Raw genomic sequence first — 140,348 nt, forward strand, 5'->3', positions numbered from 1 at the left:
ATCCTGAAGTTCGCAGATGATATGACAGTCATTGGCCTCATCAAGGACAGTGACGAGTCTGTATATAGACGAGAGGTCGAACAGCTGGCCCTCTGGTGCGGTCAAAACAACCTGGAGCTGAACAAACTTAAAACTGTGGAGATGACAGTGGACTTCAGGAGGAGCCCCCCAGTGCTGCCCCCTCTCACACTACTCAACAGCATTGTGTCTGCTGTGGAAAACTTTAGGTTTCTGGGATCCACAATTTCCCAGGACCTAAAGTGGGAACTAAACATAAACACAATTGTTAAAAAGGCCCAGCAGAGGTTGTACTTCCTGCGCCAGCTCAGGAAGTTCAACCTGCCTCAGGAGCTGCTCATCCAATTTTACTCTGCAGTAATCCAGTCTGTTCTCTGTTCATCTATCACAGTCTGGTTTGACTCAGCCACAAAACAGGACAGGAACAGACTTCAACGGACAGTCAGGATTGCAGAAAAAATCATTGGTATTGATCTGCCCTCCATTCAAGACTTATACAGATCTCGAGTCAGGAAACGGGCAGAAAACATCATTGCAGACCCATCACATCCTGGTTACAACCTTTTTCAACTTCTTCCCTCTGGTAGGCGCTACAGAGCACTGTACGCCAAAACTACCAGACATGTGAACAGTTTCTTTCCTCAGGCCATCACTCTCATGAACACTTAAGTCAATCTCACAGCATCAGGGACAATACTAGGTAAAACCGGAGTCCAGTTCCTTGTATGTGTACATATACTTGGCCAATAAAGCTGATTCTGATGTGACACAGGAAAAAAGAGGCAACATCTGCTAGCAGTAAAGCACAATGCACAGGCTGACTGGTCCATTTTCATTGCAAACGTGTTCTAAGCACCTAAACCATTCTAAACACATGGACCAGGGGTGCTGTGCTTCATAAGAAGTTCTTGATGCACCTTTCTTTGTGCACTGGAGATCCAAGCGGTTCCTAGCAGTTTAATCACTTAATATGGGGTGGAGTGACACACATTACAAAATCATCTTAAACTGACACTCAATTGAGTTTTAGTTAATCTAAGCGACTTTCACCTAGACCAGGAGTGAGCAACATCAGTCCTGGAGGACCACAGTAGCTGCAGCTTTTGGTTCCAATCCATTTTCTTCATGAGAAGTCATTTATTGCTATTGAAGCACTTACTGCTCAAGTGACTTTTTTTTTGCTTCATTTTAGTGGCCTCACTTAAGATTTCCCACCTTTGCTTATTTGAGTCTTAAACAGCTTCATTTACTGCTTTTAATAGCTCCCTATTAGCAATAAAGTCCATATCCAACAGGTTTCCATTTACATCAGTGTATATTCAGTGTGAACAGTCCTGTTAAACAAAATATTTGGAAAGAAACTGAAGAAAAAAAATATGAAGGACTGAGAATTACTCATCTGCTTCAGGCTATAAGAAATTTGGAAGAGATCTTTTCTTTAACTTCAAAGAATGCTTATCGCTGATCATTGATTGGTATAGCAAAATTAATGATGAATTGTAGGTCAGCAACAGTGTTCGCGTTTTCAAAATGCACAGCTATGCACCAATAAAAAATAATGAAGTGTAATTAGTTTATCTCCCATTTATTGTCACATATGGTGTTCACACTAAAATGTAGTACATGCTAGGCTAAGTGCATCACTCTGTCACTGTCCGGCTGCCTGAATCTCACTTTGCCTCACATACAGTATGCCAAGTATAACATCACAATAAGTAATGATAACCAAAGCGCAGAGTTTCCTTTGGAATACATAAGTTTTATATGCAAATTTGTAATCCCAAAACTGACTAAAAATAGGAATTTGTGTTTGGGAGTTTTATGTTTTTAGTGGACAGGTATAGAAAAAAAAGAAAGGAAGATTGTTCCTTAAGGATTTGGCAACACATTTCTCAGAAATGGGCCTGGATAAAAAAAAAAACGGGAAACATGCCTAAACACAATCCAAGATAAGACAAAAAGACAAACTCTAAGATAAATGCTGTAATCCACTGAGACAATAAAACTGTTCTCTCAAAGTGGTTAAGAATGCAACAGTTGCCACCTTTAATGATGTGCTTGTTGATCGTCCTATCTAAAGTTAGTACGCACTAATTAAAATTGTCTGGAGCAGTGTAATGGCTGATGGGAGTTGTAGTCCCCACATCAGCATTTTCCACAAGGCTACAGATTAGATATTGGGGGGCTTGTTGTAATATATATTAAACACCTTTACAGAATTGAGTATGCTTACAGCTGCCTTTTTTGAGCTTTGCTTGTTTCACTTGAATTCTAAAGACACTATTTTCATAAACTGACACACCGTACTGTGCAATCTCATCAGCATTGTAGCGAAAGGGGATGTGGTGCATTAGAATGCCCTGCTCACTACAGTATGTACCGACAAATTTCAACACATTTAAAAAAAAACAACACTGTATTTTGAGATTTTGAGGGTATTTATATTTTTATTGTGGGCCAGTTTTACCCCAACATTTTGATATATCGTAATGTCCTTTCTAGCGGATACCTACTGACCTAAAGATCCATCCTACCAAAAGGCTTAAATAAAGGCAGTAGTCAGATCTTTATCACCTTTAATATCCTGTTTCCCAACAATATGTAATGGAAAAATATCACTTTTCACAAAAATAAAAAGTGTCAGTCTCTTGGTAATATAAGCCAGCCCACCCTCTTCATGGAAGTACACTTCTCAGCAAGTTTAAGTAGAATTCTGATAGATACTGTATACACACACACACACATTTCTAAAATTGTAAAGGCCTGGAGCGGATGGCAGAGAAGAAAACAATTCCAGTGTAAGCAAATCAGGGCAAAAATACAGCTCTGACAGGCCAGAGTCATTGGAAAAATACCAAGTCTGGTGGACCTTAGATAAGTGACAACTAAAACTCACTCACTAATTAGGAGCCCACCTGATGTTCAAACACCAAAGGCCACAAGAAATGGTTGAGTGATCTCTCAGGACACAGAGACAGTGAATGATTTTAGATTGGTGGGTAGTAGTTTTTGTTCAAAATGATTTATCAGCCAAGGATAAATTCCAGCTTTAAATTCAAATCACATTTATTTACTTTCCTCATTTTCTCTGTCATTCCACAGCCTGGAAACTCAGGTATGTACAAAATTAGTAAGGCTGACCATGGTTGTCCCTTTCCCTTAAATAGTATAGACGGCAAAATAAGGCACACTATTTTCTTTAGTAGTTTTCTTTTCAGATTAAGAAATGTTCACAGATGCTGATAAATCACTTTCATTCACACTTACTGTATTTTCTAGGTCCTGTGTATAAAAAAGGCCATGGCTTGCCTTCATTTTTCAGTAGAGAAGTGAGGAAATAACCTCACCCTATTAAGTTAGGGTTTTTTGAGTTGTAAAGTTTGTCCTCAAAATGTGGCAATGCACTCTATAAATCAAAATGACTCTATACTACATTGAATCATATTTATGCCAGGCACACGGTCAAAACCAAAGCCATTATACATAGGTTTTGGCATCTTCACTCAACCACATTACAAAATCCTAAACCTCAACATAGTTTGTTTAAATGGATACCTATAAACTGTGTGAAGAATTCCACACAACCTCAGATGTCAGGCTTCCATTGTATACGCCTGAAAGAGAATGGTGAATAATTATTAAAACAGAATCAAGAGGGCTTAAGAATGTTATGAACACCAAATAAAAGTTCAAGACCGTCACCAGTATAACAAAGAGGGGCACATCCTTAATTATACGAGATAAAAGAGGCAAATCTAAAATAGCTTACAGAGTAGAAAAAAGCTCACGTATTTATTGACAAGCTCCAAAAAATAAACATGCAAATAATTCAGACATTTTGTACAATTTCAGTTTTACATTTATAACATTTTTAATTAAATGAAAAAAATTTCTATGCTAGAAGGTTCCTATCTGTGAATAACTATAAATTCTGTAAATTTGTATTGTCCAACGGCATTATTATCACATGTAACCACTTTTTCATATGCTGGTACATTCTGTATGTAAGGATAACGGAGACTGTAGTGGTTCAAAAACATTTCTGAGTAATACTTACTTGTATAGAAAGATAAATATATGGTATTCTCATCTGCAGTTGAATAAAAAATAAACAATACATCCCAACTTGTTTTTCAAAGTACATTCATTCAAAAAGTTCAGCTTTGGATAAATAAAATGCCCTACTTTGGGAAATAAGATATCTTGCACTACATAATACAAACACCGTTTATATTTCTATTTATTGCTTAGCTTTGGGCACATCACATTTAAAGTGCCTTGGTCTTTAAAATATCAGAAAAGGCAGCTGAAATACATTGTTGTTGTCCCAGTTATGACTATTTCAAAGACAAGTGAAAAAATATTAAACTCTCCTCTCAGCTGCTCTGTAAACACTGAATACTCTGCAGCACTTGCCATAGCACCAGGAAATTTGGTCCAGTTGACAGAAAGGCAATTTAAACAAAAAAACAAAAAAAAAAAAAAAACACTCTCAAGTTTTTATTAACACAAATCCTACTAAATTACTTGCTCAACAAATTAGGAGTGCACCCACCTTTACTCAAGAAAAAACATTTTTAAAATGGTATAGTGTAAACAAAGCACAGGAAATTCATCTCCGAAGCAAACTGTGAATCTTGCATTTAATGGTCAACAAAGGTAACTTAAATGACACGTGGAGACGTGAATACATTGAGACTAAGTAAAACAACACATAACTAAACATTGGTTTTCTGGATAATTTAGCTGTAACCTGAACAATAATGGTGCCCTTTACCTTTTTAATAAAATGAAAATATAATCAAAAGTGACATTCAAAACGTCACTTGTAAGGCATAGTTGAGCACCTTAAAATGGATGCATATTAAACTCAAGAGTGTTAATAATCTTTTAAGGTGCAGTATGTCTCCATTTATGATTCAATACACACACTTTATTTGAAGGGAATCATTTGAGCAATTTTGAAGGTAATGCAGAGTAATGGTCACATAAGAATACTCCGTAGTTGTTCCCTAAACAACCTCACAATACGGGACACTCATTCTTTCGGCTTCGTTAAAATTCAGGTCTGCTCCCTCTTGTTCAGTCTCTGAAGGTTCACTGCCATGTTCCGCAGCCAGAAGTACCTAAACAAACACATTGAGAAGTGAGTTTTATTTAAAAAAATATTAAAAAGAATAGCAAACATTGGTCTGTTTCCAACAGTGATCTTAAGTCCTGCCTAGGTGATTTCAGATGATAAAGTCCAATGTGCGTTTTGGAACAACTTTAAAGTGCAGACAGTGAACCTAAACAAACCAACCTATAGTGTATAACTAGTGGAGTAAAACTAAACCTATAAATGAAAAAAGAACACATAGAGCAAACTGATTAAACACAGTATGCATCAACGTTTTGATCTTTACTCTAGTTTTATTAAATATCTTTTCATGTCCCTCTAGATGGCTAAGAAGGACAGACTACATATACTCAACATCTTAAATGTCCTCTCAATAAGGGGGAAAAAAAATCAAAAACTGTATCATCATTCTGTTTGAAGTTTCTTCAGACTTGGAAATGTGCAATACTATCACCAGAAAAAGCATTGATTAATGCCAAAGAATACAATTCTGAGTTGCACAGCATAATGTTTTGCCATAAAGAATAAGATGCTCAGCTCTTGGTGGAGGGAAATGCGATTTCCCACATTGGATCATGAGGCTGCCATGATCCTCGAAAGGTACAAAAGGTCTTAATCTGGGGTGAGCAGTGGCAGCAGGATTTCACTTGCTGCTGACTCCTGAAGCATAGCTAAGTAATGGCTGTAAATTGGCTCAAGGTCTAATTATTTCTCCTACCATGCTACCTTTGCATTTACAGTATCTGTCAGCACAAACCTTTGTCTTTTTAAGACTTTTTTTTTCCTTTTTAAATTATATTCTTGTGCTCATTATCACGGTGACTACTGTAAGGTAAATAATGGTTGACAAAAAATAAATAAATAAAAAATAAAATTAAAAAAAAGTAGTAAGTAGACAAGGGTACACATCCTAGATCCTCCCTGTGGGGAGTCTGAATGTTCTCCCTGTGCTCTGCTGGTTTTCTCCAGGAATTCCAGCTTCCTTCCACAGTCCAAACATTTGGTGAACTGCTGATGTGAATTTGAATCCTGATGTGCATGTCTACCTTGCAATGAATAGGTGCCCTTGTCCAGGGATTGTTCCTGCCTTTTGCCTTGTGGGATTGCCTCTAAATTCCCTGTGATACTGTTCAAGATAATAGGGAGTTTAGAAAATGAAAGGCTTGATGGATGTTTTAATTCTCCTCTGTTTTTTAGTGTTTCCTGTGTAAAAATAAATATACAGTAATATAAATAATGTTAAGTGTGCATGTTTATGTGCCTGTTTTAAAAAGAGAAAAGCTTGGCGCCGAGATTGAGGACAAGGACAACACTGTTGAAACCACAAAACAAGTGTATCTGTCTGGAACTGGTATAATACTTAACATCCAACGGATTTTGGATTTCTTGGAAAGTAACTATTGACAGAACTGGACTGCTGAGCCGAAAGTTCCATTTCTTGGGGAACATGCTAACTGTTTAAGATTGTCCTCAGTTGGCACATACAATTATATCAGGGAAAAAAATGCAAAGAACTGAATGGCACTTTTATATTTGAAAATGTAAATTGCTAGTGTAATTAGTATTGCAACCGTATAGGAGTCTTGCATTGGTTATATTTAAAACTTTACGAAAATGTTTATATCGAAACAAATGTATGGGGTTTAAAGATATATAATAAAGCTCTTTGTAAGTGTTCATCTCAGTTTATACAATTAAAAGCTCTGGAAAGCCGGAGTGGTAGCAGGGTCTCTCTTCCCCCTAACTAGCCATATGTTACAGAATGACTAATCGCCCTTACCTAGATACCTTACTCCAAAAGGTTTTTAAATGGAGATATACTAAATCATACTCATAACCAAAAATGTTGAAATTCAAAGAGACAAAAAGAGGATTAAATCGGTTAATTAAGCAATTAATTCAGGTATGGGGTAGAGATAAATGAAATGAAATCAACCTGCAGCAAATGTGCAATCTAGGGCTCACCCTACCTGTCTCTGGTCTAAATAACGACAGTTCAGCAAAGCTAGGAAAACAATACAGACAGGGTAAAGGACAGATACAGGCAGGAACAATGATCAATGAGAGGAATGACACATCCAGGTTTTAATGAAAGAGGAAAGATTCATGTCTCATCTTCTGTTAAAAAGTGAGTGTCAGCAGACTAAACAGCCCAGAATAATAGCACTGGCTGCTAAAGAGTAGGAGATTATTCAACTTTATTACTATTATTATTCTCTATTTTGCAGCCAACTTTACCCAAGGCAATATTGGTCAATGTGCTCAGACATGACTCATGAATACATGTCTTAAATATAAACTGACAAAGAGACTTAAAAATCTCAAGCTCAAATGAGGAGTTTTATGTACACAAAGTCAGACTTTGTCTCTGATTCATTGTGTGTTCTTCACAGAAGAAGTCTTCATCCATCCATCCATCCTCTTCCACTTATCCAAGGTCAGGTCGCGGGGGCAGCAGCTTGAGCAGAGATGCCCAGACTTCCCTCTCACTGGCCACTTCTGCTAGCTCTTCCGGGAGAATCCCAAGGTGTTCCCAGGCCAGCCGAGAGACATAGTCCCTCCAGCGTGTCCTGGGTCTTCCCCGGGGCCTCCTCCCGGTTAGTCGTGCCCGGAACACCTCACCAGGGAGGCGTCCAGGAGGCATCCCGATCAGATGCCCGAGCCACCTCATCTGACTCCTCTCGATGCGGAGGAGCAGCGGCTCTACTCTGAGCCCCTCCCGGATGACTGAGCTTCTCACCCTATCTTTAAGGGAAAGCCCAGACACCCTGCGGAGGAAACTCATTTCAGCCGCTTGTATTCGCGATCTCGTTCTTTCGGTCACTACCAATAGCTCATGACCATAGGTGAGGGTAGGAACATAGATCGACTGGTAAATTGAGAGCTTTGCCTTACGGCTCAGCTCCTTTTTCACCACAACACACCGATGCAGAGCCCGCATTACTGCGGATGCCGCACCGATCCGCCTGTCGATCTCACGCTCCATTCTTCCCTCACTCGTGAACAAGACCCCGAGATACTTGAACTCCTCCACTTGGGGCAGGATCTCGCTACCAACCCTGAGAGGGCACTCCACCCTTTTCCAGAAGAAAATACTTTTTTCAGAAGAAGTCTTAACATTGTTTTAATTAATTCTTCATTCTACACAATCTATTAACATGAACTTGCATGGATGTATGGGTAAATGGATGGAAGGATGGATAGCACTTTTTTTTGCCCTAAAAATACTCATCAAAAATGCTAACTAATTACAAAAAAGAAGGAAAAAAAACCTTCTGACTTGGCTAATGAAAAGAGAGCAGTCATAGTGAGACATTATAAAGGTTTCTGCCATTGGTATGAAGGAGCCCCAGTAGAGTTCCTTGACAAACTTCTGCTGAATAATTTGAAGGCTAAAAGTACAGAATGCCAGTGTGACATAGAGAAGACTAGGGGGCTTTGCCCCCTGCTCGCCAACCCCTGGTGTTGGGTAACCCGAAATACATTGATGTACATATGAGATATATTGGAGTGTAAAGGTGTAGATGACGAACAAAGGAAGTAAAGAACCCAAAGCATGGCACATTAGAAAGATTTACTGGAATATTTCTGTATACACAACATTTGTAGTAAAGATGGTGTGTTGTCCTTGAATGAGTTTTCCTTGGTATGGAGTATCTACAACTTTTAACTTTAATGTCAGATGAACGCCAAATTCTTGAGAAGGCTACATAAAGTTGTCCATGTCCAAGTACAGGCTCAGAGAGGTATATGCCAACTCTGTCCATGGTTTGTCCTTGGGATTTGTTGATTGTCATGGCAAATGCAGGTTTAATGGGAAATTGGCGTCGTTTAAGTGTAAAAAGTAATTCCAGGTCAGAACTTGTAAGGTCAACTGTAGGAATCAAAACAGTATTGTTAGAATGTGATACTGTAAGTACTATTGTAGACTTAGCTAATGGGTGACTGTTTATGACTTCAGCGACGTTTCTCATTATCAGCTCTGTGTATTGCTTGTTTTCAGGAAGGGTCATTCGTTGATAGATTGCAACATCTGGATCTAACATGTAGATTTGTGCATAGTTGCGATCGTGATATGGTTCAGGGTGCACTGTTCCAATCCGATGTATAGTAATCCCTCCTCCATCGCGGGGGTTGCGTTCCAGAGCCACCCGCGAAATAAGAAAATCCGCGAAGTAGAAACCATATGTTTATATGGTTATTTTTATATTGTCATGCTTGGGTCACAGATTTGCGCAGAAACACAGGAGGTTGTAGAGAGACAGGAACGTTATTCAAACACTGCAAACAAACATTTGTCTCTTTTTCAAAAGTTTAAACTGTGCTCCATGACAAGACAGAGATGACAGTTCTGTCTCACAATTAAAAGAATGCAAACATATCTTCCTCTTCAAAGGAGAGTGCGTCAGGAGCAGAGACTGTCATAAAGACAGAGAAAGCAAACAAATCAACAGGACTGTTTGGATTTTAAGTATGCGAAGCACCCCGGCACAAAGCTGTTGAAGGCGGCAGCTCACACCCCCTCCGTCAGGAGCAGGGAGAGAGAGAGAGAGAGAGAGAGAGAGAGAGAGAGAGAGAGAGAGAGAGAGAGAGAGAGAGAGAGAGAGAGAGAGAGACAGAGAAAAACAAACATGCAAAAATCAATACGTGCCCTTTGAGCTTTTAAGTATGCGAAGCACCGTGCAGCATGTCGCTTCACTAAGCAGCTGCACAGAAGGTAGCAACGTGAAGATAATCTTTCAGCATTTTTAGACGAGCGTCCGTATCGTCTAGGTGTGCGAACAGCACCCCTGCTCACACCCCCTACGTCAGGATCAGAGAAAGCGCAAGAGAGAGAAAGAGAAAAGTAAGTTGGGTAGCTTCTCAGCCATCTGCCAATAGTGTCCCTTGTATGAAATCAACTGGGCAAACCAACTGAGGAAGCATGTACCAGAAATTAAAAGACCCATTGTCCTCAGAAATCCGCGAACCAGCAAAAAATCCGCGATATATATTTAAATATGCTTACATATAAAATCCGCGATAGAGTGAAGCCGCGAAAGGCGAAGCGCGATACAGCGAGGGATCACTGTAATACTTGTCCACATACGCAAAAGCAGTATGGGCCATTGCCAGCTGGTGGCCTGATATTTACCCCGGTAGATGCAAAAGCAAATGAACTATTGTAGGATCCAATGCAGTCCATAAAGTTTTTACTTTCGGGTACATTGTTAGTTAGAAGCTTCCGTAGATATTCAGGAAAGTCATCTAAAGGAGGCAGTCTAACCTGACCCTTTTGACAACAACATGTAAACTCATTAGTTGTAGTGCCAGTTGTTTCTTCAGGGAAGTTAAGTGAATGACAATGACAGCAACTGATATTCATTAATCCTAATGAATGTTCATTAATAGTGGACTCATTACAGAATGCGTTGTCAGCTAATTGGCGGAATTGTTTAGCGGCTGTTTGTCGTTCCTTTCTTTGCCGTTTATGCATTGCCTCTGCAGTTTGAGAGTCGCGTTGTAAGCGCCTGCGTTCATTAATTGTATTCAGGCGGGCTCGTTTCTGTATGTCTGTCAGTTGAGATGTTTCGTTTTGGAGCCGTGACTCCTTTGGTTGCGTTGTTTGAGAAGCGCGTTGTAGGCGCCTGCGTTCATTGTTTTTATCCAGGCGGGCTCGTCTTTGTAGCCCCGTCAGTTGTGGTGTTTCGTTTTGAACCTGTGCCTGCTTTGCTTCCGCAGTTTCAGATGCGCATTGTAGGCGTCTATGTTCATTGTATTTGTCCATGCGGGCTCGTTTCTGTAGCTCCGTTAGTTGAGCTGGATCGTTTTGGAGCCGTGACCGTGACTCCATTAGTTATCTGTCGTCTACCGTTAGTAATATGGATAATTGCACTTACTGTTAATACAGAGCGTTTTCTGTGGTTGTACTCTTAATAATGCATCACTATAATGTGATTCACATATGCTATATGGTTTGGATGTGTGAGGATGCTGAACGTTTAATACGGAGAGTTCGTTTATTCTTATTACCCAGACCATGCTGTGTAGTGTGGATGTTTAGTTCAGAAGCGCGTTGTAGGCGCCTGCGCCTTTCGTACTATCTTTGTGGACCTTTGCGGACTCCGTAGTGTCTTCCGTTTGACTCTGGGGTGCAGTGAAGAATCCTCTTTTCTGTGTGGCATTAGTTGAGCTATTTCGTTTTTGAGCCGTGATTCCTTCGTTAGTTGAGCTCTTTCGTTTTTGAGCCGTGACTCCTTCGTTCGCGGTGGATCAGACTTCGCTTGCAGTTTATGAGACGCGCGCTGTAGGCGCCTGCGCACTATGTCTCCTGCGTCCATCGCCGTGTACCTGGGTCCGTGCCTTCCGGTTTACTATTCTCGGTTAGTAATATGGATATCCAGCATTGTTCATAGTGGAACTCAGTTTGTCTTCATTCTCTCCTGAAATCACACTGGCTTTTACAGAGTTGCAGAAAATGTAAAGGATGTCACTATCCACATTATAGGAAAAATTTAATATTTTTCAGGTTGAAGTTATCTCTTCACAACCATAGAATATATTAATTTACTACGTGAGATTACATTCAGAAGTGAAGCATATTTTATAAATGTAAAGAAATAACTAGCCTGCCCATTTGTAATGGAGCTAATGAGTAGCGAGGTCACATTGTGAAAAAAAGCCTTACTGAATACATTCACTTTGAAGAGGTTTTCCATTTAAGAAAACATGCATATTGCATTTCTGAAACATGCTTGTAATAAATTTTAGCACAGAATTCTGGTACTATTTTCTGAAGATAAGAATGCATTTCTTACTCTACTCTCTGCTCACTGCAGGATTCATGGGCGAAGTTTGGACAACTCCATTTGTTTTTGCTCAATATTTTCTCTCTCACCGAAGCACACGCATGCATTTTTAAACTAGTGGCAGCAGGCAAAATCTTTGTGAAACAACAAAATAAGCTCTACAGAAATAATGCGAGGCACTGTAACTATAACTTTCAGTTATTATTGCCTAGCTGTTTACATAACAGAGACAACAATTCACATCAGGGTATCAACACTCCATGCCAATAACGTCGATTGGCAATGATTTCTCCAGATGTATGCTCAACTAGTCTTGAAGGTAACCGCTAAGAAAGACAAGCGTCGAAGTGTGCAGCCAGTCTCCTTTTATAATGGCTGACTCTTACAACTTTTTTTTTTTTTTTTTTTTTTTTTTTTATAAACTAAAACTACATGAATATGCTATTTTGCAATATATGTGTAATCTCAAGATACAAATTAATAAGCAGTAACATTTTTGGCTTGAAAAAGGATGTACTTGGTAAGATTTAAGGCTTTTTTCACAATTGGACCCCAGTATCCATTAGCTCCGTTATGAAAGTCATTTTTGTAAATTTAAAAAAAAGAATGCAATTTCATGTAGGAAATCAATATACTTCACAATAGTGAAGAAATATATTCAACTAAAAAACATACCAAACTTCTGCTTTAAAGGATTTTAGTCTCCTACGAAAAAAGGGTCTGCATGTCCCTGTCTTACATAGTTACTATTTGTCACTAGGCTTGACAGTGATGTGGACCCTCAAGTACTTGTATGCAGTGCACCATCTTTAGGCAACGGCAGTATGATATTACATTATAAATGACATTTTATATAATTAAAGATATATATAATATTTAATTATCACTCAGCACTTGTCCTTCAATTCTAAACATGACAATTACGCTCACTTTTGGCTTTCGGTGCATCTTTCTTTTAATATGAAATAGTCTAATCACAAATGAAGGGTAAAACCGTATTGTGTTCACCTTGATATCGGACAATACAAAAATCAAGAATTTCAGAACATTTTAATTATAAAGCTAAAAAGGCATGTTAACAAATGAATAGACAAAAGGGGCATAAAAACTAGCCAAATTAAGAAAAAGGTACTGATACCCCTAATCCAGCAACCATTGCCAGTGCCGGTTGCTAGATCAATCTGCAACATGTGCTGCATTCTAAAAATAAGCTGAAACTGTTGCAGTTGTGACTCTACTTCAGCCCTTCTTGAACACAAATGAACAACAGCTCAGTGCACAGATTCCTCAGAGTGTGAACGACTGTTAAGTCCATCTCTAAAACTAGGCAAGCTGTTGCCCACATTGTACTTTTCGTCCAGTTTCAAGGATGGGTTGCATTGTGGATTGAGCAAACTGAAAACCCACGACTTGTATTAGGTGGTTTAATTTTAAAGAAATAATTATTTATATATCATAACCATACGTTCTACATTAAACAAAAATGATGAATATCAAATGCGAGGTTTTTTTCATAAAGTTTAAAAATATCTAAAACCCAACGATGCTATCAGCCCAAGCCAAAAAAAAAAAAATTACATTTATAAATGAAGAATGAGAAAAAAATAAAATTTTTATCTTCATTCTCACATTGCATCAGTGAAACACTCTATATAAAAAATATGAACCCTTTAAAAAAAAAAAAACAAAAAAAAAACAGCTGTATTCATAGACATAACACTTTCAAGGGATATGACTAATAAAGGTAAAGCTTTATGGATCCAATTAAAAATGGTCAACATGATAATACTTATTCCCAGATTTTGCAGTAGCCCACATTTATGACCTGAGCCTCTCATGGTGATTGCTACAGTAACACTTTGTCTGAAACATTACCTAGGCATGGGATCTTAAACACAACAACACAACACAGCAATGCAAGCCTGTCTGACTGCACAGAAGAGGTCTATGTTTATTGGGCTGTCACGTACTCTGTAGACACAAGCAAGGGAAAACATGAAGATATCTAGTAAAAGAGTTGACGTTGTGGCCAACAAAGTAAGTAGAAAACAAATGTGCAAACAGTTGGTAGTGTTAGTGTCAATGAACTTCAGACTTAGCAGAGGAGGGGTGGAGGTGGAGAGTTATTTGCAGTTGATTAACCAAGAAAATGGGCAAATTTTAGAGTTTGGTGGCAAGTATAGCATGTTTTTAATTTAAAAAAAAAAAAAAGAAAAATCAGAACACTATTAATGTCCCTAGAACCATAGAAGTATTGCCTTCAGAGAAACTGATAGTTATTACAGCTCAGACTAAACTACTAATATTGAGCTATAATTATTTAAGTACTAAAAGTACTTGCAAGAAAAGGCCTGGCCTTGACTGCTAGTGTATCAAATGGAGCAACAAATGTCACATGTGCATTAAGCTCAAATACTACCAATATTAACTACAATTTCCATGTTGAAAATGTTTTCGGAATGCTTACAAGATATTCTAATTACCTCACAGAAAATGACCTCAATGCAAAATAAATGTCACTTTTTCCCCTTTTTGCTTCAATGAGATAATTTGTGTTTCCTTGGCTATTGGCCAGAATGAAGGAGTTCAAGCATTCAGTTCTGCCTCCACAGAGAAAGAACCCACTATTTTGCCCACTTTCAGTAAATGAACATGAGCATTGTTAAATGTACAAGGCCCCATGACTAGAGCTACTAAAACACAAGACAAATACAGGATTTTCTTATTTGAATGACATTTTACAATAAAAGAAGAACGATCATAAATCTGATGTACATACAAATACCTTTGCAAATTTATTTTGCAATATAAGCTCAGTCAGTATAACTAGTCAAAAATTAACCCACTTCAAAGCATTCTGTGCTCAATTCAAATATCAACCCATTTCCTTTAAATACACCAACAAATTACCTTGAGTAGTACATTTGCAAAATTTGAAACAAATCCAAAAGTAATTCAAATTAAAGGACTTGTATGACAGACGATTAGTTTAGAAGAAGTTAAATATGAAGATGTTTCAATAGTGTTGCTTCCTTTAATTTTCCTTGAGTTATTGTCTTAAAATAATTATGATATTGCTAAGTCATTTTCATGAAGCAAATGGTCTATAGACTGATATCAAGTAAATGTGTAAAATCTATTTAATAATCAAACTCGCTCTCCATTTGCTTTTGTCTGGTAAGGTATGCAGTAAAAATCAGACTGTGCAAAGCAAGCCAAATTTTGCTCTTACTGAACTGCAAAATGCTATTGGGGTTACCGTTCTGTGGGCCTCCTGCCAGACAGCTATGCCAGACACAGTGGGAAGTGCTCAAAAACACTACAGAAGATGTTTTAATAGAGTCCCAGTTTTTTGTCTGTTAAAAGTCCATTATGATTATATTGTAAGTTAAAGATATAAATGACACTGTCCTTCACACCCACCATCTCAGCACTCAGCCCAGGAAAAACCCACCCTTCAGAACAACTAAGAACATGCAATCCTCAAAGTGCCTTTGTCATTATTTTTAGGGACTCTGAGAAAAGCATCTCCAGTGGCATCCAGTTTGTGAGTATCTATGCAACTTCTCGATTTCTCTCATAAGAAACAACTCCACAGGAGGAGGAGGAAGACTATGAAGTAGTCAAATCCTTGAACTGATGCTGTACATAGAGATGAGTCTCAGTATATCTAGGTGTATTAGTCCTGAGTATTACTGGTTAAAAAAATGCATAATGCTGTTTTCCTCCAATAACTAAACTAGCCCTGTGTGTGTGTGTGTGTGTGTGTGTGTGTGTGTGTGTGTGTGTGTGTGTGTGTGTGTGTGTGTGTGCGTGCGTATATATGCTTTGCCTGACCCAGAATTGGTTCCTGCCTTGAAGATGATGATGCCAGGAAGGGCTATAGCACTCTGTATAACGTTACTTTATTGTGAAACCATGTAAATAAAAATGCCTTCTAAATGATAACAAAACAGGCTGTATTACTGATAATATGTAAATATGATTACCTCATGAACTTGAGAGGCAGGCACTATTATGGAATTTATCTGTATTTACTATAGGAAAATACACAATGGATTATTATACCATGTAACTTGGAGTTGCACTGTTGAGCAGATGAAAACAACAGGTTGTTAAAAATTATTTTACACACAATGTGCTAATTTTCCTGATGGGAAGCTATAATGCAGATATAACAACACTTTTACATAATCCAGAATATTGTTTACCAATATCTTATTAGTATGAGTAGCAACTTTGAAAAGTAATTACTGGTTGAAGTAGAGTTACCTTAGGACACCATTAACTAACTAACTAACTAACCGTTAGTGTTTAAATATGGTTAGTACAATGTGTTTTACCTGCACTACAAAATAATCATGTTCTTCTGAATTTCCTGAACTGATTTAAACTTCTGCAATGTTATTTTTGAAAGAAAGCAAACATTAGGCAGATGGAGCAACACTTTGCTTTACAGAGACCACATTTAAACCATGTTTATCATTGTAAGCACAGTTGAGAAACCTAGCTGGGCAATACAAAGTCCAATGATAATGTGAAATTAAGCAAAGCTTTCTAGTTTAACGAAAACAAGTAACACATATGCCTTTCATACCGGGAGATTGTGTTTTAGTGGTTATTGATTCATATGTGTAGCAAAATGTAAACCTCCTGCCCATTACAAAAAGACCAGTGGGTTAAAGAAGCAAGCATAACTATGCCAAAATGTACAAAACTAAATAAATAAAAAATGAAATCAGAATGTCCTTGTGAATGGTTGCTTATTCAAGCAATACTGTACAAGATATGTTTAAAAATTTTATGGACTAAGCAATAAAGCCTACAATCTGTTAACTGAAGAGCAGGGTAGCCATGAACAAGCAGTAAATCAAGACCACCAGCTATCAATGGACTTTGTTCTGCTGCCATGACCATGATCTATAGATCTTTATCTAAAAGTATAAGAAAGATCGAACTCTGGAAGTTAGGGGTCAAACAAATAGCACTGACCCACTCCAGGCATTAAGACTTCAAAAGCTTATGAAACAAAATGTAAATGTATCCTCAGATCAACAAATGTACAGTATTTCAAACTATTTAATGTTATTATATTTGCATATGTTACATTTGATGTAATAGCTTTTCACTGAAGTACTCTGTCACTATGAAAAAAAGGATGAATACACACTCTTAGCTTTTTGATTCCACTTTGCTTTTAGACTTTATAGGAAAGGCTGCCACTAGCTTTAATACAAAGATATTCGTGTAAATGTATTTCACAGAGAAACAGAACTAGAATTGCTCAGTTTATTGATCCCTTGTATAATATGACAACTGACCATTTAAATAATATAATTAATGGTAGAGATAACAATATTTGAAAAGATGTACTTTGCCTTAGCATGTTGCTAGCTAACCATGCAGATAGTCAAGCGGGCTCCAGAATCTAAACAATTTTCCTACTGGTGGAAATTTGATCATAATCTATAAAAGATACAGTATCTCACAAAATTGAGTACATCCCTCACATTTTTGTAAATATTTTATTATATCTTTTCATGGGACAACACTGAAGATATAACACTTTGATACAATGTAAAGTAGTCAGTGTACAGCTTGTATAAGTGTAAATTTGCTGTCCCCTCAAAATAACTCAACACATAGCCATTAATGTCTAAACCACTGGCAACAAAAGTGAGTACACTCCTAAGTGAAAAATGTCCAAACTGTGCCCAACGTGTTAATATTTTGTGTGGCCACCATTATTTTCCAGCACTGCCTTAACTCCCTTGGGCATGGAGTTCACTACAGCTTCACAGGTTGCCACTGGAATCCTCTTCCACTCCTCCATGGCAACATTACAGAGTTGGTGGATGTTAGAGACCTTGCGCTCCTCCATCTTCTGTTTGAGGATGCCCCACAGATGCTCAATAGGGTTTAAGTCTGGAGGCATACTTGGCCAGTCCAGCACCTTTACCCTTAGTTTCTTTAGCAAGGCAGCGGTCATCTTGGAGGTGTGTTTGGGGATATCATCATGTTGGAATACTGCTCTGCGGCCCAGTTTCCAAAGGGAGGGGATCAAGCTCTGCTTCAGTATGTCACAGTACATGTTGGCATTCATGGTTCCCTCAATGAACTGTAGCTCCCCAGTGCTGGCAGCACTCATGTAGCCCCAAACTATGACACTCCCACCACCATGCTTGACTGTAGGCAAGACACACTTGTCTCTGTACTCCTCACCTGGTTGCTGCCACACACGCTTGACACCATCTGAACCAAATAAGTTTATCTTGGTCTCATCAGACCACAGAACATGGCTCCAGTAATCAATGTCCTTAGTCTGCTTGTCTTCAGCAAACTGTTTGCGGGCTTTCTTGTGCATCATCTTTAGAAGAGGCATCCTTCTGGGACTACAGCCATGCAGACCAATTTGATGCAGTGTGCGGCATATGGTCTGAGCACTGACAGGCTGACCATCCACCCCTTCAACCTCTGCAGCAATACTGGCAGCACTCATACGTCTATTTTCAAAAGACAACCTCTGCATAGGACGCTGAGCATGTGCACTCAACTTCTTTGGTTGACCATGGCGAGGCCTGTTCTGAGGGGAACCTGTCCTGTTAAACCACTGTATGGTCTTGGCCACCGTGCTGCAGCTCAGTTTTAGGGTGTTGGCAATCTTCTTATAGCCTAGGCCATCTTTATGTAGAGCAACAATTCTTTTTTTCAGATCCTCTTTGCCATGAGGTGCCATGGTGAACTTCCTGTGACCAGTATGAGAGAGTGTGAGAGCAATAACACCAAATTTAACACACCTGCTCCCCATTCACACCTGAGACCTTGTAACACTAACAAGTCACAGGACACCGGGGAGGGAAAATGGCTAATTGGGCACAATTTGGACATTTTTCACTTAGAGGTGTACAGTACACCCCCAAAATTCATGGGGGTTACATTCCTAGAGCACCCACGAATTGTGAAAAACCGCAAATTTTGGACGTGGTTAAAAAAATGCCTATTTTTATAGTTTAAAGCCTAAATATGCCCCCAAAACACTGTTTCCCAACAGCCCCAGCACCCTCAGCAGAAGACCAATCAAAGCCACTGCAGGGACTGCTGGGAGTTGCAGTTTCAAATTCTATTGGCTACTTTCACCATCCCAAGCCATGTTTCCTCTACAGTTGCTTCCTGTTCTCTCTACAGTACAGTATTGCCACGAAAAAAGCCACAAAAATTGCGGAGGATATTTGCGGTTTCCACTAACAATTATTAGATGTGTTCTAAGGAAAAATCCGTGAATGACTGAGGCCACGAACTCTGAACCGCGACTTCGCTGGGGTCTACTGGACTTACTTTTGTTGCCAGCGGTTTAGACATTAATGGCTGAGTGTTGAGTTATTTTGAGGGACAGCAAATTTACACTATTATACAAGCTGTACACTGACTACTTTACATTGTATTAAAGTGTCATATTTTCAGTGTTGTCCCATGAAAAGATATAATATTTACAAAAATGTGAGGGGTGTACTCACTTTGTGAGATACTGTATGTGCATTTAGTTTAACAATTTATAATTATGTATGGTTAAAAGTTAAATCATCCATTATTAACTTGTAGCGCAAAACTGGGTCATGTTTAATGGAATTTAAAATAATCAGTGCTAACAATTGTTATTGGCAGGAAAGGCCACAATAAAAGTGAAACGAGTGTGAATGCCAATCACCTTATTAGACACTGCATTGACTGCAAAAAATAAATTTCAGTTAAAGGCAGGCAGTTTCACTTGGAGAAGAATGCCGGGATCTGTGTAATTTCAATATCATACACTTAAACAACAAATGTGCTGGCACTGTAATACCCTGGTTAATTACTTTTTAAATATATTGTGCATCTGTCTTACACAATAAATTGATAACATAATACATACATACAGTAATATAAAAGATCTTTCAGTATGTTCATAAACATAGTGTTAAGGGTTCTTACCTGTGATTCTTCACTGACTGATGCAGCCGAGATTTCTGCACTTGAACTATTTTCCAAGGTTTCCAGAGCCTTCTTGTTTTTATATTTTCGCATCAGCAAACTGTCCACCACCCAAAACATAATTGCCTTAAAAAGCAATAAAAAAAATGATTGCAAATGCCTTTAAAGTACAAACAATTCCTAATTAAAACCTCTAAACTATAAACTTAGTGGCATGAATACCTAATGCTGTTTTTTTAAACTTTAACCAGAAAACAGTCATAAGCTAATAGCTTAGTTTCTATGAGTTTTTCCTCTGCAAAGAAGAGTACTACAAGAGGCTTTACTGATACTTACCCATAGGCAAGTCATGTTCTAGTAGTGCTCTCTAACAGCTCCTTTGTGTAAATCCCAGCCCAGATAATGTCTACTTGTAATTAGTATGTCCTCCCTGTGTCTGTGTGGGTTTTTCTCCCACATTACAAAGACAGGCATGCAAGTCTGACTGACTGACTATAAACTGGCTTACTGCAAATAACAGTGGAACTCTCACCTGTCTAGGCTTAGTTCTTGCTTTACACCTGCTGCAGGGTAATCACAAACTGGAATAAGGCAAATTTATAGCTGAATAGTCTGATTTTTTTTCTTAACCACTTTTAAATTCTGTACATAATGGTGAGAAAATTCCAAAAATTGACCACTTTTACGTTTTTGAAGCTTACTAAAACCTTGTGCTTTACAGTTATGTGGTTTATTGTACAGTAAAGTATAAAAAAATGCAATGTCTATTGAGTACTCCAACATTTTGGCTCTGAGGCTAAGGATCTGCGCTGGTATCCGGTTCGAATCCCCGTCACTGCCAAAAGAGATCCTACTCTGCTGGGTCCTTGAGCAAGACCCTTAACCTGTAATTGCTCCAGGGGCGCTGTACAATGGCTGACCCTGCGCTCTAACCCCAAGGGGTATGCGAAAAACTAACAAATTTCTAATACGAGAAATCGTATAGAAGATGAAATATTCTGTTTCTATATAAATAGTTTATTATTATTGGAATAATTATTGGTTAATGATTATCCAACAGGAAATTGTCAGGGAATGTGGTTTTAGCTGTGCTCTTCTTTAAAATAAGATTAAAGATTCAGTTATACTTTTGGCATCTGAGCAAACACTTTTTCCCGAATAACTCATGATCACAGAATGGCCTGTCTTCTTAGTAACATTCTACATGTTACGCTAACATTCTTTATGGTTACTTCCTGGAGTGTAAACTATTGAGAGAGAAATTTTTAACAATACCATTTCATGAATATGCCACTTAATCGAAAGCAAAAAGGAAGAAAAATTGTGCACATTAATTATGAAGGAAGGAGTAAACTAATGGGCTGTGGTTTACAACTTTTAAGTCTTTACTGCCAAAAGCTGCAAACACCAAGCTTCAAATAAAGGTTTAGTAACTGAGAAAAATCTGACCCCAAGCTAAAAAAAAAAAAAGATTGCTATGAAATCCTACAGATGTGGCAGCATTCCAGGACCAAGATGGAAAACGACTGCTTTAAGGCGTAACACTTAAGTAGAATAGCCAATTTTAATAATGCTCAGTAACTTAAGGAATGCAATCCTTTTGCAATATGAAAAAAAAACAGTACATATTTGTCAATGTTTTACATTATACAAAACAGACTTAAATTGTCATGTCTAACACTGAAATAATTGGATCAGTATTAATAAAAGCATTTTGAAATGGAAGCTGGGAAACAGTTCAATAAAAGCAAAAATTTCTGAATCGTTTTGATGCTGAAGGCTTACAATCAGCTGTACAAAAAATACACATTTCATATTTTGTAGCCAAAAACTCAAGATGCATTAACAGAAGTTTGTTTCACTTATCTGCACCAAGCAAGGAGAAGGCCAGAGTGACTCTAAGACTGCACTCTGCAGTCCTTAATGAATGTGAAAAAGATCTGCCAAAATGACATTATGCTGCTGTTCAGAGCCAGCAGTTGCTTACCAATATGAATAAAATTTAGTGGAAGCCACTTTAGCAGCTCAAAAAACTGTTAAATAAGTGTTACAATATATATAATCTGCGTATTTGGTTCTGAATTTTTTTCTGAATATTTCAAAGAATGTTGCGCTAAAAATGTATCATAACTATTAGGAAAAGTAAAAACACTTAAAATGACAAAAATGTACACATATGGGTAGTATACACTGCACTGGAAAGTACTGTACATAATTAAACAGAATACAACACCTCTCTAATCATCAGTGTAATTAAAAAAAAAAAAAAAAAAAAAAAAAAAAAATCTACTGACACAACTTGATCATATATTCCATTAATAACAGCTATGAAAATTAAACATTTATAGTTAATGTGGATAATAAATGTTATCCATTGCATAACCATAATTAACCTGTGAGAAATTTCATAGTACTCTCCCTCCCCACAAAAAGAAAACATCAAAAATCATTTAAAACAAATAAAAATGTGAACGCCTGTAGGAAAAAATGTTTATTAGAAACCCCTTCAGGGACAGATAATCTGTATTGCTAAGCCACTGGCACTAACTCTATCCTGAAGGCTTTACTCACATTGACTATGAAAGGCACAATCAGCATAACCAGCACTAGCTCCAGCTGTGGATTTGGGATGTAGTCCAGCAAAACTTCTTGAAGCTGTAAAACAAAAGGGGAGGAAGCGACTTCAGATTTAGGTATTATCATAAAGATCAAAACCCACCGAGGGCACTAATACAGAAATCCTTCTCATCTTAAAATAAACAACTGGTCTTCGTTATAACTAATGGCAAAGTACCTGTTACACTACAAATTCAGTTCAAAAAATGAACGGATGAAACCATATTAAAGACTGCCAAAGCCAAAAAGTGCCTTATTTGAAAATTTAGAGCATAATTTACAGTCTTAAAATAAGCTGTTTTACAGAATTAAATGTTATCTTGCAATTCCAGTCAAATATAACCATGCGTTAGTATTGCTAAAACACTGCCATGTGAAGATGAAAAATGTCAATTTAATATTAACAAAAGTCAGCTTCACAGTACACAAATACAAGAAAATGTACCATTCTGTACATTACCAGTCCATATCTAATTATATTTCAGGGAGGGAAAAAGTGTAATGTGCTACAGAACTTGCAGATTAAGCCAATTTCACATTATGCAGTTTCTAATTTTTTTTGTATGCCAGACTTGCCAATTGCAGTTGCTGATCTCGTCACCAGAATGTGTCAGTGTACACAACTGAAAATCACAGAGCATGTCACATTTACCGAATGCATGGCAACTTTCCAGCACAGTTGTGTGTGCCACTTTTTTGTGAAATATATTAATGTGCTGCCTGATGGAGCCACTGCTGAAGGGTTTATGGGTATGGCAAGTGCAATCTCTGCCCTCCCCCCCATTCTTTTGTGGTACATAAAACATGAGAAATCAGACAGATGAGCTTTTCTTCTGTTTGTAAAGTCCAAAACACCCAAATTCCTTATTCCTCAAGGTTGTATTATACAGTATGAACTGTACTTCCAAATGAGCATTGACTGGTTGTTAGTTCTCATGCACACAGAGGTCACACATATGACTAAAGACAAGAGCTGTATACTAGATTATGTAAATGAAGGCTATAACTAAAAATAACAGGAAAAGTTATCAAATGTGACACGGCCTTTAGGCAATTAGAGTACCTAATATTGCATATTCTATATCCATTTTGGATCTGTACATAGATTCATTTAGACCCTCTATCCCAAACAAAAAAAGAACAGAAACAAAAAAACAGTATGGAAGTTTCAGAATGGTAAGACAACTACTGAGTCCAAGCCTATGATCAGTACTGTAGTTTAAGGTGTGTTGTCTGTGTACAATCTTATTAAATAGTGACTGAACATTCAAAATATTTAACATACTGGGCATTTGTCTTTTAATTTTCAGTTATAAGTCTTCCTCCCATAGTAAAATGGGGCATGGGTTATGATTCTTCAAGTTAATAACCATACAATAGCAAATTAGAAGTTTATAGGAATTCTTAACACATTAAAATGAATCAATAGACAGCAATCCAGTGGCATACAAGCAAAGGGCAAAACCCAAATGATGTGGCCAGCACAAAGAAGTGGAAATTGATGACAAAAGTTAGAGATTATTTTGATTATAGCTTTGTGTATTAGCTTATTATGAAATAATAAGGGAGAAAACAAATAGCACTGACCCACTCCAGGCATTAAGACTTCAAAAGCTTATAAAACTGAATGTGAATGTATCCTCAGATTAACAAATGGACTGTATATAAAACTATTTACGGTAATGTTATTACATTTGCATGTGTTACATTTTATGTGACAGCCTGTCTATGTATATTATAAGGGGACATTAAACCCTCGTTTTGTGAATGATTTAAATCTGACTAGACTTCCAGCATGTGTCACTATACTGTATTATACTATTAGGCAATGAAAGCCATGATTTGACAATACTTGATGGGTAAGAATATTTTGACTTAAATTAGTCTCTTTACTAGCATCTGAAAATATCTTTGTTCTCCAAAAAGAGGGCACAAAAAGCACCATCATTCATTTACACATACACTTTATAGTGCAAGCACGGAAAAAATAAATAATAGGTCCATGAAATGTGAATTAAGTTGGTGTAGATTTCCTAACCTTTCCAACTAGGCACCAGAGTGGAGTGTTTATCAGGGAATGGTTAAAAAAAAAAAAAAAAAAGATAAGTACAAAAGTATGCACTTAGTCTGGAGTGTTTTGTTTGCAATGTCACACATGGGAATTATTTGAAGTCAGCATAGTAAAAACCCAGGCAGTATCATTCATGATTTTTCTAAAAATTAAAAGGGTGTGTTACTACCCTTTCATAGCATTGTTCCACTTAACACTGTGCAAACTATGTACACTTTGCAATTGCAGAGACTGTGTTCAGGCTTCACAATACCAGCCAATCTTCTGTGTGAAGTTTATTTCTGCTCTACAAACATTTTATTGAGATCCTCTCAAGACCTGCTTCCTGCACATTAAACGTCTTATGTGCGACTTATTTTATTAAAAACAATTTTTATACCAAAATATATATAAATATATTTATATATTTGCAGCTGGAGATCCACAAAGGGATCTCCAGCTGCATATATGCAAACCATATCACAGACAATAGATAGATAGAGAGATAGGACAAAATTACACAATAATATAACCAAGAGAGGAAGAAAAGTAAAAAACTCCACATTGACAGAGACTGGCCCAGGATTCACATGCAGGATGTGAAATCTAGCAAATGTGCCAAAAACATATTTTGCTTTAACGAAATTCTTGGAATTTTATTCTATTCATGGCCCACAGAGAACATTTTTTCATTTTCTAATCTATATATATAAAAATGGAATGGGTGGGTCGTCGGGTGGGCCTTTTTTTCATTCCGTCGTTTTTTCGACGTTTTGAAAATGTAGAATGATTATTTGATTTTATTTGATCGTGTCTATGTAGCCGCCGTCGTAATAAAGTATCGCTAAAATCGTCATTTATCGTAATTTATTTTTGACGTATAACGTCGCCGTCGTCGAGGTCAGTGATACCACTGCAAAAAATCTGCTTACGGTTGAAAGACACGCCCTACTCACTGCACAGTTAAAAACACCAATCAAACTAACGATGACATCAAGTATTACCCAATCAAAAGTAGGAAAGGAGGCATCTTCATAAAATGCGTGTGGGATGATTTGCATGAGACGCTGCTTTAAAAAAAAAATTATAAAAAAAATACGGGATAAATCCCGTCCAGTATTGATTCAAAACGGGACGCGCAATTTCATTCTCAAACGCGGCACGATTCCGTATTTTAAAGGACGGGTGGCAACCCTACAGTGCCAGGTAACCACCCATACAATCACATTGTGATTCAGACTAGGAATGCAATGAATGTAATTACCCCGATCTACATACAAGGCGAAAGTCTTGCAACATTCAAAGATGATGGTTTGGGATAAGTACACCATACAACATAAAAGAGCTCATGAAGCCTTGAACCGAAAAAAGCAACATCTCAGAGATCGTAAAAAAAAAATAGGAGCTAATGTCGTTTTACTCGCTGTAGATTTTAGTCAAACATTACCAGTTATTTCACGAGGGAGACCAGCAGATGAACTCAACGCGTGTTTAAAATCCATGCTTCTCCCACGCTCGGTTATATGTCGCGTGTTCTCGGGTAGGTGCACCAAAAAATGTATACATTTAAGCATGTAATGGGCAAACAAAAAATGAGGTATACCCGAAGGCACAGCAGTAGTACTTAATGTAACTTTACTTCTTAAATGTTAATGTTTTACTGTTTAATAATTTATACGCTTCTTATATGTTGTTCAAATTCTTTTATCAAAATACCACTGACAGCGCAATGCACGATAACATCGAGTGAATACACCATACGCATCCGCCCACGGCTGCCCTGCTGTGCGCAGATAGGACTTGATTGTACAATAAAATAAAATAAAGATAAAAAGACTAAAACAATCATCACCCATAAAGCGGATAGTAGACGTGACGTACTATATGTGTACCACATTTCAAGTGTATAGGTGCAACGGTTTGCGAGCTACAGGTCATTTAAAATCCTGGACAGACACACAAATTGCCACGGTAGCAAATTACAGAAGAAGATTTTACTGTTTAATAATTTATATTTATATGAAATGTGCTTCTTATATATTACTTCATATTCTCATATGATAATGATGTTAATGTTTATATTGATTTCTGTGTTATTAAAACTGCATGTATGTGTGTATATGTATATATATATATATATACGAGCTGTATATACCCGGCGTTGCCCGGGGCAGAAGTAACCTAATCGGTCAAACACTTACATATATACCAAAGTAAACCTAATCGGTTAAACAGCTTCATATATACAGAAGCGAACCTAATTGGTCAAACAGTTATGAATGTGCAGAATGATTTTACAAACATTATGCGTGTTAACAATCATTAAAAAGAAAAGATTGAGGAACTGTTCTTCTATATGTGATGAAGCCACTAATAAGACAGATTTTTTTCAGGACCCAGCTGTTTCATAACTAAACTACTGCCACCCCAAAGGAATGCCTAATAGTGGTTTTTGGGGTAGCTGTGGAATAAAAAGGGTGTTTTTTAGTCAGTAAGAATCTGACAGTACCCTTCAGTACGGGCTGAAGGGTGCCTATGTAAGGTTTTACATCCTTCCCGTATGGAAAAAAAAACATACTAAACTTTTTTTTCATCATTACAGATAATCTCAGTCAAATCGAAGTACGCATTCTCAATTTATTTTTATCTAATTTTTACTTTTTCACAAAGCCATCCCATGCCAATTTGTATGAATAAACTTTTGCTAGAGAGTTACCAAAAGTTTATTCATGCACATATTTTAATACGGATAATCTATCTCTAATCAAGGTTCTCATTTTAATTCTAATTTAAAATAATAATAGATACTCATTTTTTTCTTCTGTTTTAGAAAAACCAATCTATGCCACCTACGTCTTCGTCAAGTCAGCTTCATCCAGCTTCATCACATATAGAAGAAGAGTTCCTCAATCTTTTCTTTTTAATGATTGTTAACAAGCATAATCTTTGTAAAATTATTCTGCACATGCATAACTGTTTGACCAATTAGGTTCGCTTCTGTATATATGAAGCTGTTTAACCGATTAGGTTTACTTTGGTATATATGTAAGTGTTTGACCGATTAGGTTACTTCTGCCCCGGGCAACGCCGGGTATATACAGCTCGTATTATGTAAAGCATAGATTGAGGCCACCCTACACATGCATATATTAATGTCAAGGAAGCCCAAATCAATAGCAAAGAGAGGTATTTAGGCTTAAAACATCAGGAGCTGACAGAAGGTAGAACACAAGACTAATAAAGGAGCCAACAAACAAAGCCATAATGCTGGGTGTTTCAGGCTTTTCTAAATCTGTCCTTTGCTATAGCTGACTGGTACAGTGTCTTCCCCATTTTACCATCACCCTATGGCACCACCAAAAAGAACACTATACCTTGTCCCATTCTCATGCTACCCTCTCTACTGTCTTCCTGCTGTTTTCTGTGCCCTTGACCAACACAACTAAACTCTCAACTCATAGCTCAAGTTCCTCAGAAAAGAAAGATGTAAAAATCCCACCAAGGGACGACACGTGGAATTGTTTACATGACACCTAATTGGCCTTGTGAGACAACACTACTAACTGTACTGAGCAGTTTCTGGGTAGAAGGTTACTACTTGCTACTTGAAGTCATGTATTCCTGTCTCTCTGCATGGAGGAGCTGTGCTGGTCTAGTGTCTGAATAGACCTCCATGACATGTCACAAATGTGAACTTGTAAATCCCCCATAAAAATACACATAAAAATATAGCAGTGTTAAGGAAAACAAATTAGACTTAGCTTCTGCAGACTGCGCTGTGTATAAAAGCCATTTAAAATTCTGAGCCATCACTAATAACTATGAAGAGGGGAAAAAAACACACACCTCTTATTGATAGTTTGACAGGACTACCCATTGTCATTATTTAGGAGAGACTGGGACCTCAATTACAGCATGTGGCTCATTAGAAAAACAGGATGTGTCTAAGACAGAAAGACATGTTTCTCAATGATGGAATGCGGGAAGCCATTCTTTTGTTTAAAGCTAGACATCTATTTGTAATTATACCTTACAATGTTTCTGTATGCTGTTCAAAAGGACATGTAGCTTGTACATCAATGCTGTGCTAATAAGTAATGTCCGTTTAACAACAAACTAAAATACTTACACGTTGAAGGACATTTTAATTATGGGCTTTTGATCACCAAAAGAAAAACAATTCTGTGTAACATTTAAGCAGATAATAGAAAATACTGTGATTGTCAAATTAAATGACAATTAAAAAGGATAAGATCAAAAGCAGTCAAAGTACAGGGCTAGGGCTTACAAAAATTACAGTTAAAATATCAGATGAACACTTTGCTGTTATTGTAAAACTGATAGTTTCTGCTACAGTTCAAATAGCTTAAACTTCTATGACTGAATGCAATACCTACTGAGAGCAGAAATGTGTATAAAAACACAAGTCCTTCATGTTTAGGCAAGCAGCATTACTTTGTAATGTTAGCTAGCAATATGCAATTTAAGGAAGTATATATACTGTTCAGAGGTGGCATAGCGATGCAGTAGTAGTGCTGTTACTCGCAGCAAGGACACCAGGGTTCAAGTCCTGGGTGTTCCCTGTATGGAGTGTGCATGTTCTCCACAGGTACACATGGGTTTTCTCCATGAGCTACAATCCAAAGACATGTAGGTTAAGTGAACTGGTGGTGTTAAATTGGCCAGTGAGAGAGGGACTCTGTGTGTGTGTGTGTGTGTGTGTGTGTGTGTTTAACCTGCCAAGGCCTAGCACCCTGTCACAGGATTATTCCTATCTTGGGTCAAACGCTTGCTGAGATAGGCTCCAGCTTCCCTGCAACCCAACTGTGGATAAGTGGCTTAACAAAATGAATGGATATAGATGAAAAAAACAAACACAGACTGAAGAGGGCACAAGTAAACAGCAGTGGGTACTTAAAATGTGTAACATACAGGTTACATATACACAAGAACTATAGAAAAAGAGCAACTATACTGTTAAAAGATTGTGTGTTATATTGGGATTTTTCACACAACAGTATTATCCTATTATTAATTTCCAATGACTAAACCAATGTTAATCTGAGGATTGCAGTAAAAACCTTAACACTGTAAATATTCTTACTTAGTACATAATCACAGATTGCAAAGTAGTAACAGTAGAGGGAGAAAACAAATCTTAACTTGGTGGAGTTTCTTGTTAAAAGATGATGGTAAACATACTACATACAGCTTTACATAACTGGACAGTCCCAAATTCACATAAATACTTCTGTGAAATAGTGCCTGCTAAGTTCATTCATATAGGCTTTAGCAGTTTGCCAAGATGTCAGTATTCTGGAAATGGCAACAAACCATGTATTCTTTAATGTATTAGTAAGCAAGGTAAGAATCCCACTGAGAGAGACTATAGAGGTAATAATACAACTGCAGAGGAGTTGTGCAGAGCTTGACTTAATTTTCTCTCTAAGTCTGAAATATGTTTAAACAGGGTTTAACAGAACTGGCAAAATAAAGATGATTTGGGAGTTAAATTCCAGGTCAATATCAAGGAAGATTCTGTAGCTGGAGCTTGATTCCTTGATTAATAAAATTACATATCAAGCATATACAGTGTTTAAATAAATCGGCTATTTCTAAAGACTGTAACCTTGAGAATAAGCAATAAATGCTTTGCAGGCAGTGAATTCTCTTGATTACTTGTTGTAATATGGTGAAAAATAAATAGACTGATAATTAACTAGCTCTCCACCAAGAGATTAAAGCCAGCACACACTGTTACAGAAGTTCTGTTTGGAAATATTTCCCAATTGGCTATTTCTAACCATTGTATCTGAGACCAGGTTTAGAGGGAGAGGGCTCCACCAAATTTAAGACTAATTATAATGCCAAACATCTCAGACTTTCAATTATGTGAGTGTTCCTTCTGATAGAATGAGTGAGTGAGTGAGTGAGATCTTTCTACAATCAAATAAATCACTGAATTCTCTTGAAAAGTGTAGTTAAACACTTTATTACTATTGTAAAGGCAAAAATTATGTACTTGTCAGATCAAGAAAAACAGGGGGCTCCCAGATTAGATTTAAGAGTGGTTGGCTAACAGGAACTGCTGACTGTGCAATCTTCAATGCTTTGTTAGAGTTTTATCCATTTGATTTCATAAAAGGCCGCTTGCATAAGTGTGTTTTTCTGTATATAAAAGATTCAACCAATGCAGTCATGCTAACATATAGGAGTTAATGAGATTTTTTTTTATCTACAGAAAGTTAATATCACAAGCATGTTACAATAAACAGTTTGAATACAGAATGGGAATAAAAATCATACATTTGTTTCAAAGTAAAAATAAAATTTAATAAAAAATACAAATTAAGTACAAACAGGAAGAATACTGTTAAAAAGAGAAACCTCTTAATGTCATTGGCTAATAAATAGACAAAGAAAACCATTGATAATTGTGTCTTCGAAAACTTTCCAACAATTTCTACAGGATTTTATTCTAGTCTCAACTAAAACAGCAGCACAGATTTTCTAGTGCATGAATGAGCAAACTAATACATGTATATTTTTGGAAAAAAAAAGTCTTTAACACAAATATATCTATATCTATCTAACTTAAAAACAATGTCATCCCCGAAATGCAACTGCACTACCATAATTAGTTAAGATTTGTCCCAGTCCAATGCCATAAATAAGACTTTTGCATAGAACTAAGGGCAATTCTCATTGAGGAAGGTATGACAATTACTTTAAATATTCTACTACTGGAAATACAAAATGAGCAACATCTATTAAGAATACCCATAAATTGGAATATGGTTACAGGAGTGTGTTTTTCTTGCTTTTCCCAACTGGTACTAGTTACTAGAGGATATGTGTGTTTACATTACAATCCAGAAAATTTCACAAGGAAAAAAAAACAAAAAACCAGATTGTTTTTTTTCTTTAAAATGGCTTGCTAATAAAGAATCACTACTGTGGTGCCATTTCTAAGCTCTTTAAAGCATGCAACAAAAACTATACTTTTAGTGGCACAGTAGAATTTTAGAGCCCAGCAATTGCCATTTATTAATAAACCACAGAGCTCAGGAACAATCACTTACAAAAGTAAGAACAATATAGAGTTGCTAGAGGTCAGTAGTGCCCACCTCTTGCAGGGATTTGAAAAGTCTAATCCTAATATTCAATACATTCACCCTGTGCATTTGCTTTAGATTAATGATCTTTCACAGGGAAGAAATCAAACTTTTATAAGCTCTAATTCTCATTGCCAATTCTTATGTCTAGCACACTTACAAACATTTTCATTGCCTGCTCCAAAAGCTTGACTGACTGTTAAATGATGTGCTCAGTTTTAATACCTAGTATGTTCACTTCAAACTGGCAAAGTTTCCCATTTCATAAACAAGGGGGCTCTGCCCCCTGCTCGCTTTGCTCGCCCACCCCTGGGTTTGGTTTACCGGATATACAATTTAAAGAGATTGTTATTTTCATGGGAATTGTTACATATGCATTATTTTCACTTCTACTTAAAAACTTTTGTAAAAACAATACTGTACTTGTCCTTTATTTCCAGTGCCTGACGTGGTTAAATCTCTTTCTTGCAGGATGTATAACGCTGCTTGCGTTGCGAAGGGGGTGCAGCTGTACGCATGCTAAAGAGAAGAGGTTGGATCATCTGCTGGCTTGTTGCTGCTGGCGGGCTGTGTATTCTTCTTGTCGCGCTGCGTGTGCATCATTTAAAAACCTGTACAGCAGCTGTCCTTTTGCCACTTCGCATCTCTGCCGCTCACGTTGTGAAGGGGGGGGGGGGGTGTGTGTGTGGGATGTGTTTAACTGAACACACGCTAAGGAGAAGTGGTTGCATCATCTGCTGGCTTGCTGCTGTTGGTGAGCTGCGTGTTTTGCTTGTCGATGTTTTAAGAGCTGGGAGCACATGAAGGGTGTCTACCAAAAGCATTCCAACAACTGCTAGGTTAGATGTCCGTGAACTTGTTTTAAATGTTGTCTCACATGACGTTAAAGTGTCTCTTGCGGGATGTCAAATTGTCTTCAGAGAAGATCATGTCTCGTCTCCCTTCCAAAATTTTTTTTTATAATAGACATTTATAGTGCATTTTGGATAGAACGACAAAATCAAAGTTGGAAACAACTCTTAGCATTTTTCAGGAAAAGATAATGTATTTGTTCTTTTGTGAGTTCACAGTGAAGTCTTCACACATTTAAGAGACACTGAGGAGCTAATTAGACAAGCTCCGTTTTAAATTTGACTCTAATCAGACCACAGTTAACTGTAACTTTTTAGCACTAAATACAAGTCTAGAAAAAATGTTGCAAATCTCAATATCCAAAATGTGAAAATAAAATTAAAAGAATGTCTGACTATACTTTCCATTGGCACTCCCTTCAATGTGATAACTTGTTTTAATGGAAGTACGGTCCCACTACTCATACAAACAAACAAGAAAAATAACAATTGAAACTTTTAGGCAGGCAGCATTTTTAATGTATACTTTTGTGCAAATCTAGTTTTAATCATTTTAATGCACATGCACTGAAATTAAGTGAAAGACTGATTCTCCTTGAGTAACACATGCTGTTTCTTGAAAAGGGGGTAAGGCAAGGTGTGGAATTGGGTTAGTTTATAGTACACACTGCAGTGGTGACCATTTGCAATAATAAACAACCACCACCCCTATTTCCACCATATGGACAAATGTTTTTTTTACTTTAACAACCAGATTTTTCTGAATCCTGAGCAGACTGTATAAGACTACAAAAACTAAATACCATCTTTTTAGATGTTGTATTACATTATGAGGAAAGACTTTATTATGGAATCAGTGAACTACTTATATCAAGGAAAATTTACAATATAGTGTGATTATGTAATTAAAATGCACAGCCTTTGGAAATAAATTATTGGGCATGTAGAGAGCATGTGTTAATTGCATGCCCTGAGTGGTGTGCAATCAGGCTGAAACAGAAGACACCCTTAATAAAAAAGCAACATTTTCTTACACAAATTTTTATATGCTGATTTATAGGCTCATCGCCAAAAACCTTGGTATAAATTAAAGTTGGGGATGTGAAAATAACGTATTAGTCTACAGTGTAAACTGAACTGAATCAACAATATGACTGTCAGTTTGTCAGCCTGCTTGGTATCTTGTATTGCAATCAGTCAAGATAAATGGACACATTCTAGTGTTGCTCAATTGTTCATGCTAAACTGAATGTACAGTGTTAATCATTTAAAAACAACATTTAATCCTCTCATGTTTCAACATTTCTAGTGCTACAGACATATATACTTTGACTCAACAATTAATATGCAAGTTCACAAATATACGGCCGTAAATCAAAGAGACAAAACCAAAAAGGCCACCATATCAAATATATTTCCTCAGGCCAGTGTAAGTAAATAGTATGTTCTGCAAATGGATGATAGGTAATAAAGATACAATGTATCTAGTTTGTATATCTTCAGATGGGATTAAATTAAGCAAGATTAAATTAAGATGGTAGATTAATGGAAATGCTATGCTTTTAAATTACAATATATGCCCTTTATGCACTTATGAAAAACAATGCATCAGTTAGGAAGATCTTGTGTTATTTCACTATTAAACTTCTGGCTTCATGCCCAGATGAATGTATCAACAGGAGAAAAATTTGTTTTTGTAATATGTATCATGGCAGCAAACATCTCAGGCTGCCTGATTAAATTTAGATCACATTCATTCTGTAAAATGGCTAGTTTCTTTAGTAAAAGATTAATTTAAAATATACTGCATATTCATCTACCTTAAAAACATGTGCGTTAATTTGTGCACTGAAAAAAAACCTGCTTAATTGCAGTATATTCTATTAGCATTTCTTCATGAAAGAAGAATAAATGTGAACACAGACACCTATTTCACTTACTTTGCTCCAACCAGGAATGAGAAGAACAAGGCTAATCACAGTTTTTTCAAAGACCATGATAAGCAAGTATAGTGCACACTGGCCAATCCATGCAGCTGCTTGTGGTGGGTCCCCTGTGGAATAAACAGAAAATAAAACATGACACAATAATACTTTAGAATAATTCAGATTACTTATGGGAGAGTGGGATACATATTTTATACAACACAAAATAATTCCAAGAACTCCACTCAAAACTAGAACTATAAATAAATAAATAAAACTTGGCACCAAGAATGTTGCTGTTGATTTTGCCATATTACTGAGGATACTTATACTGATTTTATGCCAATTTGAAGATTTCAGAGAAGACTAACATCAAAATGTTGGAAACTGAAATATATCATTAATATCTGTTATTTTGGAATTTACCGTGCATTAGCCAAAACACATTTTATTGGTTATGTTGAAGAATAAAATGGACTGGGTGTAAGGTAACGACAAACTTTCACTCAATACAACAAACCGCCTTCTAGCATTTAACTGAACTCAGTCTCAGACTAGCTAAATCAAATTTAGGGTTGCAGGGACTGGAGCCTATCTCAGCAGCAATGGCTAAATAGCAGAAAACAGCTGTGAGCAGAGGCCACCCACGTACAGACCCACACTAAAACTCACATGGGGCTATTTGGAATTACCCATTAATCTGATCCACCCATCTGTGGAAATAAGGCTGGAAATCCAGAGTTCCAGAAGAAGACCCTGTTGGCTATCCAGGACATGCTGGACAGATTATATCTCTCAGAATCATCTGGTAATTCCCCGGCAAGAGTTGGAATTCGTACATAGGGACCAAGAAGTCTGGGCTGATCTGCTGCTACAAACACCATCACCAGGAAAAGCAGTTTGAGATGACTGGATGATGACAATCAGATGCTCTAGGCCTCCACTTTGTATCACATAGACCATGGGCAACCTACAGCAACACAAAAACTAATATGCTAAATTTTCTTTCTGTGTGGAAAGGCATGTTTTTATTTACGGTTTAAGAGCAAATTTTGCACTGTATAAAACTTGTTTATCATCTATAATCACAATCAAACAGAACAGAAGAGCCACTGTTCCTCCACCTCACTTATGTTACTAGTTTTGAATGCTGAAAATAACTTTGAAAGCTATGCCTTTACACTTTATACTTACTTAGGACTCATATGTGTTCTGCCTTGCTCTGCTTTTTCCTGCCATTTTAAAAATTTTATTTGGTTTTAAAACTCCTAACTTTGTCAAAAATAGAAAGGCATTGTGTTTAAAATTTGCTCAAAAAACAAAAAGGTGTTCAACTATCCATATTCTTTAACATTTTGCACCACTTTTGTTTTAATTATCATGGAGACTATCTGTAGTTTCTCATTTGTACATGCCAAACTGAAAAACTGTATTCTCTTAATTCAGTAATTCAGTCTATAAAAGCAAGAAAACTATGCAATTATGTCTGCTGAGAAAAGCAAACTTGCTGTATACAATGTACTGTAGCCTCTTGATCTCATGTGATCTGAAGTTATATTTGAGCAGCAGTTCAAATTAGCAACATGAATTTCTTATAACACTGATATTTTTACATTGTTCTGGAGATGGATGCATACGACGAAGTGTATAAAGGTTAGCTTCATTTGCATACTAATCATTTTCAGACCTTCTTTGTTTAAAAAAATAAAAATAAAAAAAAACAGGACTCCATTTTCTCCAGACTAGTCTGTGTGTCCAACACTTTACCCTACTGGCACAAGAAAGCTGCCCATCTGCCTGCTATTTTCATTTTACTTCAGATAATGTTTATGATTCTGTGCTTTCCAGTATAAAAATCAAACTATTATTTTTCACCATCTATTCACTTTTGCCCTCTGTATTTCCATGCAATAGAGGTATAATTTATTTTAACCTCATGTTTGCAGTTTTCATTACTCTTAAACACAAATTGACATTTAGTATTGATATGCAAGTATGATTGAGCACAAGAATAAATTAAAATACATTAATAGTAATTGATTATTAATCAGTTTGGTTATCTATTTTAAATGTACTGCACTATTGTTAAATGACATAAAAGGCCCATTTCATTATTAAACAGAAAACAAGCAATGAAACATGGAATGTAAACTTGAAACAAGAAATATTAAATGTATGCAAATAATATATATATAAAAGTAATAAAGCACTCATACAATTAACTGAGAATTTTAACTGCACACATGAAAACACATTTTATAATATTTATTTTACCATGTAAACACCTTATTTTTCTTTTTACTGTAAAAATGTCAACAAATACAGATATTTAACATAATGCCCAATGAAAAAATGTGAGCATTATATTAGTAATTTGAAATATCTTTTATCAGTTCAGATTAAGTCAAGCATTTGACTTTTGTTATATTTTGATTCATTGAACACAAAAATAAGCTAGGGCAGGACAGAGCAAGTGAAAATGGTGAATACACTGAAAAGCAGCTTCTGAAATTTTCATACTGACTGCAAAGCAGCGGACATAGTGAATAAACCAAGGCATGAATACAATTAAACAGGCAATAAAAAGATATGAGAAGAACAGAAACTGTCTACTTTGACAATGGGCATTGACACTACAGACCACACCATTCAAGTCAAGTCAAACAGATTTTGAGCTTTTTTTTGGCATAAACTTGGGGATATTTAAGTTAAGATAGTAACTATTTTCTCCAGGAATCTAGTCAAATTCTGACCACCTGACTACTTCTCAAGTAAAATTAAAGAAAAAAAAAAGTTTGCTCTAAATAATCCTCTAATCATCTGTGCACAAAACTACAGCAGTCCTTTTTAATAATGAACTGAAATCTTGTTGATTTAGTAGTGCTTAATAGAAAAAGCACCTGTGCGTTCCACTTTCTCTTCAGCCAAATTATTCAAGTGCCAGCTGGCAACTGTGTGTTCAAATGACTATTTTCTGGTGTCACTGAATTCTCTGCTCCCACTGACATATGCCAACTCAAATACTTGACCAGTGAAAAACAGTCAGCTGTGCTGCATCTTATACAGGAAGGAAACACTGAAGGCCATTACTTGGGAAAGATACGAAACTAAAACAAAACACTACCTTGGGAGCACTGTAAATTTCTGCATTCTTTACAAAGGCATGAACAAATCTGTATCCAATATTTTATACTTGGGAGACTGAGAAATAATGATGTACTCTTACAAATGTAAGTCATATAGCAGCAAATCCTTGATTGTTTCTACTACATTTTTGAGAATGTTACATCCATGTACTTTAGATTAACGACAGATACTTGCCAGTCCCTTCATTGTAACACTTAACACCTTTATTTATATGGTCTAATGTTAAAAACTTTTATATACTTTGACTGTACTTGACTTTATACACAAACATCTATGCAAATCCATCCTACTATGCTGAGAGTCAAAAACTGGGGCTGAAGACTTTCTTGACTGCAATGGGCTACAGCAGAAAGAAATCCCAGACAGAAAGCCCATCCACCTTAAGCATACACACTCATAAAGAGGAAATTAAAATTTGGCTGTATCTTACCAATACTTGTTTAATCATTCAGGTTAATGTACTATTATTGGGATATAAAAATCTTCCCTAATTTCACAAGCAAAACAATTCTACATTATAAAACACCTTTGGTGCTTATAGTACAAACAATCATGAAAAGTGCTAGCTATAGCTCAAACCTCCACTCACAGTATTTACAGTTAAGTACAGACCACTATTGTAAATGTCTGATAATTAAAGAGTGCAACCCATTATTAAGAATGTTATAAAATAGTAATCTGGGCCTACAAGATCTCCTAATATGCACTTCATGATAAAAACCAGATGTTCCTAAAACCTAGTTTGACACTGCTTCCAAAGTGACTAAAGGTATACTTATAAATTACTTTTATAAAGTACCAGTAACGGCATACTGCATGATAACATGCAGTGAATACACTTGACTTGAGCATTCATAGTTTTCATCCTCTTTCTCTGTACGTTTAGCATTCGTTTGCTCAGAGTTTGATGTGCTTGCTGCTTCCAGAGTAGCTCTTCTTTACTCCACCCTAGCGGCCCGCTGCTTCTCAAATTCTTTCGTCGGCATCTTTTCATGTTAAAACTGATTAAGTTAGTTTTTGTGTTGCAATTACTTAGCACATTTTTTTCAATCTTTCACTTAATCTGGCACTTAAGTCTTCAATCTGCCTCAAGAATGATTAGCGAAGTTGGTAGGGAATGAGAACAGCGCCCGTATGCATGCGCCGCACGGCCGCCCTGCTGCACGCACGCTGCCGAGAGTTGATTCTACAATAAAATAAAATGAGTAATAAAATCATCACCCCGAAAGTGGATAGTAGACGTCACGTAGTATATGTGTACCAAATTTCAAGTCAATAGGTGAAACAGTTTGCGAGCTACCGGTGATTTAAAATCCTGGACAGACAAATGAACAGCCACGGTAGCGTATTATAGAAGAAGATTAAACATTTCATTAAATAAATAATACAAACTATGGAAATTCACCCCTTCCAAAGACAACTACAAGAGAGAGCACCTTAGCTAATTAATTATATACTGTATGAGCAAGACTAAATCAAGAAAGTCAGTGTGGCTTGAACAGTGGGATGAAAGCAGAAGCAGCCAGGAACAGAATGACATGAGTGGAAAAAAAACACACATGACAAAAAGAATTAATATATAGAATCAAACTTGTAAAAGACTCCCAGTAATCCTGCCCCGGCACCTACCCAAATAAATGAAATTCATCTTTGGTTTTTGCCTTTCGTCCAGTGCTGCTAGGATGAGCTCCAGTTTACAGTAGTAACATTCACAAAACTGCTTAATTCAAAATTAGGGCTGTAGGGACCTGTATCCTCTCTTAGCAGCACTGGACACAAGGCTGAAAACATCCTGGACAAGGTATCTGTATAATGTGTGGCACACTTTCACGCATATCCAAATTCATACTGGGCCAATATGGAATTGCCAGATATTAACCAGCACGAAAAAAAAATGACAGCATGAAAACTTCAGGTATCTCATGATTGAGGGATCTGAACTCAGAACACTAGAATTGTGCAGATGGGAATGCTAACCACTACACCTTCATGCTTCAATTTTCTCGATGATCCTGCGGGAACTGGCGGAAGGACAAAAAACTTTTACTACAGTTTTTTGGATTAATATTGTTATTAAAATTGACAAAAAGGTCTTGATTTAGGTAGAGAATTTGTACAAAAGATAAAACAAACAGTTTTACTACTTCTCTGATCAGGTGGCTTAGTGCTACCTTGTGAATTTCATAGAATTGGAGGTTCTATATCATATACACAATAGGAAAAAACCAGATATCTTATGTATTTCAGATTAAAGTCATGCCACAGTTCCAGAGATAGAGGTACACAGACACAAATAAAATAAATAAATAAACTAAAAACATTCAGTGCTGGGCTTGTAGAACAGATAGACATTATCTATTATTTTGCTATGGACAGAACACAAGTCATGGCTTAAATACCAGGGTCAGATATTTAATGCCAGTTAAAATGTCTCATTTTTCATGCCTGGGTCCTCTGTGGAATACAAACCCCACACTATCTGATAAGTTGATCAATCACAAGCCAAGTAACACTCAGGGATAGTTCTCAGAGGTATGAGCCAGACACCCAAGTTTGAACAAAGGTCCATAACTCAAGGATGAGTAACACTGATAAACAGAACTTTTCTCTAATGGTCAAGTTAAAGTATGGGCTTATGTACACCCAGAACACTAATGACAAGACCTTCATTGCTTCCTTTAAAAACCTCAAACACACGACGACTCATTGCTCTTTTCTCACCAAGTTGACAGCTCTCAACCTAGCTATAACTTATGATATATAGCAGAGACCCAGGGCTGACAGGAGGTGCCGGAACAGAAACAAGGGTGTCATTAGTTCAAACCTTGATGAAGGATAGGATAGGATAGGATAGGAAGTGTACAAGCAGAGAGAAAGATCATGCGCTTCTTTTGCTGAAAATGGCAACTGACTAATCACCAGTTGCTAAGAAGGTACAGGTCTGCAAGCAATTGAGGACACTGTGTGTAGAAAACCTTGAACAGAATCTGCAGTACCGACCCCAACAAGGAGGTGCAGTCAAGGCAAAGAACAAAGATGAGCACCAGAAACAAAAGAAAGAAGATGTGGTGAAGATTCTCCTACATGTCTCGGGAAAGCCAACCAGGAAAAGGAACAAAGACCGCTCACCTCAAACCATATTTACAACTACTCTGATTCTGAGAATTCAGTTGTGGCCAAAAATATTGGCACTGCTGCAGTTTTTTCAGATATATATTTTACGGGAGAATTCATGCATTGACATTACAAAATGATTGGTGTTTACATATGTATTTATTTTATTTAACACATAAACCTGTGATGAAAAAAGCCAAATCTAATCATATTTCACACAGAACCTGAAAAAGGGTATTGACAATATTATTGGCACTTGACCTAATATTTCGAGGTATGTCTTTTGGAAAGAATAACTGCAGTCAAGCACTTCCTATAGCTATGAAAGAGACTGTTAAACCTCTCTACTAAAAAGCTGACACACAAACGCTGGTGAATCTGCCTTCTTCGTATCTCACCATCACTTTAATTTTTTTTTTTTTATTCAGTTTTATTGAGTGTTCCTACTCACACTGAATTAGTGTGTCAGCTTTTATCCCTCCAGATCAGAGAATTTCTAGTTCCATTGTCTCAAAACACCACTCACATCTACAGTTATTCCCAGTTTCAGATAAAAAGTAACTGCGTCACATCTTTGGGGGGGTGGTGTTGTATCGTGATCGTGACAGAGAGTACAAGTGGAAAAAAAAAAACACTAATTTTTACAAGTACTATAAATTTACATCGGCTATTACAGACACAAATCAAATGTATGTTTTTTTTGTAAAATATTAACAATAAGAGCAGCTCACTACTCTAAATGGTAAATTTACCTGGGAGCTGGTATCAAACTCACAACCTCAGGTTTATAAGTCAGCAGTTCTTTGATATTTGGCCATCAGCCTTCACATATTATACAGTTCATGTCTACATTTTGTTATTTATTACTCAAACATGAAAAACATTTCTGTTTTAACGATGTGTTTACATAGATTGTTGTAGACACAAAACACACATCAAATTATTTCCCCTTACAATTCTGGGTAGCTCACTCCCAGATAATCAAGGCGGGAACTGGGAGAACTTCTTGCCTGTTCTGAGGCGGTGCGGAGGATGGTATAAGCAGGCTGCTTGCTGCTTGAGCTTATCCACACATTTAGAAGACAAAAGAGGCTGACGGAGAGGTGCAAAGGGATTTAAGGTGGGCCGGAATTATGAGTTTTTTCGTTGGCTCTGGTAATTCTAGTGAGAACTATCTTAAGTTTTTAATTGAATCAGAGGATACAACTATAAAAGAGTTAATGGCATTCCATTACAGGGTAAACTAATATGCAACCTCACTCATACCGTATCTGGGTGAAATATTCAAAATCGGTTTTAGTCTATATTCTATTTATTTTAAAATAACAGTCAATAATGTTAATGAAAGTAAAACTTTAAAATAAAATGTTTCATATAACCCCTTTTTATTGATTTTCTTTGAATAATTTGGCTCTGACACTAAATGTCATCAATTAAAAATTAAGGGTGAGACTGAAGGTTAAATTTACACATCTATTGCTGAGCGTGGTGGATGGGTAACAGTTTCAAGTTCAAATCAGTTAAAAAGCAACTCAATAAATGGGTAGTGACATGATGGCATAATAAAAAAATACCAATTTTAAGGCCTCTTTTGAGAAATAACTTTCTATGGAGAAGTGAATCAGAACACCAGCAGTCTCTCCTTAAGTAACATTTAGTATTCAATATTTAAACATTTTTTTTAAACCAGATGGCTGTAAAACACCAATTCCCACAAAATCCCTCGAGTTTAAAAATATAATCACAAAATGCTTAGCTTCAGTGAGAAAACGAGACACACTGGATTTTAAAATAAAGTTTAATAAAGTTCAATAATCTCCAAGGACTGCTGTGGTTTTGTTCTAGAACATAACATTCACTTAAAATATCTTTGTACAGCTAGTCCTTTCATATTGTTATGATTCATATATTCCAACTTTAAACACGTGAACCTCTCTCAAATACTATCACACAGTACGACTATTAGCTAGTTTACAAGTGTCACACGGCATCCTAATGGCTGCATTTTACTCAGTACCATCTGACATACAGTTGGTTGTAATAGTCAAGCCTATAAAGTAAATGTGGAGAAGTTGTAATGAAAAAAAAAAAAAAAAAGAAATAGACTAGCGTACCTATAACTTAAGATATTACTGAAATCAAAATTATTCTTTGATAATCATGGAATAAATTAATTAACCCTGAATGTGTGCTGTTAAGTGAGCTAGAACATAATAACCAAAATCCTCAGTTTACAGTGGTGATCTATTGGGCAGATTGAATTGATTGAATACTCAGGTAAGAGCATACTCTCTACTTTTTCAGATTTGTGTTTTTCTAAAACAAAAACCATTTCACTTTATTTTCTTTTTGTTTTAGTGCATTGAAAAAGGCTGTGTAGCAGTAATACTGTACACCCACTTTATGACCTTTTGATGTACTTTGTGGTCTTGAGTGCAGAGGTGCCATGCTAGAACGTCATAAAGAAAATGAAGACGGACTCCACTGCACACCTGTAAAAATTAGGTCTGCAAATGACACAAGACTTGTGGCAGTAAATATTTTTACTGCAGTAAAATCACCTGAAACATTTAACCATAGGCACACAGCCTGAACCTCAGACCTATCGCTTACATGTGGCAAGAGTTTTAATTGGCAAAAAAATTAACTCCAAAAATTGTTCAAAATTAATAAACTTAAATAGATGCGAAAACCTGGAACAGAAATAAGTAACTGTAATTTCTGCCAAAGTTACCTCTGCAAAAATTGACTACTCAAAAAATACAGAATCAGCTTTTACATTATATTTTCAGCTTGTTACCTATGCTCGTGATGCATTTTCACTTTGTAATTTAAAAACTGTAATCCTAGTTAAATTAGTCAAAATTCCACATTGTAAAACAAACAAACTGTGAAAATTAAAATTCAAGTCAGAAAGTGGTGAATAATTTTGAGTGTCGTCAAGAATAACCACATTTCATGTCCACTCTGATCACAAAATAAAAAATATTAATTTAACATCTTTATCATCTTAGTAACACTGTTTATGTAAACCACTATTACAAGCTTAAAAAAATGTAGAACATGATCAGAGATACTAAAAAACTCTCCAGCTTTAAGCAACTTAAATCATATTTTGGTTAAAGTGGTATAGACAACACCAAATTCCTTTTCATCACAACACAAAGCTAATATTTTTAATTACATGATGTTAAAACAAGAAAATCTAGAAAAAAACTACTTTCAAAAGTTATTTACTATTTTTTGTCTATAGTGAAACTATGTGTTAGTGCAATAGTCTCAAAATGTGGTTCTGTTTCTACGAGAAATCACTGCAATGGGAAAAAAAGAAAATATCTGAGCCAAAAATATTCATCTTCTCTTAAAAAGCACCTACAACACTAAGTCAATGGCACATAATGCAGCTTCTAGCTACTGAAACAAATCCCAAGAAATTAAACATTAAGAGAATATATTTTACAGCAGACACAGTTGTTGCAAGTTAAATAAAACAGGCAATTAATACAACCAGACTCAACAGGGCAATGTGCCAAAAAAGCAAATATAAAGAGAAAAAAGTGAAAAACGACCATATAGGACATTATGTGAGAGTGTGTTTTGAGTGTGTACTACAATTGAATGGCAATCCACAGAGTTGGTTACTGCCTTGCTCGCCAGTGCTGCAGTTTGCTCTGGCCTCTAGGACCCTGAAATTGTATTAAAGATGGATTAGTGAATGGATGAAGAGGAAAAAAAAAAAAGGAATGACAGCTTTAAAATGCAGAAGTGAAAGGAAAAAAAGCCATCTGAATTAGAATGTATGCAGTAAAAGTGCTTCTGAGATTTCTCAGTTTTTTTATTTTTAATAAATTTGCAAAAACCTCAAGTAAACTTTTTTCACATTGTCATTATGGGGTGTTGTGTGTAGAATTCTCAGGAAAAAAATTAATTTAATCCATTTTGAAATAAGGCTGTAACATAACAAAACAAGGGGGGCTCCGCCCCCTGCTCGCTTCGCTCGCCTACCCCCGGTGTTGGGTATCCTGAAATACATTAGTCGAGCTTGTTCGTCTTGGAGCCGTGCCCGCTCTGCTTGCGGCATTTCAGAGGCGCGTTGTAGGCGCCTGCTTTCATTGATTTTATCCAGCCGGGCTCGTGTTTGTATATCCATCAGTCGAGCTCGTTCGTTTTGAACCCGTGCCTGCTTTGCTTCCGCAGTTTCAGAAGCGCGTTGTAGGCGCCTGCGTTCATTGATCTTATCTAGGTGGGCTCGTGTTTGTATCGTTGAGCTGTATTGCGTTTGAATTCGGTGTAAAGCGTTTAGCAGTTTGTACAATCCCAAGCAGCACATTACTCTTAACTTCACCCCGCAATAGTGCCACTCACAATATGGCGGTGACGCCTGCGCCCTTCGTACTCTCTTTGTGGACCTGTGGGGCCGCCGTAGCCTCTTCCATTTGAATCCGGGCTGCAGCGCAGAATCCTTTTTGGCGTGGCTGTGTCGGTAGTCGTTAGCTATGGGCGCCTTGTTGCTTCATTTCTCATTCACGTCAGTTGAGCTGCTTCGTTTTTGGGCCGTGAGTCCTTCGTTCGCGGTGGATACGACTTCGATTGCGGTTTATGAGACGTGCGCTGTACGCGCCTGCGCAGTACGTCTCATGGTCCCATCGCCGTGTACCTGCGCCCATGCCATCCGGTTTAGTTAGTAAACCTGTGTCCATGCCATCCAGTTTACCATTCTCGGTTAGTAATATGGATGTGGAAAAAGTGTGCGCTGTGAATACTTTCCGGATGCACTGTATACTGCAACCACATTCCCAAATGAGTATTGCATTTTTTATCTTAATGGATCACACGTAAACGCCATCCTTAGACCAGATTGCTTTAATCTATTGATAACAAGTTATGCTGAAACAAAAGACAAGAAAAACTAAATTTGCTGCAGGATTAAACTGGTACACTACAACTTTAACTTGTTTAGAAAAAAATAAAAGTAATTTTTAGTCATTTGTCACTAAAAATCCTAAATGTTAACATTGTTGTTCAGAAGTCTACTAAAAAAAGGTAACAATAATGAAACTTGCATTATTGTAATGTCAGCCACAAATGAAAAGGTGTAAAGAACACCTATCAGCACCTGGATCCTTTGAAATTAAATAGTACAAATGCCATCTTTCAGATCAACATACTTTTATAAAACTATGACATTTCCAAACAGTCAGTGGTTTTAGGTATCATCCTCTTTACATACATTTTTTGTCCAAAGCTGGAATGCTTGTATGAAATATGGCATATCAGAATGACTTGCAGATTTTTCCTGCATCAGCCTTCTTTTCTTAAATATAGGCTTCTTGATTTTGACTGCCGAGATAGTGATCATTTTTCTCTAAAAAAGTATATACATATAGTCAGTTTTTTTTTTTATTTCCAAATAATTGACAACTACAAATCCAAAAGCCTGATTAAACATCACTCTCTACTAAAAGACAATGCTCGTTTACATTCTCACCTTTCATACACACAATTTAAATGTCACTTACTAATTTAATTGCTATAGTAATCCTGGAGGGCCCCAGAGGCTACAGGCTTTCATTCTATCCCTTTTCTTAGTGACCAGTTTCTGCCACTAGTTAACTTCTTTTGCCTTATTTGTAATTTACTTGCTTGTTAAGATGCACTCTCCTTAGTTGTTTCTTTTCTACTTAATTAGCAGTCAAACAATAATGAAACAAAGTGAGCCAACACATGACCAGCTAATCTGTGTCCATCATACGATATCTGAAAATAAATAAGGGGAAGGTCTCAGTAATATTGATCTGCTCATGTCCAAAAATCATTTTGATGGTTCTCTTAGTAAAAAGAAAACAAACTGCTTTGGAAATAGAAGACAATTCTTGTTAATTAAACTAATTAAGAAACAAGAATGTCATTTTTCTTGAACATTTCTCGCATCTCTTCATTCCACCAGTGATTCTTGCTTCCCCACTCAAACCTCTCTTGGCTCAAAACAGCTCCAAAAACTCTTTCCAGGGTTACTTCTAATGAAGCTACAGAATACTTTCCATTTTAAAGGATGCCCTTTTCAGGAGAAGGTAAGCTCAGACTAAAACTCCTTTTAGCAACCTTTGGTATGCTTTCCACCTTAAGTATTCAGTAACCATGTCTGTCAAACAGCCCTCTGGACTGACTGCCTTAAAATGTAACAATTCCATTAGCCAAATGTTGCAATTTAAAGGTTGGCTCCATGCCAGTACCCCTGTACTTCACACTCACCTGCTACCACATTTTGGGAAAGAAGAATTCTAAACGTTCTGCCAACCCTCCAAGGCTCCTCCTTCAATTTAAGTTGAGAATCATGCCTCACTGTCTCTGCAATCATGTATTTTTATGTTGGACACAGTATATTTACATAACTTACTGGTAACAGCTAGTGTCCTTTACTTAACACATATCCCTGTACATACAAGTTTTTCTCCTTACATTAAGCTTCACGTTACCCTGATATTATCAACAATATAAACATCAGGTATACTGTGTAAATAGTTTAGATAACCACCCAACCAAAACATTGGCACAAATTATAATAATCATAATTGATTGATTACAAAGAGGTAACAAGCAAGGCAACAAATATCTTCATGAAAATGTTTTTGCTCAAATACAGTAATACTTTTTAAACACCTGGGCTTATTAAGCCAGACATCCGTTTAAAAAAAAAAAAAAATAAATATTATAACTTTCAATTAAGATTAGCTAATCAAAATTCACACTAAATTATTATAGTATACAAAAATGCATAAATATTTTATATTTAAATTTAAAATTAAACAGTATAAAATTCATATTTATAATAGGACGTGGCTTCATATGAAGTATGGCAGTTAACATACTGTATTTAAAATAAAAGGAAATAATATTCAGTTGTGTAATCTGTAAATATGAATCACATCAATTCCTCTAAGAATTAAAATAATGTGGCTGTCCAACGCCCTTGGAAAGAGTAACATTTCCTTGGCTTGCAGAAGATACTGAAATCATTGTTCATTGTTTTGTAGGAGTTGTTCCCACAGCAACACATAACCACCATATAAAACAAACTAACAATATTTAGCTTATAATAATTTTAGTTCTAAAATATGAAAATGAATTAAATGCATTAGTGTTTAAAAATTAAAATTACACAAAAAGATAAAAATCATTGAATTTTGTGCCATATGTACATACATATGTTTATATGTACTACAGCATACATACATTTCCACTTTACAGGAACACAAGCATACAGTAAGAAGAGAAACCCTTTATGATCTTTGAAGAGATCTCAATTAAAAAAAATAAACCACAGTAACATTTCCTCATAAATTTAAAATATTTTTTATCATAGTTTTAAAGTAACATAGTATTCTCAAACCTACTTAATCCAATTCATAATTGATTCCAAATTCGAAGAACTGATGCCGAATTTTAGCTGTTGCACAAGGTTTTATATATCTTTGTTTATTTTTAACCCTATTCATATTTAACCAAGTGTGCATGAGTAGGCCTTCCAGTGGATTGTATGTTTTCCATCTAGCACCTGCTATTGGATTAAGCAGGCTTCCCAGGCTTTATCAATGAGGCTGATGCAATGAACGATATTAAAATGGTTCTTCCAGAACTCTTTCAGGGTCAAAGACGTCTCCTCGGTCACATTGAAATACCTGGCGAATAGTCCTTTGGTGTACAGTTTCTTAAAATTTGAAATAACTTGCTGGTCCATGGTCTGCAGAAGAGGAGTCGTGTTGTGTAAGGAACACGACCTTAATAAAGTCGTACTCTTCGACCATATCGTCAACCAAATTTGGAGGCTGTGCCGGTGCATTGTACATCAGAAGAAGGCATTTTTTAGGCAGGTTATTCTCTTCGAGGCAAAAGTTTGGCGAACTTTTTGGTCGTAAACCAATTTGTACGTGTACCTAGATGTTCGTGAACTGAGGTTCCACTGTATGACTGTCAGGTAGGTCATAATCTGTTCTTTGAATACATGTCATGAATTTGGTGTCTCCTAAGGGGAAGGTACAACCCAGACAGGCAAATAAAGCCACACTGAGCAAAACACAGTCTCTCAAAGTCACTGAAGCAAATTTAGAATTAAATGACTTTCAGGTGTAGAAGGATATACACAATAACAGGGAAAGAACATGAAACACTACGAACATGATTTAAACACAGGACTTGGGGAATTAAGCTTGAGGTTGGCCAACATTAGAACAAGATAGATTAGATCAGACCATTTAGCCCAACAAAGATCACCAGTTTTATCCATTGACCCCTGTGAAACACCAACCTTAATAACAGCCAATTCAGATTGTATTCCTCACACCATAACCCTCTGCTTCCAGTGCCTGAGCCAATACTGCACCCATCTGCAAGCAACACTCTGAATTTGCACTTGTTTAGTTTAATTCCCAAACTCTCATGTGGTTTAAAACATTTATCTATGTACTTTTCCTTTTTTGTACATGGACAATGTGCTTCTTTAAAACAAGGGCATTATAGAAAAGTCAGTTTTATGGGAAAAGGTGGTACCCTATTGGCTTTGTGTACAGAAAAGTGAAAAGACAACACAAACAACTGCTTTGGAGGCTATTTAAAATTTGTGTCTTTCAGCCAGAGATGCCATCCCTTTGTGTATTTCGGCAGTGTGTGAAAATCAAAAGATTTACCTACTTTCTGATCACTGTGGTGGAAGCATGTATGATTTATTTTATTTTATTCTTTAATTACTGTGGCAAACAAAAGCCGATGTCATGTTAAACAACTTCTAGTCTACAGGGGATGTCAAACTTGAATGCAATTGCTGATCTCGTCACCGGAGGATGTCAAATTAAGTGACTAGAAATCACAGGGTATGTCAAATAAGATGACTGCTTGACAAGTTTTCAGCACACTTTACATTTCCAGAGTATTGCAAGTTCACCCCTTTTTCTTACAGCAAATATCTTGCTGCCTGTTGGAGCCGGTGCCCATGCGAAAGCTTTATAGGTGCAGCAAGTAATGACTTAACACTAAATAAAACCTGTTTGATTTGTAACAGTGAGTCATAGACTGGTTGGACTGAGATGCAGGGTAAGTCAGACTAAAAGACTGGTCACGATTGGAGCACCACAATTGTCTCTGCCTTTATGTAAATAAAAGCTAGGACTAAAAATTGCTAGAAAAATTATGTACTATTACATGGTCTTAACACAAAAAATAGTCCATAGTTCAAAGCCGTTTTGCACGGTCTAGCAAAAGCATCTCAAAATAAAAGAAAAAAGAAAAATGTATCACTCTTTATTCTGCTGAGAATAAGATGTCTTAAAAAAAAGTTCCTCCAAAAAGAATAACAAAGGGAAAAAAAATTGCTCACTATACCTTGATTATATCCCATTCTTTCCTAAATAAGGATGTTATGAATTTGAATGTAAATAGTGAACAGCAAAGTTACAACTTTACTGGTCTGCACATCCTGAAAATATAGATTGGAATATGAAAAGCTTCTAAGCATGGCTTAATCTAATTAACAGTTGCAAATATTAACATTTAATATTTTAAAACAACAGCTTATTTAACAAATACCAATTGTCTGACATTGCTTCAACTAAAAATAGAGGCAATAGAGAGAGGACAGAGCTGACTATACTTCCTTAGAAGGCTGGCGTCCTTCAACATCTGCAATAAGATGCTGCAAATGTTGTATCAGATGGATGTGGCGAGCGCCCTCTTCTACGCGGTGGTGTGCTGTGGAGGCAGCATAAAGAAGAGGGACGCCTCACGCCTGGACAAACTGGTGAGGAAGGCAGGCTCTATTGTAGGCACGGAGCTGGACAGTTTGACATCCGTGGCAGAGCAACGGGCGCTGAGCAGGCTCCTGTCAATCATGGATAATCCACTGCATCCACTAAACAGTATCATCTCCACACAGAGGAGCAGCTTCAGCAACGGACTGCTGTCAAAGTCCTGCTCCACTGACAGACTGAGGAGATCGTTCCTCCCCCACACTATGCAACTCTTCAATTCCACCCTTGTAAACATTAACATTATGCAAAGTTACTGTCTGTTATACCTGCATTTTTATCACTCTTTAATGTAATATTGTTTTTTTTATCAGTATGCTGCTGCTGGAGTATGTGAATTTCTCTTTGGGATTAATAAAGTATCTATCGATCTATCTATCTAAAATTAATAATTCATAAGATCACATACTGACCAGTTGGCTTTCAGATCTTGTACTACTGGATATAATCATAAACTGTCAGTAGCTCCTCAGTAAATTCAGATTAATAAAAGAACTCTGGGCAATCTCTCTCTATACATAAAATGCAATGTCTGTCTGTCTGTCTGTATGTCTGTCCGCATTTCACAAGAGAACTACTTTATGGATTTAGATTGAACTTTTTCTATAATTTGCTTGAACATTCCGGATGAAATAGCGCTTCAGTTGCAGCACCGATTTATTTGCGCGAATCCGAGAGACAGGCTGTGGGCCAAGGGAAAGGGGAGGCGGGACCTCAGGAGAGGGAGCCAGGCGGGGCCAACCTTACTCACGTGCCAGCCTCCATTCGAGTCGCTCTACCTCTCCGACGTGTTGCTGCGTACCTTGCCTCTGCTTAGCTAGCGAAACCAGTTTGTTTAGCAGACATTATTATCTAGATGTTGTTAGAGTAACGTTTGACATTTTTGAGAGAGAGAGAGAAAGAGAGAGAGATTGAGATCATAGCTATGTGGACTTTAGAGGGTACCTGCTTATTGGCAGAGATATCACGGCCACGTGCTCTTCTCCCCACGCGGGGGAAGCTCTCCCGTCAGAGCTGAACACAATCAGATACAGTGGAATTGTTTGATGTTGGAGCGTACCCAACTTCCGGTTGCCAAATTTTTCAGTTTTGGCAAAGAGATCACAGCTACATTTTCACCCCTGATAGCAAAACCAAAAATATTATATATCAAGAGGCCCTCAGATACGAAAGCTATCAATATAAAATCATCTCAATACAAATTACATTTTTTTTTTAATTTTTTATATTAATTTTTAAAAGTTTGTCCTGTTTCACTACTACACAGACGGTACCGCAGGGGACAGCTAGTATCTGATAAAAGTGATTCTAGATGAAATGTAGTATCTTCATTCAAGATATATGATTATCTTCAGAAAGCCATTGATAAAAACCATGCTGTATCATTCTACATGCCGTCTGTGCAATCTCCTTGGACCTGCAGTCACTAAATAATTTTATTGCTAGCACTGCCTTTATGGCAAGTTGCTTAAGTTTAACTTCACAAGTGCCATGATTAGTTTGGAAAAGCACTGCACATATGCTGCTTTCTTACAGTATTTCAGCACAATATTATAGTGTTTTCAATTAACTTTGTCATCCTTTCCCTTGAAAATCTGCCAAGCACAGATATGTTTAGTGTGCTTCATTTTCAGTGAAGGTGTCTAACCTGCTTCTGGGATGTAAAACAATCTAAGCTTAAACACCGCATATATGTCTATTTAAATGAACAAAAGGTTTCAAATTGACTCTTTTATGCCTTTCAGGGCAGTAAGACAATTAAATTCCTAACACAAATGTAATCATATTACCGATGAGGTTACTTGGTTTAATTTCTTAATACAAGTTGATCGAAGAAAGGTTAATCCATGATATCAAGCAAGCAGAATTTGTGTCATTTGTCAAATTAATCTTACCTTTAATAGAATTACGTGCCTTTACATCATAGTGTTTCATGACAAGGATTTAAAAAAAAAAAAAAAAAACAACAAAAATGGAGTGAAAGCTTTGTGGGGGAAACTAATATACTGACTATACTAGAGGGTCACCTTTGTTACCATCTCATCAGTCTGCCATGCACACCTGATTTCACATCTTGACAAGGTTTCTTATGGTGTAAAGTGTAAAAGGCACTTTAACCTCTAAGGTCCTTTTTATGTCAGTAGATAAGTTAATAGTGGAAATGCCTAAATTGTTAGCCTTGATTCACACATACATCCTGCAAAACTTACCTAGTCACATTAACTGAGCACAGGTAAGCTCATATACAAAGGAAGAATATCTCAACACTTACCAAGGCTACCTACCTCAACTTTTATACATTACCAGGGGCTACAATACAAGCCATTCCTCATACAAGGTGGCCCTGCTAGGATTTACTTATATGTTGATCTGTCTTCAGATTGCTTCCCCTGAAAGGACTCTAAAAACCCTAGAAAAAGCCAGGAACCTCTACTCCTGTCTGGCTTTTGTATCCAGATGGCTACCTTTTAAAAGGTGCTACACAATCTAACAGAAGACAAGGGCTAATCAATATCCTTGACTGTACATAACCTAAATGGACAGAGTTTGTTTCAATAACAATCATTGGTAAAACCCAGTAAACAGGACACTTTAGCAAAGCAATACTCAAACCACTTTAAATCATTACTTGTGTTAATTTGAAAGAGAAACCAGGTGTAAATGTCAGATATGAAAACATACAACCTGAATGATTCAAATCAGGGTCACAGAGCAAGCTTAGTTTCTGGAGGCTATAGCCTTGAAGCTTGGGAGTCTTTAAGTGGCAAACTTTGAGTTGTCTTCAGTTTGGCAGTTGTATTTCTCCCTCTACTCCTAGCCATGGTAATTATGATGTCTCTCTACTACTGCCTTTAAAAATCCTCTTTTTTATAGTGTCTATGACTGGTTTATGCAAAATATTGCATCAGTCAAAAATTTGGAACAATTGATGAGTTCCTATGGTCCGGTTGATTAAGTTACTTTTGGCAACACACAAAACATGTTCATCTTAAATGTCCCAAGCCTCTATTTTACATATTCTTTATCAATTTATACTTCCAATTCTTAGATAAATTTTTGGGGTGTATGCAAATTGACATAGACAGGAATTCTATTTCCAATGTTTGACAGTCTTGGAAAAGTACCTAATGAAAATTAATAATCTAATGTCATTTGTACCAGCTTGCTATTTCAGTCAGCTTATGAGCTTGAAGACATAGTTATAGTCTTGGTCACATAATTTAAAAGCCATTATCTAAATAATTCTAAAATAAAAACAGACCAAAATAAAACACAAATAAAATATTTCAGTACATGTTGTATTTGGCATACTGTAAAAGCACAAATTTCCAACAATATTACACAAGGAAAGGCACAGGTTTTACAATAGCCAATAGCTTGTTTGCCAGGTTTCCATTAAATAAAATTACAAGCAAAATATTGTGCAATATAACAGAATGGTCAATGCCCAATGCTTACAACAGTTTTATATATATATATAGTATACAATGAATAATAGCCAATTTATATTTATAATCATCATTGGACTCCCAGTGTTATTACTGAATAGAGCATTTTGTTCCTGAAATGGAGAAAAATAATATCCTAACACTGAGCCAATCTAGACAGGAGTATACTGACTATACCAATAATGTACTGAGTCAATGAAAATGGCAAAATTTTATCACATATCGTTACAATGTTTTGAAAAATGTATACATCAGAATATTGGATCAAAGGCAGCATGATAACATATTAATGTTGCTTCCAGAGAGGCCTTTACCCTCCTCACTTAATACAGTAGGTGTTTATAGGTTTCTCTCTCTGCAATACACTTAACAAATTTAGCCCCCCAACAAAACTAACTTACCGGTACATTACATGTTTGCAAATGGATTAATGTTTGAATAAAGAATTGTTTTCTTAATGTCTTATAAAAGGTTAAATTTGAAGCCTGTATAAAACTTTAAAGAACAGCTGCATAAAACTCTTGGTCAAGCATATTAAAATGACAACACTTCTGTTGAATTCAGACGTGAAATCTAACTAATAAAGTTGGTATGTATCCTTAAACTCCCTGTACAATTGCGTATATACTGCTATAGGCTAGTGACCTCTAGTGACAACTTCAGAGAGGAGAAATTCAGAAACCCAAGATAAGTATTTAGGATACAGGTTAGACTGCCCTCTAGTGGAAAACAGCATTGTATACAAAGACGATAATAACTGCTTTCCATGGGCAAAGAAAACTGTCACCTTATTTTATTTCTGCATTTAACTTTGCTAACTAAATGAGATGTAATTTGCCTACCCTCATTCAAACGCATTTTGATATAGGATTTAACATTCTGAAGGTAAACACATAGGAATACACATGCGAACAATTCTTAAAATAAGGCAAAAATGTGTGAAAAAGTCAATAAAATTATTATATATAAAGCCCATAAGACTGCATAAACCAAAAATGGATTGGGACATGTAAAACAATATCCACACAAATGTCACATTTGCTATTTTTTTTTGATTAAAAAAATGAATTTTAAAATGTGTGTGTAATATATTAGATCAGCATATTGGAAAAGTAGATAGCACTGCTCCTTGCTTGTCTAGGGACCTGGAATAAATACTTGAAGCAATCTTTCTGTATTTGGTACATTCTACCATTTTAACTTGAGTTTTCTCAGTTCTCAAACACTTCCGATTCCTACCACATTCTTAGAATGTCTATGTAAGGTTACAATTTAAAGTCCACAATCAAGTTATTGTACAGCATATCAGCAAGTGTATGAACGCATTTATGTGTAAATAAGCCCTGTGCTTCAATAGTGCTGACAAAGGCTATAATATTTCATGAGGTTAAAAAAAAATGCGGGTACAGAAAAAACTACTATTAAATGCATTTCTTTTTGTCGACATAGAGCATCTAGTAAATCGCTGATCACAGTGTAGTGATCACGCAACATACATAGTTCAGTTTAGGTCCTGACTAAATGTTACCAGTAAAATTTTATCTGGATAGGATCATGGCAGAAACCATTCCAATCTGGTTTAAACATTAGGATCAGTCTCATGTATCATTTGATCCACATCATATGGCAATGTAAACACTCTATTGAGTCCTGCTTCAACTTAAACTGCAGCTTCATCAATGTCTCTCCTCAAGAAAACTGCATATTTTAAAACATATCCACATAGTGACAGAATTTCTTATACCACTGCAACATAAACACAGGTTAATGAATTTAAAATAAGACAGCTTTTAAAAATCAGCTGAAGAAATGTTGTTTATTATTTTATTAATTTTATTAAAATCAAATAACATTCCATACAAATAAATCAAGTAGAAATGTCGTGTTTAAATTGGACGATATAATTATTTTCATGAGTCTCCAAATAGACACAGTCCTCATGTCCTATATCTCTGCCTCCTATTTTACCTTGCATTTCCTGTGAGCTTGTTGCAGGCAAGTACCTGAAGCCAAAAAGCTGTAAAGGCACTGCAGCCTTTAAATCTTTCTTTAGGTTTACTAAATGATGGCTTGCTTTGTGCACTAGGAAGAGTGTAGTAGTACCTGTGTTCAAATTAAAACATGGATCAACTTGAGGTACATGCACCAGCAAGAAGTCAAATGTGACTTTTAAAATCAATGCTATTTTATTAAAGAGGTCACATCACAATCTGGATGCTGTGGTCTGACTACAGGACTACACCTGATGTAATTTATGGAGTTTCACAGGTCTCCACAACTTAAGTGCCAAAAACCATGCATATCCTAACCTGTAGCAATACCAATTTCTCTGTGGACTAGAGAGTCTGTAAATCATAGCATTCCTTGCAGACCATGAGATGACCAGCAAAAACAACCTGACTAGTACTCTATTTTGCACCAGTAAATATGCAACAATGTACACACAAAGCCATCAGGCTCTGTCAGGGTTTATGGAAATTAGGTTATAGCATGAAAGCAACCTTTCTGATTCAATGGCAATGCAGGTAGCTTTGACCTGGACAAAGTGAAAATGTGACCAGAGACCAAGGCCAGTAGTCAGTACTCTAACCAGTACAATAGTATTTCCAGTATATGAACATATTTTATTTAGTGGTATGTTACAGATGTAGGAAAAACGTAATATATTAAGAGGAAGCAGGAATGGAGAGACTAAGACTAAAACATTAAATAATCACTGGATTAGAGATATTGGATTGAGGAAAGCTTTCATTCCAGTCTGGTATTTAAAGTGGGCAGTGAACTATAAAAACAACACACACACAACTGACATAATTTTCAACCAAAATATAAGCGGCAGGGTCAGAGCTCAGAGTGAAGGCAGACGGCCCTACTGGCTGAAGGCTTTGGAAAGAGTGATTAAAGTTCTAGTTTATATCCAAGTTTTCATATATTATCCATATCAGTATAGGGGTTTAAAATTTTTTATCCATCATTTAAAAAAAAAAAAAAAAAATCATGTGATGTACCACATGTCAGTTTCTTTAAGAAAGCTATACTACACGGCCAAAGATTTGTCAACTCCTGAGTACTACACCTAGGAGTTTGTGGAACATCCCATTCTAAACCTATGGCCATTAATATGGAGTTGTCTCCAAACCCCCTTGTGGCTATAACTCTCCTGGTAAGGCTTTCCACAAGATTTTGGAGTGGTTGTGGGAATTTGTGTCCATTCATTGAAAACAGCATTTGTGGGCTCTGGTGTGGATGTTGGATGAGAAGACCTGGCTCGCAATTGGCATTTCAATTTATCCAAAAGGTGTTCAACTAGGCTGAAGTCAAAGTTCTTTGCAGGACACTTGAGTTTCTCCACACCAAACTCATTAAACCATACCTTTATTGACCTGGTTTTGTGCACCTGGACTTTCCCCAAACTGTTGCCACAAAGCTGGAAGTGGACAATTGTTTAAAACACCTTTCATGGTTTAGCATTAACAGAATCTTTCACTGAAATCAAGAGTCCTAGCCCAAACCCTGGCAAACAGCTCCAGACCATTATGCCTCCTCCAACATACTTAACAGTAGGCACTATGCAATCCAGAAAGTAGTGTTCTGGTGGCAGATGCCCAAACAAGAATAGTCCATCAACCTCCCAGAAATTGAAGTGTAATCCATCACTCCAGAAATCATGTTTCCACAGTTGCCGAGTTGAACAGCAGCATGCTTTACACCACTCCAGCCAGTGCTTGGCATTACACATAGTGGTCTTAAGTCTTGCATGCAGCTGCTTGACCATGCAAACCCATTTCATGGAGCTCCTGACACACAATTCTTGTGCTGATGTCGTCACCAGAGGCAATTTGGAGCTCTGTTGCAAGTGATGAGCCATTTTTACACGCTATAAATTTTGGCACTTGATGGCACCGCTCTGCAAGTTTGCATGGTCTGCCACTTCATGGCTAACCGATTGTTGCACCTTGATACTTCCACTTCTCAATAATAACACACAATTGACTGAGGCAGATCTAGCATAGCAGAAATTTCTCATGCAAAGGTGGCATCCTATGACAGTGTTACATTTAAAGTCACTGAGTTCTTCAGTACAACCCATCCTATTTACTGATGTTTGTCAACGGAGACTGCATGGCTATGTGCCTGATTTTACGCAATTGTTAGAAATGAGTGCAGCTGAAAGACCTGAACTGAAAAATGTGAAGGTGTCCACATACTTTTAGCTGTATAGTTCATATATATGAAAGAAGTGAGTATATCATGGCATATACCTACTTACTTTTGATGTGTTTGTAGAACAAAATAAAACATAGCATTGAGCATGATATATTCACTCTCTAAACAGCAGCATGCTCCAAGAGGAACAGGGGCTATAGGCAAGCTGGCAAATTCTGTACACACTGGAAACCTAAAATACCACCACACAAATGAACTGAAATTTAATTTAGCATTTTCAGTTTAGTTAAATATGTCTGTGTTAACTACCACAGTCTACCTCTGCAAAACTGAAAAGCTTTCTTTTGTGCATATGTGGGACATCTGTGCATAACTTTTTTTTTTTTTTTTTATATATATATTTTGTAATAGACTCCCAATGCACAATTCAGCTCTCACCAAAGATATGAAACAAATGTTAACTTTTTCACTTTGTGATTAATTATTAGACTGTTTGACATGTCTAATAAAGACTAATTGCTAATAGTTTCTCTAACTTTCCCACTTCAAAGTAACATGCAACTTAGTTCTTTTATTTTAAGAATATACAGTACACTAGTAATATATCTGCAATTTTGTAATCTGTTAAAAGACAAGGAATTTACATAACAAATCACAACATAACCAATCTTAAGGTTAGAAATTTACCATGGCTAGGTATTAATTTATAAGGTAGTATAAGAAACACTGGATGCGCTTACTAAATTATTACACTTCATGTGGTAGGAGACAGTGCAACTGTCACATAATGAAAAAAACTAGGCAGAATTTCTGCGGTTAATAAAAATAAATAAATAAATAAGAAAATAAAAGTTGAACCTGTGTGTAAATAGCAACACCACTTTTATCTTTTTAACCTCATTAAGTAAAGAAGACTGCAGGGTTGCAAAAGGAAAATTAATTGGTGTAACCTCGTATATGTGACAAAAGCTAGGAAAGTGTGTATTGTGCAAAACATTGCTTTTGCTAACAGATGTTTATTGCAACAAATTCCAAACGAACAACAAGTAATTTTGTAAGAACGAAGAATTTCTTTCCAGATAACATAAGCTTTTGTTTTGAGCAGTGAGTGATATCACTATTCCAGCATTGCTTCAGAGTATAAATATTTAACCAGTTCATGGTTAAAAGTGCAAAACAAACATTGCTAGGATACTCTAGATATCACACAGCATTTCAATATGGTTACAGCTTTAAGAGAAAGTTAACTCAAGGTTATCATCAGATTACAGCAATATAAAAATCAGTAAAAGAATGTACTGTGAAATAATTCAATCAACATAACCAATGTTTTCTACTCAGAAAATTGCACTTAACTACTAATCACTTACAATGCTTACAGTTTAAATCATGTGCAAATGACAAATCTTAAGACAGTAGTGGTGCATTGCAGCTCTATTTATAAAAAAAAATAAATAAAAAAAAGTTAACCACAGAGCTGTCGGATAACATATCATGCAAACATCAAGAGAATATCTCAAGTACTCTTTCAAGATCAGTGATGCCTAAACAACTGTTAGTGGTTACAATAAATTTCAGTCAATCATTTCACTGTATAGAAAAATTATTTACAAATGATTACTGGAATTGCAACAAGACAAGGCTGGTCCAAGGAAATCAGCCAACATGCTGACTGGTTTAAATATGGCCTCCAGTAATTTTAAAGGATACGATTCAGGGTTTTCTAAAGTTTATCTTGGTGTAGAACAAGATTGCATTGGAAATGGGAGTTATTTTTATGTAATGCTTGAAAACATGCTTGATGGAAACTAAAAACTGCTTTCGAACTGAAGAAAGGTTGGGAGCATGTGCCGATAGCTGGTTGCCGCACTCCCCACACGATGAACTATCTGAATTGGGACCAGAGCACAGCGGGTGACACCTCAGCACCACAATGGAAGAGGCTGGAGTGCCAATTTTGCCACCAACCCCCAAGTTTTCCCTGCAAGTTGGAGTACCTGCTGGATGCAGATTAATGTCATACCCAGGAAAAAGCAATTGCAGGTTAAGGGCCTTGCTCAAAGGCCCAACGGAGTAGAGTCACTTTTTACAATGGCATAAATGACAAACCATGTTGAAACTAAATTTAAGTCACACTGTACTGCCACAATTCAGATCTATTATTGTGGATTAGCCTCAGGGGGTTGTGCACACACAATAAGACAACTAGGCAGGTTAGGAAGAAAAAAAAAAAAAAAGACTGGTTTTGCACAATATACAGTATATTTAAATTACAATACTACATCTTAATACATAACTCGCCTGCCTCCTCACTCACTCACTCACTCACGTCCGTCTGAAGCCGAATGCGTAGTCGCCTTCTGTGCACATCCGAAGCCAAATGCGCAGTCGCCTTCTGCGCAGCTGCCCGAAAAACCTTACAAGACCGACATCCAACCCCAACATTGTGGCAGGCGGCGGATTTATGGCCGCAAACATTCAAAGAGAAAGGCGACTTCAATTAAAGCTCTAGAGGCCTGAAAGGCAATTTTGACTACAGCTCGAGGCCTAATTAAGCATTCTGATTCAATTACGCATTCATTCAATACACCTATATCAGGTTTGTGGTGCTTAAACTTATTACTATTCCATATTGTACTGGAACATTCATCATTCAATATTATACTATAGGCCTGGAAAATTCATCAACTAACAGTACAAGCCTGTACAGTAATGAGTAAAGCGGACTACAATCATTACAAAACAACTTCTTCGTTACTTATCATTTGTTCTTCATACACTGCTCACACAAACTCGTGCCCGTTTCGTCTTACGTTGTCGAAACGGGCTCTTTGTCTAGTATTTAATACATTTTTAAAATATTTAAAATATACTGTGACTTCTAGGGGGGACTACAACACCCCAAACTCCAGACAACCCTACAGACACAAGTCCAGGTTCAATTAAAAGGTTTATTTCATTCAATACCTTACAAAAGGCTTTTCCATACCACTTGCACAACAACAATTCTCTCTTATCTGTCTTTCTCCTCCTCCTCCATGGCGAGCTTTGTCCATCCTCCACACTCGACTCCATCTCACCTAGAAGAGGTTAAATGGATTCTTTTATCTTTTATCTATGACCCAGGAGCACTTCTGGTGCTAGGGCATAGACCACTGGAAGTACTTCTGGGTCAAATGGAAGTCACTAAAAGAGGGATTACTCATCCCTATAACTCCCCCTGGAGGCTCCCATAGAACCCAAAAGTGCTGCCTCACAGGGCTACAGGTCCCAGCATGCACTGCGGGTGTCTGTGTGGGAATCCTAGCCCAGGGATGCTGCCATCTAACATATCAAGGGAGCCACTGGTCTGAATAGATTGTCGCCCCCATCCCTCCATTACACTGGCCTCCCAGCTGGGTAAAGAACTTCAGTTTATCCCTGCTGGGCTGCCAGTATATTCACTCCGAGGTTGGAACCTCCTTCCAACCTCCTGGCACAAGCAGAGAACAGCCTCCTTTTCTTCTCTGCCATTAAGTACAGCAGCCTCCTGGCCAGGTAATGAATCATGCACCATCCCAGTTGGGATGCCAGCCCATGCCTGCGTCCAGCACAATTAATTAAAAAATAATTGATAGGCAATTTTTGGATTACGCCTAGATTGGTTAGTTGTTGTTGGCAGTAACGTTGTTACCAGAGACGGGAGTTTGTGCATATGTCCAAAGTCATTATTGTAGATTGTTGATAATTACAAAACAGATAATAATGTAAAATCTGAAAACTATACTAATAATAGAAAATGGTTGTAATCAAGTCCTCACTATTTTAATTACAGGCAAGACAGGAAATGACTCAGTCACTCAATCTTATATTGCAGTGGAAGAATGCACATTGATTGTGAAGCTATGGAATGATGTTTTAATGAGAAGATTCAACACAAAAAATGTATGCTTTCTCATCATTACTAAGGGCACTCCATACAGAGTTAATTATTCTTTTTTTTTTTTCTCTTTCTGCAGTTAATTATTTTTTTTTCTCTCTCTGCTCTTTGTGCATGTCCTCCACCCATCATGATTTTATATTGCTTATACAAGTTTACAAGGTCATTGTGGTACATTATTGCTGCGGTGTTTCATTAATATATTAATACAATTCTATGGCCTGCAATGTTGTATTAGTATGGCAGTATCTGCCGGCACGCCTTTAATGTGAACATAACTGGCTACATTTTTGTTTAAATGGCCTGGACATAATATTATTCGTGGTTAACTTTGAGTTTAAAGGTCTATTCTGTTGATGTTAATTTGACTGTTTGAGTATAGGATTTCTGCTTAAAGCTTTCATTGACCTCTTGATAGGAATAATTTCTTCAAACTCCTGCTTCATTGATTAGCACATAACCATCCCCACCATTCGTTGAAACTCTTGACACCAGTACTTTATTAAAAATAGTTCCTGGAACCATGATGGGGACTAATTTTGTTTATATTGGAAATTCATTCTGACCAGTGGCCTCTCATGCCCATGTAAGACTTGATATGAGTAATGGTCTACCATTATTCAAAGAATCTTTGAAAGGCAGCATGCATTTTTACTTCAGATCTCTTTAACTTGATAAAAATTGGAAATTATTTAGCACCAATGAGTAAAGAAATTTTATTATTTTTTTTAAAAGTAAAACTTATTTAGTTTGCATTCTAAGAACTGCCTCACTTGAAAACTAACAATATGTGTGAAAGTACTGGTGTAACAGAGATTTCAGGGATGAGTCATCTTACTCTTCTTCAGTATCACAAACAGCAAACGTACTGTATCAGCTATGTGTAAAGAAATCCACCGGACTTCATGGATATTTTTTTTTTAACTTCCTATACAAAATTAACTGTTCATAGTACTTTTTTTAAGAAGCTAAGTGCTATACCAGAAATGAGAATATTATTTCAGGAAGACAGTCAATAAAGGTATAAACTCTTAATTTTACTGCCTAAACATACTGTATAGTAACAGGCAGTCTGGATTGTTATAAGAAGAGACTTGTATGCAACACATAGGGAAAGTGATCATTGACCATGAATTCCAAATTCCACATAAACCAATACTGATAACTTTATTTCATATAATGTCCAATTTTTTGACTAATATATATATGCTAAATGTATGCACTTACCATATTCTCCAAATGTTAATAATGTCACTTGCTTATACTCCACTATCCAAGACACAAGTTTCACTCCAGCCCAGATCACAAGCATTCCCAGAGTTGCATCCAGCAAGAAATTCATCAGATATCTATATGAAAATAAACAATGCAAAGGTGTTGTTCAATTAATTAATTAAAAGACATAAATGTATTCAGTGAAAATTTTCTGACCTGCTTATTCAAATGAAGTATCACAAATGTGCTAAAAAATGACTTGCACTACAGTAGTTGACATATTGCAGGAACCAATGTTAGAAATAGATGGACCATTACAAAGCACATTCACTAACACTGCTTTACCCATATTTTACAGTAGCATGAGTTTATGATATATAAAGAAACTGAAGCTGAGGGAAACCAACACAAAGTTATTTTTTAAGTTAGAAAGACAGGCATGAAAATATTTATGATCCCATTACTATACTCACATGTGGCACATGGTGCCACTGCTCTATAGCCAAGTTGTTTGGCTGCTTATGGAAAAGTCATCTCTGATAAAAGGAGCACTCATTCTTCAGGTAGAAGGGTCCTTCATCAGACTGGCCATCCCAGCACGGATTCAACTGTGGAATAGCCAGTAGGGGGTGAGGCAGCTTGTTGGTCCGAGGTCTCTATGACACTGAACAAATCTGTATCTTCCATCCATCCATCCATTTTCCAACCCGCTGAATCCGAACACAGGGTCACGGGGGTCTGCTGGAGCCAATCCCAGCCAACACAGGGCACAAGGCAGGAACCAATCCTGGGCAGTAATCTAGTAATCTTTTCTTACATTTCACATTATTGTCTTGTATTTCTGAGGTGGCAATGATAGATTAGCCATCTAGCTCTGTGAAGAGGATTACTTGTTTAAATACAACACACAAAATGGAAAACCATATTTTGACACTTGTTTCAAGCCCAACCTACCTGTAAAGGGGTCCCTCTCTGAATAGCCTTTCCCAAGATTTCATCCTTTTTTTTTTCGCTGTCAAAAACAGGGCCTGTAAAAGTCTATTGCTGCACTCCTTGTGTGATTTTGGGCTATACAATTAATACATTGTTGTTGTTGTACTATACATTGCACTAGCCATGCCCCGCAGCTTCGCTCGTGTATTAGTGAAACAGGACAGTGAGGAGGGCCCAGGCCAGCACTCTACTCCTGACATCACTCTTCCTCCTACCCTCGGCCCGCAGCCTCTGTCTCGCAAATACATCAATTTGCGCAAATATATCACTCCTGTAAGCGAACTATGATTCTTAGTGCAATGAGAGAAGTCGCAAAATCAACCGGAATGTTCAAGGATATTATAGAAAAAAACCAGATCTAAATCCAGTAAGTAGTTCTCTCGTGAAAAGCAGACAGACATACAAACAGATCTAAAAAACTATAAGAAATTTCGCACTTGGACCACGAAATTTTAAAACCATTTCTTAGCAAGCACCTATGGGCCAAAGGTAACCTATATTTCAAATTTCAAGTCCCAAGTCTTCATGGTTCGGGAGATTTTGTGATGAGCGAGTAAGTGGTATTTGGCTTTTATATACTGTATATAGATAAACAAAATGCAATAATTACATTTCTTTAAACTTATATAATAACTACAGTACCATAGCTAGGCTGCATTGCACTGTTTTAGGTTAAAGTGAGCAATAGATTCAACTGATATGGACAAGAGCTGGAAGAACAACCAGAATTCAGTGTTGCATAAGAGAGTACCCATGACAATTCTGCTGCTGCTATTAGTATACTTGAAAATATAATAATAATTGAAAAATTATTTCAATATCATCATTTTAAAAAGGATCCCTCTAGTTAGTTTTCAATTAACATTATCAATAACCAAGTTACTTCTTTTTGAATTTTCTTCCCCATTACAAAACTAATTTAATTTCAGTCTCAGATCTTAATTCTCTTCTCAGTTGTGGTCTTGCATGTAACCTAAAGGAAATTCATTAGACCCAAAATAAATGGAGAAAAAAATGATCATCCTTGTTTCTCCAAAGCACACCATTAGTTGGGTTTCAGATATACAGTACATACAGTTTTGCTGATTACTTTTAGAATAGTCTAACTAAAATATGACAAGCCAACAAAAGTGAGTCAAAACATTTCCTCTAGCCATTCCACAAAACAAAGCAATTTGATGAAATTTATTAAGAAAATACAAGTTGTAAGTGGGTGAAGCGAATTAAAAAAAATGTTTTCCACTGTGGACATCTTAGCCCAGTGGTCTCAAACTCCAGTCCTGGAGGGCCACAGTGGCTGCAGGTTTTCATTCGAACCCCTTTCTTAATTAATGAGCTGTTTTTGCTGCTATTGAACTACTTTTGAATTAATTTGAATTGACATGCTCTTGAAGACTCAGACCCCCTTAATGGTTTCTTATTCCTTAATTACCTCCCAAACAATAATGAGACACAAAAAGAAGCCAAAACATGAGTAGCAAACTGTGTCTATCATACAATATTTGAAAATAAAGAAAGATGAAGGTCTCAGGAATGCGGATTAGCTTAGGTCCCCAAAACATGTTACCACTGCTCTTAGAAGTGTGAAAATCAACAATTTTGGAAATCTATGCTACTGCACAATGAGAACAAATAACAAGCCATGGAATTAAAGAACGGGTTTAATTAACAACAAGAATCGGCGCCTAGTCAAACAGCTGCTTGGAGTAAAATTGTTTGGAGTCTGAGACCCTGACTTAATTGGTCTTCTGTTGGCTTACTCACTTCACATTTCATTTCTGTTTGGGTGCCATTTAAGGAAAGAAATGAAACAATTCTGAGGAACAAATCTTTAAAAACAAGTCAATTAAAAATGAAAGGAAAAGGAGTTAACTAGCAGAGAAATCTGGTCACCAATTAAGACAAAGGATAGAATGAAAACCTGCAGCCACTGCGGCCCTCCAGGACTGGAGTTTGAGACCACTGTCTTAGCCCCATTTAGTCAATCAGCCAACACTGAAAGAATTATATTCTTTCAAACTATTCCAAGTAGTGTTACTAAAAAAGAATTAACAAAAACCAGCCATTTCACCATATCTTGTAAAAATTACAACTTAAGTCAAAAACTGAATTTCTGGACCATTGTTATTAACTTTCAATTAAAAACATTTTCTAAATTAGATGTACACAGTACATTGACTGCATCCCAAGAAGTCTCCAATTTTACACAAAATACTGGACTAGGCAAAAAAAGTCTGCACTCTGTTCATGATAGTGTTTATCTGAGCACCAGTACAATTCTCTTAATAATGCAGTAAACAAAATGTTGTCATCTGATAAGCCATGAAAGAAAGAAATTAGTTAATTGAAAAAATGAGTGTCAGGATCATATGCTTACTCATAAAAAAAAACTCCCACAGCTAACACCTTAAATTTTACGTCCAATAATAACCTTCATAATTAATTTTATTGTTTCATCAGGTTATATACATATAGAATATTGGCAAATAGCAACTATGCTTTTTTCTAATGTACCATTAGTTTTTTACTTTTTCCTCCAAATTATAAATTTTATAAAATACATCTTTTGTTTCCAGGACTAGCGGTAGACTCCCTCAAAAGTGCTTTGAAGAAAGCAAACCATTTTCCTCTTCTATAGTGCTATGCTAAATCCTTTATTTTGAAAAGATGTTTGTCTACTAACAGCTTCTGCAATGAGAAAAATGTTATAAATGATGAAATTTTCAGTCATTGATGTAAATAATTGTAATATCAAAAACACAACATCCTCAGCTTTGCTTATTTCAAATCAGGGTTAAGAGACAAAAGCCTATCCTAGAGGCACTGGCACCAAAGAAGGAACCAAGCCATTGCTGGTTTCATTCAGACATAATGCAAGGCTACAGAGCAACAAGCAGCACTACTTACCATGTCATTATTCTGTCCTAAAAAGCCCTAATTAAATGTTCAATATATAGTACAATACTTCAGTTTTAAATTTAGTAATAATACATTATGAAACAAAAAGGTCAGATATGTCATTTGTGACAAATAGGAGGAATGGACTATTAGTGATTCATAATACACAAGAACATTTAAATGAAGAGGAAAACTTCAGGAGAAAAGCTTTACAAAAATCAAAATTAATTTCTCTGTTCTATGCTCATAGGGAAGATATAGGTAACATTTTTATCTAAAATTACAAAACATTAAGCTGCAATATATATATTTTTTTACATTACTATTTTAACCAGAGTAAAATCTTAAGGGAAAAGCTGGTTTCCCAGAGAAAATATGGATGTAGATTGCTATACTGGCTCACTTTGCATATTATTTTCATTTGGCAGCCAGTTGAACAAAAAAGAAACAATGAAGGAGTCCGAGTCTCACAAGGCAAGTCAATTAAACTGAATGGAAAAAGAAGTCAATTAACATTAGAAATTGGCTATTAATTAGAAAAGTGCAGGAAGAAAAACCTGTAGCCACTGTGGCCCTCCAGGATTAGAGTTGGACATCCCTTTGCCAGGTTACTTTGATCAACTGAAAAATTATAATATTTGGAAAAAAACATCATTTATTTATGTCTCAAAACCAATGTTACGATAGTCATTGCCTCTGAAATCCCAAAACTGGACTCAGTAGTTTCGGTAGATGGATGGATTTTACATTATTTATTTGCCTTTCTATTTTCTGAACTGTTTCAGTGAGCAAGCCATTCTTAATACACAGATAATCATTCCTGTTAAAGACAAATAAAGAAAATGCTATAGCTAGCACCCGAAAACCCATTACGGAAAACAAACAGGCTAAGATTCTCTTGTTTTAAATTTGTCTACTTTTATAACCAAATCTTTAGCAGTAGTAGCTTCAAAGTTTACATATTCTTCATGAAAAATTATGTTCAGTCTTTAATAACTCTGTGACCATTACCCAAGGAATTATAATCAAACATATCACATAACTCTAACACGTCTCTTCTCGCTGTTCTGGAGTTTCTAGTTAACTTGACAGCTGTCTCATGTGCATTTATTAAAGGCAGTACCAGTGGTAACAAGACTCTCTGAGAAATCAAATTTAAAAGAAATGATTCAGGAGGTTTAATGAATTCAATGATTTAAAAGGAGGATCAAAACAACATTCAAATTTGCCACTACAGAACTGAATCTGCATGTTTATTCAATCTGTCTAAATTTGCATTTCCACATTCTAGAAGGATGAAGTTTATATTAAAATCTCTGCACATGCACATCTACTTACAAGGAACATGGGTCCTCTTTTGTGAGATTTGATAAGAAAACATTGGCAAAGTGGATAAAAAGTGCACCAATTGCTTGCTTAGATGTGTCATAAAACCTGAAAGATATAAAAATGCACAATTGTAAGGAAAACATGATCTGCATTTGGTCTGTAAATGTGTTCAAATTTTCAAATCTTTTTAAAATGTTCCCACAGGGTGATTTTTTATTCTCCTGATTTTTTTTTTTTTTTTTTAAAATAATGTCTACATCCATTGTTTTCAATGTTATGCTTTTGCAATGTATTTTGTGCCTGAATCAGAATGTATCTGAAGTGACACCATCCATAATTTATAGAAGCAACGACTGTTACTTTCCCATTCTGCATTTTCTACATGTACATAAAGTACAATTTAACTAAAATTAATTTTGGGAAGGCTAAGATGAAACAGACTCATGGATAAAATGCAGAAATGATCAATGAAAATTACTGAGATGGCTGAAAGAGGAAAAATTAACAGCGGCTTTGAAAACGCCCAGAAGACCTCATCACTAGCACCACTCTCTAGCACCAAGAAAATCAACAGCTTTTAGAGAGGTGCCTTTAACATCCAGCATAAAATACTGTAGCATTTTGTGTCATACTGTCAGACTCTCTAATATTTAAGCTTCTAACTCATACACTTATGTGCATGATTTCATCTGTAAATGGAAGAAAAACATTTAGCACTGTTCATGTGTTATACAGTGCATTTCACACATGCACCAATAGTAGCTGCATTAGTAATCTGTACTTCAGTCTATATGTTTCAGTTTTGTAGTTGATTTTAAATTTAAAAATGACATTTATATTTTGCTTAATTCTTAAATCAACCAGTCTTAGAAACCATAAAACAGTAAGATCTGTTTCTTGAAAAGCATGCATCAATGAAATGCCTAGGTAAGAATATTTTGATATTAAATCTAATGATTACACCCCAAAAAAATGAAAACTTGTATTACATATATGTAATGTTATGTTTATTGATTTAATCATATAATGATGAAACTATTTCAAAATAAATATGAATGTAAGAATTTGTTTTTTAATAAGCAGATTCTATGCTTCAGTAAAGAAAAAGAAAAAAAAACTATACTGTTTCAAAAATGCTAAAATACAAGAACACACCAAGATAACACTGAAATCAAAGGAATAATCTTAGACTAATTATTCTCAGTTATAATACACCTAAACTTTCACAAACTAAATTTAGCTTGGTGACAAAATATTAACACATCTGTTTACATCAAGTTCTATACTACACTGAATGAGCAAAACAAAACAAAAAAAAAAAAAAGTTTATATACATCTCAACTCATAGAAACAACCAATAGGTATGTTGTTTTAATGTTGTGCTTTGAGCAAACCTGACATTAAACATTCAAAGAGTTCCAAGCTAAAGGGAAGTCTCAAACAGTCATATAACCCCTTTCAACCTCAGCCATCCAGGAGCTACCTTCAGATCTAGACACAAATATGTCCATCACCAGATTTGTTGTAAACTGTTCTTCTCACAATGTTGTCACGGATTGAGAAGTAAAGCTTTCCCTCACAAAGATCTTTCTCAAAAAATTTCCATTTAAGGCAGAACAGTTCAATAATTTCAAAAAAAAAAAATGAACAAGTCAGCAAGAGTCCTGCTAACTTCAGGTCACAGAACCAGTAAGATACCTTCTCTCCGACAGTGCTGCTTCTCTATAATAAATATGGTCTCCTTTGAGAAGGTCAATTCTTACAGTAGTAATTACTGTGCCCTCCATGTGGGGATGCCAAAAATCAAAAAACAAGCTTTTAATGTTAATATCAAAGGTGATGTCAGAAAAATAAATGACTGTTGCATATTAAGGCTGTTTTTGGGTAAGAGGTCCTACTGTAACATTTAACCAAATAGTTTTAAATATTAACTTTTTTTTCCAGTAAATTCAGAACCTTGATTGCATATTGTTCTGGTGTTTGAGTGTTTACGTTTAGATACTCCAAAAATGCACTTTTTTTTTTCTTCTTCAAGTGACTCTAGAAATGTTCATGTTGTTGAGTCTGTGAGAGACAGAAGCCTGAATCCTATGATCTTATCTTCCACTTTATCATTTTTATTTTTTTTTAGTAATTTTAATAAAAGAACCGTTACTCAGAAACATGGATGCATCTTCAAAATATGTAGCGATAGTAGGGAGCAGGTCAAGGAGAAACTGGAGAGATGGAGATATGCTCTAGAGCAGTGCTCCGCAACCGGTGTGCCACGGCACACTGGTGTGCCTTGAGCCGATACAGGTGTGACGCGGTCAAATAAGACAATTTTCTAAGTAAATAATATTTCAAAGGTCCTCCTTAGAAACACAATAACGAGAATACGTGCAATGAAATATTCGCGTAAATGGCCTTTTAAAGGTTTAATAATTTTATGTGTCATTTCTCTGAAATAATAAATCCCATCGCCTGTCGCCTACAACGTAGGCCCTACGTAGTCGCCAGACAACTCCGTAGTATGCTTTGATAGCCAGAGCGCTCCGTGCCCTCACCTAGATTCAATTCAAGCCGACGTATTAGTCGTGCTACGTCGCATTCACTCGTCATGCGACAGTAGTTATCATTCATTACTATTAGTTGTGTTGCTGAATTGTGTATGGTTAACGTTCTTCGTGTGATTCATATTTAGTTTTATACCCCTTTAAATATGGATAAATATTTACGTGGAAAAGATTCGTCTTCACGTACAGATGATGAAGAACCCAGCACAAGTGTTGCAAAAAAAACAAAGAAGATTGTGAAAAGGAAGTACAACGAAGACTACATTCGATATGGATTCTCGTGGTGTGGTGACGAAACGGCTCCAAAGCCACAATGCATCATTTGCGGCGATCAGCTATCAAACGGGGCAATGGCACACAGTAAACTAAATCGCCATCTAAATTCAAACCATCCCAATTACGCCAAAAAAAGACAAACAACTCTTGTGTTAATTAAAAATGATAAGCGGTCATGCTTAAAAGATCTTGACCAAGAACTTCGGGTTGCGCTGACAAATATTGAGCCGAATATTGTGTTCATTGAAACAAGCGCAGGTATCACATTAATCAGTCATTATGTTATAATAATTATTAAGATTGCATAAAAGTAAATATAGTATAGTTTTTATGTATGTATACTTATAATAAATGTATACTTATAATAAAAAATGAAAATTTATTGTAAAATTTGTGTATTAAATTAATATCTATATATCAGTGGGGTAGCTGGAGATCATGTTGCCCGGGGCGGTGAAAAATTTGACGCCCCAAAGCTGAAAGAAATTTTTTTTTGCGCCTCCTCAAGGAACAAAAAAAAGGAAACTGCAGTAGTTTGGACGCCCCTAAATAGCTGGCGCTCGGAGCGGACCACCCAAGCCCCCCCCCCAACACCAGCTACGCAACAGTTAAATATTATAGGTTTTGACGTGCCGCGGAAATTCTAGGAAGAACTTTGGTGTGTCGTAGGTGAGAAAAGGTTGCGGAGCACTGCTCTAGAGAAAAGAGGGATGAAGGTTAGTAGGAACAAGACAGAATACATGTGTGTGAATGAGAAGGTCAGTGGAATGGTGAGGATGCAGGGAGTAGAGTTAGCGAAGATGGAGGAGTTTAAATACTTAGGATCAACAGTACAAAGTAATGGGAATTGTGGAAGAGAAGTGAAAAAGAGTACAGGCATGGTGGAATGGGTGGAGAAGAGTGTCAGGAGTAAATTGTGACAGACGGGTATCAGCAAGAGTGAAAGGGAAGATCTACATGGTGGTATTGAGACTAGCTTGGTTATATGGACTGGAGATGGTGGCACTGACCAGAAAGCTGGAGACAGAGCTGGAAGTGGCAGAGTTAAAGATCCTAAGATTTGCATTGGATGTGACAAGGATGGACAGGAATAGAAATGAGTACATTAGAGGGTCAGCTCAGGTTGGCCGGTTGGAGACAAAGTCAGAGAGGTGAGATTGCAGTGGTTTGGACATGTGCAGAGAAGAGATGCTGGGTATATTGGGAGAAGGATGTTAAGGATAGAGCTGCCAGGGAAGAGGAAAAGAGGAAGGCTTAAGAAAAGGTTTATGGATGAGGTGAGAGAGGACATGCAAGTGATGGGTATAACAGAGCAAGATGCAGAGGACAGGAATATATGGAAAAAGATGATCCGCTGTGGCAACCCATAATGGGAGCAGCTGAAAGAAGAAGAATCTTAATGAATTTATAGTAAATGTAAATACACCAACCAGTGTATAATACAGTAGCCAGACAAAGACAAGTAAAACTGACTTAAATGCTTTTTGTATTTCTTAACATAGAATGTGAAGGAAGTTATAGCTTGTTCAATTGCATTGCTCTGAAGAATAGAATGAAGAATATGATATACAATAGCTTAATACTTGCAACAATGTTTAATCTAATTCAGAGTTATGGAAGGTCACAACCTCTTTCGGGAACAACAGGGGCAAGAAGGAAATCCACCCTGTTTATGTTCAAAAGACTGCAGAGTGATACTGAACAATAGCTAAATATATAATGCTGCGTCAGCATACCTACAGGATGAATTTGGGGTGGGACAATTTCTCCGTTCGAGATTTGTTTTACTAGTTTTATTTGCTCGGTATATGAATGATCTTCTTTAAAAGACAGAACATAGTCATTTTATATTTGATTGTTTTATTTATTTCTACCCATTTCATCCAGAATATGTGTGTATAGATAGATACTTTATTAATCCCAAGGGAAAATTCACACACTCCAGCAGCAGCATACTAATAAAGAAAATATTAAAGAGTGATAACAATGCAGGTAAAAACAGACAATAACTTTGAATAATGTTAATGTTTACCCCCCCAGGTGGTATTGAAGAGTTGCATAGTGTGGGGGAGGAACGATCTCCTCAGTCTGTCAGTGGAGCAGGACAGTGACAGCAGTCTGTCGCTGAAGCTGCTCCTCTGTCTGGAGATGATACTGTTCAGTGGATAGTGTAGGTTCCAGGAGCCAGACTACAGTAATATGCATCACAAAAGAGGAACCACTAAATGGGGTTAGCAATCTTCAAGGCGTGCGCACACACATACACTAATCACAGGCCATTTTACTGACACCAAACAACCCTAATGTGTACATTTTAGAATGTGGGGAAAAACCCATGTGAAAATGTGAGAATTCAGACCGGAGCGGTTTCAAACAGAAATTATAAAGTAGCAACAAACAGGTGTACATGAACAGTAAATGGAAACCTACCGTATGAGGGAAAGGTAAAATAATTTACAAATACGGCCATCACTCGGTACAGTTAGGGTTGGGTACAAGAGGGTTTTGGATATACATACGGTAGCAGCAGGTAAACATGAGTTAAAGTTTGATTTTCAGTACCTGTCAAAAACTGTAAGAAGACTAAGAGCTATACATGCTACTAAAGGCCTATTATTGTGTTTCATATTTCAATATGTTAAATTTCACAGATATATCAGGAAAAGTGAAAAAATTCAAAGAAGTGAATACTTTCTGAACTCTCCATATTTCTAATCTCAGATTTTCAAACATTGGCTTTCTTAATATTCTAACAGTGAAAATAACAGAAATAAAGCTGTCTCATCAATTCCTTTAAGCACTAAAATCTGTAATATTTTACTAATAGAGATGTTGGGGAACTAATATTAAACATTTCAAAAAAAGTAATAAAAATGTAATTTGGCCCTCTTATAAAACGTATACATAGCGCATTGTTTCAACAAGACTAAAATGAATTCTGCATTACCACATATTTTAAGGTTTGCATTTATTTGTCTTGGCTACAAATTCATGCTAAATGTTGCTGCTAGAATGTTCATTGGTATTAAGAAGAAGTATGTTGCCAATTTTAGCCACTCTCCATTATCTTCCTGTGAGGTTCATAATTCTGTTTAAGACTTGGGTCTTGGGTTACAAGGCTCTATCTACATGGCCCGTCTCCCCATTATTTCATTTACCTACTTTGCCTAGCATGAGCCTTCAGATCTTTAAGGTCTTCGGGACAATCACTTTAACTATTCCCTGTTCTCATCTGAAATCAAACGGAGACCAGGCCTTTTCCAACAGCTGTGTCCATTTATTAGGAATACTTCTATTAGTGCCTGTAAAGTCCATCGCAAGACCTAAATGTTTTCCAAAGCTTTTCTGGGCTCTTAGACTTTCTATCAATTTATGTGTTTTGTTTACAAGCATCTTTATATATAATCTTCATTTGGATCTTGATCTTTGTTTGTCCGCGAATTCACTGCCTTGTATGGTGTTCTTGCTGTGTTCAGTAGAGGGCAGTAGTGATGGAGGAGGAGAGGAAGTGAGGGGGAGGATCGTTGGATGAGGTTGGAGTGTGGCGATTACAGAGGACTGAACTAAAGGAGACTACGTGCGGTGTGTACTGGCTGAATACACAACACCTTGGTTGTTACTTTTGTTTACAAACACTGTCGATAGCACTCTTTGTGTTTAGATCTGGCGTCGACACCGTGCTGTGTGTTTAGACCTGGCTTCGACACCTGCTTCGTTGTCGAGACTGTGTTTTTTGTGTTTCTATCAACCGTCGTTGGCAGCACTTCGTCCAAATCAAATGTTCACCCACTTCTTGGAGTCGGCAGTCAGAGTATATAAGTCGGGCACACTTCTGTGATTTTCAATCAGTCGGCGTTTGGAGTTCAAGAAAGAAGCATTGGTTCTTCCTTACTCTTTGGATTGCCACAAAGCAACCTGCGAGATTGGAGAAAGGTTGAGAAGAGATCGTGAGAGGAAACGACAGCGTCATGAAAACGAGACGGACTGTGAACGGAGAGAAGCAGAAATGCTCCTCCACCACCACATAATTACTATTCGGACAGTGATTCCGAGTAGGCCATTCCTATCGAATCAATGTCCAAGGGTTTTGTTTTGTAATTTTGTTTCCCTTATAAAAAATCATAATGCTGTGCGACAAAGGGCCCAGTTCACGACTGGCAGCCGCGTTTAAACAGGGAGCCCTTCACAGACAACTTTAACACGCGCAATGTAGTTGGGCGCACATGGCTGGTTTTGAATATTTTTATTTGCTTTTAATTTGTACTTTTAGATTGTTGTGTTTTATTAACATGTACTTCAGTTTAACTTTGGTTATACAATATGAGACAAACATAAATTGACATTGTTATAAAGTTTGCTATTTAACATGTCTAAGCTCATTGTCCTCAATTATCATATAACTGAGTCTTAACATGTGCTTTAAGTGTTGCACTTTTATAACATAAAAAACTTCCTCTTCTTACCGATTAAAATGCTGGCAATGGTCAGCAGTTCAAACTTGGTGAGTTTTAAAGGCTTTTGTCTTCGAGTATGTTCATTTTCAAGCTAATTTTAAGCTATTTTCACCTCATTGCTCCTTTCATTCTATTACAACAGTTCATTCTCCCAGGTCGTGGGTTTCTGTAGTTTGTTTTATGAATGCTACAATTGCCTTGAGAATGATTTGAGGGTATGGCCGAAGCCATAGGGGGAACAACTAACACTACTATCCAGACACATTTTAACCTTAACAGGATTAAATTAAAATATTTTTATATATGTAGATACATTTTTAAGTAGTGTTTTACACAATAAAAATTAACTCCAAAAGAAAACAAAAAAACAAAAACCAAAACAAAACCCACTATTTTCCTACTAATCAAGTTCAATTCTAGTACTGGTGAGCTCAGTAGATTTACTATTTTTCTTTATATATGTATGCTTTATTTCTCCTAACATGAAGTGTTTTGCATGTTAAATATTACAGTGCATTGATGCCATTGTTTTAGCGGTCTTGTTAACTGTATGCATTGTTTGGCCATGATATTGAATTTGAACACCTATATTTATTTTTGCTTTATGACCTTCCATAGAACTGAATTACATGTTCAGGGTTTTAATATTAGGTTTTCTGTATTGGTAAGTCGATATGCTTATGGGTGCCACCTTATGTATGTTTAATAGGTATCACCTATGCCTGGCTTTGGGCTTGTACAGAATTAGTGGAACCTGTGGTTGTTTATTGTATAGGATGAAGTTCCATGTGTTCTAGTCTGTCGCATACAAAACACCTGGAACACTTGCTGTTAATCAAAAACACAGCAGTGTTTATTATCACCAAGTGCCCTCCCCACCAAAAGCCCAAACCCTATTGCAAAATTTGTTCTGGTGCTGACATTGGCTTAGGGTATGTTTTTTTGTTAAAACAAGAAAACTGTCTCACACTTGTTTGAAACTGCCAGTTCACCGTGATGCGTGAGAAAGACAATTGCTCACTTGAAGGGAACACAGAAACTCCGCTACCACCACACACAAAATTCAAATCCAGGACTATAGATTCATGAAGCAGTAGTGTTACCATACCATCCAACAGAAGAGTTACTCATATATACAGCACATACTAATAGTGGAGGAGAAAAAAAAAAACACACAAACAAATAAACACACACACACCACCACAACAACAACTCACTACTAAATACTGCATGGTTTGGTTTTTCAACATGCCACACTGCTTCAGAAAATATAGATAAGGTCTTGTGCAATTTGACTTCCTTATTTACATCAAAACCTTACACATGAAGGCTACCGTGAACACCTCTTGACCTTCAATGTACCCTTAACTCAGTAAAAAAGTGTGCCATGGTAGGTGTGATAAAATATGCCATTTCTAATTGCCCTTTGTTGCCAAATACAATAGAAATACGAGAAAATGTGTTTTTTGAAATCAAAACCTTTTGCATTTCAAAGTGGATGTATGCAGCAAGTTTTATGCCTTTTCTTTTCATGTTTGAACTGATGCCCCTTAGATCCAGTTTTAAGCAAGGAGAACAATCACAATGCTTTCTAAAATTTATATGAAAGTATACACTTAACACGCTTTCCTGTGTCAAGTTAATGTAGATATTAGACAGTGGGATTTGCTTTATCAGATCTACCAACATTTATTCATTTTCTCATCCTGACTTTAGTGCATAATGTCATCAGCACATTTTTAACAACTCCACATCTGTTAAAGGTTTTCTTTTGTTTTAGCAAGGTGTCATGCAATATGGAGCAATGCTATGGTTCATTCTTCTGTACAGATGTAGTTTTATATACAGCATACACACTAACTGCAACAAAGATCATGCTGCGATCTGATTATTAATATTTTGCTAATGGGTGTGTTGCAGTAATTTTCTAGTTTTAAGATTTTTTAGTTTGTATTTAGTGTAAGATTTCACTCTTAATTTTAGATACATTTTATTAGTTTTGCTTTACTCACCAACAATGTCAACATAGGCACTGTTTTGCAAGACTAAAAAATGTGGTCTTTTTTTATAGTTGTCAGGTTGTATATCATTCATACTGCATACTACTACTTCTCTTTGTTTCGGCTGCTCAGTTAGGGGTTGCCACAGCAGATCATCTTGTTCCATATCTTCCTGTCTTATACATCTTGCTCTGTCACACCCATCACCTGCATGTCCTCTCTTACCACATCCATAAACCTTTTCTTAAGCTTTTCTCTTTTCCTCTTGCCTGGAAGCTCTCTTTAACATCCTTCTACCAATATACCCAGCATCTCTTCTCTGCACATGTCCAAACCAACGTAATCTCGCTTCTCTGACTTTGTCTCTAAACCGGCCAACCTCAGCTGACCCTCTAATGTACTCATTTCTAAACGTGTCCATCCTCGTCACACCCAATGTCATTCATATTGCATACTGATCACCTTAATACATGAAAAATATGACTCTGACCATCTGTGACAGAGCTTGGTTGTTTCATGTGTAGTGGTAAGTAAACCCTAAGTAATTTGTTTTGCTGAAAGTTCAGAGAAATCAAAAAAATGCTTGGGAATTTTGCAGAACTCTGCAAAATGCATTGAAATCAATGGGGGGGGGTTACTGGGGGAGGAAATGAACATGTTTTGAGTGGATTATAATAGTGAAATGGTCCTTTAACTCTTTGAGGGCTGAATATTTTTTCCAAAAAACTCAGTTTTCTGAAAAGCACACAAAGCAATGGTTTCACACATAAATCAACATAAAACGTCTGTTGCCATGTACTGTGGCTGCTGTTGGTGTATGTCCAGCATCTCTGGCAGCAGTGGCTGTGCAGGGGTGCCTCGATGGCCAGCAGGAATGCACTGTGGGCTGGCAGTCTGGCTGTCTTTGCACAGCAGGTGGGTGGTGGCGGCAGTCACAGTGTGACGCAATATGGTTTGTACCTCTTGTCATCATAAGCGGTGGTCCTTCCAGGCGAATGCTGCTGCAGTTGTGTCAGCTACATGAATGTGTTCAGCACCATGATCAGCTGAGGACTGATCAGCCGATGCTGGTACCTCACTTTTGTTTTTGATCTCCAGATCACTTGCATCAAATTCCAAGTCCGACAAGTCAGAGTCTGGTTCAGTGATAATACGTAAAGCATCCATGGAGTATTTTAATTTGCACATTCGCTTTAGTCTTTCGCCAGATGTTGATGCCATTTTAGAGGTTGTTTTGCTCTTTGCTACTTATGCATGCGCAGGAAATTGAGGTGAAATCAGCAAATCTCCTTAACTTTCCTAATAACAAAGAGAGTTGAACTAAAACGTAAGGGGGAGTTTTGTCACATTTCACAGCCCATTACCGTCCTCTACACCTGAATTTTGACAAAAGTCGACATCAGCCCTGAAAGAGTTAAGTGTTCCTGAAGTGAATCATCTGCCAACTATGCTGGACCAATTATTAAGGCTGAAAATATAATCTGAGCTGTGAGGCAACAGTACTAACCATTGCATCACTATGCCTTAAACAATAAAGGATGGAGAAGGAATGGATAACAAATTATAAAGGTAAAATTTATGCAATTGCATGGACTGAGATCCAGTCCTAGGGCAGAAATACTGTAAACCTGGTCACAAAGAAGCAGTGTGGGACTGATTTGTTCCATTGTTTGAAGTCATAGCTCCAGTCTTTTTTGTTTCCATTAAATCTGTGCAGATACTTCATTTTTTTTCTTCTTTCAAGAACAAAAGAAAACCCTTTTATACAGTAATAGATCTTTCATTACTATGATTCAACAGTGTCTAATTCTAGCTACCAGGCAAGGTTGGTGGAGCTCCTTTAGGGTTGTTTTGAGAACCTGGGCACATGGCTAACTACACATGCAAATAAGGCATACAGGGCAGCATAGGGATCAGTGTTATTTCTCATTATGGTCGGCTAATGTACCCTTCAAATTAAAATAATACAAGTTTGGTTGTTTTTTTGTTTTTTTTTTTTTTTTTTTTAAACTTATGCAGGATGTAATATGGCTGGTGTACTGATCAGGTTGTGACTGTGTGAAGAAGACTGGCAACGATATTACTTTAGGCATGTGTAAAAGTTCTGCACATGGCTGCTAAAGATGTGATGTCAAACTGGCTTCACAAAGCATCATGGAGGCGCTGAGAAACTGACAGTGGTTAAAAGCTGAAACAAATCTGTCTCTTAATCATTATTCTGGTGAGAAACTACTTATAAAAATGTAGTAAACAACTCAAGTCAATTAATGTATGTACTTAAGTGGTATGTGTGAAGTTGGGGAGTGTTCAGTTTAAAGGTTTTTAACCAAGGTATAAGTAAATTTATGGCCTCAACTGTACAACTGCCCATGAGTAAAACATTCTTGCCATAGACCAATTCTTGGTTTTCCTAGTGACTTGGCTTTTTTTGAAACTACATTCTTTTGAATTCAAAAAGGTATTTAGAATAATGGAAATTTTGGGGTATAAATTTAATTTCACAATGTAGCACATCCTGTAAAAATGGTAGCTTCAATAAGATTTTAATGCATTGCTTTGATCTGTAATCTTGTACTGTTACAAAGTTACGGAGGGTTTAGAATAAAAACAATGTACGCTGAATTGTTTTACTTTAATATATTACATACTGTATTGACACTTATAGGCTGCAAATTTACATAGCAGATGCAATGAACAGAACATTTTAAGCACTGTACAGATAAGAACTGTGTACAATGTTCTCCCCTTCTGTGTTCTGTCAATAGGGAACACCCTTTACTGAGCTGCACAAGTGTTTAAACTGATCAAGGCATACATATAGTCACTCCCAGCTTGTGTTGTACCCAGTGCTTGAAGTGGGCTGGTACAATGCATTAGCAGTTTCCTCTTTAAGAGCTGCAAACTAGCAAGTAGTGGCACATCATGGTCTGACCTCGAGGGGACATCACATTTCTCCACCCTCCCCCGAAACCCTGTAGTTTGAATTATATACGTAAGCACACTGAACAATCCAGTCTGGTTTGAATTTGCAGGCATTTTACCTCACACTTTAAGAAGAAGCAGTCGACAGAACTGGAAGTACTGCTTGCACCCAAGGAGGCCACTTGAAAACCACGCCTTCTTTAAATTTTGACTAACTTTCCTTTGTCCACAGCTCACCACCCCATCTCTTTTTCTTGTGCAGGGCAGCTGTCCTTCTTCACTCGCAGCCAGCCCTATTTCCCTGACTTGATTTACCTCCTTGATTACAGCTACAGTCTGGTCAATGGCATATATTTCAAGCCCCATTTCTCCATACAATCACTTTCAGTGCTAAACCCAAAAAAAAAAAAAAAAAAAAAAAGGATGTGCTGTCTAAGAATACCCTACTTGCTACAGTATTATTTCTGAAAAATAAAAAGGTTGACTCATGTTTTAGATTTTGGGTATTTATTTTTTCTATTGTGTGGGGTTAGGGGTTACTTCTTAGCTTAGTGAATACCTACTACCCCAGATGTTCCATTCTGTAAAAATTATATATGCTGGGAGTTTCCAGTCCGGATCACAGACAGACGCAGGACACCCAAGTCCAAAAACACACACATTTATTTTCTTCGTTGCACACACAATACATACAGTGCACAAACCCCACAATACTCAGTCCTTTTCTTTCCTTGTCTTTTACTGCTACTTCCACTCCTCTCCTGCAAGCTCTGTCCTCTGCCCCCTTTTATAATGCACCTGGATGTGCTCCCTGATGCTCTTCCTGCAGCACTTCCTGGTGTGGAAAATACATATTCCTCCGACCCGGAAGTGAGAAGTGGAATCAGGGTAAGGGCTCCATCTAAGAGGATACGCAAGAGAGGCCAGCACATCGGCAAAACGAAACCTCAGAAGTCACTCACTTAGCTGCTAATACAGAAGCGAGGCGAGCACATTGGCAAAAGTGTATCCCTTTTACTTTTCCTCCTGCCGCTAATACACAAGCGATGCGAGCACATCAGCAAAATGAAACCCTCCTAGGATAGACATGCCCAGAGTAGTTCGTTTCAATTACCTGACATCTCTACATTTCAATTTTTTTTTTCTAGGACCCTGGGCTTACACTGCTAGTATATTTTTTGCTTTATATACAGACTAGCAATCAAACCTGTGCTCATGGCACAACATCGCAGAAAACTAACTGTGCAGCACCACTTTGCTCATGTTAAAACATTAGTATTCATTAAAACCAAATGTATATACGTAATGTCTCAGTTGACAGTACCGATTGTTTGATTTGCAACTGCTTAATCTGTCAATGATACTGATAGCAAGAAAGCAATATTTTAAGCAAAAATATGGCAATTCCCCCTTGAATAGTTACTGCGCTCTGATCCACATGATAAGAAATTCAGGGATCTTTTTTATTCCATCAGTTTATGCTGATTTGATAAGTAGATATTGCCTCTTACAGTGTACAAACACTCCCCCTGCCCCCAGTCTAAAAACTGACTGAATTTTAAGCCAGATGTGCCCAGTCAAGTTTGACAAATCTGTCAAAGAAACATGTGGCATTTTCTTTTTAGCCCTTTCCCTTTGATGTTTGGTAAAAGCTGTAACTCACTGACAGCTAGTTGGACATATGTGACAGAGAGTCAATGAAATCCACAGGGTAAGTCACTGGAAAGCGATGAGGATTCAGTACTTACTCTAAGTTCCAGAGTAATCAAGACTCTGATGATAGCAGCAAGATTACAATCACTGTTCTACATTTACCATTTTGCAAACCAAAAAGTATAGCAAGCATGTTGACTAACAAAATAATTTTGGTAAGTCCAGTCTGGATTTAACAATATATTCTTGTTATTGACTTTAATAGTTTTCATGGTAGCCAAATGTGTAATAAACTCTACTATATTCAGTTGTGCAGCATTCAAGTTGCACTACACAGCACCAAGTATACATCTTGGGGGTGGAGAAAACAATATGCTTTTGTTTCATTGCTGGACTACTTGAGGTTGTTTATTTTTAAAAATTATACAGGTATTTCTAATTGAGTGTTGCATATTTTTGTGTGTGTGTATAGTAGGTAGGCCAGATTTTGCCCATAGGTTGCATTTGGAAAACCCTATTCTATAAAGATCAGAAAATGTATTTTTATTACATTCCAATTCTCTTCTTTAACAGACTTCAAAATTTAAAAATTCATTAAAATATAACTTTTAAATTGTTTAAACAAAAACTGGCAAATGCTCATTCACGGTCATTTTTGATGTAGGACGGCACAAAACGTTCACATCCTCAGATAATGTATTTCCATAACTGCTGCTTCTAATAAGTTACTTTTGATTAATTTTGTGCTTTCATCATTGTTCATGTATATCTGTTGCAAAAACGTGACACTGTTTTTTTTTTGGTAGTTCCAGATCCTCACAATAAAGGTCATTACACATGGGAAAACTGGTTTTCATCCGGAAAAAATCACATAATAATGTTAATATTCTACATTTTTGAGTATGCAATAGGAATACTTACCAGATTCTCCATGGCCGTCTCTCATCTTTTGGTTCCCTGAACCTCTTCACTGAAAAATAATGTTTAGAAAAATTTATATTTATGTTAAGAATAAAAATAGTAATTATTCTAAGCATTACCATGATACACATAACAAATGAAACATATACAGTAATTGTAATGAATGAAAAGGTAATTAAATAGGAATTACAAAGTGGCAAACAACTTGTCCAAGAACTGTATGCATTATCTCAACAAAATCTGAATAACTTGCTCATTAAACTAAAGATGACCACATTTATATCATTGTAAATCTTACAACAGAACTTCCACCAGTATGATGTTAGTTTTACTTATTTTTATGACTGTACTTCTAAAAGTTCCATACAACTGTGAAAAGTCCAGAGTAACTGAAGGCATAGTTGTAGATATAAGTGTGCAGAAAATGCATTTAGTCATACAAAATCTTTCTTACTCTGAAACATAAGCAATATGATTATAATGATCATCATCTATGTGTTTACATTTTTAGAACTGCATTCTGTTCCAAATAATAGCCAAGTAAAATTGCAAGGATCCTGGAACAAAGAATGCATTGTGAAATCCAAGATGACATTTTGTTTAGGAAGATAAATTAAATGTTTACTTTTGCCTTTGTTGACAGACCATTTAAAACTTCTCGTCACAAAACCCACTAAGAAGCTTAGTCTGCCTCATCATTACTAGAAGATGATACTTAATCAACTTAAACCAACTAAACCTATTTAATGCAGTGGGGGCCTCATGCTTGCACTGGAGCTTATTGACACAAAAGAAGCCATGTCCAGCCATGAAAATATGTTACTAGACCTACAGTGGGCAGGTTGCAGCCACCTGGGATGCTGGGAAAAATGAAATCTACACAAGGCTATTCTCATATTATTAAACCAAGAATTTCAGACATACTTGTTAAGCACTCTTTTGGCCATGGAATGGAACACCCACTTTTACCCAGTATTCTTGCCGACTAGAATATGTTTCCCTCTCCTCCCTGGCTATTTGACAATAACACTTGATTATTATACTGGGTATTTAAAGTAATTTTTTTTTTTTTTTTTAAAGTATTGAATAACATTTTTCAAATAACATTGTTCTTTAAACAACCTTTTATAAACAAAATATCCTTACTTTTTCATCTCTTTTGTTGAAACCGATGTGTCTATTTCTATGTACTTTGTTCTATTTTGTGTACAAAAATGTTCTATAAAAATAACAATGTTGCAATTTCTGGCATCTCTCCTTCCCTAAATCTGGAACCCCACTATGGCTTTGTGTGTACACATTCCAACAATTTTTTCCAACAATTTTTCTTCAATTATGAGGAAATATAAGGTAGTAAAAATAAATATGGATTTTCTTTAAATATAGCGTAAATTGTATATGTCCCAGATACCCAACTTAAAATAAATTTAAATAAAGGTCTTTCCACCAAAAGGATTTAAGTTGAATGTCACAATTCCAACGAAGCACTTAAAATATTGGATTGTATTGTTCTTTGATCAAAACAACAGCTTTCACATTATGCTCCGATTCTATAAAGTACTACTGAAATCACATTTTTAGAGCTGTGTGTAGATCTGGACCCTAAGCTACAAACAATTAATTAGCACCATCAACTTCGAAGGGAACAGACACCACATGAACCTCCAGACTAAAGAGCATGCCCAGTTGCAAGAATGAAATTTCTTAAGCCTTAACAGTAGTCTCTTTCAAAATTCTTTCAGTTTAATAGTTGATCACATACTTGTAGATACTAATGGAAACTAAAGGGAAGTATATTTAAGACTTAAGGCAGAAAGCACTTGATCACACTGCTTTTTAATAGGTTTACAGTGTCAATATTATCACATGTACACAGAAGTTCTTACTTCCATGCACTGTTCAACATACAAAACATCACCATAATCTGTGAGCATAAGAAACAAATGGAGCAAGGATCAGAAGAGGAAACTTTTAGAACAGGTTGGGTTAGCTCTGGAGTTTACAAATTGTTTGGTTTTTGCCTCGCAGTTAGGAGACCTGGGTTCGCTTCCCGGGTCCTCCCTGAGTGGAGTTTGCATGTTCTCCCCGTGTCTGTGTGGGTTTCCTCTGGGTTCCTCCCACAGTCCGAAGACATGCAGGTTAGGTGCATTGCCGATCCTAAATTGTCCCTAGTGTGTGCCTGGCGATGGGCTGGCACCCTGCCCAGGGATTTGTTCCTGCCTTGTGCTGGCTAGGATTGGCTTCAGCAGACCCCCCCCCCCCCCCCCCCGTGACCCTGTGTTAGGATATATCGGGTGGGAGAATGACTGACTGACTGTCTGACAGTTCAAGCAGTACATCATCTATAGATGACTCACATTACTGCATACGAAAACGCCATCCATACACACATGGTGTCTGCAACATGCTCTCCTGCCTCCCAGCCAAAACAGGATTCTGCTAAGCAAGGCTCTATAAAATGTCCACCATTCCATTTCATAATGTATGAGCAGAGCAGCAGTAGGTGGAAGGAGATAATAGCTACAGTGACTTATCATATAGCGGAACACAGAAAAACAAAAATGTTTGGAAAAAAAAAAAAAACATGTTATTTGAGTCATTTCTTTGAGGTACAGCTAGTCATGAAATTTTCTCAATTTTCCAAAAAAAAAAAAAAAAATCTTCACGTTATTATTATGACAAACAGGTTTTGGATTCTGTATAGGAGATGTGTATATACATGTCTATTGGCTGCTTGATCTACAATCTTTTAGGTCTTTTGAGAACATATCGAAAGATATCAAATTTCACATTATGTGTCAAAGTAATTACAATATCATCACCCAAACCCAGCCCTTTTCTTACTTTGAGGCTTCTGCCTTATCTGCAATAACTACCTTAATGATTAAATTAGAACATTAAAAATATGGCTACATCAAAACCAGCACTTAAAACTGTATTTCCTGTTAAATCACAAATTGCCCCTTATACTCCTAGGCATGTTTTCTTAGGGAAGAAACACTGAAAGCATTATAGCTTTTAAAAATATAAACTTTCAGACTATGTTGTTTGAAGATTTTTGCACATCTCTGAAATGCTTCAGTTATAAAACCAGGTGCTCATCTAATTTGAAAAAATGTCCATTGCTTTTTAGGTTACATTTTTATATCCTTAGGATTTGCTATCACTCATGTTAAGGTATCATCATTTTCTTACTATACTGCTCCACCCTGGATGAACATTATTTTATCAGTATTTTGTTTCTTCTCCAACTGAAGTGCAACTCAATGTAACAGAATTATGACTTTTAGTAAAGTAATGGTATGCTTAATTTTACAGAGAGCTTTTTGGAGTTCTCTCTTTCCATAACTTTTTCCACTTTGTTTAAAAAAAAAGGATTCAACTTGTACAGTGGCTTAGATGTATGGATCCAAATCTTAGCCGAGGCACTGCATGTGTACATGTTCTCCCGTTGCACTTGCATATGCCGATTTAATTCAGTTACCCTGGTCTTCTCTCACATCCTAAACAGTTGCTTCCTGCTTGAGCCTGCTATTGTGACCCTGACATGGAATAACAGAATTTTAAATGATATTAAAAAAAGGATGAATGGATAGATGTATCGATTAATTATTGATTACCAGATGTACAGTAACAGGAGAGGAAGATTTGGCAAAGATCATCTTAAAACAGTTCTACATATTAGATTAGATTAAATCTTGATTGTCACATACATTACACAAGCATAGTGTAATTTTTCTTTCACCGAACAGGGGGTTGGTTGGGGGACGATGGCGAGGCAGGGAAGTATATACACGCCATAAGCGATACCCAATAATATCTCTATTAGTGGTCAGCTGGAATAATGTAAAGATGCTGTATTTGTAGTGGAAAAAAATGATATTTCTAGAATTAAATATACCATTCCACATTGATGAAAGGGAAAAAAAGGCTTGACACCATTGACAGGGGCACTGAAAATCCCATTCATTTTTAATCATGACTGAATTGTACATCTTATCCAGCACACCGGTACTTAAGGCAGAAATTTTGTTGGTTGTCTGTTTTAAAAGCAAATTTCAAACTTTCCTTGCATCTTGCTTTTACACCACTGATCAGTTAGTCATACTGACAAACTTTACCTTGATGTTAATTTTATTTCTCAATTTTGTAGCCCCCTCCTTTAAATATCTCTCACTATACATTTAATGAAAATCTCTTGATAAATATATTAAATAATAAGGCAACAATAAAAACAGTAGTTTGTGTAACCAACTAAGGGAAAAGAAATAATTTGTAGCTTTAAAATTTTAAATTCCTGATCTAAAAAATTTCACTAAGCTATAGTCAAAAATTATTGCACGATTTAATAAATTACCAAATCTCTAGTTAGGGCAAAATTTCTTTGTCACAGATTGGGTTCAAAATGTGTGGCCCGAATTGGATTACAAAGTCCTGTGTGTAAAGCACCAGACATATTATCAGAAACACTGCCTGAATTAATGCAACAACTTGCTTTTAAGTAGGACTAGCTAAAATGAATAACTTGTTGCATAATCACTTCTATAATGTACTCATTTACATTCTATAAAGATCACAATTCACTAATTACTTCCTAATTTAGACCGAGTTATCTCATTATATAGACCATTGTATAGATTCAATTTCTTAAAATTTTTCTGACCTTCCTGAGGTCTGTCCTACTTTGTCTTTTTGTTAATTTAGTGAGCTACCATTTTGCAAGTCCATTTACTAGGATACTTCTCTAAGTTGAGGAGACGTGGATTATGTGCAAATTGACATCTGTTAACACCGTGACACAATAAATACCAGCACAAGGCATCTGTTTTTGTCTGTGATTTGGATATTTCTTAAAATAAACCTTTGCTTTGTGCTTCTTTTCCTGAATTCTTAGTTCTCTTAAATCTCTTGCATGTTTTATTTTTTGACTCACAAGTTTTGGTTTGTGACTTGGCTTAGTGTTTTGAGCGCTCTTATTTTCTTGGCATCAAACCTCTACTTTGATCTTAACAATGATTCATTTCCTGGTCTCTTTTCTTCATTCCAGTTCTCTCCGTTCTAACCCTGAACAATTAAACTATATTTTTATAGACATGTGTACAGAGCAAAGGGAAATGATTACTTGCATGTGCTAATCAACAATCACACTTCACCAGTCTCTGGTGTAATTATTAGGTTTTACAATTTTACCTTTACCTCAAAACATCAGCTTTCCTTACCTGAAAACTTTTAAGAACACCTTAGTCATTATCAATGTAAGATAAACCCAACAAGACACTAAATCATCAATATAAATTATAAAAACAACAAAATAATGTGCATTTATCCTGTCCAACCAAATATATCTACAATATTTAAGCAACATGAACAAATTGTACATAAAAATTAAATCCAGTGGGTGTACACTATTCTACCTTCAGACAGTGACAATGACTGTGTGGAGGTCACAGATTTTTAACTCTGTTCATGACTGTTTAGATATTTTGACCAGTTTTCTTACATCTATGATTATATAAAAATGTAAGTACTCCCCTGAGAAACTTGACTTTTTCAGCATATTTGAAATGGCAAACAGAGCTTCATGCAAGCTATGCCTACAAAGAAAGTGGAAATACTTTAACAATTTGTCAAATGGAAAAAGTACACCCCTTCAGATCCATAAAATTAGAATAAGGAGGTTCTGATGATTTGAACCTCCTTATGGAGTATGCAGGTGGAAACTGTCTTATTTAAATAGATATCTAGAGTCTGGTGTTCTCTTTGCTATGGACATGTGTGCTCTTTTCATACCAAGATCAAGCGAGGTCCCTAAGACCCTCAGAAAGAAGGTTGTGGATGCCTAGGAGTCTGGCAAGGGATTTAAAAAGATCAGCTTATTTTAAAAATCAATCATTCCACTATAAGTAAAATCTTCAACTCCACAGATTTCAAACAACTGCTAATTTGTCTAGGACTGGCTGGTCCAATACTGAAAGAAGTCTCCAAGAACCCCAAAAATCTTAGCACAGGATCTGCAGGTAACCTTAGCAAAAGCTGGTGGCAGAGCATATTAATCTATAATCAGAAAATGACTGCACAATGTTGACCTGCTTTGAGGTTTCCAGGAAAGTCTTTGTTGTCCAAAAAGAACAGAGCAAGAATACAGCTTGCCATTGAACACATAAGCCAGACCTTCTAGTACAGATGAATCAAAGACGCAGTTCTTTTGGCCACAGCAAGAGTAGGCATGTTTAGCACAAACCAAAGACAGCATTTCAGGAGAAAAACTTCACAGTGAACTGTGAAGCATGGTGGTAGAAATATTACAGCTTGGGGTTACTTCGCTGTTTCAGGGAATAAGCAATTTGCAGTCATCCATGTGTTCTGCTTACTTTTCCCTCAGTTGTACATTAAATCTACTGCTATTTTTGTTGAAGAAATGACTGAAGCATATTTTTCTTGTGTTTTTCTTTCAAGTACATCACCTTTATCTGTAGGCACTGTTTGCCTGTTCAAATATGTTGAAAAAACTAAATTTCCATGTGGTGTGCTAGGTTTTTTCACATGACTGTGAATAAATGTAATGATTTAATGTACGTGGCTAAAGTTACACAACTTTTCACTTTGCAAGGAATTGTGGGTAAAAGTGAATACACTTTTTTTCAGGTTGTACAAGAATTAACTAGGTGTTATTCATTAGTGTGTGAAGGAACTTAAATAGTTTAATATTCTTCAATAGACGTACCACAGAATAATCAGGGCTGATTTGCTTTCTGTGAAAGAGACCATTTGAAAAGCATAAAATTTGCAAAGAAAGCTTTCACATTGCTCGACTCTCCAAATATGCACACAGAGTATAAAGAAAGACACAAAGCTCTTTCACACTAGAACTCTGATTACAAAACTGTGCAATGCGATAAAGCCATCAAATGATTTTCCACTTCGAGTTGTCCCGAGTCAATGATGTGATAACAAGTATGGCTGCACATGGAGATTGTGTCACATGCTCATCCACATACTGTAAAAATATAACTTCTTCAAACAAGATGACTTTTGTTCACCATTTAGTATGGTATTCAAAAAAATCAAAGAGTAACTACTGGCAAAAAAGGTCAAACACTTTCCATAAATAGATACAAAAATTGTCAAGTGTTTATTTTAAAATTTAATGCCCATTTATTTGTATAGCACACCTTGTCCTGCTTTGAACAATTAGCAGAGCTTTAGTAGCATAGGTTTTTGAAAGGATCACGTTGCCTTTTTAAAAATGTAATTTGGAACATAAAAGGAAAGATTCTAGTTGAATGTTCCTATAATAAAAAAAAAGCTGTTAAACTTTGAGTTCATCAGTTCCAGCAGTCACTATGGGCCATATGAATAAAACACTAGATTTGTTAATCATGTTTGCATTGTTAGGCTTCTTTTGGTTATTTTTTCCATCCACTGAATTTAACCTCATGTTGCCAAGGTTACATTTAAAGATAGAGAGATTTTATTTACATTAATTTATACTGCAATATCTTTAGGTTCTCACATATCCAGCGTCCTGCACGGAGCCTACACAGTATTCCCATATATGCAGGGGTTTTCCTCTGGAAATTTTACTTTCCTTCCCACATCTTCAGGGATGTGCTGGTCAAATTAACTGGCCAAATCAAACTGGCCCAGTGAGAATGTTGGCATGAGTATGTGGGCCATGTGATGGATTGGTATCCTGTCCATGTTTGTTTCCTGCCTTGCGCCCAGTACTTCCAGAAAAAGGTTCCAGCAAAAACATATCCAGCACCGTATTAGATTAAACAGATTTGAAAATACTATGTAATACAAGGGGGCTTCACCCCCTGCTTGCTTCGCTCGCCAACCCCCCCGGCCTATGCTACACGCCAGCCACTTCACGTCTCTGCCGCTTGCATATGTAGATTTCACTTTCACCAAACAACAAATCTTAATTCTCGTGGATACACCTCTTCATTGGGAAGAAACACTACTTTTCCCTGATGGCAACACGAATTAGACGATCTACAAGTCTCCGACTTAAAGTTTAAATCCGAACAATATATTCGATCTGTTTTCGCTGTTCCATTATTTCACTGAGTAATAATTTCCGTTTGTTCGCACTAATGCGATCTTTACTATCATTTTTGGAGACTTTCAAATTTTAATACTTTCATTATCTCTAACCTGCTCTGCATGTGTATCGCGCCAATGTTTTTGTATTCTCTACGATATTCTGTTTTGTCATCTACTCTTTGTCTTTTATTTCCAGCCACAGGCGTGGTTAAAACTAAGCACAAAGTCTCATCTCGTGAGACTTTAAAAGTATCTCTCTAAAAAGTCACGTCTCATCCCAGGCTAAAAAGTCTCACCTTATCCCAGGATTTTTTTTATTATAACAGAGAGACATAATAAATAAAAAGATCCAACAACAAAGCAATTTACAGGAAATTACTCTCAGTACACATTTTGGGTGGCATGATGATGCATGCAATGGTTGGTGTTGCCACCTCTCAGTTTTAACCCTGTCTGATTTCTATGTGGAGATGGCATGTTTCCATTGCATCTTCTACACACTACAGAATGAAAAAGTGAGTAAGCATCACTGTTGTGATACAAATTACAGCAAGTATTATTCTGTGAGTGCCTAGCAAACGACTGGTATGCTATCTATCCATCCATCCATTTATTTTCCAACCTGCTGAATCCGAACACAGGGTCACGGGGGTCTGCTGGAGCCAATCCCAGCCAACACAGGGCACAAGGCAGGAACCAATCCCGGACAGGGTGCCAACCCACCGCAGGACACACACAAACACACCCACACACCAAGCACACACTAGGGCCAATGTAGAATTGCCAATCCACCTAACCTGCATGTCTTTGGACTGTGGGAGGAAACCGGAGTGCCCGGAGGAGCACGGGGAGAACATGCAAACTCCACGCAGAGAGGACCCGGGAAGCGAACCCGGTTCCCAAGGTCTCCCAACTGCGAGGCAGCAGCGCTACCCACTGCGCCACCGTGCTGCCGGTATGCTATCTAGGTTCAGTAAATTATTCGATGAACATTAATTTCTGCCAAATGATCAATTACTTAAAAAAATAACTACAAATAATTAATCTATTGCCATGTGCATTAAAGACAATAGAATTTATTTTTCAAACTCGCTCTTATCGTAAGTGAACACAGGATACACTCAACAACTTACACTTCACAAACTAAACCAAAAAAAAAAAAATTTAGTAGTAATAAAGATAATAAAATGTATCCTAAAAAATAAAATATACCCGATTAGCAAACATTTACTATTTAAGATACATATAATTGAGAACTGTAGAAAAAAAATAGTATCACTTCAAATCTAATGAAGACTGATGAACTCTGCAACAATACTCCACTAGTTTTGCATATTATGACAACCAATAAAGTACAAAAATTAGCAGAATGAGGCAGGCTTTCTTCTATTCTGTCAGTTATGCTTCATGTCACTTAAAACAACAATCCACAGCTGTGTAATTGCCAATTACTGTGTCAATGAATTTGCTGAATTATAGACAAAACCAGGAATCCGTCAGAAATAATAATAATAGAGCCATATTCAGTACTGTCACAGGTTAATCTGGGGAGCCAAAAACGCCTCCTACTGATTTAAATAAATGTCGCTCTATAACAAGAATCATATTAGTATTGCTTCTAACAATTTTCTTAAATAAACTTTACACAATCATTCTGTCAAAATAAAATAAATAAAACTTTACATTAGTAGCTCATAGACTTATCATTGAAACAGTTTTAAACAATCTTCTTTCTTTCGGCTGCTCCCACTGCGGATCATCTGTTACCATACCTTCCTGTCGTCTGCATCTTGCTCTGTCAAACTCACCTCCTGCATGTCCTCTCTCACCACATCCGTAAACCTCCTCTTAGGTCTTCCTCTTTTCCGGGACCTCCCAATACACCCAGTAAGGGTGACATGGTTGCACAATGTTTAACTCTGCTGCTCCTCACAACTCCTGGACTGGAAAAAGTCTCAGCCTTACCACTACATGAGTAACAATTCTTAATTTTCCCCAAATTATCATTGGTTTTCTCTATCCAGTCAAAGAGAGGCATGTTAGATTAATAGCCAATTATACAGTACAATTGCCTGATATTAGTGAATGAATGAGGGAGTGTTGCTGTGTGTTTGTAGATATGCCATGCGGGCTACTGGAACCACCTCTTTCAGGATTAAATCCCACCTTGCACCCAGTGTTGCAAGAACAGACTGATCCTTAAATGGCTAAAGCAAATTCAGAAAATAGGTGGATGAATATTTAAAATCAGTCCTACTCCTCCCTCTCACACAACTGCATGCAATGCAATAATTTACAAAGCAAAACTAATTTATTTAAACATAAACACTCAATACAAATAAAAGCCTAATGAATGTTTATCAACTTACCTAATCCACTTTCCTGAACACATGCAACATTGAAGCCCAAGCAGCACTGGGTTCCAGACAGGAATCAGACCTGTATGGGGCTCCAGCCATTAATATATCTACATTGGTTTTGAATTACTAACTGTGAAAACAGGATTACCCTGAGGATACCTATGCAAACACTAGATGAAATGGCAAACTCCATAACTGAGCATGGAACTGGACCCTGTAAAACAGGTTCTATGTGGCAGCAATGCTAACTATAGCACCATACTATACCAACAGACCTGCAGCAACTCGGAAAGGTTGAGGCAACAAAATTCAGAAGTACTACATTGTGGAAAAAGTGAATGTGATGGAAACATGACAAACTGCAATACAGGAAGGTGTAATCTATCTTCAAGAGTTAAAGTGAGCACAATAGTACATATAGAAAGCAACTGAGAAGAGACTGGTTTTTGTGCAAACAAATTGTTATTTTACATAGGGCTTTCACAGTTCATTTTAAGGCAAGACTAAAGACATCTTTTGTTAAAGTAGGCAGAAACATTGTGGATAGACTTTCAAGCATAAATTGGCCCGGCAAACAACTCTCATTAAGGAGTGGTCTGTCTGTAGCTATCTAGTGTGTAACTGTCTCTTTGCATTAAAGGTAGTCATACTGAAGAGTTGTTCACGTTGCTTACTCAGAGAGAAGACAACAAATCAAACTTTTGAAGGGCAACACCAGTGATCTACTGTTCTATAGCTTTGGAATAGCTAGTGTGAGGAGTGCTGGGCCAGTAAAATCATAATTTCAAGAGTTGTCCATCGAATAAACAAGACAATTAAAAAGGCAGGCTCAGTTATAGGACACACTCTCAACCTGCTGAAGTTAGCAGTAAATGACAAAACTGATGGCCATCATGAACAATGCTGCACATTCTCTCTCTGACACACTAGCACAATGCTGCAAGAACAGACTGATTCTTAAACAGCTAAAGCAAATTCAGAACATAGGTGGATGAATATTTCAATGAGCCCTAACTCCTTCCTCTCACACAGTTGCAGGCAATGTAATAGTTTACAATGCAAAACTAATTTATTTAAACAAAAACACTCTACAAATAAAAGCCTAGTGAAACTTTATCAGCCTGCTTAATCCATCTCCCCGAACCAGTGCAACAGTGATGTCTGAGCAGCACTGGGTGCCAGGTAGGAATTAGACCTGTATGGTGCACCAGCCATCCGTATAACCACATTGGATTTCAGCCAGTGAGGCTCCTTCATACATACAGAAATATGTCTTATAATGTCTCACTGTGACTGTTCTCCAATCATTAGCCAAGTCAGAAGTTTTCCCATCTTTTTTGCAATTCTTTTGTGTGTCTGAGGGGGAATGTTGCAGTTTGTTATAATATTTCAATATCTCAATCTTCTGTAAAAGCTAGTTTCACAATAGTAAGAGAAAGTATTATCAATCAATCAATCTACCACTTTGTCAGTGAATGTGGCATCAGTCCACAATTGTTCATCCTTTATTACCCAGCCTGGACCTTCCACACTACCTGTACCCAGATATGGCCCACACAAACAGAGACACAGACTACTCACGGCAGGGAAAAGGTCAGTGATTTTGATGTCAAAAGGACAGTGCCTTACAATTTCCCTGTGAGTCCCCCGATCATTCAGGAGAACCACTGGGAACAAAGTCTTATTTCATAATATCTACCTGCAGAGCTGGAGCACCACAAGTCACCGCAGCTCTATGCAAGCAATTATAGACCAGTAGTTATGGGGCAAAAGTTAAGGTTAGGGATTAGTATGGTCAGCATTTACGATAAAATGGTTACATTTAGGAGTTGGTTAATGTTAGGGGTTAGTTTTTTTATTTTATTTTTGCATTGGAAAATTGCACCTAAATTTCGTTGTACAATGTCTCATTGCTACAATGACAAAGATTTTGATTTGATTTAGTTTTGTTAGGGTTTGGTGTGGTTAGCATGTCAGTCAATTGGATTTGTGGCAATGTATAAACGTTTATTGCCAAATTGCCGGTCTAGACATGCAGTGATGTCACTTCCGCCCTGAAACTGCTGGCGTCGACCTGTGATCATGTATGGTGTTGTGGCTCTGCAGGTCCACACATCTCGTCTTATTTTCATAAACCAACCCTATAACGCTCAAGGTCGCAGACTATTTATGAGAAAGCGGGCTCAAGCCAAGATGGTGCAACTGCCCATCGTGGGACTAACTATAGTGCACACATTAGATGGTGTCTAATTTTCTGTCACTAATTAACCTATTCTGCTTATCTTAAACAATGTGCAACACCACAAGGCGACTCGAATGGGGAGTTGTGCATGGATTCGAGCTGTGAGGAGACAGCAGCACTCACCACAAGACGAACTCTTTTTGTTCGGCTTCCTTTTATAATATAGTTTTCAACAAGGATACATCCAGTTAAACGCATGGGTGACCAACAAACTAAAAACTAATTTCCATGCGTAAAGTAAATATTATTTAATAAGAAGCAACGTCAACTCCAAGAAAGGGTCACGCCACGTGAAACACGAGTTTTCCCATGTGAGTTGCCTTCTGTCCCTTTAAATCTCCGCGCCTCCAGCTGTAGATGTAAACAGTGCAGTTAAAGCCTCGCGTCCTTACACCATTGGATTAAAAGTGCATACGCTTATGCTACATTAACAATACAGACAATAACGTATAATAAAGGAAATCGTTATTATTAACAAGTCCCGAGCGCTTTCCTTGTCTCCAAATCAAATACTCACACATCAAAGTGCTGAAGGCAACGACAGCAAGCAGACCCTGGATGAGAACTCCAAAACGGTCCATGAGAGCCCCGTTGTTACATCCATGAGGCTTGGCCTCCGTGATATCCGTCATGTTGGAAACCACAAAAAAGCGGCTGTTGTCGACCATCCTTTCTGGCTTTTGCGACAACTAGGAAGATTCAGACAAGGGATTCGTCAAGGAGGTCAGCTCCGGCGAACAAAGAGGCAGCCAGTCAGCCAGTAGTTGGCTTCGCTTTTAAAACTGTTTTGCTAGGAGCAAAAGCAGAAAAAATGCAAATGCCACGTTCATTTTTTTTTTAAATATTTTAATACTAAATGTCGGATGAGGGGGTGGCACAACAATAAAGATATTAATGTAACTAAGAACACATTTTAATCACTATACCTAAGAAACACATCTACTCCCCCATCTGCTATTTAAAGCAAAACAACCATCCGACAGAAAAAGCCCTTACCTGACGTCATCTCCTGCTCCTAAAAATCCGAAAAGGATGCCGCGTGGAGCTGACGTCGAACTCAACTCGCGCAACTTTCTTTTTCCGCGGAAGACGTACATGGAGCAAGAAGGCAAAAAGGTGAATGGGAAGAAGCTGGAGGATAAGGGGAGACTTCGCCCATATAAGAATATTAAAAGAATTGGGGGCGGGGAATGGGACGTCTCCCTCAGGATTCTCAGGTTTTCTTCAGTAAATTTTTAGTTTTATTTTAAGGATCACCCTCTTAACACTTAGCTGGGATCATCATTTTTAACGGAAAGTGCGTAGTGCGTTGCACTTCATATAAACACTAGGAGTGATTAAAGTTTGCATTCTGCAAACCAATGTATAAGAACAGAGAACATTTATGCAATACTAATGACGTGTTTATGAGTGGGTCTGATCATTTTAAAATCCTTGGTGCAGAACAAGTAGAACGTGTACTAATACAAGTTGGTAATGTAAGCAGTTTAAATCACAGAAATCAGAAGAGTGAAATGAGTAGGTGAAAAGAAATCAAAAGATATTTTCAATATTTTAGACACTAAAATAATATAAAATAGCCTTTGAAGATATTCCACTTTAAAGCCAGTATTCTCTCTTTAAAATTCTTGCCAAGTTACTTCTGGAGTCATTTTAACCACCATTTGCCAGTGGTATCCATTATTATACTCTTAGAGACACTACCCTACGTCAGTCTTCTTCTTCTTCTTTCGGCTGCTCCCGTTAGGGGTTGCCACAGCGGATCATCTTCTTCCAAATCTTTCTGTCCTCTGCATCTTGCTCTGACCTGCATGTCCCCTCTCACCACATCCATAAACCTTCGCTTAGGCCTTCCTCTTTTCCTCTTCCCTGGCAGCTCTATCCTTAGCATCCTTCTCCCAATATACCCAGCATCTCCCCTCTGCACGTGTCCAAACCAACACAATCTCACCTCTCTGAATTTGTCTCCCAACCGTCCAACTTGAGCTGACCCTCTAATGTAGTCATTTCTAATCCTATCCATCCTTCTCACACCCAGTGCAAATCTTAGCATCTCTGCTACCTCCAGCTCTGCCTCCTGCTTTCTGGTCCGTGCCACCATCTCCAACCCATATAACATAGCTGGTCTCACTACCATCCTGTAGACCTTCCCTTTCACTCTTGCTGATACCTGTCTGTCACAAATTACTCCTGACTCTTCTCCACCCATTCCACTCTGCCTGCACTTTCTTTTTCACCTCTCTTCCACAATCCCCATTACTCTGTACTGTTGATCCCAAGTATTTAAACTCATCCACCTTCGCCAACTCTACTCCCTGCATCCTCACCATTCCACTGACCTCACTCTCATTTACACACATGTATTCTGTCTTGTTCCTACTGACCTTCATTCCTCTCTTCTCTAGAGCATATCTCAACCTCTACAGGGTCTCCTCAACCTGCTCCCTACTATCGCTACAGATCACATTGTCACCAGCAAACATCATAGTCCACGGGGACTCCTGTCTAATCTTGTATGTCAACCTATCTTTCACCATTGCAAATAAGAAAGGGCTCAGAGCCGATCCCTGATGTAATCCCACCTCCAACTTGAATGCATCCGTCACTCCTACCACAGACCTCACCACTGTCATACTTCCCTCGTACATATCCTGTACAACTCTTACGTATTTCTCTGCCACTCCCAACTTTCTCATACAATACCACAGCTCCTCTCGAGGCACCCTGTCATATGCTTTCTCCAGGTCCGCAAAGACGCAATGCAACTCCTTCTGGTCTTCTCTAAACTTCTCCATCAGTATCCTGAGAGCAAACATTGCATCTGTGGTGCTCTTTCTTGGCATGAAACCATACTGCTGCTCACTAATCATCACCTCACTTCTTAACCTAGCTTCCACTACTCTTTCCCATAACTTCTTGCTGTGGCTCATCAATTTTATTCCCCTGTAGTTACTGCAGTCCTGCACATCCCCCTTATTCTTAAATATCGGCACCAGTACACTTCTTTTCCACTCCTCAGGCATCCTCTCACTTTCCAAGATTCCATTAAAAAATCTGGTTAAAAACTCCACTGCCATCTCTCCTAAACACCTCCATGCTTCCATAGGTATGTCATCTGGACCAACAGCCTTTCCATTTTTCATCCTCTTCATAGCTGTCCTTACTTCCTCCTTGCTAATCCGTTGCACTTCCTGATTCACTATCTCCACATCATCCAACCTCTTCTCTCTCTGCGTTCTCTTCATTCATCAGCCTCTCAAAGTACTCTTTCCATCTGCTCAACACACTCTCCTCACTTGTGAGTGCGTTTCCATCTTTATCCTTTATCACCCTAACCTGCTGCACATCTTTCCCAGCTCGATCCCTCTGTCTAGCCAATCGGTACAGGTCCTTATCTCCCTCCTTAGTGTCCAACCTCTCATACAACTCATCATACGCCTTTTCTTTGGCCTTCGCCACCTCTCTCTTCACCTTGCACCTTATCTCCTTGTACTCTTGTCTACTTTCTGCATCTCTCTGACTATCCTGTTTCTTCTTTGCCATCCTATTCCTCTGTATACTCTCCTGTATTTCCTCATTCCACCACCAGGTGTTCCTTTTCCTCCTTCCTCTTTCCAGATGTCACGCCAAGCACCCTTCTTGCTGTCACCCTTACTGCATCTGCTGTAGTGTCCCATCTGTCTGGTAACTCTTCACTGCCACCCAGTGCCTGTCTCACTTTCTCCCTAAACTCAACCTTGCAGTCTTCCTTTTTCAACTTCCACCATTTGATCCTTGGCTCTGCCCTCACTCTCTTCCTCTTCTTGATCTCCAACGTCATCCTACAGACCACCATCTTATGCTGCTTAACTACACTTTCCCCTGCCACCACTTTGCAGTCTTCAATCTCCTTCAGATCAATTCTTCTGCATAGGATGTAATCTACCTGTGTGCATCTTCCTCCACTCTTGTACGTAACCCTATGTTCCTCCCTCTTCTTAAAATACGTATTCACCACAGCCATGTCCATCCTTTTGGCAAAATCCACTATCCTCTGACCTTCTTCATTCCTCTCCTTGACACCATACCTACCAATCACCTCCTCGTCTCTGCTGTTCCCTTCATCAACATGCCCATTGAAATCCATTCCAATCGCCACTTTCTGTCCCTTGGGTACACTGTTCATCACTTCATCCAACTCACTCCAAAAATCTTCTTTCTCACCCATTGCACACCCAACTTGCGGTGCATATGCACCTACAACATTCATCATCACACCTCCAGTTTCCAGCTTCATAATCATCACTCTGCCTGACACTCTTTTCACCTCCAATACACTCTTGACATACTGTTCCTTCAGAATAACTCCTACCCCATTTCTTCACCCATCCACACCATGATAGAACAATTTGAATCCACCTCCGATCCATCTGGCCTTACTCCCCTTCCATTTAGTCTCTTGCACATACAATATATCAACCTTTCTTCTCACCATCATATCTGCTAACTCTCTCTCCTTACCAGTCATACTGCCAACATTCAAAGTTCCTACCCTCAGTTCCACTCTCTTTACTTTCCTCCTCTCCTCCCTCTTCTTCTCCTTCTTCTTCTTCGGTCAACAGTATCCCAATTTCTGCCAGCATCCTGTTGGCTAACAGTACTAGTGGCGGTCGTTGTTAACCCGGGGCTAGACCGATCCTGTATGGAAATTTGTATTGTTGTCCGCATATTGATTTGGCAAAATTTTACACCGGATGCCCTTTCTGATGTAACCCTCCCCATTTAACCGGGCTTGGGACCGGCACGAAGAAAACACTACCCTACATCAGTGTCCTTACCTAAATATATATCCCTTGACAAGACTGCTCTGTCATTTTTTTTAATGTACCTTCATTTTTTTTGTGTTTTTCATATACAGTGATCCCTCGCTATATCGCGCTTCGCCTTTCGCGGCTTCACTCCATCGCGGATTTTATATGTAAGCATATTTAAATATATATCGCGGATTTTTTGCTGGTTCGCGGATTTCTGCGGACAATGGGTCTTTTAATTTCTGGTACATGCTTCCTCAGTTGGTTTGCCCAGTTGATTTCATACAAGGGATGCTATTGGCAGATGGCTGAGAAGCTAGATTGCTTACTCTTCTCTCTCTCTTGCGCTGACTTTCTCTGATCCTGACGTATGGGGATTGAGCAGGGGGGCTGTTCGCACACCTAGACGATACGGACGCTCGTCTAAAAATGCTGAAAGATTATCTTCACGTTGCTATCTTTTGTGCAGCTGCTTCCTGAAACGACATGCTGCACGGTGCTTCGCATACTTAAAAGCTCGAAGGGCACTTATTGATTTTTGACTGAAAAACAAACTCTGTCTCTCTCTATCTCTCTCTCTCTCTCTCTCCCCGCTCCTGACGGAGGGGGTGTGAGCTGCCGCCTTCAACAGCTTTGTGCCGCGGTGCTTCGCATACTTAAAAGCCAAACAGCCCTATTGATTTGTTTGCTAGAGATTGTTTTCTCTATCTATGTGACATTCTGTGCTCCTGACACGCACTCCTTTGAAGAGGAAGATATGTTTGCATTCTTTTAATTGTGAGACAGAACTGTCATCTCTGTCTTGTCATGGAGCACAGTTTAAACTTTTGAAAAAGAGACAAATGTTTGTTTGCAGTGTTTGAATAACGTTCCTGTCTCTCTACAACCTCCTGTGTTTCTGCGCAAATCTGTGACCCAAGCATGACAATATAAAAATAACCATATAAACATATGGTTTCTACTTCGCAGATTTTCATATTTCGCGGGTGGCTCTGGAACGCAACCCCCGCGATGGAGGAGGGATTACTGTACAGTATGTTTATAGACTTTTGTTCATTCATTTCCATTTTTTACACTAGTAATTTTTGATTGTTGATCACTGTTTACTCTTTGTATGACTAATTATTACCACACCTCTGCAATATTGTGCTTAATTTTTTCTTTTACTAAGTCTGTTTGCTTTGGTTTGTTTTTTTTATTTTGTTATATGGTACATTTTGTTTTTGTTTATTATCTTCATTTATTCTTTTGTGTTCAATAAATTTTCATTATTTTAGTTTTATGTTTATGTTCTCTAATTATTTTTCATTGTTTACAACTATTTGTATATTTAAATTTGTGTGTGGGATTATTGTTCCAGTGTTATCACCTGTAACAACTATAGACAATTTGTGTTAAAATACCTTTGTAAGAGTATGTCTACTTTTCATATAGTTATAAAGATATTAAGTACTTTTATACATTTATATTTATCACTGTTTGTTACACATTTCAGCCTGTATGCTTGATTCTTTTAAGGTTCCTAATTCCTTACTGGAAGTCATTCCCTGTATAATAGCATACTATTATTTTTTTGGTACTCCTTATTCTAGTGATAAATGCTCTACACCTATCATGTCTTGTAGGATTAACATATCTTTATATAATTTAATAGTATCTGCAACATACTGGTCCTCTGCCCTTTTGTAAGAAGACGGAATATTAAGTATATATATATATAAGTATAGTAACATATATATATAAAAGAGTTGGGCACCAAACAATGAACCCCATTAGGTTGTTGACAAAACAACAAAAATTTGCCTTTTCTATCAATGAATATTTTAATATGGGCTAATTTTATCCATCCATCCATCCATCCATCCATCCATCCATCCATCCATCCATCCTCTTCCGCTTATCCGAGGTCGGGTCGTGGGGGCAACAGCTTGAGCAGAGATGCCCAGACTTCACTCTCCCTGGCCACTTCTTCTAGCTCTTCCGGGAGAATCCCAAGGCGTTCCCAGGCCAGCCGAGAGACATAGTCCCTCCAGTGTGTCCTGGGTCTTCCCCGGGGCCACCTCCCGGTTAGACGTGCCCGGAACACCTCACCAGGGAGGCGTCCAGGAGGCATCCTGATCAGATGCCCAAGCCACCTCATCTGACTCCTCTCGATGCGGAGGAGCAGCGGCTCTACTCTGAGCCCGTCCCGAATGACTGAGCTTCTCACCCTATCTTTAAGGGAGAGCCCAGACACCCTGTGGATGAAACTCATTTCAGCCGCTTGTATTCGCGATCTCGTTCTTTCGGTCACTACCCAGAGCTCATGACCATAGGTGAGGGTAGGAACATAGATCGACTGGTAAATTGAGAGCTTCGCCTTGCGGCTCAGCTCCTTTTTCACCACAACAGACCGATGCAGAGCCCACATTACTGCGGATGCCGCACCGATCTGCCTGTCGATCTCACGCTCCATTCTTCCCTCACTCGTGAACAAAACCCCGAGATACTTGAACTCTTCCACTTGGGACAGGATCTCGCTACCAACCCTGAGAGGGCACTCCACCCTTTTCCGGCTGAGGACCATGGTCTCGGATTTGGAGGTGCTGATTCCCATCCCAGCCGCTTCACACTCGGCTGCGAACCGATCCAGAGAGAGCTGAAGATCACGGCCTGATGAAGCAAACAGGACAACATCATCTGCAAAAAGCAGTGACCCAATCCTGAGTCCACCAAACCGGACCCCCTCAACGCCCTGGCTGCGCCTAAGTTATGAACAGAATCGGTGACAAAGGGCAGCCCTGGCGGAGTCCAACTCTCACTGGAAAAGGGTTCGACTTACTGCCGGCAATGCGGACCAAGCTCTGGCACCGATCATACAGGGGCCGAACAGCCCTTATCAGGGGGTTCGGTACCCCGTACTCTCGGAGTATCCCCCACAAGATTCCCCAAGGGACACGGTCGAATGCCTTTTCCAAGTCCACAAAACACATGTAGACTGGTTGGGCAAACTCCCATGTACCCTCCAGGACCCTGCTAATGGTGTAGAGCTGGTCCACTGTTCCGCGACCAGGACGAAAACCACACTGTTCCTCCTGAATCCAAGGCTCGACTATCCGACGGACCCTCCTCTCCAGGACCCCTGAATAGACTTTTCCAGGGAGGCTGAGGAGTGTGATCCCTCTATAATTGGAACACACCCTCCGGTCCCCTTTCATAAAGAGGGGGACCACCACCCCGGTCTGCCAATCCAGAGGCACTGTCCCTGATGTCCATGCGATGTTGCAGAGGTGTGTCAACCAAGACAACCCTACAACATCCAGATCCTTAAGGAACTCCGGGTGTATCTCATCAGCCCACCTCTGAGTCCCCAGGCTCTGCTTCCACATTGAAAGGCATGTTAGTGGGATTGAGGAGGTCTTCCCCACCGACCCACAACGTCCCGAGTCGAGGTCAGCAGCGCACCATCACCACCATATACAGTGTTGACACTGCACTGCTTCCCCCTCCTGAGACGCCGGACGGTGGACCAGAATCTCCTCGAAGCCGTCCAAAAGTCGTTCTCCATGTCCTCCCCAAACTCCTCCCACACCCGAGTTTTTGCCTCAGCAACCACCAAAGCCGCATTCCGCTTGGCCTGCTAGTACCTATCAGCTGCCTCCAGAGTCCCACAGGACAAAAAGGTCCTGTAGGACTCCTTCTTCAGCTTGATGGCATCCCTCACCACCGGTGTCCACCAACGGGTTTGGGTATTGCCGCCACGACAGGCACCGACCACCTTACGGCCACAGCTCCGGTCAGCTGCCTCAACAATAGAGGCACGGAACATGGCCCATTCGGACTCAATGTCCCCCACCTCCCTCGGGATGTGGTCGAAGTTCTGCCGGAGGTGGGAGTTGAAGCTACTTCTGACAGGGGGCTCTGCCAGACGTTCCCAGCAGACCCTCACAACACATTTGGGCCTACCACGCCTGACCGGCATCCTCCCCCACCATCGAAGCCAACTCACCACCAGGTGGTGATCAGTTGACAGCTCCACCCCTCTCTTCACCCGAGTGTCCAAGACATGTGGCTGCAAGTCCGATGACACGACCACAAAGTCGATCATCGAACTGAGGCCTAGGGTGTCCTGGTGCCAAGTGCACATATGAACACCCCTATGCTTGAACATGGTGTTCGTTATGGACAATCCGTGACGAGCACAGAAGTCCAATAACAAAACACCGCTCGGGTTCAGATCGGGGGGGCCATTCCTCCCAATCACGCCCTTCCAGGTCTCACTGTCATTGCCCACGTGAGCATTGAAGTCTCCCAGCAGAACGAGGGAGTCCCCAGAAGGTATGCCCTCTAGCACCCCCTCCAGGGACTCCAAAAAGGGTGGGTACTCCGAACTGCTGTTCGGTGCATATGCACAAAAAACAGTTAGGACTAGTCCCCCCACCCGAAGGTAGAGGGAGGCTACCCTCTCGTCTACTGGGGTAAACCCCAATGTACAGGCTCCAAGTTGGGGGGCAATAAGTATACCCACACCCGCTCGGCGCCTCTCACCGGGGGCAACTCCAGAGTGGTAGAGTGTCCAGCCCCTCTCAAGGAGATTGGTTCCAGAGTCCAAGCTGTGCGTCGAGGTGAGTCCAACTATATCTAGCCAGAACCTCTCAACCTCGCGCACTAGCTCAGGCTCCTTCCCCTTCAGAGAGGTGGCATTCCATGTCCCAAGAGCCAGCTTCTGTAGCCAAGGATTGAACCGCCAAGGTCCCCGCCTTCGACCACCACTCAACTCACACTGCACCCGACCTCCTTTGCCCCTCCTATAGGTGGTGAGCCCATGGCAAGGGGGACCCATGTTGCCTCTTCGGGCTGTGCCCGGCCGAGCCCCATGGGTGCAGGCCCGGCCACCAGGCACTCGCCATCGAGCCCCACCTCCAGGCCTGGCTCCAGAGGGGGGCTCCGGTGACCCGCATCCGGGCAAGGGAAAACGCCGCCCAAAGTTTTCATTCATCATAGGAGGTTTGAACCGCTCTTTGTCTCATCCCTCACCTAGGACCAGTTTGCCTTGGGTGACCCTACCAGTGGCATAAAGCCCCGGACAACAGAGCTCCTAGGATCATTGGGACACGCAAACCCCTCCACCATGATAAGGTGGCGGTTAAAGGAGGGGGGCTATTTTTATTTCATGCATAATTTTAATGTAATACTGTTGGAAGTACTTGTAATTTCTAAAATCTAGAGTGGATTCAGAATGTATTCTGACCCCTTCACTTTCTGCATACTTTACAGTGTTGTAGAATTAATTTGAAATGGATAAATGTGCCATTTTACACTCAATAACCTATAATGACAAAGTAAATCATGTTTTCAGAAAAGGTTTGTACAAATATTTAAAAATCAAAAATCTATTAAATATTCAAAAATGAATATTTATATAAATCTCTCATTAGTTGAGTGTTCAGACCCTTAATTCAGTAGTTTGTAGAAGCCCCTTTGAAAGTAATTACAGCTTTGAGCTTTCTTGAGTAAGTCTCTGCAAGCTTTACACACATGGACTAGGCAGCTTGTCCCATTTTTACCAGCAGAACCTCCCAAACTGGATATGGCTTTGGTTGGGCCACTCAAGGACAGCCAGAGACTTATACTTAAGCTGCTCCAGTGCTGTCTAGGCTGTATTCTTCAGGGTCATTGTCATACTGAAAGGTGAACCATCTGTGATTGTGTGCACTCTGGAGCAGGTCCTCTTTAAGAACCTTTCTGTATTTGGCTGCATTCATCTTTCCATTAATTCTGACCAGTTTCTCTGTCCCTTTTGCTGAGAAGCACCCCATAGCATGATGCTGCCACCACAATGTTTCATTGCAGGAATGGTATTAGGCAGGTGATGGGCAGTGCCTGGTCTTCACTAGATATAGTGCTTGGACTTCTGCCCAAAGAGTTTAATTTTTGTCTCTTCAGCTCAGAGAATCTTTTTTCTTATACTCTCAGGAGTCTTTTAATGCCTTTTGACAAACTCCAAACGACCTGTCATATGCACCCGATTGATGAATTGATGCTTTTGAGCTTTTTTTTGTTATACGCTGTTTTCCTTCTTTGTTAATTTATTTTTTAATTCATTAGTTTCCAGATGGGGCGGCACGGTGGCGCAGTGGGTAGCGCTGCTGCCTCGCAGTTGGGAGATCTGGGGACCTGGGTTCGATTCCCGGGTCCTCCCTGCGTGGAGTTTGCATGTTCTCCCTGTGTCTGCGTGGGTTTCCTCCGGGCGCTCCGGTTTCCTCCCACAGTCCAAAGACATGCAGGTTAGGTGGATTGGCGATTCTAAATTGGCCCTAGTGTGTGCTTGGTGTGTGGGTGTGTTTGTGTGTGTCCTGCGGTGGGTTGGCACCCTGCCCAGGATTGTTTCCTGCCTTGTGCCCTGTGTTGGCTGGGATTGGCTCCAGCAGACCCCCGTGACCCTGTGTTCGGATTCAGCGGGTTGGAAAATGGATGGATGGATGGATAGTTTCCAGATGAATTTGGCCATTTTTTTAAAATGTGACAGTTAACAAAGAATAGACAAAGAATAAAAGCTCACCTTAAGCATCATTTCTTCTTAAAACAAAACACACTTTAGGTTGGATGAGACCTTTTCACAGTCAGCAACATCTTTAGATATTAAACAACTGCAGTATACAGCAATCTTTCACCTTTTTCTATGATTAAGGCATAGTCAGGAGGCCAGAGTGAGTAACTGGTGGGGAAGAACCTGCTAACCCTGTGGTCTAAAATCCAACAGCATAGTCAATACTGTAAGCCCATCTAGCAGGCAGCTGCTTTATTTGAAAAAGAAAATGAAAAATATAACCAGTTTACCTTGTGTGTTAGATTATTTAGCAGTGCGAAATGGCCCTGTGTGAATGTGCCTGGAAAGGAATAGCATCCCTTTCAGGACTTGCCAAGATATCATTTGATTTCCTGTATCCCCAAACTGAATGGAACAGATCTGAGGACATTTTGTTTTGTTAGATACATAAAATCAAGGTACGACATACTGGCCCATAGATGTTGGTTGAGGCGATTGGCGGTATCTGGGGACCCCCTAGTTAACCCTTTAGTCCACCCAAAAATATAATTTAAAAGCATTTTATGGTGTTATAAATCACTCACCGCCCATTACTGGGACCTTACTTTTATTCTATGTTAATTAGTGTTCCCTAATTTTAATTCTTATTTATTTTGTCTTTTTTCTCTTTCTTCATCATGTAAAGCTACATTATTTGTATGAAAATGTGCTATATAAATAAATGTTGTTGTTGTATTTATATAGTATACATACACAATAGCATAGCACAATGGCATAGTGGACAGTGCTGCCACCTCAATTGATCCAGCACTCTGAGTTTGTATCTCAAGGCCACCTGCTTTCCATGAGGAGTTGGAAAATTCCTCTTATCTGTGTAGGATGTTGTTCTCTTGGAATATTGAAGTTCATTCTATATTCAGTCCAATCCAAGGTCACTGGCAGCTGAAGCCTATCCTGGCAAGATGGCATCAAGGAAGGAGCACATCTTGTATTAGTCCAATTTATAACATTGGTTCAAATTTTTACATTAATCTAACACATTACCTACTAGTCTTTGGAATGGTGGAAGGAAATCATATAAAGACACAGGGAGAACATGCAAACTATCTACGGAAGATGAATGGACACTGGGCTGAATCCTGGAATGTTGGATCAGGGAAACAGCAGCAATGATCATTATGATACAATATATTTAAATTACAAATGCTACAAATGTTAGTAATTGGCTGAAGCATGTCAAATTCTAGTGCTGTCCTGGTCTAACCATATTTGTATCTCTTTTCATTCTTTATTTTGAATGAGGTGCATAGGGATGAAGTTCAAAGTAAAAAGAAATATATAACCTATATATTGACTACTCAGTTACTGTGTGGCAAGGAATATTGTGGATCCTATCTTTTCTTAAACTGCATTTGGTTATATCTATAGGTTAATCTTGGGTTTATTCCTACTTCAGCTCCATTACCTTGAGCAGGGTTTTTCAGGTTCAACTGTGGAATGTGGTTGCGCATTTAATCTCATATAACATTTTATTCATACATGCACTGTTTTCTTTTAATTCCACCAAAGTTTCATAGACTTTACATATCATTGAGTGTTTTATCGTAATTCTTCTCCTGATTTTCGGTAGGGAGATTGCTTAGTTATCAAAGGTTTCTTTCTCCATTCTTCCATCAGAACAAGTTTGTTTATTACAGGGTACATGTTTTATCTGCGTCCTTAAGTGTTTAGTGAAGTTTAATGTTCTTCTTCTTTTCACTACCATTTAAAGCCTGAATATCTTGTTCTGTTGCTGCCTTCAAGAGCTCTGAATTTCATTGATAAATATGGCCATCTGTTGTTTTAACAACCTATGATCTGTGATGTTTTTTGACTTCTGTAAAAACAGTAGGGGTTTACAGTTTTTCTTGCCACAATCTTAGTTCTTTCCACTTCTTTCAACACTGGTAACAATCTTGGACATCTGTGAAAATACAGATTTGTTTCTTTTGTTTCCTTTTTTGTATTATCTTATACATTTTCTTTTTATGATTATGGCATGAACAGCTTAGCTGGTGTAGGCATTTTTGCTCTCAAATTTTAAACCTAATAATAATTAGGAAGATGATGAATTAGTGGCATCCTTATTGTTAGCACATTCCATACACCCAGCAGTTTCAGATAAGGATGTTTATTGTCTTACTTTGCTTTCTATAACAATGATTTCAGGTGCAGAACAGTTTCTTTTGTCACCTCTATTGGGCTGGGATGAGATGGAACATATTGAAATTCTCATTCGCCCATGTATCAGTTTATTCACTCATCTATCCATTTTATTAACTTGGTTCACTCCATTTCAGGATCATGGGGAGCTAGAACCTATCCCAAAAACAAAAGGCTCAAAAATAACCAATTATAGATGGGGTAATAGACCATCACAGCATTTAGCAATTATTTTTAACTGACTTGCAAAGTATGGTCAGTTTTTGGAAATTTAAATGTTTCTGTGTATTAATTCATTTTATCGTTCTTCTGCTGACATGATTTTATTTGGTATGGCTGCCAATATTTTTTATTCACTGCATGGCCATGGCCATACAGTTTAATATTGCCATTTTCATGTGTTTATGATTCATTATGTCATTGCTTTTCACCTATTTCACATGGTCATGCAGTATGTTACGTGATTATTGCCCCAAACTTTATTTTGAGTTAGGGGCAATTATGCAAGTTTGTGTTAGGACTTTTATGTTTTTTTGACTATGATTTTCATTTTGCATTTTGGATTTGATGATAGCCTCTGACAATCCTTTAGTTTTGACTTTACTTTGCTCTCTGACCTCTGTTATTTCTCTTAAGCAGTTTCCATCTTCTGACTTTTCTATCACTCAGAATGGAAAAAGAAAATGTTTCTGAGTACCTGCTTTTTCCTGTGGCTATTGAACCCAATGTGATGTTCATTTGGTCCTAAAAGGCACAAAAACCCTAAGACCAGGATACGAATGTTCAAACAAGAACTTAAATAAAAGAGTCATAAAATGTGTCAAAAAGACCAGTATACTAAAACAAAATGTTAGAAAATCAAAGTTAAAAAATAGATTAAAAGGGTCTTAACCATAGCTGCTTATTTTTCCCTAACTATAATAGTGAGTTGATTCATCATAGATTTTCTTTTATTTCCAAACTCTAAGATGATGCATGCCGGTGGCTAATCTGAAAATGGTAATTCCAAACTACAATACCTAAAATACCTACAGATATTAGCACTGAAAATGAGAAAATTGTCAATACAGTATAAGATTCCAGATACTAGATTACTAGAATACTAGATTAGTACACCATCTTGCACACACCACTTTAGTAAGTTTAATTTGGTAACAGAAGAGGACGTCATAAGTTGAAGCCTACTGTTTGCTTTTTATACCCAGTCTCAATAAAACTAGTAAAGTACTCAGAAGATGTTCTGGCAGCACCCATTCTTAGCATTATCAATAGTTGATTACTGAATGGCACATTTTCTGATGAACTAATAGTGTCAGTTAACAGACCATTACTTAAAAAGCCAGAGTTAGACCCAAGTACGCTTAATAGTTATAGAGCCAATTCCAAATTTACTCTTTCTCTTTTTTTTTTAAATTTTATTAATTTTAATCATTCCATACAAATATATCAGTTTTTACAAAAAATAGGATTGAAAACAGATCGACCCCCACCCCTGAGAAAGAGAGCATGGCCAATGGGGTAAACCTTAAAGCTTGTAGACATACCTAAATTGAATAGTTTAATAAGGCAACAGAGATGAATGGAGAAGAGAAAAAATTGCGGAGAGAATTGCTTCCTTGGTGCTTTAAGAACTTATTCTAAAATATTACTGATTAGATCCTGCCAGGTTTTGAAAAAGTTCTATACAGATCCTCTAACTGAGAATTAGATTTTTTCCAATTTCAAATAATATAAAACATCGGTTTCCCACTGATTTAAAAGAGGAGAATTAGGATTCTTCCAGTTTAGCAAAATAAGTCTGTGTGCCAAAAGTGTAGTGAATGCAGTCACAGTTTGTTTGTCCTTTTCCACTTGAAACCCATCTGGAAGAACACCAAACACAGCTGTTAATGGGTTAGGAAGGATTGTGACACGAAGGCTGTCTTAGTGGCACTTAAAAATTTTGGTCCAAAATGATGTTAATTTGGTGCAGGCCCAAAACATGTGACCCAGTGAAGCTGGGACTTGATTGCAGCATTCACAGGTTGGATCTTGCCCTGCAAACATTTTGTACAGTTTTAAGCGAGACAGATGTGCTCGATATATAATTTTGAATTGAATAATTGTATGCTTTGCGCATATGGAGGTTGAGTGAATTCTCTGTATTGCTATTTTCCACTCCTTTTCTGATATACTGATTAAGAGATATTTTTCCCATTGTCCTCTTGGATCTTTGAAAGGGAGGGACTGTAAAATAATTTTATATGTTGCAGAGATGGTGTTTAAGTCCTCAAAATTGAGCAATATTTTTTCCGGCATGGAGGAGGGTGCAAGATGAGGAAAATTGGACAGGTTCTGTTTAACAAAGTTCCTAATTTGAAGATAGTGAAAGAAATGTGTAGCTGGAAAGTTAAATTTGGAATGTAATTGTTCATAGGATGCAAAGATGTTGTCTATATAAAGATCTCTAAGCAATTTAATCCAAAATCTCTTCCAGATATTAAAAACTGCATATGTTTGCAAGGGTTGAAAGAGGTTTTTCTCTTGCAGGGGTGCCACAGATAAAAGATTCTGCATCTTAAAATGCATTCTAAATTGGTTCCATGTCCTGAGTGAGTGAAGCACAATTGGGTTATTAGTATAATGGTGATAACTTGCATTTATTGGGGCACAAAGGGGGAATATAAAGAAGTACTGCAGGATTTTACTTCTATTGCGGACCAAGCCTGTGTATATTCATCTATTTGTGTCCAGGTTTTTATAGCTTGTATGTTTGCTGCCCAGTAATAAAACTGAAAGTTAGGTAGAGCATGCCACCTTCTGCCTTAGGTCTTTGTAGGGTCGTTCTTTGTATACGTGGGTGTTTTGAGTTCCAAATAAATTAGGTTATTGTTTAATCTAATTGCTTAAAAAATTATTTATTGATGTATATTGGAATGTTTTGAAATAAAAAATGAACCTTAGGAAGAATATTCATCTTAACAACATTAATTCTTCCAGCTGGAGTGAGATGAAGGGTTGACCATCTATGCAAGTCTTGCTTAATTTTTTCCATACAGACTGCGAAATTTTGTTGATAAAGAGCTTTGTGTTTACCTGTGATATTTACCCCTAGGTATTTAAACTGATCTGCAATAATAAAAGGAAAGGTGTCCAATCTGATAGTGTATGCTTGAAAATTCACTGGAAAGAGTACACTTTTATTCAGATTAATTCTGAGACCAGAGATCTTTTGAAATTCTGTAAGTGCTATTAAGACTGCAGGCACAGAATTTTGTGGGTCTGATATATATAATACCATATCATCTGCATATAGAGAAATTTTCTTTTCCAGTCTTTCTCTGATAATTCCCTTTATCTGATAAGCATTTTGACAGTGAACCGCCAGTGGTTCAATGGCGATTGCAAATAGCAGTGGTGACAAGGGGCATCCTTGTCTGGTACCATGTTCTAGTTTAAAGTAGTCTGAACAAATGTTGTTTATACAAACTGAAGCTTCTGGATTGGTATAGAGTAGTTTGATCCATGCACAAATGTTCAGGCCAAACCCAAATTTCTCTAATTTAGTGAAAAGGTATTTTCATTCAATCATGTCAAATGCTTTTTCTGCATCCAATGATAATAATATTTCTGGGGTGTTTGACTTTGCTGGTGAGTATATTACATTAAACAGGTGTTGGAGATTGGAAGATAAGTGTCGACCCTTGATAAATCCAGTTTGATCTTGTGATATTACCTAGGGCAACACTTTCTCCATCCTTCTAGCTATGATTTTTGAGAGTATCTTAACATCATTATTCAGAAGTGAAATTGGTCTGTATGATGCATATTGTAAAAGTCCTTATTTTGTTTAGGAAAGACAGTGATTAATGCTCGGTGAAAAGTCTGAGGTAGAATTTGGTTGTCTCTAGCTTCTGTAAATGTTGCTAATAGGAGGGGAGCTAGCTGAGTGGAGAATTTCTTATAAAATTCTGCAGGGTAGCCATCAGGACCTTCTGCTTTCCCGCCTTGAAGTGACTTTATAGCATCTAGTAATTCTGATAGTGCCAGAGGTTTAACCAGTTCCTCCGCACTAAAAGTATCTATTTGTGGTATTTGTAATGTATCCAGAAATACTTTAGATTGTGTGTTTTCTTCTTTAAACTCAGTAGAATATAAGGATTTATAGTAGTCTCTAAATGTGTGCATTATATTTTTATGGTCAATGATTTTATCTCCGTTTGTGTTGGTGATTATTGGGATTGCATTGCGAACTTTTTGCTTGTGGATTTGTTGAGCTAAAAGCTTATTAGCTTTCTCTCCATGTTCATAGTAATGATGTCTTGATTTATAAATTAGTTGTTCAGTTTCTTTAGTTGTCAAGAGGATGAGTTCTGAATGCAGAGCCTGCCTTTTCCTATGCAGAGCCTCGCTTGGACGCCTGGCATGTTCTTCATCTATTCTAGTAATTTTGCTTCTTAGCTCTAATACTTTCTTGGTTTCTAATTTATTCCTGTGGGAAAGATATGAAATAATCTGTCCTCTTAAAAAGGCCTTTATGGTTTCCCAGAGGATTCCTGCAGAAACTTCTGAGAATGTATTTGTCTCTAGGAAGACCCTGCAGAAACCTCTATTGTCTCTAGGAAGGAGCTGATTTGTTTGGATATAAATTCTGTACAGTTCTCGTCTGCTAATAGAAGCGGGTTAAGACACCATCTGCGAAGTGAGTGTGTGGGGCATAATGACTTTAGCGCCAAGATCAGAGGTGCATGGTCGGAAATAACAATAGCGTCGTACTTGCAAGATTTAATCGTAGGCAAGAAATTATTATCTATAAAGAAATAGTCAATTCTTGAGCAGCAATGATGTACTGTTGAGTAGAACAAATATGTTCTTGAGTTTGGGTTTAGAAACCTCCAGGGGTCTGATAAGTTGTGGTCAGTTACAATCTATGTAATTGTCTTTGCAGTGTTAGATGTCATCCCCCCTGTGACAGGAGTCCTATCTAAGAGTGGATTTAAAACACAATTAAAGTCCCTAGCCATTATAATTTTATGAGTATTCACATTGGGAATGGATGCAAATACATTTTGCATGAATTCCCTATCATCGACATTAGGTGCATAAACATTTATCAAAATCATCTTACAGTTAAATAAGTTGCCCATGACAATCACATATCTCCCTTCAGGATCAGATACTACATCTGATGCTACAAATGAGACTATTCTATGTATGAGAATTCCCAAACCTCTAGTTTTCTTTGTAAAGCTAGAATGGAACATTTGGCCAGTCCAGTCTTTTTGCAGCCAGAACTGATCCTTGCTTAGTAAGTGGGTCTCCTGTAAAAATACTATTTTAGCGTTTAAACCTGTTAGGTGAGAGAATACTTTCTTTCTCTTTAATTCGTGATTCAGGCCTTTAACATTCCAGCTCACAAAGTTAACTGTCCCATCATGGAGACATTGATTCTGAATTTTTGATGCTATTTTATAGTCTTAACTGGAAGTGAGACAGCTTTAACATTAATTTCCAGTTTCTCCAAGAGTTATTACCATGCAGCCTATTATTTCGTTGGTAGTTATAATTATAAGAATTAAAAGTATAGATTAGATATAGCCTGCTCTCTTTCTCTCCCCCCCCCCCCCCTTATCCCCCCACCACCCCCCCTTTTGCCTCCCCACGCGAGGCTGAACCTCACTTCACAAAGTCCTGGTCCTCTGACATACCTAGAGACAGAGCACGTCAAAAACAAAACAAGTCCCCACGCAGCGGCTTTGGAGGATTAATAAGTAGAGATATCTATTATCAATAAATTCTAAATACTATATGCCTAAAACATAATCATTAGCAAACTATAAGCATAAAGTATAATCTTCAACAATCTTAAAGTATTAAGATAATAAACCCAGGGAGTGGTGTTAAAAAGTGGTCTTGGATAAGCATAGTAAATCCTAATGTAATAATATCAATAACAATAAACCAAGGGTATGATGTTAACAGTCTCCTTTAGGGTAGTAAAAAAAAAAGAAATTAATTTCTTCCACACACACGTCTATAACTGTAATTAAAACATAAACAGAAAGCGTCCGAGTAATGAAAAGGATATATAATTATGGTACCCGTATCATTACAAGTGGATCAGACAGCAGGTGATATCTCCTTGCCATGCCATGACAGGATGCGACTCACTATTGTGTTTCAGAATAGTGTTGGGATCAGCTTTCTTAATTCCTTTTCTGCTTCATGCTTGCTGGAAAAGACATAGTATTGGCCTTGCACATCCACTTTCAGTTTGGCAGGATACAAGAGGCTGTATTTGATATCGGCTTGCCGTAAACCACTGTTTAATGTTGTAGAAGGCTGCACGTTTAGCAGCTGTTGCAGGAGAGAAATCAGGGAAAAGACGAATATGGTTATTTTCAAATATAATCTCTTGCTTGTGTCTGAGGAGTGCCATCACATCTAGCTTACATAGTAACCTCTCGAAGCGGACAATAAATGACCTAGGTCTAAAGGTATTTGATCCGCGTATGCGGTAAGCTGCTGCTATATCAGTATCTGATTTAAAGTCCTCTCCAATTAGTTTAGAGAATAGTTCAACTGGAACTTCACTGGGTTTGGACTTTCACGATTCTCAGGTAGACCTTCGATTCTGATATTATTCCTTCTGCATCTATCTTCCAGAGCTGCAAGTCTGTCTCCGAGTTTTTTGCATTCGGAATTTGCAGCTGTAGCTTTTCCATCAGCATTAGATGGCAATTGTTCAGCTGTTTCAATTCAAGCCGTGAATGTCTGCTTAACGTCATCCAGCTGATCGGCAAGTTTTCTCAGTTTAGACGTATTTTCTTGAATGTTTTCCTCAATTTTCCCTAGCATACCTTTAATGGTCGCATCAAAACGATTATATAAACGCATTCCATGTCTTTATTATAATGCTGCAAGTCACTTATTTCTTTCTTCATACTTTTCATACTTTTCTGGATGTCTTTCTTAAGCACATTTATGGCTGTGACTGTGACAGTGGCCAATGTTGTGATCTTTTCCTTCAGTTCGGACAAATCGCTTCGGATTTCATGCTCCGCGGGTGAAGTAGCAAACCCGGTTATAGCTGATGCTTTGGGCTCGCGAGGAGTAGATGAAAGCACGGACTGCAAGGCTGTTTCTAGTTTCAAGTGATCTTCTGGAATTGGCGAACTATCGTGACCTGCATCACTTGCACCTTCACTCCCATTTTCGCTCTCGACTTGAGATGATGCAATGGAGCAGGGTCCTGGGAAGTCTGTGCATTCGCCTGCCTGTTCCAGGTCAGTCTCAGAAAGGCTGTACCTCGCACTTGGGCTTGATATCTGTCTAGACTTGGATGTAGCTTTAAGTTTCCTTTCCGGTTCTTTCTGACCCCCTTTCTTGTTACTCATGTTTATATACTGTAGTGGAAACTCCCTGGGTCAGGTAAATACAGGATACCTCCAAATAATAAGAAATACGTGAAAAAATAAAGCTGCTGCTAATGGAGCTCCGCTTTAGACGTCCATCTCCCGTAACGGACGAGACCAACTTTCTCTTTCTCTTTAAAAGACTTGAAAAAATAGTCTCCACTCAGCTTCAGTTTCACCTTACACATTACAATTTTTTGAGAAATTCCAGTCTGGCTTGCACATCAATATAGAAATTACACTAACCCATGTTGTACATGACATTCTAATATCTCTGATGATGGAAATTCCACAGTAATTATGTTGTTAGATTTAAGTGTAGCATTTGAGCACTGTTCATGCGCGGTATAGTTTTTATTTATTTCATCGATTTTAGGTACCTATAGAAATGTGCTGATGGTACTCCATCAATACGCACAGAAATTAAATATGGTGTCCTGCAGGGCTCAGTACTGAAACCTTTACTGTTTTCACTTTACATGCTTCAATTGGGACCTATTAATAGAAAACATAACATTCATTTTTTCTCAGATGCAGATGACACCTAATTATAACTTTCTTTTCAGACCAAATAATGTTTCATTGATATCCTTAACTAATTGTGTCAGTGAGTTGAAGGAGCTGCTGGATGAGAACTACTCTCTGAATACAGAAAACAAAACAGAAATGCTATTTATTGGGTGGAATGATAGTGACTGCCATAACATTCTGTCACTTTTTAACTCAGTTGGAATCAACATTAGTTTTACTGAATCAGTGAGCAATTTAGATGTTATCTTTGATGCTAGTATGTTGTTAAAAACACACATTACATCAATTCAAAATGTGATTTTCATCTTAAAATTTTTGGAAAAATTAGGACATTTTATAAATAGCTAGGATACTGATAAATTAATTCATGCATTTATTTCTAATAGTGTTGACTAGTATAATGCATTATTCACTGGCACTTCAAATCGTTCTTTACTCAGCTTTCAGTTAATTCAGAACAGTGCTGCAAGAATTATTACACGAACGAGAAAGTACGAACACATAACAGCAGCTCTCAAATCCCTAAACTGGCTCTGAGATAAGCTTAGGGCTAATTTAAAAATTCTTCTTTTAACATATATAGCTTTAAATGACTAAGTCCCTACCTCCTTAACTGAGCGTATCACTACTTACAAACCAGAATGTACATTTAGATCTCTCTTTCTCTCTCTCTCTCTGTGAAGTTTTTGACTGTTTGTTCTTGATGAAACCTCCTGTTCCAGGATATTTGCATAACGTGTCCTGAATTTTTCCATATGTCTCGCATCAATGCACAAAATGTATGCTCAAGACATTTGCACTTTTGTAAAGTTGTTCCTAATTGATGATATCTCTGTCTTTAATGCCAGAGTCATCTTACCTACTGTTAGGCCTCATTCACACTTCTGCATTATTTCTGTAGCTATATAACTCAGGTAACTTATGGCACAACACTTAAATCAACTATATAATTATTGTATGGCCCCTGTATGTATCACCACAGATGAGCATGGTGCATTTCTATAAAATGTAACATGCTGCATATTTTCCAAACAAAGACACACCAAAACACACCATAACACACATTAGTACAATTTTACCAAAGAAATACATACAACACGGGAAGCTGGCCCCTTGACATTTCCTATAAACTATCCTGCCCTGATTCCAGCTGATAAGGCTAAGCACATGCCTGCCCTAGGCTTCATAGGGGAATGTACACAATATCATTTTTGTCTATGACACATCTTTTAGAATCAACCATAATGACTGCCTTCAAAATTAGTTAAACAGGCATTGTGCTAACAGAATACCAGTTCATAAAATTGCCTGTGTGTGACAGGAAATGTCTCCAGTGATTTTTTTTTTACTGTATTTAAATATAAAAAATAGGCACACACATGCAGAAGTAGTGCATAAAAATGCATGAACCTAGATACATCAATGCACATTAAAAACCACAAATCAACACAAAAAACACATGGAAAACGCACCTGCATTAACATGCATCTATATATTGTGGTAGCTGGCCCGGACACAGACAGGCAGACACCGATGGTTCATCCAACACACATTTATTATACATTATTATTATTTACAAGTGCCACACAACCCCCAAAACTCCCCCAAAGCCCAGGCCTCACAATGCCTCTCTTTCTCTGGTCTGCCTCCACTCCTCTCCTCCCAGACTTCATCTCTCGTCCTCCCGACTCCAGCCATTGAACGGAGGGAGGCGGACCCTTTTATAATCACCCAGATGTGCTCCAGGTGCCTCCTGATAATCTTCCACCGGCACTCCCCAGTGTGGCAGAAGTACCGGCTGCGCAAATGAAAGCTCTCCGGGTGTCCTTGGTTGTCTTCCCCCCAGCACTTCCAGCTGTGGTGGAAGTGCTGAGGACCAGGGCTCTCCACCAGGCATTGGGGCACCCCCTGGTGGTGACCATGGGCCCCTACAGGGTTGAGCTTTCAAGCTCAGTTCCCGTGGTCCCCAAAGCCACCAGGGCAGTTGCCCCCTCGTGGTCTGGAGGAGGCGTAATCCCTCCTCCGGTCCTTCCGAGCATCCCGGCTGGGTGTCACCCCCAGCCACTTGCCACAATATATACATATATATATATATATATATATATATACTATATATATATATATATATATATATATATATATATATATATATATATTATATATATATATATATATATATATATATATATACACGCAGGTTTTGAATCAGGCCTTACACATGAAACATCAGTTAAGTTCCCAACCTTTGTTACTGAGACTCCTGCCAAATGAGTTCCAACATCAGTCATCTCTCAAAGGCATTAAGATCACTGCTCTGAACAAGGTAGCCAGCATATGGAGCATTTGTGCATGGTATTAAGTAAGATGGCATGTGAATTGCACAATTATTTCAGTTGTCACCATGTATAAAAGCAGCTGTTTTCAGTGCAATTTGTATTTCTTATTTCTGCCATTTTCAGAATTGCATTAGTTATGCTGTGGGCTAATTTTATTGATTTGCTGGTCAATAAATATCTAAATAATTTTATTTTGCATTTCTGTTTATTTGATTGAATATTGTTTTTTTGCTCATGTCAAGACTAGCCATAGTACATTATTGTGTGCCTGTTTTGATTCATCCTCAAACACACACTTGTTTTATTCACATAATCTGATTCTTCTTGTTCTTCATATTAAAACCAACTAGTTTCTAAAATACTAGTACAGGTATGACCACTGGAGCAGACTGCATCCCAAATGGCAGATGCAAAAAACTGTGGCATCTGTGTAGATTGCTGAAGGTGCACATAAGGGAACTATCCATATGGAGTTTTAATTGTCAACCTCAGTACCTGCATTCAGTATTGCATAGTGTTTAGCATGAAACAGCTTGCTTTATTAAATTCATCTATAACTGGTAAGTAGTAATGCCTTTTTCGCGGCTTGATTTAAATCTTGAATGTCTTAAACTGTCACCAGACGTCTGTATAATTACATTGTCAGCAATTTAGTTTAGGTACTGCATAAGTGCATCTATTACTCATTTTCTCTTATGTAACACGATCTTAACATTGACCACACTGCACATAGATGAATAACCTATCTACTGATGTTTTATAAGTGTTCTGAAGACCAAAAGAAGCCTTTGCTAAGGTCCTGTTACATAACAATAAATGAGTAATAGATGCATTTTTACAGTACCTAAAGTGTTACCTTTAGATTCTTCTCTCACTAGTAATTAGCAGTTTTTTTATTTCTGCCTAAAATTGTTCTGAATTTGTCAGTTAATTTAAATGGTATTTTAAGTGGATAATTTTGAGCAGTCTCTTGGAAGACCTCTATATTATGTTTCTGAATGCCATCAGTGATGATTTTCATGATGCTTTTGGTTAGTTTAGTACTTTACGAAGCTTGCACAAGCTTCCCCAGGATAGATTCCAATATATTGCACACAATGAATATCTTTCCTTTACAAATTTTTCTTTCCTTTATATAATCAGTCATTTTTTCTGTTTTACACCAGAAAGATGCACTGAAAGTATTATTTCTTGTACATGTGGAGCATGGGTAAATGTTACTTTCCATGAATTCTTTTTTTGAATATACTACAACTATGCCAATTATGAATTTTGTTTAGCTGTGTAATTGTCTTCTTCTGGCATGTGGATCTGTATTGATTTAGATATCTCTGCAAAGTGACTGACTTTTTCTTTCTATGTATTTTCCTTTGTTGGGCCATTTGAAGAAGAGTAGACAGTTTCAGCCTTTCCTTAACTATAGATCTTAATGATATCTTTCCTCCTTTTTTATGTAATTTGTCTAGATATTTTCTTTTTTATATATTTGCTTGTCTAAATATGAACTTATTATGTCATTTGTTTAATCTGACTTTGTATTGCTCCAGAGTGGCGCAGTGGGTAGCATTGCTGCCTCGCAGTTAGGAGACCTGGGTTCACTGCGTGGGTTTCCTCCGGGTGCTCCAGTTTCCTCCCACAGTCCAAAGACATGCAGGTTACGTGCATTGGCGATTGTAAATTGTCCCTAGTGTGTGCTTGGTGTGTGGGTATGTGTGTGTGTGTGCCCTGCCCAGGGATTGTTTCCTGCCTTGCGCCCTGTGTTGTCTAGGATTGGCTCCAGCAGACCCCCGTGACCCTGCAGTTAGGATATAGTGGGTTGGATAATGCATGGATGGATGGATGTATTGCGCCATGATATTTCCAATGTGTCATAGTCTGACATCCAGATGCTTTGATCATTTTGGAGTGCTTAGGGTTTCTGACAGATGCCAAACACCCAGCTATGCTCACAGAGACAGGTGCAGACACAGCACAGGCTCATGGTTGAATAATTCTATGTTATGGCTTATTGGGTATTAGTTCCCGCCGTCTTTGTATGGCACAGAAAAAATAGTCTACAACTCAGCATCAGCAAAACCAAGGAGCTGGTTATAGACATTTGCCACATCAAAGAACCTCTGTGTTTGGTTACTATTCAGACAGTGGATGTAGAGGTGATGCACTCCTACAAGTACTTGGTGGTCCACATTAATGGCAGGTTCCACTGGTCTCGGAACACAGAGGAATTATATAAGAAAGGACAGAGCAGGCTCTTTTTACTTAGGAGACTGTGTTTCTTTAATGTGGGAAGTGACATCCTTCACATCTTCTATAAGTCTGTGATGTCCAGTATGATTTTCTATGCTGTGGTGTGCTGGGCTGGTAGCATCACTTCAAGAGAGACCCACTGAATCAACAAGCTAATTAAAAAGGCAAACTCAGTTATAGGGCTCACTCTGGACCCCCTAGAGGTAGTAGAGGAGAGGAGAATTAAAACAAAACTGAGTACCATTATGAATAATGCTGCACATCCTCTCTTTGAAACACTAATACTAAGGACTTTCAGGCAACTAATCATTCAGCAGAAGTGTATATAGTTCTATCTATCTCCGCATACCCTGGGTGGCATGCAAATCTGGATGAAATAACACTAGAAATGGCATTACAAATGGGTAAAACAAATTGCGTTTTATTATTGCAATCCTAAGAACAGGCAGGCATTAGGCAACAACATCAAAATTTAGAAGTTCAAAATACAAGATAAGAGTCCAAAAATCAGGTGTCAGTGCCACATGGGTTGGACAGGCATCCCAGCCAGGGGAGAAAAAGGAACCAGACCCAAGAGAAATGACCAGAAGGGATGGACAGACAGCCTATCAGTTATGAAAGATGCTGCAGGGGATGTGTTATTCCCCCAGAAAGTTTGATGGCAGCAGCCCTCTGTATTGGTGCCCATTTGGGAACCAGCAGGGAATGCTGGGAGATGTAGACAGGCAACACAGCCCTGCTGGGGACCATGGGTGCCGCAAGGGGGCACTGCAGGGAAATAAACTCCATAATAAGTGGGACTTCCGTATGCCCCGGAAGTACTTCTATCGGGCAATGGCCCTGGCACTGAAACTACTCTAGGGTCCTTAATAAAAGGGACCAGGCTCCATTATCCAGGTGAGTCGGAGAAACACCTGACTGGAGGAGGGTAGTGTAGTGGTGAGAAGAAGGTATTGTGGAGAGAAAAACCTGTGTTTGTTTTTGTGCAACAGTGAAGGTACTGTGGTAAATAGACTCATCCTTTATTTGAACCCAGGACTCTTTTTGTGTTTGTGTTCGGGGTTTGGGGGTCAGTGACGCCCCCCATTCTATTACACAGGCAAGTGGTCATACAGTGTTAACATTAACTGAACAAGCAATTGTATTCAATTAGGCACAATGCTACATCAAAACTGAAAACTAAAACTACTAAAGATCTCAAAAATACCTAATCTGAACAGGAAGCTGTACACATAATGTGACAGCTAAGTGGTGCCACTAAGCTCTCTCTTTTATATCACATTTGTTCCTCCCATGATGTGACTGCTAGCTGATTAATGCTGCACAGCAGCCGACACTGATACTAGGAACCAAGGACACTTACAGCCAGTAGTGGATGTTGAGGAGACGCAGCAATATCATAGCAAGACGTGAATGTGTTTTGCAAATGGTAGAGCAGCTTTTCTTATTAATCCTTCTATAAGAATATTAGTTACCACTCTGTATCCACTCTGTATGGAATCCCCTAATCCTCCAACCTATCATTTCATTTCTCAAAGCCTTGGTTTATGGATTTTACTCCATAGAAATCTCTTGTGCTTAAATATTTTTCATAGGATTGAAATAAGTTTCAAACATTTGTGTGGCACCTGATAAATTATTATTTTCTGTTTACTTTCAACTGTGAATATATTATATACAGTTAGGTCCATAAATATTTGGACAGAGACAACTTTTTTCTAATTTTGGTTCTGTACATTACCACAATGAATTTTAAATGAAACAACTCTGATGCAGTTGAAGTGCAGACTTTCAGCTTTAATTCAGTGAGGTGAAAAAAACGATTGCATAAAAATGTGAGGCAACTAAAGCATTTTTTTAACACAATCCCTTCATTTCAGGTGCTCAAAAGTAATTGGACAATTGACTCAAAGGCTATTTCATGGGCAGGTGTGGGCAAGTCCATTGTTATGTCATTGTCAATTAAGCAGATAAAAAAAAGGCCTGGAGTTGAGTTGAGGTGTGGTGCTTGCATGTGGAAGATTTTGCTGTGAACAGACAACATGCGGTCAAAGGAGCTCCCCATGCAGGTGAAAGAAGCCATCCTTAAGCTGCGAAAACAGAAAAAACCCATCCGAAAAATTGCTACAATATTATGAGCGGCAAAATCTACAGTTTGGTACATCCTGAGAAAGAAAGCAAGCACTGGTGAATTCAGCAACGTAAAAAGACCTGGACGTCCACGGAAGACAACAGTGGTGGATGATCGCAGAATCATTTCCATGGTGAAGAGAAACCCCTTCACAACAGCCAACCAAGTGAACAACACTCTCCAGGGGGTAGGCGTATCGATATCCAAGTCTACCGTAAAGAGAAGACTACATGAAAGTAAATACAGAGGGTGCACTGCAAGGTGCAAGCCACTCATAAGCCTCAAGAATAGAAAGGCTAGATTGGACTTTGCTAAAGAACATCTAAAAAAGCCAGCACAGTTCTGGAAAAACATTCTTTGGACAGATGAAACCAAGATCAACCTCTACCAGAATGATGGCAAGAAAAAAGTATGGAGAAGGTGTGGAACAGCTCATTATCCAAAGCATACCACATCATCTGTAAAACACGGTGGAGGCAGTGAGATGGCTTGGGCGTGCATGGCTGCCAGTGGCACTGGGACACTAGTGTTTATTGATGATGTGACACAGGACAGAAGCAGCCGAATGAATTCTGAGGTGTTCAGAGACATACTGTCCGCTCAAATCCAGCTAAATGCAGTCAAATTGATTGGGTGGCGTTTCATGATACAGATGGACAATGACCCAAAACATACAGCCAAAGCAACCCAGGAGTTTATTAAAGCAAAGAAGTGGAAAATTCTTGAATGGCCAAGTCAGTCACCTGATCTTAACCCAATTGAGCATGCATTTCACTTGTTGAAGGCTAAACTTCAGACAGAAAGGCCCACAAACAAACAACAACTGAAAGCCGCTGCAGTAAAGGCCTGGCAGAGCATTAAAAAGGAGGAAACCCAGCATCTGGTGATGTCCATGAGTTCAAGACTTCAGGCTGTCATAGCCAGCAAAGGGTTTTGAACCAAGTATTAGAAATGAACATTTTATTTCCAGTTATTTAATTTGTCCAATTACTTTTGAGCCCCTGAAATGAAGGGATTGTGTTAAAAAAATGCTTTAGTTGCCTCACATTTTTATGCAATCGCTTTGTTCACCCCACTGTATTAAAGCTGAAAGTCTGCACTTCAACTGCATCTGAGTTGTTTCATTTAAAATTCATTGTGGTAATGTACAGAACCAAAATTAGAAAAAAGTTGTCTCTGTCCAAACATTTATGGACCTAACTGTATTTCTGAAAATTCTTTCCTGACATGGGCAGTAAAATGGAGTGCAGTACTCAATAGTCATTCTTATTGCTACTAGATGTTTTTGTGTATACTTTAAATTCTTTTCTAAAGCTTCTCCAATGCTACATTAGATTTAATATGAAATGTAACTCTGTTAGTGGTTTGAACAGTTTTATTATTATCCCTGACTGTGAGTCAATCAAAGTTAAATGTCTTTTTCACACAACATATTGTTCTAACAATATGTTTATATTACTAACACACTTAAAGCAATCACTCCTGTTGTATGAACTTCATTAAAAAGTTTGCACAACATTCCTTATCATTAATATTATATATGACTTTAAATAAAAATTGATTTTATGAATATTCTTTTTATGTGTCAGATACTGATATGAGTTCTTTTTCTCATCCTGCAGTGCTATTGATTGCTTTTTAAAGTATTTGTGATAAAATTCACACCATAAAGATCAATTAATTTGACAGTTTTGCTTGCATTTTCTCTCAACCACAAATTGCACATCTCATACTTTAAGTACTGTTGTCAAATAATAGCAGTATGCCAGGTTAATAAATAGAAACATAATCAGACATATTTAATATTTAGACAACTCAGAGAAAATCCATATCCTGATTATTCTTAGATAAGCAATATGGTATAAAATAAAAAGTAAACATTCTCTGGTTCTAACAATAATAGTGCCTTGCCAAATAATTTAACCTAAAAATCCATAAATAAATGAAAAAATTAATTAATATATTTAAGAGTGACTTAAAAATTTGTAATATGCATCAGTGCTCCTGCAAGTCACAGAACAAATAGCTTGTAACACTAAATTATACAACAACAGTCCTTTCAAAAATAAATACCATTTCATGGTTTGCTTTAATGATACACTTTATTTTGTATTTGTTTCTATTTTTATAAAATGTTTTTTTCTGTTACTGTACAGGTTGCAAGCTGCTCATTTTTGTTGTGGGCATGCTTGTAAATAAATAACATAATGCAGTTTGGACTTTTGAAATGGCATATAACTGAAATTATTGATTATTATGCTTTGAGCTGCTGTGGAGCTATGAGAAAGCACAACAAATCACTGTGCCATTGAGGGTAAATCAAAAAGTAGAGGCAATTTGAAAATTACACAGTAATCGGAACGGATTAAAGCTGACACAATGCAACATGTTTGCAGTGGCTTATGGATAGTTTGAACACACAACGGAGCACTCTGATTTTAGTTTAGTTGAAGTCAAGGTCAAATGAACATGGACAGTCCACTGCAAGATCGTCATTAGATTTCTTTGGACAGAGGGATGTTGGCTCATGCAGATCAGTAAGATGTTTGGGTACCCATCATACATCAAACTTTATAGTACCTTTATAGTACCCACTCACTATGATATGTTTAGATCTATAGCAGATATTCAAATGTGCAGCAAAAGTGGAGAATGTAATTCATCAGTCTTCTCTGATGAAGGCATTCGCCATGTTGCTGTGGGCTTATATGCACTGTGTTGATGGTCAACTGAATTGAGCTTCATCAGTAACACATGTTCTTCCTGCTCTAAACCTTTCTACCTATTCATAAACCTTTCGTTGAGTCACGCTATTTTCACTTCTGTAGTCAGCCAACATTTATTTCTATAGCACATTTTCGTAGACGGGTTGTGGGTTAAAATATGCCAAAGAAATAGTTGCAAGAAAAAAAACCAAATTAAAATTACTTAAGAATAATGAAAAAATAATAAAAATAAAAATGAAAATATAATTAGTATATAGTTATATAATATATAATATAATTAATTATGCAAGTTGAATATTAAGATAATATAATACCTTTCATAGCAGGCACAGCCTCAAAATGTTCCATTGTCAAAAATTGTCATATATATGTGTAACATTCTCCACCTCACTTAATCCAATTCTGGGTAACAGGGAAGCAGCGTATCCTGTCAGCACTGGGCACATGGTTGGTAATAGTCCTGGAGAGTGAGACAGTCACTTTAGGGCCCACTCTCTAACACACCAACACTGGACCAATTTAGAATCATAAATTCACCAAACATACTGTACATGTCATTGGTGATGTGGGAGGAAAAACTGGGAGAATGTGAAAATTCCACAAATATAAAACTGGGCACATGATTCAAACCCAGGGTGCTGAACCTGTGAAGCAGCTAACCACTAAAGATACAATTTTTACACAGTCAATGATAGGAAGTGGGGGTAGTCAGAGATTAGGTGCTGGATGTCCAAGATTTGGAGTCAAAGACCCAGAAGTCTCCACTAATGACATCACACTGGACTAGGCTTGAAAAGGCATCAGCAATCACAGGCCCATGTTATAATAAATTATATTGTATTTTGTTGAAAAACAAAAAGTATGTTATTTTGATTTTGATGGCATTATTTGCATTTTTTCTATAATTAAATTTAATCAAAATTAAAATGACTATCATTACTTGAAACAAAGAAATTACATGCATCCAGTCTAAGATGAACAAGTGTATACCAAGGGTTGTGTAGTAGATTCTTGTTTAGCTATATCCTTAGTATAACACACAAGTCATGAACTGTGTACAGTGTATAAAATGTGGGCTTAGTATTCTGTTAATATAGTATATTGTACATTTGCTAAAATAATCCTTAGTGTTTTGTTAGCCTTTTCAGTACCACCTGCAAATTACTGGAGAAATTGTGTGCACGTAATCCCCTAAATCCTGTTCAGAATTTGTGTTGTCTTGCAGTTTATCTCAACGCGATCCCTACTCATGAAAATTTCATTCTTTCTTTGCGCTAAAAAATGCCCTTTATTTCGGAACCAATTGACACCTATACAACAACAAAAGCTTGAAACAGCCATCTTGACTGTCCCGGAAGTGGTAGATGAGAAGCCCAGAAGAATCTCGCTGATTGCTCATAATATCATCAAAGAGCAAGGGAGTAGTTGCCCTGAGAATGCCTGATACCACCTCCCAGAAGCCAAACATGCAGCAGTGGAGCTTGAGAACAACAGAATGCTGGACCTTGGTGATATAGAGAAAAGTTTCAGTTCCTGGTCTAGCCCCATCGTTTTTGGTCCCAAAGTTAAATGGAAGTTGGAGCTTCTGTAATACACATCTCCTAATTTTGATGCTTATCTGATGTCAGACGAATTCCCTGATTGGCTTGGTAAAGCACAATACTTGACCACTCTTGACATGATGAAAGGGTATTTGAAAAATTAATTTTAACAAAATCTGCAAAAGAAAAGACCATGTTCAGGGCCCCTAGCAGCCCTGGCAGTATCACATCCTCCCATTTGGGTTACATGGGAATTCAGCGACTTTCCTTTGTCTGGAGTATAGAGTGCTATGCCCATACAACTCCTATTGTGCCGTCTACTTTATGACATTATCATTTATTCTGGCACCTGGGGCTTCATGTATAAGACCAAGTATAGAATTCATACTAAAAAATGGCATACAGACAAAAGTGGAAATGTTAAGTACGCACAAAAAAATTCAGATGCACAAAACCATGCGAAAGCCAATTTCCATGCATTTCAGCTCCATAATTCTGGTCAACATGAAAAGTAACGCACATGTATGTGCCACCCCAACTCCTCCCAAAATTACACCCCTTTGAATATGCAAATCAATATAAATAGCACGTTACGTTCAGCGTTTTGTGAAAAGACAATGGCAAAAGCACGGAAAAAAAAAAAATTCAGTGAAGAAATAAATTTCAAAATGTTGACTTTAATTTCAAAATTTCCACTTTAATCTCATAGTTTATTTTGTCATTAAAGTAGTGTATAGTAAGTTTCATCTTAAAATCGATGTTTAATTTACAAGAGTTTCTCCAATGCCATTGTAACTAAAGTAGCACGTTAAATGCTTCGTATACTATGTGTTCTATGTGTGTGAATCACTATGTGCTTCTTAAATGGGCTTTCTCTTTCGTAGACAGGAGTGCGCAGGCACTGATCTCCACACAGACTACATTACATTCATGATATTACAGCTCTCTGAACATTTTAGTATACTAAGGTGTATACTTGATATCATTTTCATAACGAATTGCATTAAAGCATGTGTTAAACATGGGGGCATGGTGGCGCAGTAGTAGCAATGCACTGGAGCCCTGTCAAGGGATTGTTCTTGTCTCCCACAAGATGCTTGCTTGGGCAGTGTGACCCCTGATAAAATAATTTATTGCAGTAGTACTGTACCAGTCAAATGTACCAACCCCCAATTCCTGTCCTACATTTTGCTTCTTCATGTAACCAATTACCACACAATAAGCTCTGTAATAAATGTCAAACCAGCTGTAAGCTTAGAACGCCAATTCTTCAAAACTTTTAAATAACATTGAAAACATGTTTAATTATTCCATCCATTTTTGCATCCAGGGTCACGCCCAAGTCCCAGCAAGCATACAGCGCGAGACAGGAACAATCCTTGGATGGGGCACCAGCCTCATTTCTACCGCTTCGCCACAGTGCCCTGACATGTTCAATTATTAACAGTTGTCACACACGTGCACATGGGAGGCAGCTAAAGGGCCTGAGTAAGGGCAGTTCCGGGGCATGCCGGGATGTGGCAGAGTGTGCTGACTCTTTTTCTCCCGTTCCTGTAGACCATTCACGGGAGATCCCACCTGGCTCTCTTGACGTCACTTCCGGGACCGAGCCTATGGAAGAAGACCTTCCCAGCTCCGGCCCCTGTGATGTCACGTCCGGGCTCGAACCAATGGCTGAAGACCATGAGCCCGATCCCTATGATCTCACTTCCTGTCTTCCCCTTTAAAACCCTGCACTTTTTCCCTATTCCCTCAGTTCTGTCTTGGACTCAGTTGTGTGCACATCAGTGCAGTATTTCATTTAAAAAACAACTTTTGCAGCCAGGAAATTAATTACATGGGTGGCTGCCCCAAACCTTTCTATGACTCTGTGTCGAGTTTGTGACAGTGGCGTAGTCGGCAGGATAGAGAAGTCCCAGAAGAGAAGGGGACAGGACCTGCAATACACCCAGGTGGAAGCGTACCGGGGCCGAGTTTTCAGGCGGGGAGGGTGTCCCGTGTTTCGGAGTGACCCGGTACGAGCTCTGCGCCCAGTATGCTTCACTAGGCAACCTAGGCAGGCCAGGGAGGGGTGTGCGAGAGGGGCTCACAGAATTGGGTTGCTCCAGAAGGGGAGGCAAAAGGGGCTATTTATGCTCTCTCAGAGGAGAGTGCCCGCCTCCCTGTGAAGCCAGAGCCCCCGATTTCCACCTAGGGGTGCCCCAGACTGGCAGGTGAATAGATTGAAAAACTGGAGGTTTGACCCAGAGGGGCTGACCCCTCAACAAGCCTGGTCCTTATGGGCAAAGGAAGGGCAGTGGCTATGGCCACAGGAAAACAAGCCCTCCCACGTAATAGTGCAGGTGGCCTGCTACCTGCTCCTGACAACACTACCCGTGGCTTCATTCAGCTGGTCTGGGATAAACAGTTCCAGAATATGGCAGAGCTCATAGAGCTCGTAGAAACACAAAGGACGGCCTCACAATCTGGGGGAACTGAACCGTCCCTTGGTCGAACTCAACCGGAGTACGTCCCAAAACCTAGCCCCCAACCCCCCCCGTACAACCCAGAGCCGTGCCGACATCCCCGAAGTCGCGGGCGTTGCAAACCGTTTGGGAATGAGGAGGAATGCAGGTGGAGGGGGGAGGAGGGGGTTGGTGTGCTCTGACTAACCTGTTGGCGGTCCCACACACAGGCGTGCTGATCGTAAATGGGTATAACACTAATGCTTTGTTTGATTCCTGGCAGCAACATTTCCATTGTTGCCCGCGATTTGTGCTACCGCAACAGTGGCTAAAATTTAAGACTGGTATAACCTGTGTCCACAGAGAAATCATCATGTGTCATCAGTTACAGAGGATCAGTTCAGAAATTAACCGTGGCGGTCCTCCCAGATCCTCCTCCACACCACATACTAGGGCGGGACTGGTCTAAAATTAAAAGCGGTGAGACACATACCACTCCTGGGATTAACTTGGGCCTCGTTACAGACAGGAATGAGCCGTCTCAAGCTGCCTCCACGCCATGTAATCAGCCGGCAGAGAGAGGCGAAGTGGCCTCCCTGAGTGACGTGGCAACTCCCGGGCCGTTGTGTGCTGATACGTCATCCACCAGCGCCGAGACGGAGCGGGAGGAAAACCACGCCCCTTGAGGTCAGTCCAGACCCTCTCTCCCTTTTGCAGTTCCAATTTAGAGTGACGCCGGCTTCTTTTAAAAGGGAGCAGTGGAGTGACGATTCCCTGAAGTTTGCAAAAAATGCAGTGGTCCTAGTCAATGGCCAGCGCACTAACCAGTCGATGCCACAGGGCCCTCACTTTGTGTTAGAAAATGACCTTCTGTATCGCATAGCTGATCATGATGGGCAGGTCTGTGAGTTAGCACACCCCCACCTCCTAGGTGGCCATTTGGGCACCGAGAAAACCCTGGAGCGGATCAAGCTCCATTTCTACTAGCCGGGAATCAATGAGGAGGTTCGTCACTTTTGCACTTCCTGCCCGGAGTGTCAATTGCGACAAATTCCTAGAAAGGACTGTGCTCCTCTCGTTCCTATTCCCCTGATTGATATTCCCTTCCATAGAATTGGGATCGATTTAGCCGGACCTCTAGATCCCTCAGCCAGAAGACACAAGTACATTTTAGTCCTCGTGGATTATGCTACCAAATACCCTGAAGCTGTTCCGTTGCGCTCAGCCACTTCTAAAACCATTGCACGGGAATTACTAGGGGTCTTTGTGCGCGTTGGTATCCCAAGGAAGTCTTGACGGACCAGGGGACACCTTTCACCTTGGAGACGTTCAAGGAGACTGCCAAGTTACTGAACATAAAGCATTTAAAGACCGTGGTGTATCATCCTCAAACCGACGGTTTGGTAGAGAGGTTTAATCAAACTCTCAAACAAATGCTGCGTAAGGTGGTCAGCGAGGATGGAAGGAACTGGGATCAGCTCCTCCCCCTCGTCCTTTTTGCCTATCGGGAAGTCCCACAAGCCTCCATGGCGTTCTCCCCTTTTAAATTGTTGTATAGGCGACAGCCCCCGGGACATATTAGATATCCTAAAAGAAGGATGGGAAGAAGAGGCTCTTCCCTCTACGAACATACTGGAGTATATTGCGCTATTACGCGATAGACTTGGAAAAATTCGGCCCCTCCTTAAAAGTCACATGGAAGAGGCCCAAGCAGCACAGGTCCAATATTATGACTGCGGCACGTCTCTCCGGGAGTTCCGCCCAGGAGATCGTGTCATGGTCCTAGTGCCTATGTCCCACTCTAAGTTGCTTGCCCATTGGCAAGGCCCCTACGAAGTTAAGGAGAGTTAAGGACTCGTTGACTATTTGGTGAGTCAACCCAATCATCGGCCGAGAAAGCGGGTTTATCATGTAAACCTGCTGAAACCGTGGAAGGACAGGGATCCCTATCCCTCCTCCGGCCAGCCCCGCTCACTCTTGCTCACATGGCTAGCCTTAACTTCGGTGCGGATTTAAGTCCCAGACAACGGCATGAGCTGGAAACAGTTATCCTGTCTGTCCGGGAGGTAGTGAGTGAAAACCCTTGAAGGACTTCTCTGGTTGAGCACAACATTGTGACAGAGCCCGGGGTTATTGTCCAAGAACGCCCGTATCATCTTCCCGAGGGCAAAAAGGGCTGAAGTGGAGCTTGAGATCAAGCACATGCTGGAACTAGGTGTGATCGAGAAAAGTCATAGTCCCTGGTCCAGCCCCATTGTGTTAGTCGCTAAGCCTGACGGGAGTTGGAGGTTTTGCAGTGAATTCCGTCGGCTTAATCAAGTCTCCCAATTCGATGCCTACCCAATGCCATGAGTGGACAACCTCCTCGAGAGGCTTGGGCAGGCTAAATATTTGACCACACTTGACATGACAAAGGGGTACTGGCAGGTTCCTTTAACGGACTCCTCGAAGGTTAAAACCCGCGTTTAGCACCCCTAGCGGACACTGGCAGTATCGTGTCCTTCCATTTGGGTTACATGGCGCTCCAGCAACCTTCCAGTGTCTGGTGGACAAAGTGCTCCAGCCTCATAACTCATACAGTGCTGCCTACCTGGATGAAGTGGTCATCTATTCCAGCACGTGGAGGGAACACCTACAGCAGGTCCGAGCGGTATTGCGGATGCTGGGGGAGGCCGGGCTCCGGATTAATCCCAAGAAGTGCTTCTTTGGATTGAGCAAAGCGAAATATTTAGGCTACCTGGTGGGTTGGGGTACCGTGAGTCCACAGTGCTCCAAAGGAGATGCCATTTTGAAATGGCCCCATCCACGAACCAAGCGGCAGGTCCAAGCCTTTCTTGGGTTATCTTGATACTACCGCTGGTTTGTGCCCCGGTTCTCGGAGAGAGCGGTGCCCTTGACTGATTTGACAAAGAAGAGGGCCCCGAACATTGTGGTATGGACTGAGAAGACAGGTGCTGCATTTAGTGACTTGAAGCAGGCCCTTACATCCGCACCTATTTTGACGGCACCTAACTTTTCTTTGCCTTTCATCCTCCAGACGGACGCTTCGGACACAGGCCTGGGGGCTGTGCTGAGCCAAAGTGTTGATGGTGTGGAACACCCCCATCATGTTCCTGAGCCGGAAACTGTTGGACCCGGGAGAGACCAGGTATGCAGCGGTGGAAAGGGAGGCTTTGGCGATTAAATGGGTGATTACTCAGCTGAGGTCCTACCTGTTGGGCCGGGAATTCACCCTTGTCACGGACCATGCACCTTTACAGTGGATGGCCCTACACAAGGAGTCGAATCCGCAGGTCACACGGTGGTTTCTTGACCTACAGCCATACAAGTTTTCACTCGTTCATCGCCGGGGCGCTCTCCACGCCAACGCTGATGCTCTTTCTCGGGTTCATGACCTCTCGGTTAGGGTCACCCGACCCGACGGGTCTGGGCTGAGGTTGGGGGCCTTGTCACACACGTGCGCATGGGAGGCAGCTAAAGGGCTTGAGTAACAGCAGTTCCGAGGCATGCCGGGATGTGGCAGAGTGCACTGACTTTTTTTCTCCCTTTCCTGTAGACCATTCACGGGAGATCCCACCTGGCTGTCTTGGCGTCACTTCCGGGACCGAGCCTATGGAAGAAGACCTTGCCAGCTCCGGCCCCTGTGATGTCAGATCCGGGCTCGAACCAATGGCTGAAGACCATGAGCCCGATCCCTATGATCTCACTTCCTGTTTTCCCCTTTAAAAACTTGCACCTTTTCCCTATTCCCTCAGTTCTGTCTTGGACTCAGTTGTGTGCACATCAGTGCAGTATTCATTTAAAAAATTACTTTTGCAGCCAGGAAATTAATTACACAGGTGGCTGCCCCAAACCTTTCTATGACTCTGTGTCAAGTTTGTGACACAGTATACATTATTTAAATTAAGTCAACAACTTATCTGTAAAATGTAATATACATACTTTAATGCATTTCATCTTAAAATTGATATCATGTATGCATCCTAGTATTCTAACAGCTCACAGCTCCAAGAGGATAGTTCTTGGAAATCTAAATTGACTTAGAAGCCAGTCATCATCATCTCTAAATATGTGCTCTCTTCTATTGAATTTAATTGAATTCCTTTATTGTCATTGTATGGTACTGTACAATGAGATTTAATATGTAAATCCTCCCTTAACTTATTTTCCTATAAAATGATAAAATAACAATTATAATAATATAATAAATAATGAAAAACATGCAGTATGAAAGCATAAATACAATATACATGTGCATATAGTACTGATAGTGCAAATGGTTCATGAACAGGCTCAGGTTGTGCAATTTTAAATTTGTAGTTTACAGTGAGGTAATTGTAATTATAAGTACAAACAGTTCTGCCAGGAGCACCTGATAGACTGATTGAATGCATTTATAGCTCTTGGGATGAAGCTGTTTCTGAGCCTTGAGGTCTGTGAAGGGAAAGGCTCTGAAGCGTTTGCCGAATGGGAGATGTTCAAACAGACTGTGCACATTGCTGAGTGGAATCCATGCAGATGCTGGTAGCTCTTCAGAGCCAGCGTATGCTATCAATGTCCTCCAGGGCTGGAGGAAGCTGTATCCCGATAATCCTCTGTGCTCTTGAGACAACCCACCGTAGAGCTTTATGTTCAGCAGCTGTGCAGCTATGATATGTGGGTTAAAATATTCTCAGTGGAGCACTGAGAGTAATAACACTAAAACACCTATGGTATTTGGAATAGCTTGGCCATTCGGTGCACCATTATAGTGTTACAGAATGATTACAATCAGTTGCCTTAAATTTATAAATGATATGCGGTTAATTTCAGTGTATTTGATAAAACCTGCAACATGGATGTGAATCTAAAAAAGAAATGGAAACCGTACAGGAACAGTAGCACTGATCTGATGCTGTTTACTGCCAGTTTGCAAAACCAAGCAGAAACATACGTACATAAGGGGAGGTGTTGCCTCCTACTTTTTTATACATGAGTGTGGAAACGGGTGTACACAACATTTTTGTTGCATACACACCATACATGAGGCACCTGGGAGGAACACATACAGCATGTTCATGCCATGCTTTTGACACTAAGCAAAGGCAGTCTTCAGATCAATCTACAGAAATGTTATTTTGGGTTGAGGGAGGCCAAATACTGTACTTGGCTTACTTGGTGGGTAGAGGTATGGTACGTCCACAGTGTGCCAAAGTTTATGCCATCATGAAATGGCCCCATCTGGACATCCAAAGGGCAAGTGGAAGTCTTCTTGGGATTAACAGGATACCATTAGTTTCTTTCCTGTTTCTCTGAGTGAACAGCACCCTTGACAGATCTTACAAAAAAGATGTCCCCTAATTCAATTTCAATTCTTTATTGTCATGTGTATAAGTACAAGTACCATGTAAAATGAAATGCTTGTTTGCATGTGCCCCTGCAGACAGGGAACATAGACAAAAAAACCCCCACACACAATAAATAAATGAATATAAATAAGTAAATAAATAAAACCAGAATCCTAGGAATAAATAGAGAAGTGGCAGAAGTATATGTGCAGGTAGCAGTAGAGGTGACACAAGGTTACTGATTGTTCATGAGTCTGATTGCAGTTGGGTATAAACTGTTCCTGAATCTGGAGGTGCACATCCGAATGGACTTTAGTCGCTTCCCAGATGGGAGGAGGGTGAAAAGTGACAGTGCAGGGTGGCTGGGGTCCCTCCTGATACGGTGGTATGGGATACCGAAACTGAAGCCGCAATCCATGACCTTAAATCTGCACCTATTCCTTCTGCACCTAATTTTTCTCTACCTTTTATTCTCCATACCAACACTTCAGACACAGGTCTCAGTGCCTTGTTGAACCAAAGTGTCAATGATGTAGAACAGTGTTTCCCAACCTCGGTCCTGGGGGCACACTGTGGCTGCAGGTTTTTGTTCTGACCAGAAACACTGATGTAGAACACACCGTCATGTACCTGAGCTGGAAATTTCTGGACCAGGAGGCTCTGATGAGCAAGTGGGCTACCAACTGAAGTATTACTTGCTTGGCTGTGAGTTCACATTGATTACAGACCATGCACCTCTCCAGTGGATGGCTTTGCATAGGGAGTTGAACTCACACATCACCAAGTTCTTGGACCTCCAGCCTTACAGGTTTAAAGTTCTTAATTGCCAGCACTCTCTCCATGCCAATACCAATGCCTTGTCTTGGGTTCACAACCTCACATTTTGAACCACCTGACCCGAGTGGTCTGGGCTAACAGGGAGGTACTGTCACACACATGCACCTTGGGAACAGCTTAAAGGCTCACTGGTGGTAATTCCTCACCCACCCACAGGGTGGGTCTATATTCTAATGCCATTTCTCTTCCTCCCTCTGCAAACCAGATGATTGCTACCCTCACCACCTCTGACATCACTTCCAGTGTTCTGTCGCCCTAGATCCACCTCTTCCTGTCTGTCTGGCATTTAACCGTAACAGTCCCCCTCTTGGATAGTCTTCTGTCTATTTATCTGTCTACCTATCTATCGGTCCACACTCATTCACTCATTTCATTTTCTAACTTGTTTTGTCCTGAACTGGAGCACCTGGAGGAAACCCATGAAGACATGGGGCGAACATGCAAATTCCACGAAGGGAGGACCTGGGACATGAACCCTAGTTTCCTTATTGCAAGGCAGCAGCACTACCACTGCATCACCATGCCACCTTGTCCGCACTCTATTTGTCAAAGTAATAATTGTCTTCATTTTCATAAAATTGGCATGTAATATCAGCATGACAGAATATGCAAATGAGTAGGTTTGCATGTTGTACGTGCTTAAAATCATCCCTAGTGAGGTCTGAATTGAGCTCACAAAGTAAGGTAGAGTCTAATTGCTGTTAATGACTATAGTTAAATTAAGGTGATTTCTTTCCTATTATATATATATATATACAGTATATATATATAATTTTTTTTTAGTTTTCACTTCATGTTCAAGAAGAAATTTATGAAAAAGTGTCATGTTTTAAATGTTCTAACTATAAGTAGAAAAAAAAAAGGGACTGTCATGTTTTGAAAGTAATACAGGTTTCAGTTGTCTTCCTTATAGCATAAGCAGTAAAAAAATATATACTTGTGTAATATCTATCCATCCATCCATTTACAAATCCAATTATTCTGAGCAAGTTTGTTGGGGAAAAATGAAGCCTTGAACACAAAGCAAGAACAATCCCTGGATGGAGCACTAGTCCTTCACAGGTTGAACACACACACATACATAAACATGCACACACTTGGGCCAAGTTAGGAATACCAATTCATCCAACCTACACGTCTTTTGGCTGTGGGAAGAAACCCACACAAACAAGAGGAGAACATGCAAACTCCATGCACGGAGCACCCAGGACACACACCCTAGTGTCATTACTGCAAGGCAGCAGGACTACCACTTTGCCACCATGCTATCCCTTGGCATACTAGTTTTTTATATTAAGCAGACTGGCAACAGTTACTGTTTTGCAAATCTGCTGTTGCTTTCAGAAAGGTAATTTGAATATAGCAGTTATAAATAATAAAAATAGCTTTCTGACCACTGAAGGTAAGGTACATACAGTAGCTACTCATTATCCGATGTAAAAATGTAAACCCACTAAATTTTTATTACCTCACCTTATGGTTTGAAACAACACTGAAACAGTTTTTTTATTGATGCTCTGTTTACATAAGGATAAATTGGAGGATCATTCCAGGAATATTACAAAAAAATAGGAATTATCTTCTGTGCATGAGAAATTTCTTATTTAATACTGACAAAGTGTATTTAGCAGTCAGTTTTATGGTATTTTTATGCCATGTTTATGGTTCTGTCATTGTTAATCTTCTCACAGTTTAATTTTTAAAGATCCTGTTGTTCATCATATATACTACAAAACAGTATAAAGACAATTTTGCAGTATGTTCTTTTTGTTGGAATAGGAATTAGAGAGGTTTTTAAACGGTTGAAATGATTTACCAAAATGAAGTATACACCCATGTATAGTATATACCCACATTGATTAAAGGATCAGACCCCTCTGCCTCTAACTGAAACAATTCAAGTTTAAAAGTGCAAAGGGCATCACTGGCCATTACAGAAAATTCTCACTCGGTGTCCCTTGAATAAGGCTGACTCTGGTACTGATCCTGGGGTTTGACTGTAAGTGACCCCTCAATGCAGTTTGCTTGAGTGCAGACTTAGAAAGATAGTTGGGTAGAAATTGAGAGAATGAAGAAGTGCTTTAGTGTGGGCAAGCGTATTAGCAGCTCCATCTCAAAGAGATAAGATTTTAAGCCCTGCATGGTCAGCTTTGTCCTTTATATTCCTTCTTTTTTAACAGAAGTGATTTTTAAAGACTAGATATACATTCAGTATACGCACACGTACACACAAAATGCCTACACATAATACTTTATACACTACATGGCCAAAAGTACATTGGCACCCCTTATAATTAGTAGGCTCAGCATTTCAGCTACACCCATTGCTAACAGGTGCATAAAATGAAACTTGCAGCCATACAATCTACATAAACAAATACTGCCATTGTACTGCAAAGCTCAGCGACTTTCAAGGTGGCACTGTAATAGGATGTCACTCTTCCTACAAGGCAGCCTGCCAATTTTCTGCTCTTCTAGAGCTGACTTTAAAAGCTACTGTTGTCAAGTGGAAACATGTAGGGAATAAGAACAGCTCAGCTATAGTATAAAGTGGTAGACCCCTCAAGTTCACTGAGTAGCACTCCCAAGTATTAAATCGCATAGCAAATAAAAATCATCTGTCCTTGGTAGGATAACTCACTCTGGAAGCAAAGTGAGCACAATAACTTTTTGTTGGGAGCTTCATGAAATGTTTTTTCATTACCAAGCAACCATACAAAAATTCTTAGATCACCATTAGCAATTCTTTTTTTTTTTTTTATTAATTTTTATTGTAATCATTCCATACAAATAGATCAATTTATAACCAAACAAATTAAAGACAAATCATTAGCAATTCTAAGTGTCAGCTGGAGTGGCATAAAGAGCACTTCCATGGATCTCTGGAGCAGTGGAAATGTGTTCTTTTGTAGTGATGAATCATTAATCACCATCTGGCAGTCTGCTGGTGGAATTTGCTTTTGGCAAACACCAAAAGAACATTAATCGCCTGAATTCATGGTGCCAACTGTAAAGTTTGGTGAAGGAGGTATAATGGTCTAGGACTTTTTTTCATGGTTGTCCTCTAAATTCTGGTAAAGGAGCTTAATGCTACAGCATACACTGACATTCTAGAATATTGTGGACTTCCAGCTTTGCAACAACAGTTTCGAGAAAGCCTTTTCCTTTTTCAGTATGACAATGCCCCCGTTCACAAAGTAGGATCCATACAGAAATGGTTTGCCAAGATTGGTGTGGAATAACTTGACTGGCCTGCACAGACGTCCGACTTCAGCTCTGTCAAACACCTTTGGGATGAACTGGAATGCTGACTGACATTACTGCACTAATGCTCTTGTGGATCAATGGAAGAAAATCCCTGCAACCATTGTCAGAAACTCCGTACAGAGCCATAGCAAGGTTT

General features: G+C 38.3%; 1 protein-coding gene across 1 annotated transcript; it reads right to left on the reverse strand.

Moving 5' to 3' along the window:
- Positions 1 to 3,783: 3,783 nt before the first annotated feature.
- tmem110l (transmembrane protein 110, like) lies at positions 3,784 to 97,034 on the reverse strand. The gene is made up of 8 exons (XM_028814074.2): positions 96,428 to 97,034; positions 83,260 to 83,308; positions 68,488 to 68,583; positions 63,271 to 63,392; positions 34,466 to 34,578; positions 22,465 to 22,548; positions 19,894 to 20,019; positions 3,784 to 5,144 (listed from the first exon to the last, which is right to left on the reverse strand). Exons 1-8 carry the CDS (start codon positions 96,576 to 96,578, stop codon positions 5,031 to 5,033), a joined length of 855 nt encoding a protein of 284 aa, XP_028669907.1. The 5' UTR covers positions 96,579 to 97,034; the 3' UTR covers positions 3,784 to 5,030.
- Positions 97,035 to 140,348: the final 43,314 nt, after the last annotated feature.

The sequence above is a fragment of the Erpetoichthys calabaricus genome, chromosome 1, assembly GCF_900747795.2.
Source record: "Erpetoichthys calabaricus chromosome 1, fErpCal1.3, whole genome shotgun sequence".
Taxonomy (NCBI): domain Eukaryota; kingdom Metazoa; phylum Chordata; class Cladistia; order Polypteriformes; family Polypteridae; genus Erpetoichthys; species Erpetoichthys calabaricus.

What these genes read in the sequence shown, in the direction of transcription:
- tmem110l (XM_028814074.2), bottom strand. Translation starts at nt 96,578, where the DNA reads ATGGTCGACAACAGCCGCTTTTTTGTGGTTTCCAACATGACGGATATC. An exon ending in AAAGAGGACCCATGTTCCTT is followed by an intron (nt 63,393 to 68,487) that starts GTAAGTAGATGT and finishes ATTTTCATATAG; the next exon opens with ATATCTGATGAATTTCTTGC. An exon ending in CAGTCAGTGAAGAATCACAG is followed by an intron (nt 5,145 to 19,893) that starts GTAAGAACCCTT and finishes GTGTTTGTTTAG; the next exon opens with GTACTTCTGGCTGCGGAACA.